General features: G+C 36.2%; 9 protein-coding genes across 16 annotated transcripts in view; 3 read left to right on the forward strand and 6 right to left on the reverse strand.

Annotated features, from left to right (window-relative positions):
* The window catches only part of LOC108779836 (uncharacterized), a 2059-nt gene extending 1059 nt beyond the window's left edge, over positions 1-1000 (forward strand). Inside the window, exon 2 of the mRNA XM_018547344.1 lies at positions 290-1000. Coding sequence (XP_018402846.1) covers positions 290-1000 — 711 coding nt within the window. The remainder of the gene's footprint in view (positions 1-289) is intronic.
* Positions 1001-1070: 70 nt separating this feature from the next.
* Positions 1071-4416, reverse strand: LOC108779837 (uncharacterized). The gene is made up of 2 exons (XM_018547345.1): positions 2659-4416; positions 1071-1981 (listed from the first exon to the last, which is right to left on the reverse strand). The coding sequence occupies exons 1-2, from the start codon at positions 4414-4416 to the stop codon at positions 1664-1666; spliced, it is 2076 nt and encodes a 691-aa protein (XP_018402847.1). The 3' UTR covers positions 1071-1663.
* A 1334-nt stretch (positions 4417-5750) lies between these two features.
* Positions 5751-7208, reverse strand: LOC108779892 (uncharacterized). The gene is made up of 4 exons (XM_018547424.1): positions 7162-7208; positions 6264-6434; positions 6066-6194; positions 5751-5964 (listed from the first exon to the last, which is right to left on the reverse strand). Exons 1-4 carry the CDS (start codon positions 7165-7167, stop codon positions 5776-5778), a joined length of 495 nt encoding a protein of 164 aa, XP_018402926.1. The 5' UTR covers positions 7168-7208; the 3' UTR covers positions 5751-5775.
* Positions 7209-11418: 4210 nt separating this feature from the next.
* LOC108779911 (cytosolic carboxypeptidase 1) lies at positions 11419-42724 on the forward strand. Its single transcript, XM_018547468.1, has 19 exons — positions 11419-11598; positions 14139-14287; positions 16611-16693; positions 17241-17358; positions 17464-17606; positions 17993-18137; positions 18219-18350; positions 18434-18577; positions 18725-18896; positions 19203-19272; positions 19656-19834; positions 19910-20525; positions 20703-21212; positions 21318-21496; positions 40840-41092; positions 41438-41562; positions 41814-41966; positions 42233-42376; positions 42653-42724. The coding sequence occupies exons 1-18, from the start codon at positions 11501-11503 to the stop codon at positions 42342-42344; spliced, it is 3381 nt and encodes a 1126-aa protein (XP_018402970.1). The 5' UTR covers positions 11419-11500; the 3' UTR covers positions 42345-42376; positions 42653-42724.
* Positions 21672-29206, reverse strand: nw (narrow). Of its 2 annotated transcripts, none has more exons than XM_018547466.1 (4): positions 28938-29192; positions 25192-25549; positions 24682-24837; positions 21672-23429 (listed from the first exon to the last, which is right to left on the reverse strand). In XM_018547466.1, exons 1-4 carry the CDS (start codon positions 28981-28983, stop codon positions 22637-22639), a joined length of 1353 nt encoding a protein of 450 aa, XP_018402968.1. In that variant the 5' UTR covers positions 28984-29192; the 3' UTR covers positions 21672-22636. The 2 variants fall into 2 exon arrangements, with proteins under 2 accessions (XP_018402968.1, XP_018402969.1); XM_018547467.1 differs by having other exon boundaries at positions 23353-23429; positions 24675-24837; positions 28938-29206.
* A 1957-nt stretch (positions 42725-44681) lies between the features above and the next one.
* On the reverse strand, positions 44682-54599 carry LOC108779916 (mitochondrial uncoupling protein 2). 2 transcript variants are annotated; one of them, XM_018547474.1, is made up of 6 exons: positions 54581-54599; positions 49954-50470; positions 49551-49672; positions 47561-47670; positions 45776-45991; positions 44682-45613 (listed from the first exon to the last, which is right to left on the reverse strand). In XM_018547474.1, exons 2-6 carry the CDS (start codon positions 50071-50073, stop codon positions 45228-45230), a joined length of 954 nt encoding a protein of 317 aa, XP_018402976.1. In that variant the 5' UTR covers positions 50074-50470; positions 54581-54599; the 3' UTR covers positions 44682-45227. The 2 variants fall into 2 exon arrangements, with proteins under 2 accessions (XP_018402976.1, XP_018402977.1); XM_018547475.1 differs by lacking the exon at positions 54581-54599 and having other exon boundaries at positions 44682-45058; positions 45190-45613; positions 49954-50658.
* A 4334-nt stretch (positions 54600-58933) lies between these two features.
* Positions 58934-60986, reverse strand: pasi2 (Protein). The gene is made up of 6 exons (XM_018547367.1): positions 60896-60986; positions 60526-60615; positions 59852-60061; positions 59647-59776; positions 59208-59539; positions 58934-59043 (listed from the first exon to the last, which is right to left on the reverse strand). The coding sequence occupies exons 3-6, from the start codon at positions 60050-60052 to the stop codon at positions 58942-58944; spliced, it is 765 nt and encodes a 254-aa protein (XP_018402869.1). The 5' UTR covers positions 60053-60061; positions 60526-60615; positions 60896-60986; the 3' UTR covers positions 58934-58941.
* A 923-nt stretch (positions 60987-61909) lies between these two features.
* On the forward strand, positions 61910-65917 carry LOC108779850 (mesoderm induction early response protein 1). 6 transcript variants are annotated; one of them, XM_018547360.1, is made up of 5 exons: positions 61910-62472; positions 62610-62748; positions 63003-64058; positions 64379-64506; positions 64718-65917. In XM_018547360.1, coding segments are annotated over exons 1-5 (1962 nt in total). In that variant the 5' UTR covers positions 61910-62470; the 3' UTR covers positions 65355-65917. The 6 variants fall into 6 exon arrangements, with proteins under 6 accessions (XP_018402862.1, XP_018402865.1, XP_018402866.1 ...); XM_018547363.1 differs by having other exon boundaries at positions 64721-65917; XM_018547364.1 differs by having other exon boundaries at positions 61910-62181.
* A 716-nt stretch (positions 65918-66633) lies between these two features.
* Nup188 (nuclear pore complex protein Nup188) lies at positions 66634-73004 on the reverse strand. The gene is made up of 6 exons (XM_018547392.1): positions 72958-73004; positions 72539-72755; positions 71963-72430; positions 71754-71878; positions 71125-71653; positions 66634-71046 (listed from the first exon to the last, which is right to left on the reverse strand). The coding sequence occupies exons 1-6, from the start codon at positions 72984-72986 to the stop codon at positions 66634-66636; spliced, it is 5781 nt and encodes a 1926-aa protein (XP_018402894.1). The 5' UTR covers positions 72987-73004.
* Positions 73005-144179: the final 71175 nt, after the last annotated feature.

A 144179-nucleotide genomic window follows, 5' to 3' on the forward strand; every position in this document is an offset into this window, starting at 1 on the left:
ATTATTGAATCTCTTATACGTAAATCCTTATTATGACAAAAAATTAAGGAGGATGTTAGAAAAAGGTCAATTTCTCTACCTAAAAAGGTGTAGTTGTTCAAATTTTAATAATCTTACATAATTTTCGAGAAGTTTCTCAAACGATATTTTTTAATTACTTATCGTATCTTCAAGAGGTCAAAATCTACATTATCCTTTCAAATTTACACCTTTTAGGGCATGGCCTCCTTTTAATACCCTTCTTTACTAATAAATAACTAAAGGACTAATGGGAAAGTACTTTTTCTAGATGAAGCTGCTGATCTTGTGCTTATTAACTACCGTCGCGTTTGCCATGCCTGGGCCAGGACTCCTCAAAATCCCGAGGGTGTATAATGCTGTGATTACGAGCAATCAGAATCTATCGCCATCGCGAGCGTTCCCTGTGATACAACCGGTCATCCATCGAACCGCCATCGGCTACGTGCCGCCATTCTATTACACGCAGATAGCACCTCACTTTGTCGGGCCGGAAGTGGTGCATTATCCGTTGCTCGCCAATGGTAAAGCGGCCAGGAACGATCAAGCGCAGGCCTCCTCCTCAACGTCGCATCTAGTCGAGTCGACGAGCTTCGGTGTTGCGAAGGAACGTGAGGATACGGCTATCACCGATCGTGCGAAGGAAAACGATCGAAAAAATGGCGATACGAAGAACTCCGCGAAGAAGAAAGAGCAGGAGCCATGGAGCTTTTACCCGAACTATCGTTCCTTTTACTACGAGCCGTATGTCTATACGTACAACGGTTTCAATCCACATCTCGTACCTGGCACTTACTACATCGATTACCGACCTTACGAGTCTGTAGAATCAATCCCATCTACCACGCCGAGGAACGTCGATTCCGATCACCTATTACCAAGCTTCCACGACGAGAAGAGAACCCATACGAAAAACGTCAGAGAAAAAATACCAGATGTACCACCACCACCTCTTCCGACTTCCATACCGAAGAGATCTTGAGCCTTGCAAAATAAAACTATATGTATATGATATTTCAAACTGAATCGTGACAAATAAGTGAAGACGAAAGCTTCGCGAATTTTTTAAACGAACGTTGCAAGTGTCAATAGGATATGTCGATGAAATATATCAAAATTTCTTGTTACCTTCTTTTATTTCTTTAATCTTTTTAAGAAGGTGTAAACCTTTATTGTTACACATTTTGAGGAATAATCAATGCTTGGAGCGTTGGCACAGCTGTGCAATCAATCGGCATTTAGTATATTGATCGCGCCATTACATTGAATTGTGAAATTGTTGAGTACATAATCTCCAATCTACGTGCAGATATTCGACAAGTTGATGAATTCTATCTATACAATAATGCTACGTTCTACGCTAATATTGAATCAAACGAACAATAAGTACTCAGAATGTTTTAATCATTTGCGCAGGTATCTTTTATGGAAAAAATTTGTAAGTTTTTGTGATGTATCTTACGTATGTATTAGCTTTAGCTTGTTTATTAAGGTTACTTGCTTAATACGAAGAGTAAGACTAAACAAACGATGTCACAGCATATCGATATATTTATAAAAATATTACTTAATTCTTTGTATTAAAAATTTTTTATACTTGTGCGACATGTGTTACTTAGCTCACCTAATTTTACTCATATCTTGATTAATCTACGTTGTCGCAAACCTCACCAATTTTATTGATGCCCCAGACCTTTATTATGTAGGAAAAGCCTTCGTTCTCGTAACCTTGCAGCTTGAGCTTCGCGTATTCGTACCCACGTCCTCCGGAATCCAACGCGACAACCGCTCTAGTTTCGTTATATCGCAACGCTTCTACGCAAGTGATACAGACAGGGCCCTGAATGACTACCTCAAACAGAGCGTCAAGGTTCGAAGGGCCCGTTAATCCGAGAAGCAAATTGTGTTGATACACGATTTTTCCTTCGCACTTTCCCCATCGTAGGCTGCCTTCGGTGTTATCCTAGAAAATAAAATAGATAATCTGTAATACATCATGCATAATGTAATACTCTCTAAATTCTTTGGAGTGAAATTTCTATTCTCGTAGCAAAAAACTTCACAATTACGTTACAATAAGCTTACAAGCAAATTGTGGTGTCACTATGAGACTGTCGAAAGGTCACAGTGATACCACATTATTATCTTAATTTGTATATGTAGCAGTTTTATAGTGCGATATATAATAATTTTTTATAACCGCTTTGTAATCATGTCGTTGCGATGTTACCTGTGACAAAGCGAACATTCGCACATCATCATGACATTTTTGAAATATTCTTTACTGGGAGGATAAAAAGCGAATAATAGAGTCAATCTTGATAAAGAGTAGTTCAACTTTTAATCTTCAAGCGTGAAATTTCACTTTTCAGAGTGAGACACATTCTAAAAGTTTTACAGAGTACATTTTGTATTAAGGCTACGTACGAAAAAAAAATAAACTTTCTAAATTCCTTGGAGTGGAATCTCGTTCTAAAGAGCAAAAATTGAGTCAATCTTGGAAAAGAGTGGCTCAAGAGTGAGATTTCGCTCTTCAAAGTGACAATTCACTCTGAAAGTTTTGGAGTACGAAAATTGAAACGATAGAAATTCGTGAAAGAGAAATCAAAGTAATATTTATTATATAATATTAATGCACACCTTATCTGTCGAATTGTGAGGGCAGTCCTCGTTACTCTCATTGTAATGTGCGTGCCTGGAACGCGTTTTTGGCGCGAAAGTACCATTATTCGTACATGGCGTGGGCGTGACGGGAAAATCCAATGCGTTTCTTTCGCTGTTAGCGCTGCTTCTCGTTTGAGACAAGTTCGTGTCAGATTTGAAGCCGGGATCGATTTCCGAGACGAAGTTTCGTCGACTGTCCAGTTCGTTCGGTATTCTATTGTATCGCGATTCGTTGCTATATATTGGATCTATCATTGTGGATGGATGAAGAAAAGTAGTCGTGCTGTCCCTCGCTGTCGAATTTCTACTAGGATATGCACGTCCGAGATTGAACAGGGTAGCGTTGCTTGTGTACAGATGTTGCGACACATTGTTGTACTTTAATCGCGGAGTGGTGATTGTTCGATTAGCGTATAGCGCGTTTATTTCACGCTGCCGGGCGTAATATCTGTCCATGACAGCTTTTCGCTGCGCGTAATAATCACTGTCGTTTCTTCGCGAAGAATAGTCAACAACAAGCCTCCTTCTCATTCTGTTCGCTTCGCTTAAAGGTTTCGCCAAATTCTTTGTATACCTGTTGAGTTCGTCTAATGAGTGTGTTCTGTATAGCGGAAGTCTATAGAGCGTTTTTTCCGTGACATTTCCTTCATTTACATTTTCCGATACAATACTTGTATTGCCACAGTGATCATCGCTTCTTTGCGGAGAATTGTCAGCAGCGAAGCTTCTTCTCGTTCTGTTCGCTTCATTTAAAGGTTTCGCCAAATTCTTTGTATACCTGTTGAGTTCGTCTAATGAATGTGTTCTGTATAGCGGAAGCCTATAGAGCGTTTTTTTCGTGAAATTTCCTTTACTTACGTTTTCTGATACAATACTTGCATCGCTTCCTTGCGAAGAATGATCAGCAGCGAAGCTTCTTCTCGTTCTGTTCGCTTCGCTTAAAGGTTTCGCCAAATTCTTTGGATATCTGTTGAGTTTGCCAATTGTATGTATTCTGTATAGCGGAAGTCTATAGAGCGTTTTTTTCGTGACATTTCCTTCATTTACATTTTCCGATACAATACTTGCATGGCCACTGTGATCATCGCTTCTTTGCGGAGAATTGTCAGCAGCGAAGCTTCTTCTCGTTCTGTTCGCTTCGCTTAAAGATTTCGCAAAATTTTTTGCATATCTGTTGAGTTCGTCAATTGAATGTGTTCTGTATAACGGAAGTCTATAGAGTGTTTTTTTCGTTAAATTTCCTTTACTTACGTTTTCTGATACTTTACTCGCATCATCGTTACGATTAATCACTGTACGATCATCTGCACTCGATGAATGTAATTCCGAAAATGTAGAGTCCCTTTTGTATCTATTCGCATGTCCTGTATTTTTCCTTAATACGAAATGTTCGTATTTCTCTGGATGCACGACGTAACGTAACGATTCCTCGTCTGAGAGGAAATTGTCTTTCTCGGATATCGCTTCGTTAATAGGTTCGAAGTTAAATTTATTGTGTGCATTTTTACAGTTGCCGTTGGTACAACCAGCCGCTGCTGCGCTACGCGTGAGATCATCGTCAGAATATTTATGCATCACTTTTATAATCACCGATCCAATTCTGGACTGTTGATACGGAGTTCTTGCCGTGGTCCTTTTTCGTGGTTTTCGTAGTTTTACGGATTCCGAAAATGACACACTCGCGAGAAGAACAAGCACCGCGATTGCCCATAACGTTCCATGGCGGACAATCATTTTTGTAACGTCGATATTGACGAGCGCGTTCCGAGGATATCGATGTACTGATGGACTCGAAGACTTCTCGTCATCTTTGATCCCATTTTATCTCGGATTCTCGGGGTAAGTGACCTCGACGTTTTTTTCGTTGTAACAACGATCGGTTTATCGACGTTAAGTTACTCCGTCGCTATCCTGTTCTTTGTGAGGCGATATCAAATCTGTCGAATTCTGTCGATTTAATAAATAGCTTTTCTGATATATGAAAAATTAATAAATGTTTGTTAATAAATTTACAATAGAGATGTTTATTTACAGTAGAGATATCTATTGATATTCAATATTATCGATTATTCGAGACGTTTCTAGAGTCGATATAAAATATCGAATATAGAAAAAAGTATGCAGAAGTGCAATATTAAATATATAAGTATTTTTAAATTATTTATAAATTAAACATTTTTTAATAAAATCAATCAGATCTATAATAGACTTAGTTTATACCATTTTATTGAAATGGATCTGGTTATGGTGCATGGTGTAAGAACTAATATGGATCTGACAGATTTAGAAAGAAGTACGTCAATAGAAGCAGTCAAAAGAAATAGAAATATCAATCACGTAAATAAATATTAATTATAATATAATATTAAAAATTTTGATAATATTTTTTCAGTAGAGAATGTTAAGTTTTAATTGTTTTTCAACTAAAATGAAAAAGTTTCGAGATGTACAAATTACATATTAAGCCTTAGGCTATGTTTAGATTTTTATCCGAATGCCAGGAGCGCTCAAGTACAGTCTGAACACACCCTTAAAGAGCTACTTAAGCGAAATCGCGAATACCTACCGTCTATATTAGGGAACCATCAGGAACGTAAAAAAATATTCTTTTTGACAAGGAAATAGTCAAAACTTAGTATTCTTCTTTTCTTTTCGTTATTATAAATATTAATCAGCGAGATTTTATTTAATATATTAATGATTTATTCGATATTGATATAAATAACGGATATATTTATAATTGATATATTTTTTTTTAATATCAATATCTCTGTTTTGTAAATAATTTCAAGCAATTTTAAATGGTAATTTGAAATAGGGAGAAGATAAATAAAATAAAACCTATCAAAGATCTTAATTTTTATTACAAATATCGAACGCTATTCTTACGTACGAATGTAACAAAAATGTATTATTTTTCTCTTTTAATAAAAATTCGGCCAAAAGAACTTTTTAACATATCTCAGTATAGTAAAGTAACATTTAAAAAGCGAACGTTTATCGTACAAAACAATAATATTTATCGTAATCTTTTCACGTTTATATCTACATATGCTATGTTGTGCACGTACAAGTATTTTAAGAAGGATTATTTTATATCGCTTCCACAGTAATGGAATCGTTATCTGTATTTTCTGGATTTTTTGTTTCTGTATCCGGATCGACTTTCATATCTAACTTTTCGATGCCGTCATAATCGTCTTCGTCGAAAGACTGTTCTGTCGATGTTGGCGGAAGTACCGAAGGAATTTCTGGACGAGATGGTGTAAGCACAGGATAAACCTGGAAGAATATACGAGTTATTATTCATTCGTAAATGTAAATTACAGTATACAAATCGAGTGATCTTTTTGAGTAAAAGTTCATTGAAACGACATAATTACAGGATTTAATGGAATTCGGATATCGTAAATTGGTGTTCCATAATAAATATTATAATCAGGAAAGTGAGAAATCTCTGGTCTGCCGCTAACATGAAGAGCGTTCGGTATGCCTCCCGTGTTGGAATAAATCTAAACAGGCGTATAATGTTACACATGATGTCCAAGCGTTAGCTGTGAAATATTTTATGTCTGTAATACATTGTAAATGTAATAGGGAGAATGCGTATTTTGAAACGCTGCAAGATATGGCTGCTGTCCGATTCCAGGCGTGGAATATAAATAATTAGTGCCGACTAAAGTTGACCATAATGGTTTCGATACTGCTGTTCCAACTACTATCGCGAGGAAAATTACGAACGATGATAAACCCTGCGAAAAAAAAAATATGGTTGAGAAACACCGAAATCCGTCGTTCACATAGTAATTTAAATTTTATATTTAAATAGATAGATGTGAAGAACAAACGTTAAAATATAGAATTAGTAGTTCTTCTATATTTTTATATATATATATATATTTATATATTTATCGTTTTTTTAACTAGCGATATTATCAGGGTATATATGTTTGCTTATTATTTCTCAAAAGCGTATACGAGGAACATACGTAATAACTCGAAATGAGATTTGCCCATCGAATTTCGTGTGCTGCATGTAAATGATGCGAGCAAACAAGAAATGAAATTACTTTCCACGAAAACATCACGACGTCAGCGCGGTACGTATAACAATAATATTCTATTAATATATTTCGTTACTTTGATCTATTTGTCTCTTTCTACATTACCTGTACAATAAAAATAGAATAATTTTTACGACTTTATGTAAATAATAACAATTAGTTAAGAAATCTTTTATCTCCTGTAAAAAAAATAAAAATAAAGAAATCTTTTATCCTTGTAAAATAAATTTTAAATTAAGCAGAAGTACGACAAACGACTAACAAACTTAACAAGTATCACTTTAGAATGAACAAATAGGAAGAAGTTCCGTCTCATTTTAATGTCAAATTGGCGTCGTTAGATCGACATATGCAAATAATCGAACAGCGTAACAATAGCAACAGTTCCACAGTAATGAATCAGCGGCAGACTCACCCGCATCTCTTGTTTCCACTGATTGCCGATATAGCCTCAGATCGTATCCGAACTAACTTGAATTTCAGCCCTACCTGCGATTTATATATTCTCGGCCTGGAGAGCAAAGCCCCACCCCGTCGAACATCATCTGCGGCTTTTTTTTTTTGCTCCTACAAACGTTTACTCGTTGTGTCGTCTCCTCTCCCGATCGCTCGGAGCAGCACACGCAAAATACGACGTACTATCCTTTCTTGTTCCTTTTTTTAACGCGGAACTCGTAGCGTAATTCACAGACAGCCGGCGAGAAGCGGCCTCGATATCAGTTTCAGTATCGATACTTCAGGTATGATCGAAACCATGAGGCATTCTTTTAACGGTTAAACTGTATCGCCGACGTTTGCTGATATCCTTGATCGTAAGCTTATGAACTTGTTATTATTTTTCTGGTTCTCTTAACGATTAATATATTATATATATATATGCGATGCAGTGTAGGAGAGATTCCTAAAGGTATTCTCTGTCTTCGCCTTTCGATTCCCGATTTTTATTTTTCGAGGAGGAGCGCTTCAAAGGATTACGATCAAGGCGTTGTGTAGTTGCATTTAGAATCGGAGATCTAAAAAGATTCGCTTCGCGATTATCCTACGTGCTCCTATTGGGAACTTCTATGTGTACGATCGCAAAACTCGTAAAATTCCGAGAGAATGGATCGCGCGAGATTGTAGCGTTCAATAAAGTCCGCCGCGTATTGATCGCTGTGCAACCCTAAACGTCCTTCCTGCATGATTTGCGAAGGACGACGAAGGGGAAGTTGATGTGCGCGAATAGAGTACCGCATAGCGTGAGCGTTCCATAGAGTGAGGTGGGTTTAAACGTTGAGAAGCACGCGTTGCGTGAACCGGTTATGCTCTTGTGCTTAGGTCATGAATAAGAGGCGTGGTCGGACCGAGTGTCCGTCTTACGGACGAAGTCGGATTTGAATTTCTAATGTTTCGTGCTCTATGCAGCGTCCTTTTTATTGGCCTCGTGCCACGCTGTCGATCCGACAGTTATTAGCACCGTGGCGTGACGTTCGAGCTGCGTGGGTGTATCGACGGTCACCTTGATGATTGACAATTTGGCGGCTGAGATTTAGCGACGTTATAATTCGACATTTATACCAACCTTCGTTGATCAGATAAGTGTATAATGCTCTGCTAAATGACGCAAAGGTGCATAATTTCGTCGATGAGGGTACGGCTGTCTCGATGAGGATCGCTGATAACGTCCTGCGGAGCACTAGATGAGAATTTCGTAGTGATGCAATCTAACTGATGGTAAATCGTTGATCAGAAAAATGGATATTATAAATAAATGCGCGATAAACTAATCGAGTATTTCTTCTTTTTCTTCTTTGATGTATTATACGTGACATGAGTTATCTCCATGATATATCTATGAATATTTTTTATCTGTTATGAAAAATTGTGTTTTCGATATTTTCGGGAACGTATATCTATTTTCTTTTTAATAAATCTAATCGATAATTTTTGTAAACGTTTAAAAAATGGTTAACCCTCAACGATAATTCATGTGTCACGAATGTCAGATTATACCGTAACTGTAATGATTATTATGAACAATTATGACATGTGAAGTTATATCGTAAAACTAACCAGATCCTCATCATGGGAAGAAGACGAGATAACGCCGTGTAATGCTATTCAGAAGAATCAGCTAGCCAATCAAATTTTGGTCTTAAATTTTAGTCTTACTGCACATCCCTCAAATTGTCACACAACAGCAATCAGCTAGCCAATCAAATTGTGGTCTTAAATTTGGTCCTACTGTGCATCCCTCGAGTGGTCTCACCTCTTCCATCATAATCCTCGCGTTGTTGATCGAATTCGAAAAAACTTGAGTTTCACAGGATAGACTGGCGAAAGAAGAGTGTGGACCAGTTTGAACCAAGAGCGCCCTTTCCACAATCGATAGGGGAGTCTCGTGAGAGCTCGTCCGTGCTCGTGGAACTTCGCACGTTTCCTAATCAATCCGCATAGGATTGCGCGAATTCGCGTTTATCAACAAGTGAGCTTCGTGCACTTACATTATCAGACAGCTTGGTTGCTCTGATTTATCAATTTTGGTTTAATACTGGTATGCCAGTCTCGTCGTTTGATCTGGAGGTCGTGTAATTTCAGTGTTGGTTATATACGATCGTGTTGATTACGATGCTGTCCTCGAGAGAGAAGAAGCCTTGAGAACAGCAAGTCGTATTTTCTGCGCTCGATTATTGATGCTTTCTTAACGCCTCCCCTTTTCGGCTCAATTCTTAACTCGATTCATCTCGATCTGTTTTGTGTCAGTTCGTTTTTGATAAAACTCCACGAATCGTGTCGTTAATGACGCATCATGTGTCGTTTCGTGCGCAATTTTAATGTCTTTATGCCGGCGAACGTGCTGCACGTGAATAAACATGCGCCAATGTGACAGCCGCACGCGAATATCGCACCGTTGCCGCTTCCGATAATTTTACGATTTTACTTTATAGTAATTAAATAAATAATCCAAGTTTTTTTTTCTAGAGAGAGAGAGAGCGTGGCATCTTAATTGGATTAAATAGTCATATACAGAGAAATTTTTCACTACAAATCGATTTTCTGATTAAATTCAACAAAAAATCAAAAATCTAATTGTAAGCCTGATTTTTGCAATGCAGATTTTATATTCGTTACTCGCAGAACATAAACTAATAGTAACATTTCGTTAAGCATCAATATAATTAAATTGCTTGTCAATTCAATTATGTTAGTACCAGCTTCGGTTTAGGACCGATTATCGTACAGTTAATTTGAACTCGAAGTTGTATAAATTCACAAAAAATACTATTAGACATAAAGAACCGTCTTGATCGAATATGACACTTTTCATTCATCTGTGTTTAATCATTAGTCCATTTTCATTTAATATTGATTAAATCAATGACTGTGTTCAACAGATAAAGCAGCGTTGCAAAATTCTTTAATTTGATTGATTTATATATGTTAGATCTAATAAGAAATTAAGGGCAAGACTATATAATCGTACTCTAAACAATCTTATCTTACATTAGTTGCAAAGCTGCTTTCTCTGTTAAATACAGCTAATGTTATAATTTCCTACTCGACAATGTAATTGTTATGTACACGTGCCATATTAATTGATACGATTTAATAGCAAATTATTATATTGATTTCTGTAATGTCACCGTTAGTTTGCTTTTGGAAACTATAACTAATAAATTGCTTTGCGTTTGGCTCACCTTTTTATGCGATTCTCGCTATCAAAATGAGACGGTCTTTCATTGGGTCTTTTTAAAATGCCGCTTGGGCAATTAAAAGAAGCAAATCTGCCTTAAGCAATTCGTATAGGTTTTAGGAAATATTAATATTTCTTCAACGTCATAATATATGTAACTAGATAAAATTTTGCAACGTGTTCACCTGCTCGCCACAACTCATTTCAACGTCTTTCGTATTCTAGCGGAACCGATGACGTTTTAGAAGACTGGTAAAGTCGCGAAAGTATTTTACGTTTTGGCAAACCAAACGTGATGATGATCTTTGACGTTACTCGGTAAATAAACAGCAATTATTTTCTCGAAACTTTGTGCTAGATTCTCACACTATGAAAGATGCGGAGAGAGATCTCAAAGTCCCAGATGTTTCGCTCTGCCAGTTCTCTATTTCGAAAATTACTTGATCTCGAAAATACTCATTCATCTTCCAAGAAGCAGGTCCAACGTAAAAACGTACGTTAAACAAATATGTGCAAATATATATAGAACAAATCTTGTCCATTGCAAAAAATGCAGGCACGTTCTTTCCTCGTTTAATATAAATCGTGTGTTACTTTGGTCTCTACGGAAAGAGGTAAAAGGAGTTCACACACTTTCTTAGGTCGAGACTTCAACGATGCATCGCGGCGCATCGGTCGATGACGCCAGGGTGCTGGAGGACGCGAGGGTGTTATCGCCGGGATAAGAGAAAGGGGGCGCGATTTTCGGGAAGCAGCCGTCGCTAAAAATAGACGCGCCCCGTGTGTGTGCGCGCGCGGTATGCATTTAAACATAGTTTTGGCAGGCAGAAACGTCAAACCGCCGCGGAGTGGCGAAGCGTGAGGATCGCTTCGCGAATTTCGCGCAGAGAGATCCGCGCTCTCGCCTGCAAGATCTTACCTCCTAGCCGTTAGCGTCGCGTCGAGAAGAACGATTCACGAGAAATATCTGTCAATCTCTGAGAGAGTCCCGACAAAAATTTTATTCCCGAGAACCCTTTCTTTAAGTCACGGCTTATCGAAATTCGGCTTTTGGCAAAAGTAAATAGATGGAGGGAGAGTCATGAAAAGTACATCGGTGAAGTACGACAAGGAGAATCGACGGCCGGTGGCGACGATGCAACCAGTCGACGAGAACACGGTCGACGTCCAGCAGGAAGAGTAAAGAGCCTATAGAAGACAGAATCGTATTTCTGTGTGTATGTGTGTACGTGCGTGCTCGCCATCCCCGTCGCGATTTCCGGTGTCGACGATCGTATGAACGGTCGCGTACGCTCGGTATGCGGTATTTACTTTGATATTCTTTTCTGACGATCGCTGTATTTATATAGCGAGGCCAAAGACTTTGAATTTTCTTTCCGATCAGTAGTCGTTAAAATATATCTGTTTTTACGAAAATTTGTAAACTTTAATTACACCAGTAAGACACGGATAGCTTTATTTATTATGATTAAAAATCGTTACGCTTCCTTTATAATTTCAATATCTTAAGCGACTTTAAAACGCATTTCGTGAATCGCGCTAATAAATTCGGATGAAAAATAATCCGGCCTCGCATTCGCGTGTGAGCGCTGCATTTATTATTTCATTCAATATATTCGTTTTTTCTTTTTATCGAGATTGTATCGACCCGATGTGTATCATTAACATCGCAATTGGTGATACGTTTTTCTTAGCTTTTGTGTATCAAACGTATGGATACCGGTTACTAAGAATGTATACATTAATTGTTGTTCGGCTCAAAGACTACGAGTGTATCGTCATTAAAGGAGCCTATAGAGCTTAATGTTCATTTCAGTTATCCCATTTAATAAACTGACAAGGAAATTTTACGATTGTTACACCGTATCTTACGAATTCATTTGATCACCGTACTTCTTTCATTGATGCACCGATGCAATGCTTAATGCAGTAACTCACGCATTTATTTAACACTCTGTGAGAATAGATTGAAAAAAATTTACTAAACTCTAATATATTTCTTTGAATAGTGTGTATTAAGTAAACAATTTTTTTTACTTACAGTACATAAATATTTATTCAATAAAAAAATGATAGTTACATCCAATGGCTTTTGTATCAAATAAATATATTTACACTTACTATAAATATTTACTTAGAATTATTCAAACGAATATTTATTAAAATTTAGTATTTTTATTTTCAATATGTGTACTCGTACGTTTTGAATCACACACTGTACACGGTGCAGAAAAGTACATCCATCCAAAAAATGTTCTGTAATCTGCGAGCTATCAATAAATATCTCATCACTAAACATCAATCTTTTGTTCTTATTTTTATATCTGTCTATATGAAGAGTTGAAATAGGTTCGTGTTAAATATTCTGCATGCCGTCCTCTGCTTTTAGTTGCTTCGCAAATATTTCCCGTAGTTAGGGTTAAAAACGTGAGAAAATTAGATCTATATAAGTTTAGGCTACAGATCGAGCCAAAATCAAAACAATTTTAAGATATTTTTGATATTGCCGACGATTTCTCATAACGTGGCCAAGTGAAATGTCATCATTTAATATAGTTACTAGTTTGCTACCTAGTTAATGCGAAGTTGGACGCTTAATTATTCGATAATTGAGTTTCTTGTAGCAGCCGTCCTTCCCGGAATCGCGACTCGCGCGAGGACAATCCGTGTCGCGGTTATTTCAGAGCGGCGTCGCATTTTACCTGATTGCGTTAATTAACCTTGGCACCGACGCGCGTCGATTTTCCGATGGTTGACTTTATCCCCGCGACATTGACTAACTGCGACCAACTGATTGTGAATAGTGATTAACAGTTCTTCCGACCGCGTTGGTTGAAAGCCAATGAAGATTCGTTGATGTGACGATGCATTACCGAATGACGGTCGCGCGAATGCACACCATTGTTCGTGCCATCGTGACAGAAAGCTATCGGTTTTGCATTTGTCATGGGTAACCTGAAGCGAGTTAGCATATTGATAAGGAATACGGAGGGAGAGACGAATCGCGATCTTACTTGTGTATATACCATATATGGTATATATATGAAGAAATATTTGTCAATCATCTTTTTCAGGTATCTTGAAGCCATAATCACACTACGGGTTGCTGATTGTGATTTCTGTTTGATGGTTCTATTTTAGCCAATCATGAATGCAGTTAGTCCATACTCATTACATCGTGATTGGCTAAAATAGAATCGTCAACCGACAACCTGTGATTATAGCTTAAAAGGCCTGCCGCATATATGTACTTTCCGTAACAAAAACTGTAATGTAGGTATCGTAAAAATTAGTCAATTACAATCAAGAATTGTCAAAAATTGTCAGCTCTGATTGGCTAATTGGTAGTAAGACGTAACAACAGTAGAAGCCATAATAACATACGTTCTCTATTGTGATTGGCCACTTCGCTTACTGCTTACGTTTTACTGACTTACGTTTTTCTATGTGTTTCTGGCTTCAGGTAATACAAAATGTTAGCCTTGCAGCCTCTGTAATTCTTCATCGTTTCACTTGTTATCATAGGCAGAGCGGCAGAGCTCGATTATATGCTTTTGCACTTAGCTCGCATATCGTTTTGACGTGTTCACTTTGCCATAGACCTACACTCGAAATCAGGAATGGCTTTTTGCGATTTCTGTGTTATCGATACGCATCGAATGGTCCCTCTTAGAAGAATATATGATATCTCGTTGTTTTTTTTGCAATGCGTTGTTTAGTGTGATGTCAGCGGGTAATAAAAGCGCGGATGAGGTCGTGAACGATGCGCTGTTGGAGAAGCTTCGAACATACGCGGCTAAACCGCAGGAAGCGGGCGATGCGCTCAGGGCGATCGTGGCCAAGATTCACGCGCGTGTCACCTCATCAGGTATGCAACTCTATCGGAATTCCTCAACTCGCGCGCGACGCGATAACTTTGTACTTTAGAAGACAATATACCAATTTAACCTTGTTTTTGGCATTTACTTGGCAATGAAGAATTTCTCGATTGTTTACACAATTCCTGAATAATATTTTGCGGATTTTTATTTTAATAATATAAGAGCTATACGTATTTTGTATTTTTTTAATTTCTTTAACCTCTCTTGTCTCTCTATTTCGATTTTATAACGAATCAACGACGTTGCAGCAATTTCCTCTCTCATTAGTGTTTCGTATCGCGTGTCGTCCCCATTAAAGGTCTCGTACGATAAGCGTACGATATTGCGCGCGAATCGTGGCAATAAAGTTCTAAACGAATCGGAAGGTAGATTGGACACTCCAGGGAGAAATTCGTGCCGGTATATTATTACTCTTGGCGAGCACGAAATCACAGTGGAACTTGCGCCATTTATCATTCTCATGTGATTCCCCCGCAATGGATGGCGAAGAAAATTGGTTGTCACGTTCTGCGCCATCGCATTGTTATTATTGCATTTGCATCTTGCCATCTGTATGAAATTTGATAAAACATATATATATCTGTACGAAATTTCTAGCGAAAACGTCGAGTATTCATATCTGAGAGATCTGTCAAGACGCAAGTGTGTGATGAAGGAGATATAGGCCCTGTTCCACAAACGTAAAGTTATCTCGCTTTAACTCACTATATTTATCTTTTTCTATTTTCAAGAATTAAATAGAGATTAAGTTGAACCGAAATTAAAGTTAATCTTACATTTATGGAACCGGGTGCCTTCCAGCAAGAAATACAGATGACACAGTGCAAGCCAGTGAATTATTACTTCCTTACTACTGTTTGCCAATGTTAAATAAAGACGAAATAATCACTGTGTTACACTGTCTCTTGTTGGAAAGCACCACTAAATATAGTAATCATAGTACGTGTGTGTTCTGGGTCATAGCACTCTTGGTCAGCGCGCAGCGGTGCGACAAATTTGTGTAATGTAAATTCGGGTCATTTTTGACCAACAAGTCGCCAATTTTATGCGTTTGTTTGCTCAGCCATATTTCTAATTTCTATTTCTGATATCTTTTTACAACAGATTTCTATATGAATAATTTTTATTAACAATTTTAGACTTTCAAAAATTTATTCTTAAGCATATATTGATATTGTCAACTTTATCCGATATTTATCACTTGCATTGTATGTAATTATTGCAATACGTTATTTTTCGTCATACGATTATCAAATATAATAAAAATGAGCGATGAGAATAAATTTAATTAAGTAAGAGAAATTTTATATTTGGTCAAAGTACGATAGATCTTAGTACTTAAATATTTCCGGCGAATTTGAGACGCAATCAAGAACAGAATTAGAGTAGTAATATCATATATTACGTAATCGACAATTTAATAATATTCATGCTAATGAATTTTATATAAAAATATTAATGATTTGATGTTAATAAGAATCTAAAAATCTGCTAATAATTTTATGGCGAAAAATATTATCTCAGTCGGGGGATTCGAACCTGATTTATCAAATATTAATTTGTCAATCTGTCCTGGACCTTCGGATAACTGGCAAACAGGTGTGCAAATGTGTGCAAACAGCCGATCGTTACCGTGTGTTATTTTAAAATAGAAGAACCGCCTGTTAAGCCGATTGCATAATCGCTGACGACAGAGACTCGTTGGCCGACATCCAGAAAACTATGACTTCGAGCGATACACACTCGGATCGCGCCCGTGCGCCAATTTGATAAGGGCCTGGCAATCTTCCTGGTCGGTGTTCTCGCGAATCGCGGAATTTACTGCGCGGTTGAGTTTTAGCTCGCAATTGCAGTTAATATTATCTGAAATTTTGCGACATAGTTGGATACCTTTAGACGTTACTAAATTTTCTGTAGGTCACGTTTCACGTCACTGACTGTAGTTATTATACTTATTCGTTTTATCATGAAGCGAAGACTCGTCCGTAATTTATTGTATCATTCTCCACGTGCTCTACATTGCAGATATTTACTTCATGATATTTGTAATCGCAAGAACATTCAATTGTTGCCATTATGTGAATTTTTTATGAACATTGACATTGATTCCAATTGGCACCATGTCAACTTTGACATAAGAATGTATTGTGCCAATGTACGGTTCTTGATTTCTCTAACGTATAACACACGTTGAAGCTTACTTGACATTGGCAAGACAGTAGTATGTCTGGCGCCACGAATAAACTGCGATTTACGCGAATCTTTAAACAAAAACAGAGAATAAAACTGTTTATTATCTATATCTTTCAGATCGACGGATACGCGAGCGCACCTTGGAAAAGCTCTGGCGCAAGAATTCCGGTGCGATGGAATCGTTTATTATGACCCTGGAGGTAAATAATTTTTAATTAAAATAATCCTTAATTAAAGTAATCTTGATCACGTTATCTCTCCTCGCTCCCGTTAATTGTAGCGTCTTATCGGTGCTACGGATAAGCTACGATTGTTTCGCGTGTTAACAGCAGCCGAGATCGATACACGTATGTGCGAGAGAGGGAGATAATTATTACACATGCGAGCTTACGATTATTCGATTGTCATTGACACGACGCAAAATCAAGTGTTTAAGTAGCCGTGGTAATTAGTACTATCTGTGAAATATCGCGTCCGTGTCACGTGGTGTCACGCAACACGCTTCTTCCATTGTTTGCATGTTCGAGAAAGTCGCGAGACCGCGAGGTTCGTAAATCTATGTGTTTCAAATCCCAACAAGTGTCAGAACACCCATATAAAATAATTGCTTGCATATTACAGTTCTTTGTAATTACTTTTTAGTATTATCGCAATAATTTTGATCACTATTACGCTGTTTGTACAAAAAGAAGGAAAATAAATATGTTTAAGGGAAAATTGAGATTATTCTTCGAAATTTGTTTTCAGAATTGTAAGGATCACGTTGCTAATTGCAGTATCGCCGGAATATTACATGAATGTATATCGCCTCGAATAATCAAGGGGAAATCCAAGGAGAGGGGAAGCAAGAATAGAAGTGCTACAAGTAATGGCAATTATTATAGAAAAACATGTTTTACTGAGAAAGCGAAATTACAAATTTGATAATGTCTTTCTTGGAATCGAAAGTAATGTGCTTGTTCTTTAATAGGAACCAGTAGCCGAATGGCGGTCATTCAACTGATCAACTTAGGTATCACGCAAGTCCTAGTTAAACTTTTAATAAATCTGCAACACGCAGATAGTATCATGAGCGAAGTACTTACTCAAGACATCCTCTGGATTTTGGGACAGGTGATTTTTAAAGGCGATGCATTGTAATAAGCTCCTTTTTCATTTTATTTTGCAATTAGGAACAATTATTTTGTTTGGTTCGCTGCTTCTGCGTGAACAGAAGGAAATACTCTTGACACGTTGTATGCCTGCACAGCAGAACTTTTATCGATTGCACTGCGTATGTCTACGAAAATATTTTTAATTTTATTTCTTTTACAGTACGGAATTTATTTTAACTATTTTAAACTTTTGACATTGTAATTTTATGCGTTACACTTGTAATATTGTTTTTGTTCTGTGATGGTATTAAAATCCTTAAATTATGAAATATAATAAGAACTTAAAAAACATGCAATTTTTTAAAGTGTTTCTAAGGAATACAAATTGTTAAAATATGTTTTTAGGTGGCTCAAAGGGACCAGAAGTTTGTGTCAAAAATGAAACTGCTCAACTCCATAAAAGTGTTCCATGCGCTGTTAAAGCAGCATTACAACAACAGTAAGACGTTATTACCGCTGTTGTTGATCATCAAGACTCTTGCTAAAAACTGTAAGGAACAATTTGTTTTATGCATCTGACAATTCGCTTATGTGTTTGAGGATAATAAAGTTATTATATTCTTTTATATAGCTTTTTCCTTGCAAACACTAGTAAAGGACGGTATTACTGGCACTTTGGAGAAAACATTTGTCAGTGTCGGTTATACGCCACACTTGAAACTGAAAACATTATTAGAGTGTTTTAAACATTTAACGACAAATAGTAAGTATACGTGTGTTTACGTACAATGTATTTTATTTTTCTTTACTAATTATTTTTTAACATTCATCATATTTCATTTCTAGAACTATGCTGTAATAAATTCGTTAAGGCGGGAATAGTACATCTGCTTATGCGAATTTTCGAGAGATGGGAGAGATTCGATGGGCAGATCCGCTTGAAGATTTGTAATTACGCTTTGAACACGCTTCAGCATCTCTGCGTAATAAGTAGGTTTATTAGAAGTAGACTCTGTAAAAAGTTCTCCGAAAGATACTCTCTCTGTAATTGTTTAATTATACATTTATCATTCTCTATTAATGTTCTTTTGAAAGTTATCGGTATCACATGCGTATACTTTTTGCCTGACATTCTAGAAGCTGGAAGGAAGGCTATCAAGTCGAACAATGGCCTACAGTTACTCTACCGGTTCTGCATGAGTTGCCCAGAGGATAAAGCTTACGACTGCTTGCTATCGCGTATTTGTGGAATAATCAATCAGTGTCTGGACAAAAAGGAACTACCGGTGCCCGAAATGTCGCCCGCGAGGTGAATGAAACGTTCGAGGTCATCTCGACCAATATAAACTGTACCTCGTGTGATAATCGTAATATGTTTATTATATTTCAATATTTTCATAGTGTCTTTATATAAAGAGTAATTATAAATATTATAGGTTGATTACTTTTTGTGTTGCTACAGAGATCAAGACGAATGAATAGTGGTAGCTTTTGTTGTAAAATATTATCGGATTAGTTGAGAACTATAATGCATTCAAATGGCGTGATAATGCCTGATTTACGATTATGATTAAGTGCATTAAATTTTTGGTCGGTTCTCTTTTTTTGCATGCAGATTTGTTCTGCCCGAAGTGAATGTCAATAGGGCGAACAGTGCTGAAAGCGGTAGCGACATTGACAGCCAGGTGTGTCACTTCTTCATAAAAAATTAGATTGACATAACGCGCTATAAAAGTAATATTTGACACGTTACACTGATCGAAACATGCGTTTACTAATAATATGATGTGAGAAAAAAAATTGTTAACAAAATTAATTTAATTCACTTTTATTTCTTTCGACAAAAAATATATGTATTTAAATCAAACATATTATATTTGACTTAAATACGCATGTATTCTTTAACGAAAGGAATAAAGACATACTGAATTAATTTAGTCAAAGAAACAGTTCTTCTCAGTGTATATTTCCTCTACACAATTTCTACTTTCCGCAAGATTAAAAATTTATAATGTCAAAATTCTTACTAGAATATCAAATGTTGCTACGAATATTGATTTCTGTATAGGCAAATAGCGTGGCTTCGATTGGTAGACAGTATAGCGATCTTGATTCTGGGGATGATGAGGAGAGTCACGATTCCAGAGATACAATGGACAGCGAGATTCACATGGGCAATGAGGTGGACGAGAACAAATTTTTTGCCGGAGTTTTTACCTCGCAGAGATCCGAAGAGGATCTTGCTGGGTAGGTGAAACATCATTTCTACAGACGTACATCGATGTCAATTATCATTATAAAAATCTCTTTTTTTAATATCAGATACCATACGTTCTTCAAGGAGCTGGGAAATTTGCGATCACAACTAAATATCGTCGGTTCGACAAACGGCAAGCTAATCGATCTTTCTTTGATAGATGATGACGAGATAAATACGCCGCTCGCGAAAGCGGGAAAGACAAAGACCTCAATCAAGGACTTTTCGAAATCTAACGGTACGACGAAGAATCAATTGGTGAACGGCACGCTCAATTTGAAGGTTCTAAAAGATATGTCTGCAAACGTCACGGATCGGCAAGCGTATTGCGCCGTGGCGAGCAGAGTGAGAAGCGTTATAGGTTTCATCAAGGTCGCCTATCCGGACTTGATCGGCGGCGACGGTCTGGGAAAAGTAGAGCCGCTTAACACTAAGGACAGGAAGGTTTGCCGTGCGAAATTGATAACTTGTGTGGAACGAGGTCTCCACACTGCCACCACTATCCAGGAAGTCGTTTATGACCTTGATGCACTCGCAAACTCCTCCTCCCGAGGAACGTCGGACGACGAGTGGCTGTTTGGCAATAGGGACGAGAAGAGGATTGGCAAACGCAATGTGGACACGGCACGATTACAGTTTGAGTCCAGATTTGAAAGCGGCAATCTGAGGAAAGCTATTCAGGTACAGTCGGTCCGCTACTTGCGCTTTATGTAATTGATTATGTTCATATTACGTAAGAGACTTCATAGTGACTTAGCGGCTTGCAATTTCTGCAAGTTAATCCGAGGGTACATATAAATTAATTTCTTTTTCGTTAAATTTTGCTACATTAATATTTAACGTCTGTTTTCTCCTTAGATAGGTCCACGAGAATACGATCTTATCTTGACGCCAGACGTCAATAGCGGTTCCAGACATCAATGGTTCTATTTCGAAATCTCTAGCATGGAAGCGAATGCATACACGTTCAATATAATCAATTGCGAGAAGACGAACTCGCAGTTCAATTTTGGCATGAAGCCGATACTATTCAGCGTTACAGAGGCGCAATGTGGTAGGCCAGGTTGGGTGAGGACCGGTGTGGACATTTGTTACTATCGAAATTGTTATCAACGTTCCGTCAAGGGAAAAACGTACTTCACGACATCCTTCACGGTTACGTTTCCGCACGCTTACGATGTTTGTTATCTGGCGTATCATTTTCCATACACGTACAGTCGGCTGATGACTAATATCTGGAAGTGGACGAAAAGTGTCTCCGTAGCGAGCGTATATTTTCGTGCGGAGACGCTCTGCGAGACTTTAAACGGCAACGAAACTCCTGTACTTACCATTACGTCACCAGATTCCAAGACCAATCCTATACATGTAAGAAATTTTTCAGATATATATAAATCTTCACATGTGACAATAAGTCGCTTAACACAGCAAGTCAGCAAATATATTTAAAGCTAAATATCATTTCTCTTTCAGACACGAAAGATGATTTTTTTAACATCCAGAGTACATCCTGGTGAAAGCAACGCTTCTTGGGTGATGCATGGAACTATGGAGGCTCTCCTAAGTGACAATCAGTACGCCAACAGTTTACGTGACGATTATGTGTTCAAAATAATTCCTATGCTAAATATAGAAGGAGTCGTGAATGGCTGGTGAGTTAACGATTATATATATTTTTATCAAACCGCTTTTTTTTATTAAACAAAAGCTGTGATGGAGACTTTTAATGTGCTTAATTTTAGCTAAGACTTTCTAACTTTACATTTAAGGATATATAAGGGAACACCTAATAGCAAACGCGTGATACCATAAGACTGTAATCGTACTTTTATTAAAGTTTAGTACACAAGTCGCACATTCGTGCCGTTGTACACAAAATTAATATGAAAGTGACTTACCGTATAGCTAGAGAGCAACGTTTCTCATTGATGAAACTACGTACACCGATCATCATACGTCTGGATGACCGAAACATTTACGATCAACTCTCGGCGATCGCTTTCACGACGTCCATTACGTATTCCAAAATATTTTGGGAATCGTTTGGCTGTCGAACGTTTCGTCTTGCAGACGTATAGATATGTTAACTATGATGATGATTACCACCTTATAAAGATATGAAACGCTGACGGAAGCTGGCAATCTAATTAAATTATGAATCATTGGACTTTTATTTTCGTTTCTTTATTTTGTCTAAACTTTGTTATTAATGCTGAAAATGAGAATTTAATGAGATAGAAACGAGGAATAAATGTAATGTGATGATAATGAGATATCCGCCGGCGTCATTGATGATAGAAAATGAGAGCTGAATAATCAAGTAAATGCCCTTGCGAAAATGTAAAAGCTTGTCGAGTAACGTCGGCAGGAGAATAATTCGTCTTTTCGATTGACATTACGGTTTTCCTTTTCGACATCTTTGATAATATCGTTTCGGAGCCACGGTGTAACTCATTCTCGTTCCTTTCAAACACCGAAATTTCAAGGGTTTGAAATAATCATCTCTGCCTGCCGCCGACCGAGAAAGCTGATAATAGTGCCTCTCTGATTCGAAACTATGAGCAATGTATCGGGTACGCCTTAAAGTTAGTGCTAAACGGCGAGCGGCGACAACGGTAGCAATCTGTTTGATCCGCATAACAGCGACAGCTCGCTCGTGTCACGTGTGCAAAACGCACTATAATATACATATACATGTATATATATATATACCTAATTCCTCAAAAATGTCGATTTGTTTCTGTCACTTATAAAACGAAATAACGCGACGTTGCCTAGGAAGAAGTAAAGCGTTACTTGGACGGAGGGTCTAATACTTTGCCGTTGGTGCGCACTTTGATGTTGAACCTATAGGCCGGTTCCGCATCTGGCAGGATCGTGCTGCTGTCGTCGTCCTGGTCCTTCATCATCGCTGAGTCCGCCGACGACGCCGCCGTGTCCACTGGTTGATCGTTTACGTAATCCTGCGCGGTGTCGTACGGTCCAATCGTATGAGCGTCCTCTAGACCATTGTTCGGTAATTCAGTCTCCGTGGCCAGGTCGCCGTAGTCAGGGGACTCGCGATGCTCCATCTTCATCTCCGACGAGAAGGAGGAGGAGGGGGCGGAGGAGACAACGGGACGGGAGACCGATGGCCGCAGGACCTCGCGAGTCTCGAGACCGTCGAAAACGCTGTCTTTGCGCGCTTGGGACGTCACAGCGACATGCCCGGTGAACAGGCTCGCGATGTCCGGGATGTGCTCCGGTCTCATATTGTCCAGGTCGCCGACGGCCGTGCGCTCGCGCTCATTACCGTCGTCGAACAGCGACGTCGCCGCTGCCGTCGTTCCCGTGTGTTGATACTGCTGCTGTTGATACTGATTGCCAGATGCGGGAGCGGCCGTGGTGATTAGCCTGTTGACGACCGGGTCCTCTGATAGTTTCTCATCCGCGGATGTATCCGCTTCCGGTGGTGCCACCTCATGCTCGTTTTGAGCGTTGATACCCGCATGGTGATCGTCGATGTTGGTGCTGTCAGTTTCGTGATCACTCGCTTGGTCGTCGCTGGCTGGCGCCGAGGTGGTCGTGATATAGGGCCTGTGATTTCTGAAAAAACAAAATTTACAAGATAATATCACCATCGCTGTTTGACAAGAAATGAAATTATTAATTTTTTCAAAATATAATGAGAATATTTACAGTTAGCGTCTTATTATTAGTGGCTTAATTTAAGCGCCGCATTAATAGCAGAAGAAAGCGTAGCTTTGTTGTCAATGGATTAAAGTAAATATTTTTATATATAGTAGTTATCTGCATTGAGTGAAATTATACATGTATAATGTGTGTATGTGTGTAGGAAATATATGTGTGAGCATTCGTGAATGTCGTATATATACGTCAAGAAGCGAGAGAATAACTACGTTATTATATGTATATAAGAATAAGCTGTAAAGGCATTTGCTGAAATTTTCGTATCGTGGCTGAGCTATTCTCATTCATCGACACTTCTATCCCGAAGCTATTAGCTATTTGCGAAGAAAATCCCGACAAACTGGTTTAACACTATAGCGAGTAGTAATCGTTCCCCATCTATCGTGAATTGCGGAAGAAAAAGCATTTCTCGTTTCAAGCTACTTCTGTCTCTCGCTAAACTGCACGGAGAAAACAGTTTGTCCCGGTTACAAGTATCACGTCGTTTCACGCCCTCATAAGCTTTAAGTATTTGCTAAAAAATAGATTCAATTTCTACGTTCCACGAGATTGAAATTATAGTAGGTGCGACACGGAATATATCGATGGAGTAACCACTTAATGTAATCGTGGGATAGAGTTCCTGAAATCATTATAAGATTCATATAAAATCCTTATGTATAATTACGTATGCAACTACAAGGAATAATTGTATAATATATCGTTTATTTTACTAAATAACTTCATATATAGTGAAGAAAATTATTTTTCGTCAGATGAAATTATATGAAATTAAATAAAATCATGTAATCTGTGGGACAATATTTCACCTAGTGATTACCCCCTCGGAATATATTTACGCGAATACATTCATATATTCATTCATAAATATATGTATATAATAATAAATTTTCATTCGTCGTTAAAGTCAGCCATCCCGCATACTTCGGTAGCTGGAGGGATAAACACGTTCAATTATTGCGATATGCACCTGCATGGCTTATCGCCGGAGGGTTATTTACTTTTTGTCCGTGCATAAGCGAGATTCGCTTAGAGTACATCGGTATTCCCGGGCTCCCTTTTTCTCTCTCTCTCTCTCTCTCTCTCTCTCTCTTTCTCTCTTCTTCCCTTCGTGTATTTTTGTGACAAGTATTATCTCACCTCTTACCCCTGAGTCGCGGAGACTGGAATGCTGCCGTAGTTGTAGTAGTAGCATCTTGTTTGCTCGCAGATAAAGTCCTTCACGAGAGTGCAATCCTGCGCCTCCCAGGCTAACGTAGGTGCTACCATCGCGACGCATCCGTCCGCGCTGCCGCTGTCGCCACTGAAATCGAGAAACTCGCGTTTTGGAATTTAAACGAGAATACCTGTTTTGACGTTAGCTATTCCATGCATGAGTTTCCGGGTGTTAGAACTGCGGGAGAGAGTGGCTGATAACCACGTTGCTCGGCTAACAATTACGGGTGACTAGTATGCGACTCTTCACTCGTGAAAAATGATAAAAAGTTATATTGGTTCTTTGAAATTATACGGCGTTATTCATTTTTAAGTCCAGTGGATATTAAATTAATTCTTAACTAATACGCTCGATTGTCTCCTGGCTTAATTAACATTTTTTTTTTCCTAATTAATTTAATACACAAAGTACATTAAATAGTACACATTTTGAAGATATTACCTTTCACGCGCTACCCTCTGAGGTTCGGTGCCGGGTGGTACGTCGGCAGGTCTGTTACCAGGTCGCTTCAGCATGTAGTCGAAAGTGACGTTGAACGGCAGTCCTGTACTCATCCACAAGAACATGTCAGTGCCTAGTTTGTTGCCAGAGGTCCAAAAATCGTATTTCGTGTAACCGGCGTTCTTCAGATATTGCGTCATCGTGTCGGCCTTTTCTTTCGTTTCGAAAGATGCCAATTGGAGGCCTAACGAGCGGCAATACTGATACGCCAGGAAGTAATTCAGTTCTGGACTGTAGGGATTCATTCGTGACACAAAGTATTGTATGCCATCCAGCTGGATCGTTGTGATCCTCTGAGCTGCAAATGAAACATTGTATCTTTAATATCTGCAAAAGTCGCTTTAATATCGACAAAAGCTGCGTTTACATCACGTCTTATTTTAAACCATGTTAAAACTGTACGATGAGGATGCATTCAATTGTAGGACGTGTGCGAAATTAGGGCAAGTTAGTTGATATCATTCTCGGAACGATAATTCGACGTACGTTTGGACTTGGCTTCGAATTTACACACACAATAACAACGAATATAATAATAATTATATTCTTATTAAAGAATTATTAATTTTATAATAAAATATACTAATTCATTCTTTTATCTCTCTTTTATAATCTTTTACATTATAATCTCATTACAATATACATATATTAAAGCTTTTTCAATTTACTTGATTAAAAAAATTTTTTCTAGAGCAACTTATGGTTTATCAAAGGCATGTGTCTGTCATTCAGTTCCGACAAAGCCACAAATGGTAGTAGAGATGAAAGAAAATGCGTTCAGTGAATATTAATGTAGTATCCTATTTTAGTATTGTATTCCAAGCTCACGATCAAGAACCGTTATTATTATTAAAATATCTCTACGTCTTTTAATATAATAAAATAAGATCGTTAATATGGAAATAATAGTATATCAGTCAAGATTTTAACTTGGATATTTTTTAAATAATTTTATACTAGGATTAGTAATTTACTTCGAAGGTTTCGATATTCGAAATTAAAAAACTCGGCATTAAAATTTTCAAGAAAGTTTCAAAGCTTTAAAGCTTTGATACTTGCTTTAATCTTCGAAATTTCGACAAATAAAAAATATACAATTATTTTAATATAATTAAATTAATAGTAACAAATATATTTTTATAAAAAATATACGGATATATTTATGAATATAATTTCATTTTTTCCCATTCGCATGAATATATTTTTCAAAGTGTTGAAGCTTTGAAGGTATTCTTTGAAAGTTCGGAATTCTTAGAACATTCGAAGTTGTCAAAAGTAACGGTCCTAATGATTAACTTCATTATCATAAACGATTCTAAGAACTCAGCAAAAGATCGTATAAATTTATACGCTAAGAAGCACCATTTTTATCGTATTATAATATAATACAATAGTGATACAAGACGTAACAAAAAGAACAAAATTGAAGCGACTATTCTAAAGTCATTCGTTTCATAATATGATTTTAATTTCACTCTAAATGCGTACTTTGATGCGGCGTATTTTTAGCCGGCTTCACAATGACTCGAAGCTTTATGACAAGGACAGTATTCACACGATATATCAAGTTGCGGGTTCATTGAACCGCGACGGCTATTTGGTTAACTGTACTTATGAATTATGACGCTCCGTGACCCCCGAATAGCTCCATAGGTGAACGAGTGTCGCAACTAATACTAATCCCTCACATTGTTTCTAGTTGCGATTGTTCTCTCTGTTCTGTACATATGATATTACTGTATGTCTGGCTGTGAAGACAGACTATGATAAGAAAAATGGAATTTTTAAGTCTTGCATTTGGAGAGATTTTTTAGAGACAGAGAGAAATGCGAGAGGTACCGAAATGCTTGGTAATTATATGTTTGAGTGAGTTGAGATATTTCTTGGTACTCTTACGTAAGAGTTACGAAACAAAAGAAGGCAAGAAGAAAATGAGTTCGTACCGAACATATAGTCATGAAATTTAAAAGGCTGAATGTGTGACTTAACGAGATGGAATTGCAAGATTAAAAGTACCAAATACCGGTGAAAACACGATGTGAAAAGATCTACAATACAACATATTGTTTGTTTGTTTAATTTTTTCAACCGACGAATGGTTCGAAACTTTCTTTATTGCCCCATCCTGAAGAATCTCGGCGGGAATTGAAGCGGGAATTGATCTGAATTTCCCAAGAGGGACCGATTTCGCGCGTGCATGGACCGCGTCATTATACAACGGGCGGCGAAGCAAGACGATCGGTGCAAGATATATCCGTTCGGCCGGTTGGTAGAAGTCTAGTCACGGCTCTGGATACTCCGTAGCGGCGCATCCGGAGCAAAAACGTTCCGGATCGTGAAGTTGGACGTGCAGGTGGTGGTAAATGACCCGAAGGCCTTGAGACGTCTGCCGCCGGTGTGTGCGCGCGCGAAGAAGAGGCGACTAGCCGCTTTAACTACAGCTTCGTTCACGTAATGCGTTCCCGTCGTTCGGTTAATGATACTCAACGAGATTCCCGATCCCAAAGGGACGAGTCCGACGTGCACGCCGCTCGAATTTTTATAAACGATCTCGATAAACGTTTATCGAATGTAATCTACTTTCTGTCTCTTTTATTTTTAATGACTGCAAGTAGCTACGAGGCTTTAAGTATCTTTCACGCGCAGGGTTGTCTCTTGGATGTGATATCACTTTTACTTGCGGAGATTTCAATATGAATCGTGTGCGTGAATAAGATTTAATTTTTTTAATATGTAAATGTATATTTTTTTTAGAAATAAGAGATTTTTAGTTTATTTATTATTCACACACCGAAATATCTAAGCACTAAGATTTAAGCTTTAATTGAGAATATACGAGATTTCTGTTATTCAATTAAATTACTCATTACTATTTTTACAGTTAGAAAGTAGTATTTTTCTATCAAGTCAATTTTTATAGACTCTGAATACCGCATTATAACGAAGAGAATTTTGAGAGGGTAGAAACTCTTTGAAAAGACGCGATATGCCTGGTGCATTATGTTGCTTGCATGTTCTGCCATCCGGTTGTTTCCGGTCTCAACTTTGAATGCACTAACAGTTGGCGCAGGGTTTTTTTTTAATGACTTTAAGATGCGTGTTTTAGTAACGTTGAGTAACGTAGAAGTATTTTTAAATACGAAACTATATTTAGCGGAAATATGAAAAGCAATTGATAAGAATAGAAAAAAAATAGAAATTTTAAATTTTAAAAATAATGAGTATTTGTAGCTGAGAAAAATGTATTTAGAGAAAGACAGACCGAATATACAGTATACATAAAGAAATATATATATATATATATATATTTAAATATATTATTGAATCTTAACAAAATATTTATAATAAATCGCTTATAATGAAGGGAGAATAAAATATTTAAATAATTTAGCCACAAATATTCATAATTCGTAATTCAATTTTACAATCTCATCTTTGTTGTAATTTTGAAAATTTCTTCAGTATTGAAATACGTGATTATGTCGTTTTCACGAATAACACTGCGCGTTAAGTGGATAATCAGAAGATTGTGCGGAGATGCCGATCGAGAGGTCGAGCGGAAGAGTACACTCAACATGCCTATGCTGAAGTTAAGAGAACAATCATTTCATAATAATGAAGCCGTCACTGCGGGTGTTAAAGTGAGCACGAACGAGCCTGCGTGTCGTGGTGTAAAGGGTACTAACCTGAGGCGAAGGCCGCGACGACGAAGAGCAACAGGATGATCTTCATGTTAGCGTGCCGATTACTGTGCTGGCAGTGAGGCGATCAAACAGTCAGTCGTTTCCGTTTCCGACTCTCGTCCTCTCTCTCTCTCTCTCTCTCACTCTCTCTCTCTCTCGGAATACACCGGATGTTAGTGTTAGGATCGCGTTCTCGGACTGGCCTCGCGCTGCGCCGTGAGCCCCCTTAAGAGTCTTCTGCCCGGATCCCAGAGGAGGGGGTCGTTGAAGATGATTCACTGGCTAACCTAGAGCAGGAGTCCAACGCACGAAGGGGACGGCGGCGGCAGCGGCGAGGGCGACGAAGACGACAATGATGACGACCATATGAAGACAAATCGAGAAGTAATTGAACCGCGTTACGAGGAAAAGAAAAAAATCGCGGGTGACAAGATCGAAGGAAGGACGTACAATGGATGTTCACGCTGAACAACGTGGAGGCATGCCCCCGCGATCGATGACGCCACGCTTGATTTGGCACGGATCGTCCTTCTCCTTCTCTTGACTGCGAAGATGATGTGCAAAATCGAGAATACACATTAGAAGGAGGACCGAGGGAATGCTTTTATTCGCGCGGTCGTAAAATGTCCGAGAGAGGTAATCGTGGACGTTTAACTGCAGAAAATCTGTCTCGGCGCAGATATGAAAAGATGTATTGTCGAATACTTGACATGTCGTTTTTAACAATTATTAGCCATTCAGATAACTTTGGTAATACTTGGTTTCGCAATTTTATTCTCTCACTATATAAATATACTAAATAATACACACACACACACCTTCATGTCGGATAATAAGTCAATCAACCTTCCGATCGATCATTAGTCGTTAAAGCAAATAATTATTTTTGAAACAAAAACCGCGACCACTCGAGTTGTCGGAGGAGCAGCCACTTGTCAAGCGTGCTCTGCATACCCTCTCGTTGGTGCAATTGTAAATTGGCACAACGTGTGATTACGTCGGCTTAATTATATTAACTAGCAAAGTCGTCGTATGAATAATGTTTACTCGGCGAAGAGGTATAATCCATTTGTAAGCAGTATATCGCGCGGACATGAAATAATGGAAGGGCAAGTAATAGCAAGAACGTCGTTATCCCCATATCGATCAACGTAGCGTTTACGTTAATCCCATTAATAACATCTGCGCGCTCGCGCTTACTTTGTTCCCGACACCGTAAATCCTCCTTCGTCGTAACGCCGTCGCTTCTTTCGCTCTCGCGATACGGAATTTTACTTTGCCGCGGTCTTCACGGTTCTCCGTGGATTTGTATCGACGGCGAGCGGCAAAAAGACGTCGGTTTCAAGGCAGACTTCATTTCTGAACGCCTCCTCGAAGGCATCCTCTCGTACGCCCCGATATCATCTATCCCTAAAAATCCACCTCACTTCATTCGTCAGCGAAACGACACGCACGATCGTGCCGCTCAAATCCAACGCTAATTGCAACAAATCGCCTGCCTCCGAGAAGGAAATCTGTATAATTATACCTTCGATCTACGGAAGACCGGCTCGTGAACATTGATACCTGCGGATGCCTGGGCCCCGAGATTTCAGCGAATAAACGGGCCCCGAGTGCTGGACTCGATTATTATTAATACCTATATACGTAATCTAGGCTCATCCGAGTACTCGAATCCGAAATATATCTGTCCATCTAATAATAAACCTCACTCGACTGAATCAAAGCGAGCTATCACGTATATATACTTGACGTGAAGAAGAGGGAGGCGATGAATGTGAGTGCACCAAGAGCGCTTCAACTGGTTGCTTCCTTCGCGTCTCCTTTGGCGCCGTCTTGTTCTTGCGGCGCTCCTTCCCGCGCTCAACTTCTTTCGAAGCGCATCGTCATCGCGAGACCCGCTGGAATTCTGGCTCACCAACATGCACGCACGCACGCATGCACGCACGCATCGCAGATATTGCGGCGCGGCGCGTGCGAGGACTACCGGGCGCGTCTCAATTAAGCTTTCGTGTGATTAATGATATGAGATCGTATCGCGAAACGCGTCACTCCGTCCCCCGTGAACGGGGCGTATTAACGAGTTAGCGCATCGCTCGTGTGTCATACGTTCCACTTTGCACAATGTTTCATCGATCGATCAATGAGAATGTATGTATATTTCGTATTCTTAATGCGCGCGAGACATCGACATTTTATCGGGACCATCGTGTCAGGTCTAATTGAAATTTGTGTAATAAAGTATTATTATTATTATTATTAAATTCTGTTTTATTATTATCGGTTTATAACGTGTTCCGCCGACACACCCCGATTCTCTTAACGATATAAGTGTACGTTATATTGTTGTTGCGCAGGTATTATATAGGGCGTCCCAAAACTGATAATAAATATTTCAAAGACAGATTCTTTGTCATATTTTATAAGACGAAAAGTCAAATACAAAAATGCCGAGACTGCGATAGTTTTCAAATGAGAAGAGTTTTTAAAAATATAAATGATAAGGCTATAAGACTTTCGCGCGCTCAGAGATGGCAAGATCAGTGATAGTGTAGAATTTTGTTATTGTCAAAAACATGAAATTAGAGGAAACACTTTCATATAATTCGATTTCGTCATTCCTGAGTGCGTGAAATTTTACTACTGTCATTCGTAATTTTACTTAACTCTTTTCCCATTTGAAAACTTAGCTTCGCTATTTCTGTACCAGACCCAATTTTTTATTATCTGATAATTATCTGCGACGATTATTAAGCTTAGTCTAATGTTTCATCCAATTGGGTTCGCTCATGCCATCATCATAAATGAGTCCATGGGATGAAACATCAGATTAAGCCTAATAACAAGATAACCAGAAAATGAAAAATTGGACCTTGGACTTTTCGTCTCAAAATGTTACAAAGAATCTATCTTCAAAATATTTATCGTCAATTTTAAGATATTTTGTACATGATAAAGAAGCTGGGCAATGATAATGTAGCAATACTGAACTATCGTTAAGAGTTACAGAATACCGGGATACTGGACTTTCTCTATAAAGAATGCTTCACGATCATATAAGATTGTAAAAATTTGTTACTCCCAATGTTGGCTATTCGATATGATAAATTGTTTTATTCGCGTTTAAATTTCCTGTTTTACTTTCTGTTTTCTTGTTCCGATTTATTTATTTAATGTACATCTTATTCTCTCAATGACATTTACTCGCAGCAAAGATTCTTTATCTTCAAACAAGCGTGTGAAAAAACTTGTTTAAATATTTAATAAAATCATTTAAACGTGTACGTTTTATTCGCTCCGCTATGGTTTGACAAATGTTTCCGCGGAGTAAATTATTAATAGAGAAAAGATTTTACACGCGCGTTAAAGCAATGAAGCAGTAACACCGGTATCGACTGCGTTGGCGCAAGTTTGTATCGATAACGCGAGTCGCAAAAAGGCTCGCATCTCAAGGTAGGCTTCATTTCTGACCATGTGTTCGCGTCTGATCGCGAGAGATCGATCCACCTGCTCTCGGAATACATCGTGAGCGAACATAGGCTTACCCAGTCGTTTGATTACAATATCGAAACCGGTACGAGAGAGGAACCGATGCGTCTTTACGTCCCAGAAAACGCAGCGCGTCTTCCATGCATCTATGTATCCCCCTCGTACCTCAACCCCCTCTGCCGTCCTTTTTACGGTATTATCTCTCTCTCTCTCGTGAAGATGCTGCCTAGTGGCGGAATTACCGGATCAATGATCAGATACGCGACGTGTTATTTCTGGTACGCGGCGCGCTGTGCGGGCGATCGTGAGCAAAAAGGACCTCGCGTGACATCCAAGACCTACCGCACAACGGAAATCGTCTCTCTATTTATGTCTCTGTCTCTTTCTTTCTCCCTTCGGCTCCGCGCAATGTCCGCCTGTTGCAACTCTCGCACACGGGAGGATGCCGTGCCGCGAGCTTAATGACAGGGTAGCGCGCCGTGACGGTTTCCTTCGTGGACCCCGATTCAGGAATGCAGATGAAGAGGCGTTTCGCTGTTGCCGCTACTTCATTAAATGTATTTGATACAGGCCTGTGTGGATTTTATTAATGGAGAAAAGAGAGAGTGCGCTTTTATACAGGAGGGGACTCTCCATGCCCTTTGTTGATCAAGAAAGATTAATCGCGCTTTCGCATTTATATTATATTTTCCTTTAATACCGCGGATGAGTTACAATAAAATTAATCGGTTTTCGCGCTTGCAGGCTCGCCCGAGAGAAATGGGATATTCGGCTGCGGGGGGAACTTGTTCAGATTTCTGTGCATATCAATCCGTGTACCGTGAATACCTGGGCTTATATACCTCGCGGCGCAAGTCACGTTCCGTTGGTACCTTGGTATAGGTCAGTTTAACAGGTTGAATTCCCATCGTGGCATTCCCGTGGGAATGCATCGCGTCCGCTCGAGTGCACTTAAGCCCGGCGATACTTACGGGGTTCTCTGCGCTGTATGTGATGGTGGGGTGAGACTAAAGCAGAAGTTCGGTGTACTGGATAAACAAGCGATTCTTCAGCAGCACGACCACCATCTCATCGTCGTCGTTGTCTTCTCGCGTCCTTCCGTTTTCTCGTACCATTACTTTTCTCTTTCGCTTCGTTTTCTTGTCCATCGTCTTCTTCATCTTCTTCTTCTTCGTCTTCTTCGCTTTCTTCTTCCTCCCTCCGTTCGAGCTTGATCCGCTCCATGCGAGGGAGACGCTAGGAACAACTTCTCACAGCCGCGCCAAGGGACTTGGTCTTTTTTTGCTAAAACAAAAGCGAAGACCGGGGTACGCCGCAGCGGCCAGCGACGGCCAACGGCGGTCAGCGGCGACCATCGTCGGCTGCGCGACGAAGAGGAAGACGAGAGGAAGGTGGTGGCTGGAGCAGGAGAAGCGAGGGAGAGGATGCCACAGGGGGATTCTTGCCGAGGTCTATTTCAAGCCCTGCCAGCAATCGCTATGTAAGGTCCTCTTCTTTCCCTTCCTCGCTCTCGCATCTCTTCTCGTCTTTTTCCCGTCCAGACCCTTCCTTCCTCCCCGTTGCTCTTATACCCACCGGTACCCCCCTTCGTCGCTACCCCGCGCGCGCCTCTCTTCCTCTCTTTTTTTCTGTGTGTACGGAACTCTCGGTTTTAGCTCGCGAACAGCCTCGGACTGAGACGATCGGAGGAGCCATACTGCCCCGAAGGCTTCGACGGCATGCGCTCCTCCATTTTGATACCTCTAGGACAGTGATCCTCATGCATTTCGCGATTGATCGAGGCAGCACGAGGTGTTTCAAATAGATATATCTGAAAATTATCTCAACGATAAGGGATGAATTTCGTACCATTTAGGCAGTAAATCGACATAACAGCTTTTGAAGCAATTTTTTTTTTATATAAATTCAAAGGAAGCTTAATGAATCCATTATATGCTGTATTTATCACATAACTTATCGTATGCTAATTTATACAAATTTGCGATAATTTTTGTAGAAACGTTTTTTTTTTTGCAAATAATTGAATATTTTTGCATTTGATTCTCAAGAATAGTGAAACAATGTCGAAAAGGACAAAGGCTGAAGAGAAAGGATCGTCTTGACAGCCGAATACCAAAAAGTGTAACTATTTATAGAATTCGGTTCTATCCCGAAAGAATCTCCACTTATAAGTGTGTGCAAGATCGAGTGGTCGAGCGACTTTATAGTACGAAAGGGCCGCACGACCTTGCACACTTTTTTATGGTTCACCCTTTAGGAGTCATAATTCAGTTAGTACCAGAACAACTTATGGATTTGCTGTTTTCTTTGGAAAGTCTTAAAACAGTGATTCTCACTTTTGTACTTTGGTCCTCCAAATATTTTTACGATAACGACGTAGTCTCTCTATCGAGTAAAACTATTCAGGCAAATTTATAGTATAATATTGATGTTATTTATTTACCGAGAATAATAATGTTTAACAGCTTTTAATTTTTTTACTACAAACGCATCACATTTTTATAATATTAATTTCTTTTTATTTGACAAAGTTGGTAAACACGACCACACATTGTCAATAATTTATTTTTATTTACTTTAAAATTTTACAAGATAACAATTTTTCCTCTCATAAAAAATTTTAAAATTATTAAATGTCGTGAGACTAAAATAATATAAATTTTGAAAAAAATCGAAAAATTAGAATTTCGTATAAACGCACTTAATGTAGTCGTACAAAGTTTTGGATTTTTATTCTGAGATTCAAATCAAATGCGCATGACAGGAGATCGCAACCGCGAAACAACGTTCTGTGTCTTGTTTTTCCTCGCACATAACCATATTGTTCGGATAATCAATCATTACGACGTAAAAGACAAACAATGTACCAGGGCCTCCAAGTTGAGAACATTGCTTTTGACTACCGATCGTTTCTCTGGAGCACAGCTCATCGATTACGTACCAGTGTATCTTATTATGTAGACGCTGTCTGGCTGGATATATTTAGACAGTTCGTTTCTCGTGAGAGATATAATGAAATCACAGCAGAGCCGCGTGTGCAATGTGACGTGGTAGAATCATGCGTGGAATACGTAATATCGCGGGCACGATTAAACGCGTTATCGAGGTACTCGATCTTCTCTCTCTTTTTCTTATTCTTAACGCGAGATGGACGTCGTGCCGCAATTAACGACGAAACGCTCGAGTAACCCGTAATAACGAGACGCACTGATCGTGAATCATTAGGAGCTGATCATCCCGCATTGCTACAGCCCGCTTTACTCATGCACGCTCTCGTTGCGGTTACGTGCCTCGGGTTTAAGAGAGAACGACCTAGAACCTGAAACCGTGAACTCGCTTGCGATTACGGGGTCGAGGTGAAGAGGCTCGCCCTCCCGGAGGTTTTAACACGATCGGGCAGCTCGTTACGTACGAGCATAGCAGCGGCGGGTTTTTTCTTCCAAGAAAAACGCTCTTCTACACGAGTACGTATTCACGAGGTATTCACGCGCGCTCTCATGCCCCCGTATGTAAAAATAATTTACACGCGGCAACGCCATTATCCTTACATATGCAGATTGGACGTACGCGACGCGACGTAAGCAACAAAGTGCCCTGGTAAGGCTCGATGAGCTTAACAGTATGAGATTTATCCCTATCTATTCATACAATTGCAAGGAATGTAATATAATTTCGTTTTTCATTTCGTCTTACTTTGAGCTTTGAATCGTTAGAATTGAACATATACTTAGTAATTCAGGGGCACCGCGTAGGAAGATCGGTAATAACGGTGTAATTTTACAAACGTTAGTACTTTCCAGATAACAGTTTTATCGTAGTGATCGTTTTGATATCAGTGCGACCGGAAATTGTATCATAATTATATTCAGCCGTTCTAAGCAAAAATCTTAATTAAATCTTAATAAAACAAGAAGAAAGAATCTCGTAATCACCGAAGACGCTTCATGTTGTCTCGGACAAATATAGTCGCTTCGGACTCGCATATCTCGTAATATCGCATCTCTCGAACTGGAGAGACTGGTAAATAAGGAAGACGAATAAAAGTTGTCGATGTCGTCAAATCATTTGATCTCTGAATCTTTATAGGACGACCGTCCTATCTGACCGATCTATTTCTAGAATAATTTATCGGAAGTTCCATCATGAAAATTTCAGCGATTTGCGTCGGACAGCCTGTGTATATTTATAATACCACTTCTTATTGACAGGCTTAAGCTTTGAAGAGCACTTTTGACGCTTCGAATCTCACTTGCACTTGCAAAAACTCGTAAGGAAGCAACGCATTTCGCTCCTCGCGAGAGGAAACCGTGTCGGCGAGCGATTTTAACCGGAGACGAGCGTCTTCGAAGAAATGGTAGGTAGACTAGAGTGAGTGTGTGTGTGTGTGTGTGTGTGTGTGAGAGAGGGAGAAAGAGAGAGAGAGAGAGAGAAAAGTATAGAAGAGCGAATGGATTTGCTCGCCCTTTGCCGTCCGTAGAAAAAGGGTCGGCTCCGAAGACCTTGGGTCGGAAGAGGAATGCAAATCGAGACCGGTCACGAATATTCTAATGTGCAGTTAGTCCATACACGACGATTGCGAGAGAATCGTCATTCGGTTTCTCCCATCGGGCGCAATAGCCACAATTGCACCCGGGGCGCGTGTTTGCGCGTCCAGAATGTTCACGACCCTCGATTAAATGCTTCGCGTGCCTCCGAATCAGGTTGGAATGCTGGAAATAACGATGTCCAATCTCGTTATGTACTTGCGATATTTTTAGTGTCGTAAAAGAGGTAAAAAAGATGCGTCCTTTACTGATTAACGCTCACAACGGCTTCACTCGATGATGCGTTGATTAGGCTAAATGTATTAGGGAATGATCAGCTGAACAGAATCGTTATAAATCGTTCAACTTCCCCGCTGAGAAAAATGTTATCTTCGCCGTGTATCTATCTTTTATTGAAGCAATTTTTTTTAAACACCTTGTTGGTTGTTTTGCATCATATAATTTAATATGTAAACGTTAAGATAACATTTTTTTAGTATTTTTGTCCCTAATAAAGACATTTATGACATCTATATACCTAATATATATCAGAGTATTATGCACTTTTGCGTGCGTCACGTTGCAATGCGTTACGAAATGACGTTCCCGCGACAAGATTGCTCATAAGAGCGTGAGATTTAGAGACGTGGAAACGGAGTCGAGAAGGGAAAAACGTCCGCCAGCGGTTGCACGATCAAACCCCGGGATAACCCCGGAGAAAATGCTGCCAGGCCGTAGAAGAGGGGACGGAGATAGATGCGAGCGGACATGATGGTAATAAAGTTCACGGAAGAAATACGCGATACGTAGAAGAAGGGCCTAGGAAAGTAGAAGTTCCCAAGGAGAGGATTTCGCTTTACGATCGCAAGAACGGACCCCGAGTCCTCGTTTCCGCTCGTCTCTTCTTCGATTTTGTTCCGTCGGTTATACCGAGAATTCCCGCGCGAACCGATATCTTACAACCCTCCTTTTTTTGTACGACCGTTCTTGCCTATTTTTCTATGCTAGATTTATGCTTCGTTTACGCAGAGGTCGTAACGCGAGCGGACTCAAATGAGCGGAAAGGCAAAATTAGTATAGAAGTCTAATGACTATCGATTATCATATTTCGAAGAATCCTCAAGATTGAACAACCTGTCCGTACAACCTGTCATTATAATAATCAATCAAAGCATACAATGTATCGATAATCAAATTTAAATCAATCAATTTTTCAATGAAATCGATCATATTTAATGGTTTCGAATTTGCGTGTCTGTGATTGTTTTTAAAATATACTCGCGGTATCACGTAACGTATGAGCGGTATCCTTTGAACGTTTGACACGGAGCAAGTCTGAGACGAGCGGTCGGTTACGTGTAATTTGTACAGGATCTTTTCTCCACAGAGGTGAGAGAAGTCTATTCGCAGTCAAGGCTCCTTCCTCGAAGTCATTGACATTGGCGGTCGACACGAAGAGACTGATGCTGCCCATTATATCGAACGGTTAATAAAACAGCGACACTCTCGTTGTACAGTCATTCAATCATCGTTTGCAAACATGTGACTCATCGCCGTTCTTTCTACATTCGACTCGCATTATTTCCATGAATTTGGAAAAGATTTTAAGCATTCAGAAATTGCCACGCAATTACTAAGCGACTATGTCGTAGAAATTTAAAAATACATTTATTATTGTACACACAGTTGCAAAATAATGGCATTCCCTAAGTGCGCAGCTGATATTATATACTTATTTACATGGTAAAAAAGAAAAGTCGCACATCAAAACCGATTTTTGATTGGTTGTGCCGTCATATCATGCGTAATATAATATCTTGTATAAAGGATCATTTATACTGGCTGTAAAGTGTCAAGTTATGCCGTAAACTTTAAGAAATTGACCAATCACAGTCGAATGTTAAGAAAAGTCGATTATTTTCCTCACATTCGACTGTGAATGTCAATTTCTTATAGCTTACGGCATAAGTTAGCAGTTTACTGCCAGTATAAATGATCCTTAATTCCATCGTGATTTGTATATCGCGTAAACAGCTAATTTATTGTTATATCCGTACACAGCGTTAAGATTGCTACTTTTCCTACCGGAGAACGATTGCCACTATTAAAATTGTTATCGTCTTATTGTGCGTTCTCTCGTGAAATCTTTTCTGTCAGCCGGAAATTCGTTCAACAAAACCGGAATCTGGTCGAAAGCTGAAGAGGTTGGCAACCGTAGAGAGTTTAGACCAGCGTATACGATAAACTTGTTCCTCATATAATCTCGTCTTAATTTCAGTAAAAGGTCTGGCATCACGTTTCCCCTGAGTTTAAATTAAGATAGGAGAGCTTCAAATCTTATCTCTCGGGCCCCTTGATAGAACGGGGACCGTTCGCGGACGCAATGCTCTTGCCCGTCAGATGTTGAATGTTAATGGCATTACCTGACGAAGCGTTGCGCTTCTCCGCGCGATTTCGTTTCGGTGCGCGTTCTGAAACGCGCGCGGCGCGACCGCTTTTTTGGCGTTGCATGCGCATGATGAGATCTATTATCTCGAATGACTGTCCTCTTTCGCTGTCAGCTTCTGCGAACGTGGCGCGCCGGTGAACGTCCTCTCTCTCTCTCTCTCTCTCTCTCTCTTGGCGGGACACCATCAAGCGTACACCGTATAGAGTACGGACGACAGTCATCACTCTTGCAATATGTGCTTTTGCGTTCAAATTGCGTTAGATATAAATAAAACAGTCCTTGCTCTGCTGTTAATAACGGCTAAAGATGAAACTGTCAAAAAATCGATTCCTCAATGTCCTTTCGAGGTGAAACTTGAGTGAAATGAATCCATGGGGGCCATGGTCTTCTTGAGATGAAATTTCCTCTTTTTCAAAGATATTATATATATTTTTAATATTTAATCATAATTGTGATATTCCAAAAATATTTTATAATTTAAGAAACTCCTATATATAAAAAATATATAGATTCTATATTATTCTTCTTCGGTGTGTTAAGATAATTTTAAATAATGCTAACGGAGTTAAATACATTACAAGTATCCGTAACGTTACTTCACTATCTACTTGTGACGTAGATCGAGATATATGTTAGTGTGAGACGATAGAGGTACATCAAGGAATGACATCAAGCGATAGTCATAATTCAAGCGACGGTTGTCACCTGCCATGCCGCGCTATTAGCTATGCGCGACACGAAGGCGTCACTTCCTCCGACTCGGTTTCCGGCCACCGGAAACGTCCTTCTAACTGCGGCTGAATCCTTAAATGAAAATGATCTTTCACGAGGTCCCCTCCGCTTTTCGATCATAGGTCGCAAACGACATATCAAGGCGAATCGTTATGTGCACCATTACGTAATCGCATCGTAACACGTTTGAAGGGAATATTTTTAGTGAACGTTGGGAAATTAGCAAACACACGTATATTTCATGTCGCGAATTCGAAAGAGCATCTTAGGCTCGATCTTAGGGAATTGGTTAATAAATAATGTTTGCAGATTACTTCTCTCTGAGAGACGCATAAATATTTCCGATATCCTCGCTCAGCGAAACCGCTCGAAGACTTAAGATTACCTCATTATGGAGTCGTTTGAAATCCATAAGTTCCCATATCCATGATGTTGAAACGAAGTGATGCCGTAAAAACAAGTAGGAAATATATGTCACCTCGGAAAGAGCTACCTCGGAATTTCCAGTCTCGCGAGATAATGACAATGTGATACGTTATATGTGGGCAACAGTGAATTTTTTAAAACTAATTTCAGCGGTTTAACGATCGCGATGTTCGTGATTACATTCTGTAAAGAACCGCGGTGCCCCCGCGGTTTTCTTTTATACAGAAATCGATTCCTCTCTTGTTGTTCGTTTTTGAATCTGTACGATATGCTTTCGTTGCTGCAGCAATCGGTACGGTCTGACGAACGAGGATCTGAATCGACGCTGGAGCAGTCCCAATCGAATGTATCATCCGGTGATCTATCATACGAAGGGTCTGATGGAGTACTGCACCAGGGTGCTGCAGAGACCGCCCCACGTTTTCGTCGACTATCATGGCCATTCGCGGAGGAAGAACGTGTTTCTGTTCGGTTGTTCAAGGTCGGGTTCTTGGAGCGCCGCGGACAGGGCGAAACCGGACCAGCCGGTGCAGTATTTGGTAAGGGAATCAACGGAAGGGAATCGAGACTAGATAATATTTTTAGATCTCGCGCGGCATCATTTATCCTACGTTTAGCTGCCACCGGGCCAGCCCGGCGGACGTTCATCACTTTCAACGACCGTCTATTCGAATGTGAACTTTCGATTTGCACGAGCAATTACTCGCCGACACTCGCCTATTCATTTCGCGCGTCGCTCTGCCACATTGATGTCATTAGTCAAAGCGTTATATTATAAGAAAGCGCTCCGAGAAAGTATTTCTCTTTATGACCATGAAATCTTGATTCTCGTTGAAGCCTCCAAATGTGATCTCGTAATCTTCGCGACTCTCTTTCTGTATCAGATGTTACCGCATCTCATGCAGAGGACATCACCGGCTTTCGCTCTGCCACTTTGCTCCTTCAAGGTCGAAAGGAACAAGGAATCCACCGCCAGGGTCGCTGTATGGAGGCAGTTGGGTGTTTCGAGGTAAACGACGGCTATATCCTGAGTAGATTGAGATCTGGATCGTAATGAAATTTCGTTTCAGGCCGAGATTACGCGTGTCCTGTAAAGAAAAAAATCTCATGTTTGGCAACTTAAATTGTATGATTTAATATTAAAATTAACTCGGTTTAACGGTGAAACGTTTCCTTTTGAGTTTCCATTTATAAAAGACAATATTAATGATATCGCTGTGATTGAAAAAGAATGTCTCACTTAACGTTTCATTCGAACAGAAGTTACACGATGGAAAGCAGTTTTTGTGGATGCGATCAAGGCGTATTGGCGGGATTACATCTCGACACAGAGCACCTCAAAGCCATTGGAAGAGATTTCTGTCAAGCTTTATCTATGATGAAGGATGGTGGTGACGATTGGGCGATCGGAAAGTACGCAGATATATTGTTATTAATCTATTATTACAGTCGACGCGTAAACATAAATTTGTTGAAAAGCATTTGATTACGATAGAACACTTGTACTAAGAAAGGAAACTTGCAAAATATTTGGAAGGGAATGTATTTCCAAGGATTGTGTTTAATTGGCGAATTATTTTCTAAGATTATTTTTGAAAAGAATAATTTTTTTAAGTTTTAACTTTCTATGCGGGATATACAATAAAAGATTTTACAGAATGATATATTATTCAACATAGATCAACAGAGCAAGCCTGTTGTCCGAGAATGTGTGTTTTAAGAAAGTCACGGAAGATACCGAAATGCATTCAAGATAAACATGCTATACATCATACCACGGCATTTTCTTAGCAAATGAGATAATTAAACAATTGTATTATAAGGCAAGATTTCTGTGTGACTATATTCATGTGCGCGCATTGTTGATTTAATGCTTTCGCTATAAATTGTTTTACATCAACACATGTTGCCCTTTCCATCGTTATCAATCGAACTAACAATGTTTCTGTAAACTAATGATAATAGCTATGTAGTAAGTGAAAAGAGCTATCATTTAATTTATACATCCATTTTGCTCTTGAAATTAATTGACAGTTCGCTTATTTAGTTTATTATTATATGATATGCTTCTTGTTAATTGTGCTTGTTACTCTTTTTAGAATTCCTGTGGAGAAACATATTCCTGTGGAATCAGGATGCATGGACAACGACGTATCTTCCAGTAGTGAATCCAATGATTCCGATTCTGAGATTTGAGGGACTGCACCTTAGTCGAATATCGAAGCAGCTACTTTAGCAACAAAATTTATTTCAAATATTTACTCTCGTGCACTTCTAAATTTAAAATTTAATATAAAAATTTCTATTCTGAATAAAATATATTATAGTAGAGTATAAAACAATACTTCACGAAGAGAAATATTCCAAACAATATTTATTTAAAACCGATAAACATTTAGGTAAAGCTGTTCTCTATGAAAATACTATCTACATATCGTAAAGTTTATTTGTACATATTTTGAATATCAATATTTTGTAACGTTGATAAACGAGATATAGATTATTTAATACGTGGTTTAATATGTAAACATTACTCAAGTACGGCCGCGTATGTTTGTCGACGTTAACTAACTGAAGCGTCACGATAATTAATCAGTTGTGCTGTGAAATTTACAATAACCAAATTTGCAATAATTGAAAATGTGCACAAACGCGTATGATTCTTCAATTTGAAAATAAAATTCTTGAAAGTTGAAATTATATCACAAAATCATCATCTAAGACCTAAACAGTGATAAAACAATGACATCTAGAAAGTTTTACATTTTTGGAAAATTTGAATTGTCTCTAAGACAAAACAAATTTAGATATCAAAAATAAGGGAACTGTATCATTCCCTGACACGGTACCTCGCTCTATACTTTGTACGCATAAAATATAATTATATAAATATAGGAAATAAATATTAATGAGTTTGTGATTCCCTGTAAGTTTGTAAGGTCTCGCCCTAAGACTTCCTGAAGCAATTATTTGTGTTCCACGGATTACGCTAAGTTTTCGATGAGATCTTTACATGCGTATCAATATAACGTTAATTGCAAGTTTCGTATTTTTCGGCTATTATTACATTGCGCTTTTTAATATAGACATTTCTAGTCTAGTATGCATGCAGTGACATGTACTGCACAATAATCCGGACGATAATTAATGAAGAAATTTAGAAAATTAATAAGATGATTTATAATAATATGCGGAATACGTAATGTGTTAAATGATGTCAGAATAAATGATTATTTATATTACATAGTACTACTTTTATAGTAATTAAATATAAATATAACAACGCAATATATAGTACTAATATATTAATATTTTTTGTCTAAATTCTGAAGACAAACGATTTACATCTGACATCTTATAGAATTTTATATTGCAGAATTCATGAGGATATTCCTAAATAGCACACTTTTTTTAGCGCTTTGGAGATGCTGCTGTGCTACTTGGATTGCTTGTATTAATATTAAACCAAATTATTTCATTCTTTATTATTCCAAGTAAATTTTTAGAAAAATGTAATTCTTGATAGAAACATGTTGTATTCAATTAAGTATTATCAGTCATGTACTTGTACGTACACTTGTACGCACATATATTATTTTAAAACCGAATAGTTTTTATCATTGAAATACGACAATAGGGATATATCGCACGGATGTATCTCATATCATATCATTATTTTATATAAGAATTGGCAATGATTGTATTTTATCATAAATAACAAATATCTTTATAATATATAATTCCTTTTTTATTAGAAAGGTTCTTAATGCTCCTCGCAGACCAAATTATTCATACACTAAGAAAAAAATATTCATTTGACTAAATTAATTTAGTTTGTCTTTATTGATAAATGAAAGAAATAAAGATAATTTTTTTCTTCATATATATTAATGTAATGTTTAAAAAATTGTTAATTTATGATTGTGCTCTGTAGTAGGATAAATTACAGATTGAATCGAGATTATATTGTATGCAAAAAATTACACGCTATATTGATAAATAATCATTTAATTAAAATGACGTTAAAAAGAAGATTCGTTATTTCGTGATCACAGTTTTTCAAGAGACTCTAATATAAAAAGAGATTTAAGTAAAAACATTGGAATGAATTTTAATAATTATTGTCTGTTTGGCGCGTTAATAATTTGTGTAATCTGTGTATAATTCATCTTAAAATAGCCTAACCTTATTATAAATATATAAAGCTTTCTGGCGCAATACAAATTGTTAAACGATCCTCTTGTTTTTAATTATTTTTAACTATTTGGTGTAAGTGCGCATGTGTACATTTACATAAAAACTGAAATAAACCGCATGAGATTATAGCTCCCTTATTATTCATTATTTCCAACGGTGTAAATAATTTTTGTTGATCTGCGATTAATCTCTTATCGTTGAATGATTCGGCAAACACCGATATGCGCACGCTTGCATTTATAAGAAAGCGAGCAATAAAGAAGCAGTGATAAGAGGATATTCATTATCATTGGCTGAAATTACATCTTCTGAAATTACAATATTAAGCTTTTAGTCTACCTACGTTTGATTCACATGGTTTATCCAAACAAACGCTAATCTTCTACGGAAGTATGAATTTTGATAAGGTAACACAAGAAGTTACAATGGATCTTCGCACCGGTTTAGCAGAATAATCGGGTTTTGTAATCGAGGACTTCACTCGACGCCATATAGCTTCTTCATGTGTAACTTCATCTGCTCATAGGTCACCCAGAGTACGATGTTCCAGGATACCAGACGCGAGAAACTCGGCACGAAGCCTTTATAGAACGCGGTGGGACCTTCCTGGACGAAGGTCTTGATAGCGCAGTCTATCGCGCCCTTGTACTCTCCAGCGGCGCTGTTCATGTAACGCGTCTTTACAACGTCCACGGGACTTGCGGCTAGGGTGGTGCAAAGTCCTGCGGCCGTCGCAGCGCTCAAGTGACACGGTATTCCGTCACGAAGATAACCGCTAGCCAGGATGAGATCTTTGATGATGTCGTAACAAACTATCTCCGCCACGTTCACGATAGCATTCCGCGAGACATTCGGCATAGTTCCTACGTGCGATGAAATAGAGAACTCGAATTACTTCTTACGATAATAAAAAAAAAACGTCTTATTTTGTCTTATCTACTTCTTGTGCAATTATTAAAAAATTCTATAAATAATAAAAGAAGTTTATAGAATTGAGAATATTTCTACTCTACGGGAAGACTCACCTTTCCAAAGACCTTTCGCGCCTTCTCCACTAGCGATACTCTTGTATGCCTGCAGAGTGGAGCTATACCTTACCGATGATCGCCCATTATTTCCAGCCTGCATGCGGATTTTAACGACGTCGGTCGGCTGAGCGATCATCACTGCCAAAGCGCCCGTTGTGATTCCCGCGGCAACACGTACGCCAATGTTCATCGATGTACCACTCTTATTGTTACCTGTTGAAATAAAAACGCACGATGAAGAACTAGTCTTTGACAAATAATTTAAAAATTAAGAAGCGAAATAAAATTGACGCAAGTTATGCGTTGATCACTTTTTACCTCTTACTTAAGTTCACTAATTACGATCAGTATAATTTACAAGCGTAAACAAGCGTTTTACAATTTGATATTGATAATAAATAATAAATTGTTATCGAGGACCGATGATGTGTTACCGCAAGCAAAAATAAAAATTAATTTGTTGATTATATCAAGATAAAATAAAAACATATCAATTAATTTTTCTGTTATAACACTGAAAACCAGTACAAATTGAAAATTATATTTTACAATCGAGATTATAAAATTTACGTATAAATTCATTTAAATCCTATTTTTTAACAAAGTTATTGATATTTGTCTGGATATCCAGCTTACAAAATAAATTTAAATTGATACGATAGATTATTTTAGATTAATATAAATTATATAATTTACATTTAAACCGATAAATGTAAAAATTCAGAACTGAATGCTATTTAGACCTGGAACAAAATATTTTCGAACATGTATTATTATGTATACTGATGTATATACAAACAAACTTTAAATAATTCATAGAATTCTGCAAATTAATTTTTATACACGTTTTCGAGAACTTTTAAAAGTAACTGTAAAAATATATATGTATATATTCACAAACATGATGATACCAAAAAATCAGAAGAGTAAGACATAGCGATTGAATCGCAAGACTATACAAACTGAGCAAAATTTTAGAGAAACCTACACCTTGGATACGCTATTTTAGTTTATTACATTCAAGCAAATACTTGCAGAAAATGTATTTAAAAACTGTGCAAAAAAGATAACGGTTTAAATGCCGTATTTTGAGAAATTAAAGCTTCTCTACAAATGCAAATAAAATGCAAAAATATGTAATAGTCTCACGATTACTCAATGCAGGGAATAAGATTTATAAAAGATGTTCAAATTCTCATTTTTGCTGTACATTCAATTTTTTAGCTCTCCCATTTCCATTTTATAACCGTATACTTAGCTTTCTTTCACTCCTTCTTTCCTCCTTTCTCAATTTCAAAAACGACAGAAATGAGAACGAGGAACGTTTCACGTATCCGCGCGTGAAGCTTACGAGAGTTTTCACTGTGATAAAGCGAGTGTCGATATAAATATGCGTGTCTTATATATAATGTAAACATTCAGTAATAGATATTCGATATTGACCGTCATTCTTGACGTCTATTTTTTAGTATTTATGTCTTCCAGTGTTAAAAATATTAAAATAATTGGCAAGAATTTAATCAAAGAATATTTTTAAATATATAAAAATATATGTCGAATATAATTTTACAATTATAATTTATTAAATGCTGTCTAATACTGATATGTTTTTATATTACGTGTTTTTTAATATAACAAAACGTGCGTTTTATTGTATACGTAAGACATATGAATGTATAAGTACACGTGTTTAAGGAATTAATAAAATTGTAACGCGCGCGGATACTCTCGTGAATATTATAGGAGATATGTTATCAAAAGTTAGGAGTTTGTTGGCTGTACCGTCGAAGATTCCAGCGTAGAGTGACTTCACGCTGTCGTAGAGGCCCAACCGTATGCTGGCGAAACACATCTGTCTCTGGAGTCCCGCGGAAAGACCTCCGTACAGGCTCCTGTAACCACCCTCGCTCAAGCACACCGCCCTCACAATTCATCCTCAAACTCGTTTCCAGGGCATCTTTTGGTCACATTTCTCTCTCTCTCTCTCTATATCTCTTTTTTTTTTTTTTAAATATTACTTGCTCTTTTACGCAATTATTGCGTAATGTTTCCATTTTTTTTCTCTTTGCCTTTTTCCTATCCGCGCAACACCTCATTTTTTTTTTTAATGTATAGATATCCTATATATTGAATGTGTTTTAGTCAATATTTCTCGATAATGAAGTAATTTACAGTTTAAAGACGCGCGAGAAAAGAAAAGTAATCGAAGAGCTAAGAAATAATCAAGAGAGAGCGTGCATTATTGTCACGTTGACCGCGAATTTTAACGTGTTGTATCACGTTTAAAAAACTCGACTGTAAAGAGGAAGAAGGCACCGGCGATTGGGAAAGTAAATTAATGCTATATACATATATAGGCAAAGTAAAATAAAATGAAAAAGAGAAAGTGAGAAAGAAAAGAGAGAAACTACGTGATAACTTAAGAAAAATATATCACAAAGAGGAGATGTGTAAGGTTTTTAGTTTATAAAGATAAGCAGGTTGTCTTTCGAAATTTTATAAGCAGCTTCATTGGAGAAACAACTATCGTAAGATACGAGTATTTCGTGACACTTATGCGCCATACAAAAAAAGTTTACGCGAAGAATCACGTTTCCACTTTTTTGTACGTAATCGTCACGAATTCTTTTCATTGTACAAATTAATCGGAAATTTACAAAAATTTTGTACAAAAGAAATGGAACAGAACGGTTCGGTTAATTTTTTCGATAGCGGAAAAAGAGACGCGAAAGACAACCGTGCAAAATAGAAATAAAAGAATAATCCGTAAAAGTAATAGAATGTAAAACAGGAATTGATACAGGAAATACCATTGATAAGTCTCATTAAACTTGTAGTTGTTTCGTTTTATGCATTTCGACCTTCATAGGATATAATGCGTAATCCTTGAAAGGTAGTTGCATTTCTCTATTTATTTTGCTTGCGCACAAATTGCTGTACGTGAGTGAGCACTTGTCTATGGCATCTGACTGGAGGACGAAATAAAAATCATACTTATTCGAAGATTAATTGTAAGAGTCTAGAAAGTTTTTCAGAACAAGTAATTATTGTACGCACATGTGTCAGATATCGAGCAAAATCTTAATAAAAATACAATAAGCTGCAAACATTTTTTCATTAAAATCCTTCCTTTATTATAATATTGTAATACTTCAGGATAAAAAACACGCACTTAAATAAATTAAGTTAGTCATACGTCAATACTTAAACAAGGCTTTTCTATGTGATATAAATATAAATAAATAACTATAATAAACCATTGAAACACAAAAAGGAATATAAACAAGTATCTTTGATATTTTAATATTAAACACATAATTTGTGATTACTTATATATAAAAATTTTAGTTACACTTTAATAGATTGTATTCTAAATTTATTTTTAACAGACTGTTTATATTCAGCATATTTCTACGTGTATAATTTAATTAATAATCGATGGAAAAAAAAATTAAACAGCTCGATCTGGCACACGTCGAAACGAGAAATCTGTGGTTAATAGTTTGATGTGTATCACGAAAAAAGTACGGCATGTTATTATTTCAAAGAGAGCGATAGTTGAACATAAAATAATTATTATATAAACGAACGATTGCTCTATAAATATTTTCTATAAGCTTTAAATTGAATTATCAGTCTTAAGCAAGAGGAAGTCCTGCACTTACAGATTCTGTATATATATAGTATTATGTACAAATGTTAATAGTGCAAATAAAATTGTTCTACCTACCACCGTTTCTTAAATTTATTATTAGGATAACGAACAACGTACCTTGCGCCTTCATATCTGACGATGTTTGCGATGGTCTGGAACAATCCTGGCTGGCTCGTTCTTACTGCAAAGACTGATCCTTCCGCTGACGCTAGCAGCACAGCTTGGCCTTCCCCTGCGATCTTAAAAAATCATTTCGACTGTGAAAGAAATAATTGGATTTCTCTAAATAATAATGCAAAATTGCGAAAATATTATATAAACGATTCTATTTGAGCGCAATTTTCGCATAATATATATTTCTTTCAATTTTATGTAGCACTTATTGCGAACTTGAAATATCATTTTGATCGAGAAAGAAATAATTCGATTTCTAGAACGGTGAATGAAGAAGATGCAACGAGATAACACACGATTATTTCGAAGGATATAATTTAAGTACAATTATTATTACTTTGCTCACCTGCATCCTGACTTTGGCGGTGTCCAACGGAAAGGTGGCTAAATCGGCTATGCAGGCCGCGGTGCCCGCGGTAAGTAATTTTACGCCAAGTGAAAAGTCGTCCGACATTCCTTGCTTCATGATTTCCGCTGTTCGGCCACTCTTTTTCTCTTCCAAGATCTTTTCCCTCTTATTACTGCCGATGCGTGCTGTTAAAAGTGAGCGTGAATACCTCGTGAAGGATGGCGCAGGATTCTTGGATAAATTGGCTAATTTTTTTCCAGCGTGACAGTAATTTCTCCCTTGAAAACTCGCTCGTTTCCTTCCAGCGGGATCTCTTCTTATTAGACAAACGACCCTATGTACACTATATACAAAGTCCTACCAGAGGACAGGAACCTTCGGATGTTCATGGATTCAACTAGTACTCTTAAAGGTACGTTTCCCTAAAGTGATCGGGATACGCGTGGAGTCCTCCCGATCGCGAGCACTCGTGTTTAATTTCTTGATGGTGAACTTCTTTATACATACTATTCTCCTGTGAACAAACAATGCAAAAGAACGCCGTACAATATTCTGACACGAGAAACAACAATCAGCTCGATGCGAACGTGATCAACTGTCGCCGCTAAAGCTGACAGCCGCTGCTTTTATCCTACGAGAGAGTCGGTACTATACAGTGCGATTCTAATTCCACAAAATAAAGCGATTGTACTGGTATCGTTAAATTGTAGCTACGCTATCAGATATATTATATACTTTACATTAAAAAAAAATATAAAAAAGAGTTGTATAATAACAATATACCGAATTATCATTAAGAGTTACAAAATTGTGATACTGATAAGCGTATAAGAGTATATAGCGTCGTGACCAAAGGTAGCATATTCCATTGCGCATTTATCAAAGATCAACGATCATTGAACAGGGCGATTTGTCTTCGCGACTATTAAATCGTCGTAAAAAATCCACTCTTGCGTAAATATATTGTATTATAATCACGAACCACGCACACACGCGACGAAATCCTAGCATGTTTGGAGAGGGAGGGGGAGGTATCGAGCCATCGTAATGACATACTTTAAGGCTAATCGCGATTAATAACTGGCAAGATTCGTCTACCGGCGTCGTTATCACTTGGCACGTGGCTCGTAATTACGTTCACGACGGGTTTCCCACGATCGTGCTGTAGAAGCGTATAATGTAGAAGTGTCGGGCGTATCCTCGTTTCTGCCCCCGAAAGAGTCTTTTACCGAAATAGACCGTCGTGGATGAGGAGGGAACTTTGGTCAGCTTGGTGACTTGCCAACACTGAGAAGAAAAGCTAGGGGATTGGCGTCTTTATTTGTGATTGTAATAATTAATCAACTTGACGCTTAAACGACACGTATATTCTTCGTATAAGTATATGTCTCATTATTTGTGCCACTTTAATATCGTTTGTGCTTACCTATACACAAGAAGTCGCAAAAGTAATCGGAGTCGCAATGCCAGCGATCGCATGTTTATATTTTGTTTAGATGTTGAAATCTGAATGAGTAGACTAAATAAATGATAGGGTTCAAAGAACGCGATGAAGCGTGATCCAGCAGACTTTGTCCGATTACTTTGCTTTGTAAAACGTTTATTGAATATCAATCGATATGACTAGTTGACGTGTTATTGAGTTTAAACGAGCAATTATATGGTGAAATGAGTGCATCGCGTGTAATTATTCGCTCAATAGAGGAAACGGTCGCATCAGCAAACTTCAAGCTTCCACATTTTTTAAAACGTAAATTCAAGAGACAGAAAGTGCTAGCATCATTCGGCGTTATCTATTAGTAGTACTCTATCTCTTTTTTTGTAAATGAGTTATATGGGAGCTACTTGATTGATCAAGTCCTATTAAGCTAGTTGATTATGCAATAGACGAATTGAAAGTTCCAGTACATAGTCCAATAGTCTACGCGCTCGCGCGTTTTGAAATTTAATAATAGAAACTGTGAGAAAGACAAACGTCGCCATTCTCGTAAAGAACACAGTGCAAAGTCCATGTTGAATTATTGTCACTGCATGACGAAGACGGTCACGTTGGTGCCGTGCCTCCGCAACGTCACATATGCATTTATCATTGTGAGTGATGGGAGAATTTTATTCGAACTGTCACTGAACTTTATGTTTTCATCTGTAATTTGGAAGATTTGATAAAAATTTGACTTAATAAAAATAAAATTTTACAAAATTTTGCGAGTCTAGAAATTATTTAATAAATTATTTCGAGGTCAATTTATTTTTTATACAATACGTAATTTTTATATATAATTTTAATTTTGTATAATTTAATTTTGTTACTGTAACGTAAATTAAATTAAATCAGATTATTTTTTCAACTGCATATAAAGAGTTAATTGTTCGCTTGTTATTATCCTTTTAAAGAAATCAAGATAGCCTTCGAGAACTTTTTTATCCTTGCTACGTCGATGTGAAATGAAAGGTTTGTATTGATTTTTCTTATCGCGTTGATAGAAAAGCGCGGAATAGATATGTACATATAAAAAAAATAATGAGATATTATCGGCATTGTTCTTTAACACATGATTTTTATCGTCGTTATATAATAATTAACATACGTGTGTATGTATACACACAGAAAAGCTTAGTAAATATTGTATTTAAATAATAACTATTTGTTTCAAATATTTCAAAAGTTCAAATATTTACAAATATATTATAGATTCATTATGAATATTAAATTTATTCAAAATATATTTTGAATCCTAATAATAAAATTTAATACTGCAATCAAGATTATTAAATTGAAACAAATTTGATTTTCTTATCATTTTCTAATTATTTTTTCAATAGAATAATATTTTTCTACGTATAAATTTTTTTCAATATGTCAAAACTTTTGATCGTGTCTCTTTTTCTCTTTTATTATTTCGAAACTATATCAATTCACATAAAATCGTGTTTAATTCTTCTTTCTGGAATCATTGCTTGGCGCAGTTCAGGATGGATATTTCGGTATAGGTCAAGTTCGAGCTCTCATGCATTATTTTTCAAAGAACTCTCCGCTTCAAGTCGTCGCGAGAATTGGGATCGATGGATGATGACATGAGTCATGTACAACAAAGTAAAATGAAAATCATACGCGAAAGTACTACCAGCTTATTTGCCGTACCTATTATACAATATCGCGAAGTGGGCGTTTTGGAATCGACGTAGTGCAGACACACTGCATCGCAAAACGTAGATGTAGCGTTTCTAATTCTCCGTTATTTCTCTTCGAGGATAGAATCCACGAAGTAGAATCTTCTCCTCGGACATTCCAGCGCGACTTGCATCTCGCTAAATTGCTCACAAAGCCACTGACTCGCAAACATGTTTTTATGCGGACCGATGCTGACTAGCGCGTGGGAAAAACTTCTGGTTGCGATTCGCAACGTAGATCAATTCGATTTTTTTTTGTACATTAATTACTGATAACATCGATGAACGCTAATTGTAATTAGCGTTCAATCACATTTATTAGATATGTGTCTAATAAGTGTGATTTATTTTATAGCCATTATTAGCCATTCAGAAAAAAAATCAGAGGATTAAATCACGACGAGTTAATCAAATCGGGACTGCGTTTCTTAGAAGTTTCTTTTATAATTTCTTAATTATTTTTTATTTAATTTTTTATTTATTTTTCGTTATATTGACATCTAATCGAAACATCTAATAAATATGGCCTAAACAATCAAGCATATTTTAATTTATGCAGAAAATCATCTACAATAAATTTGTATTGCAAATCGATTTTTGTATTATATGCAATCAGCTATCGCGTTTTATAGATTCGATATGATAATCGTAGAATATCATTTATAATCCAAATGTGTGCGCAGTTATTGATTTTTCAACGAATGGTTAAATCCCATGATAAAATAAAGGTAGGATATGTACCAGACACACACAGTATACTGTTGTCGCAACATAATCATGTTACATCAATATCTGGTCATTGACTCATAAGGCGTAATTAGTTTTAAAAGCGTTAATAAAACGCGACGAATTTGTCTAAATACCTGCTAATAAAAGGATAATTTCCTGTAATACAATTATAGTATTCTTAATAAAGAGTGGATAATATTATACAAGGTGAGTCATAAATAGACTTCAAAATTTTGTAAGCGTGTTATTCCTGAATAAAAAGGAAGAACATATAATCTTATAATATGAACATTAGATTGTAAATGTTTCGTTGTCGAAATAATGGACAAATAATAGCGTCAAATTATAACTTTGCTTAAGTTTCAAAGTTTTAGGTAGATATATATATTTCTATGTTTACAAAAGTACTCAAAGTGTCCTCTATCATTTTTCACACATGTCTAAGCAAGAGAATCTGATTTAATATAATAATTACATTTTATCTTCCCTTTTATCTAGGAACATGAAATTTAGAAACATACTTACGACTTATTAATATAGTACATTAACAAATCAAAGGGTGAAGGGGTTGTTCGGATTGATGAGGAAACTAAACCCTAAATGGAAATATACAAATAGATGAAAATAGTCAGCATATATGTATACCGCTTGATTGTGTGGTGTTAACGAATTAATAAATTCAAGCAAGAGTAGTAGTACACAATAAAAATCACAAACTACTTACCAAGTGTACAGTAAGTAAGTAACAACACAACTGAAAGAAGTCGCGAGAAAGCACCGTTTATACCGGTTCGTCGACCAATGGAGGAAGATCAAAGTCTATGCCGCCCAATGGATAGTCGTTCATGGCGTCATTTTCCACCAAGGAACGCTGAGCTTGCGGAAATCGATAATTTAGAAGCACGATGGCGTGAATGGCGGTCGCGATCAGCCGGGTGGCTTCTTCGCGAGGGTAAATTCGCAACCCCTTTACGGGTCATCGAGAGAATCAAATTAGAGTAATGTTTGATAGCAAATTGACTTTGTATCGAAAAGAAGAAAGACGAGAAAAAATATGAAACACATTAATTAAAAAAGATAAAAGAAGAAGAGGAAGAAAAATGTTTTTACTTACCCTAAACGTTAAATTATGCTCATAAAAAGCTCGATTAAATTAAGCGGATCATTCGTCTCGCGTATTTTATTTCCAACTCATGCGACAAAGTTGAATATATCTAATGACATTTCGCGCCGTCAGCTTGCGTTTTAAAAGCTTTAAACAATACACTTATGGCGTAATACTCGTAATGTTGCGCAATACAAATTCTTATGTAATAGCATCATATTAGTTTTGACAGATAATAAAAAAATACAGAATTACATAATTTTTAACAATAATTATACTTTTGTAATTATATTTGTGTTTATTAGCGGTTTTTAAAGCTTTTCAAATATTCGTTTACCTTCCGAAAGACATAAACTTTATCTGTCGTGCTAAACGTAAAAAATATATCTATATATAAAGTAAATTATTATGATAGATAAATGTGAAATATGTCCCACTTACAATTTATCAGCAAATATAAATAATTAGTTAATTAAGTCTTTTAAAAGCATATACGTGTTAGATATACACATTACATATCTTTACGACAGCAACAAGTTGTATATTTTCATTCAAGAACCACTTTCCTGTTGATTGGATTAGTAATATAAAGCGACGTAACACCGCTACTCCTTGTACTTTGACTTTTCAACATCTTTTATTAATAATTTATTAATGTTTGCCATTTATTTTCTTCTAAAAACTTTTATACGAACTAATAATATTATTCAAATAAAAATATTGAAGTAATCTTTAACTTTATTTTACAGTGTAACAATAATTTTTTATTGATTTTTTAAGTTGTTCTCATTTCAGTTTCAAATGTTTTTCTTACATCTAATCAACAATTAATACACAATTACAAAAATAATTTTTTCTTTCTTTGAAAAATAAAATTAAAAAATAAGACATTTGAAACTTATTAAGTATTTATTGCTTTTTGATAAAATTATTTCGCAATGGTGGAATTTCACGAACGTCGTTATGTTTAAAGAAAATTGTCGTTGAAACGTCCTTCAAAGATTAAAATAAAGACTTAATCTTTAATAAAAATTTATTCAGTTGTTCATAAATAAGAGAATTTAATTATCAGTTTTTTACTAAAATAGAAGTATCATATGTTGATTGTTATGTTTAAAATTATCTTAAGCACATCCTGGAAACCAAGTTAGAGGTGTAAAAAAAGTTGGCCCGATCACCCGCGTGAAAAAATAATTAATTTGCTGCTCTGGTACTCCTGGATTTTGTCATTCTTAATGACAGTTCGATATTAATGTTGTATTGTCGTTGCACAACTTTTTTTACCATTACTTATATCTGAAAATCGATTAAAGAAAAGAGGGAAATCAAAGGAAACAATTTCAATGAAAACTTTGCCAACATTCAGGAAGCTATGTGATTTTATCTCACATTTGTAATACATTTGTAATCCAAGTATACTTATATGATTCATATATACATGAATCTCGTGCTTCAGCTGCTTTGGGCTTTGGCCATCTGTTATGCACACTCGTTATTGACACACATCTTTGAACCAAGTGTAAACGTTGTAAGCAATATAACACGAGAAAAATCTCAGGGCGCTCCTGGCACTGTCGGGATTCGAACATTTCAAACTGAGTGGTTTCTAAATTTCCCTTAATAGATAGCAAATTTGCCACCAAACAGCCCCTACATGGATATTCGCTCTGATGTGCTTATACTTATATTGAGAATACAAATGCCTTACCACTCAAAGTTGCACATAATATATTGGAAAAGGTATGAAAACGCATTTGTATTTTCGTGCAACACATACGAGGGAATTTAATAAATCAGTGACTTCTTTTAATTTAATTTTTTTTTAAATTCAAATTTGACTTATTTTTCAACAAAATAATTCTCCTTTTAAAAAGTTATTGACTTTTGTCAAACTGCCCACGTATCTTTCAAAAGTGAAGTAGATTGCAAAACACACAACTCGCACGTGAATCTAGCAGATTATATCATAATAAATATCATATTGATTTTCGTCGTCGCCGAGTGATTCAGGTGTCAGCGAATAGCGATAATTATCGTCACGCGGTCCTCATCATGTGTCTGGCCATTGCTATGTACGTCGCTACCGGAGCACTTAGTATAATTCAGAATGTCTTATCGATGATCGGCGTGTTCCTGTTAACTTTATTGGGTAGAGCGATTTTGTTATTCGATCACATAGTAACAAGAGATAACACTTCGAGGAGACGTCGAGTTGTTAGTGAACAACGGGAATCATACACCGATTCTGAGGATGATCGTACTACCAGGAGCGAAACGTCCATCAAATCAAAGCATTCCTCTCATATGATAAGACGTACAAATGCTAGCGTACAAACAATGGATTAAACTCATGAAATTTTTATTTCCATCTGACACTTGTCAATTGGTATATTTCTTTAAGCAATATTATGATCGGTATTCATAGATACTATTATTTCAACATTACTTTAAGTAATATGTCTTAAGTTGCTGATAAAACTGTTCCAAACTGTTCTCATGATAAAGAATCGACTTGAATTCTGATGAATACTGATCTGTAACGATTGAATTTATAGTCAGCGTGCACAAAGTCGATTTTTGCTTGTCATTATTTCTACGATATATTACGAATTTTTTTCAGATATTGTGATTATGTGTTACACAAGAAATTAGTGCTGACAATTCCTTCAAATATTCGAAGAGAAACATTTGTATCTACAAATGTATAATTTCTAACAGTTATGTAAATAAATTACTGTAAAAATAATTCCAAAATAATAACATAAAATTGCACAAGTATTGTATAAACGATATTTAAGTTCAATTTTATTATGGAAACAGCAGTATCCTATTCGCTTGATTTTACAAGATTTCAAGTTATAGCGATATTAAAATGAATTTTATATTTATTATATTTTATATTTATATTGAGAGAAGAATTTTATATTTATTATATTATATCACAATTGTATAGTTATTCATTAATATACCATAACAAAAATAATTTTAAGTCTTGAATTTGAGACTTTATTAAATACATTGTTAATAAAGACTTTATTCCTATTAATTACTATTTTTTGGTGTATTTGGAAATTAATCACAAAAATAGTAGTATAATAATTATATTCTTCAAACATGTGGAAATATAATATTAATTTTAATAACAAATATTTTAATATTATTAAGAAAACTTATATACGATATTATAAAGTCAAATATGATAAGAAAGCTCTATTCTTTATAAGCCAGTATAAGTGGACGGAATATATAAATACATGTCATAAGAAATACTTATAATACATATTATATGTTTAAATCTAATTATTTTATATGTGGACGGAAAACTACATCGCAACAAGTTTGCAAATATATTTATCAGCAAAATTCTATAAGAATTTATATAACTTGTATTGTTATATATTATATCGATTAGTCTATTTATTGTAGAATTATTAAAGAGCAGTTTTAGCCGTAAAGAAAAATGTATACATATACATACACACACACACACACATACATATATATATATACATATATATACACATACATATATATATATATATGTATGTGTGTGTGTGTGTATGTATAAACTACTTTAACAAATTCTTTGTGCGTACTAGTTTATATACAACGGCAGTGTCTTTGTTTAAATTTAAAAAAATTACTTTGTTTTATATATATATATATATATATATATATATATATATAGCAAATGAAAAAAGTATATATATGCATTAAACATTTGATTGATGAAAAAGGTATATGTAAAAAAAATTTTTTTTAATAATTTTATATAACAAGAAAAATATTGCAAAATGATTTTATCAAAATAAATTTGTGTTAAGATAGTAAATTATATATGTAGGAAGAATTTATTTTCTTCATAAAAAGAAGAAAAACAACAATATTTCTCTATTTTTATAAAATATTATCTTAAAAAACATACAAATACCTTTTTTATTCATTATATATAGTTATATATGGTATCATTTATATATTATTTAATTAACAGGCATAGTTGACACTGCACTATGAGGCGTTGTAGGTCGAGAACCAGCAATAGAATGTGTTGTTGATGCATTTAAAGACTGCATTGTACCAATCTGAAACAATAACATGTTTTAAAACCTTGATGTGAGAAGGTGGCTCAATGACAATAAAACATGTTTTAAATTTAATTTTTATAGTAGTTTATAACCATAAAATTTTTGTAATATATGTTACGACTGTATATATATAATGCAATTAATTTAATAATATATCATACCCGCAGATGAGCCAGATCTTCTAATCTCGTTAGATCACATAATTCAAGATATAAAGAATAAACGATAAGCCAACCATATGCAGAAACGCAGATAAATATTATCCATAGAAGACACATCATGATATTATAGGCAAATATCATGTCATTTACAATGCTGAAGAATATAAAAGCAAAGAATCGGAAAATTGTGAAAATGGCAAAACTGTACAACCATGGTACCATTTTCTTTTCATATTCTTTCCGCAGAGCTCTGATTAACATAAAAGAAGTCGCAAAGATAACTATTCCACCCAACATTGAGAACAATGCAGACACGATCAGAGCATTTCGAACTGAAAAAAATAAACAAATAATATATGATTCTGTCTTATCAATTTTTGAAATTTATGGTTATATTTACTTACAAAATTATTTTTTTTTAATAAAAAAATAGCCTTACCATGTTGATTACCCACATAAACAAATTCATATGATATGATATAATATCCATAGTGTGTAGAGCCAGGCGCAGCTTGTGACAAACAGTAGATATCAAAAATAGCTGTGCAAATCGTGAAAAAGGCTAGGCACTGTAAAAATATTTATTCTATATTACTTAAATATATTACAAGAAATAATTTTCAAATTGTTTGTTAAATATATACCAATGAAAATATAGCGGTGACCATAGCACCTCTTTGAATGTCAAGTATATAAGCATGCGTCACTATTGGTTTTTGATACCATGGAATCTTTACACTGCGAGCAGACCTCGATGATCTGAGATTTGCACTGCTGCGAGTAGTGGTTACATGGGAATATACAGATGGTGTTCCCATACTGGGAGACTTCTTTCCATAGTGCATCTTGACTCACTTGCAAACAAAATCAAGCATGATCAATCAAATAAAATAAAGAAGTCAATTAAACTATTATGTTATATTATAGTTATGTTGTTGAATGGAAAATTATAACTAAAAAGAAGTTATATTACTAATATTATTATTGGTGTTTGTTGGATAGGAGCTGACATATAAGAAACTAAAGAATATAGTACGTTAAACTCAGTATTTGAATGATGATTGCCATACTAATAAGAGCTCAGCAATAGGTTTATATATTTGGAAGTGACCACAAAGAACTTATTCGTATAATGCTTGTTTTTACTAATGTAGATTAATTTAATCTTTAGTTTACTTTTTATCTCTTTGTAATTCTAAGAATTAAAAAAGGATAGAGTATAAATTAAAATAAGATTGAAGTTAATATCTATATTAGTAGAAATGGACATAATGGAGTATTGATAAACAGTGTTTTATTATAGTTCATTAATACTTACGATTTATAGAGATGTTAATAAATAATCAGTTATGTAAGTTCCTTACAATATGTAATATGATATGTATTTGTGTTGTTTCCTCTTCTAGAACTAAAAAATCACACAAATAAAATAGTAAGTAGCATAATAATGCTGTAAATTGTGTTTTGTTATTTGTGCAAAGATGCTTAAACAATTGTTTGCATAAATTTGTTACCAATAATTGAATTATTGCAGTAAATTGCAAAAAACGTACATAATAATGACATGAGTTTAATAACAAATGTATTATGATTCATAGCATAATTTTTATCAAATTTGCGATTTTTATACTACAATATTAGGAACACTAGTTAATTATACGTGCGTTATTCATATGATTGGTACTCACTTATTGTGTTTGCATACTTTACAATGTATGTAAAATGTTTTGTACTAATTTCTCATGTAATGGACACGCCTTGTCAAATATTCGAAACGCTGTTTCAATTGCTTGTATGCAATTACGGCCATGGCATGGCTAAAATGTGTTAGATAGAGTGGAAGGTAACAAATAAATGTAACGAAAGAACAGGCGGAGGGGGTGGAGTGAAAGTCAACGTATCTCTCTAGAATGAGTTTTGGAACGCACCAATATTGTATATTGTAAAAATATGATGAACAATTATAACATATAATATAATGAGCGATAGTCGTCGATGTGTATCTCATAAATAAAGCATTAATACAACATTGTTTAATAATATTCAATTAACATTATTATTATTATTAGTTATTATGGTTAATAAATTTATGTTACAGATAAAACAGTATCTCAGAATAATTTCGATGAAATTCCGATTAATTCAATAGTCTAAAGTAAAATTTCTAATTATATGTAATATATATTTTTTTTCTCGTCATATATTCAACTCGATTAAAAAATTAGTAATTCAATAAAGTTAACTAAAATAATACAGATGTAATAACTTAATAAGTTATAATTTCTTTAAAAAGAAAAAAAGATGTTAATAAAAAATAGTATAGGTATTATTTGAGATAACATAAACATTGATTAAACAAACTAATAAAAAATTGGACAAAATATTCGATAATAGAAATATACATCTTTCAAAATGAAACGCTATTTGATCAATCTTCATAAAGAAACTCCTGAAAACGTCGAAATGCCCTCCATCTAGTTATTCGTTACGTTCGTGGGCCAATCACGCTGCATTTTGAATTTACGTACGCGACGCTTTGTTTCTCTTTTGCGTGGGAGGGATGGAGAGCGCGCGAGAAGCTCGGTAACGCTCTCGGCTGCACTCGGCTGCGTCCATTTTCTGAACACAGAGAACTCGGGGGAAACGAATGCGACGAATACAAATAATGGAGTGTGCGTCTTTCGGTTGATTCGCCTGTAAACTTGTGATCTCCGCATGTGACATAGAATTGTGTGATGTTGCGAGTCGCGTGTTTTCTTATTCGATGAAATGTTGTGCCTTACGTGTCTCTGACTTTTCGTACGTCCGAGTCGAGACGGATTTGTTGTCGCTTGCGACAAACGAAGACGACAGGAAAAGACTCGGGTAGTCTCACAGTGTGAACGAGAAATATCGACGAGACGGGCTGGCCGGTATCCTGTGACGTTTCGTGAAATGTCAGTTGCCGCGGTGTCAAGACTGTGACACCTGTGTTGTGAGTACCCACTGTGACTCGTCAGATTGAGGTTAGACACCCGCCGCGTTCCGAATGTAAACCTGTCTTTATCCCGCCTACGTTGAATGTTGAAGTCGAACTAAGCTAAGTCAAACCCACCACCGACTCCTGTCTCCGTGTTGGAAGGCTCGCACAACGCAGACTGTTGGGGAACGTAGTTGTATGTACAATTGTGGTGATACATCCCGGTGCTACGTCTATGCATTGATGTGTGTATATACCGTTTGTGTGTTATGTTCCTATCTCGGTGCATAGGGATTGTAGAATCATGTAAGTGCGCATCCACTTACGTAGCGACTAACTGTAGAAATTGTAACTTGTTTTGTGTACCGAGAAAGATGTAGAATGATCGTAGCAAAGGATGTGTTCGCGACGATATTGCTTCTAACGATATGTGTTTCTTACAGGGCAGCAGATCGAGATTATGATATGGGTTCTGCAACAGAAATGATGGTAAATGATTTTGATGACGAACGAACATTGGACGAGGAAGAAGCCTTAGAAGGTAGCGAGGATTCTCACAACGAGTTGTCCAACTTGCAAAAGGTACATCTCTATGTCTGATATTAACACTTTGCACATTATATATTATACATCTGTCACTTTGTAACGAAGTTCTGATCCCGACTATTCTAGGATCAAGCCTGAGAAATGAAAAAATCGAGCCCATAAATAATTACAATTATGATAAGTTTCCGCAACACTTTGGACTCAAAGTGCGTTCTCGTAGTGAGATTCCATGTTTAGTCCATAAAGTACGCTCGATGTAATAATGATCTATTTTTGTCTCTTTGAGCAAGGAAGGTGATATGCCACTGAAAGATCTTCTTGCCATGTACGGATACGGTGATCCCTCGACGGAGAATTCCAACAGTTCCGATCACATGCTGATACCATCTGGAAGCGGCGATCCCGAGACAGAGGAGCGTTACTCGGACAAAGGTGACAACGATGCAGACGATGACGATGATGACGACGAGGCTGACGCAACTAGTAACGAGCCAGACCTTAAACAATTCTATACAGAAATGCTGGTTAAGGGGAAGGATAAAACATCGGCATTAGCAGGCTCAACAACGAAAGGCAATAGCAGCATTAATGCAGGCAGCAGGGATAGCAGGAAACGTAGAATCGATGACGATGAGGATGATGATGAAGATGCTGAAGCCGATGATTGCTCAGGCACTCGAAGTGGAAGCAGGAAGAAAAATAGAGCATCACCTACAACGGGAAGTGCTAATGCTGTTGAGTGCAGTGTTATAGTTAACTTAGGAGGAGCTAGTGCTACTGATAGCACTATCGAGGAAGGTAATACCAGTGGCGCAATCGATGGTCCAGAAGATAGGATAGTCAGTGCGGGAATAGGCAGTGGCAGTTCGAGATTATTACGAAGTGTTTCAAGGCCTCAAAGTGAAGAAGAAGAAGACGACTGTGACTACAGTCCAGACGAGGAGGAATGGAAAAAAACAATCATGGTTGGTACTGATTATCAAGCAGCGATACCGGAAGGTTTGTGTCGTTATGACGATGCATTGCCATATGAAAATGAAGATAAAATGTTATGGGATCCCAGTCATATATCCGAGGAAGATACAGAAGAGTTTCTAGAACGCGCGCAACTTCCAGCGGTAAAGGGTGGCTCATTGCCAGCAGGATCACATATTAGAGACGACGAGCAGGCTTTGTATCTTCTATTACAGTGTGGCTATAATCTTGAAGAAGCATTACGAAGACGTCGAATGAATGTACTTCCTCCTACGGATGCAGTGAGTCTTTGGTCAGAAGAGGAATGCCATAATTTTGAATCTGGATTGCGGACTTATGGAAAAGACTTTCATCTTATACAGAAAAATAAGGTATGCAGTACATACATACAATTAAATCTTAAATCTTACATTATTAAAGATTGAAATGAACGTTGAGAATAGAATGGTTCCAATATTTATTATAAATACTGAGGTTTTGCATTGTTAATCAGTATCATTGTGCTTAATTTTTTCACAACCGTATAAAAAGCGCTATCATTGTACGGTACAATAAAAATATTGCAGACTTTTTCAGTAAAAATGCATAATTTTACATTATACAATTAATTTAATATGTACAAGTTATTGCTGTATTGTAATGACTCAAATTTGACAGTAAACTTTATAGCGAAACATTGCTTTTTTTATAGGTGAGAACGAGATCGGTCGGAGAGTTAGTACAATTTTATTATTTGTGGAAGAAAACGGAGCGCCATGATATATTTACGTACAAAGCGCGATTAGAAAAGAAAAAATATGCTCTGCACCCCGGTATCACGTGAGTATTTTCTCTATCACAATTTCTAACTTTTACATTAAAAAACACGAAAGCTTTTATAATGAATATATTACTTGCAATCTACTCAATAATTAAAAAAATTAAATCTAACACTTGAGTAATAACATTACCCAATTAACACTTTACAATGTAATTACTTTCGTTAATACAATTACTGCAAACGTGAATGACAGAACCATTAAATTGCAAGCAGGGACTATATGGACCGATTCCTTGAGGAGCAAGAGGGAGTGCGAGATCGCAGTAGCTCACCAAACGTTCATTGTTTGCTCTATGGTGATACCAAGCGGCAAAGATCGAGTACCAATGTGACTAACAACGATGAATCCAAATCAACAGATGCTTGGGACGGAAACATAGTTGATCCATTGGCGGATGTTAACGGTCCAACACCACCGCCACCACCACCACCTCCACCACCGCCGCCCTTAGTAACATCAGCAACGACTACTATGTCCTCAATATGCAATTCCAGCGCTTTAACCACACCGACGTATTGTTCGCCATCGATTCGTCATCCAGACTGTCCGTCTGAATCTGGTTGTGTAAATCCCCTAGCGTGGAGTGGTCTAGCGTCTCGAAATCAACCTACCTCTTCAGTCATTACAACAATAACGATAAATACCACCACAGCCACTACGTCTACGGCAATGGTCACAAGTCTCAGCTCGACGAATACAGTTACCACTAGTTCTACCGTTCCTGCTGCTACTATTGCCGCCACTGCTGTCTCAAATAATTACTATCATCAACGAGTAACATCCAGAAGTAATGATTCTCACGACACACCCTCGCCCGAGAACATTTTACCTCATCTGCCCCCTTAGCGTCTAATCCGACCTTCAGGTGTTCATCCTGAAAGGCGGCGAATGTCCTTGCGCGGAGTGCCTAATTCGGCACTTGCACCATCGCTATTGTCGTAACGCATAATATTCGTTAATATCAAGGATTATATTTTTATACTGTATCGCGCGTAATATAATTACTAATCGTCCTTAGCGCAAGTGCGCGATGTTGTATAGTGTACGGAAAATGAAAGGACGCATTTTTGCGTGAAAGATTGGAGCATATTGTATGTAAGATTAAAACAAATTGAAAATAAACGCGGCAAAACGAGCGAGGGTTATTGTAGCTTTCTCTATTTTTCTTCTATCTGTTTATGAACTTAGAGATATTCCATACAAAAAGAAAGATGCATTTCAAAAGAGACTTGTTGGGAGACTGGAGCGCCAGTATTCGACAGAAGTGGAATAGTATTATGTACTGCGACTGTAAATTTTTATGGATAAATCATTGTATTACATAGTTAATATGTAATTGATTATGATTCAATTTTTCGGAGACAAATATTTGTCTTCGGATCGGCAATAAATTTGTAAAAAGTATCGTGCGGAGCTCTACACAATGATTTATTAGTTGACAAAAAATGAAATCTGGTAAATGTTGAATGATAAAGTTAATAGAAACACAGTCATTATTATTTTAATGTAAAGAATACGCATTAATAGCGATCCTAATAATTCGTTTTTCTCGTTAAGTAGTTGGCTGTGTATAAAATCATATAGTTTGTATTTCTATATTTTCCTAGCAATCTATTTAAGAAACACGAAATATTTCTAATTTACTGAATACGCATTATATTATGTTTAATCATTTATAGTGTTGATATAAAAAAAAGTACAGTCTATAAATTAGAAACGTTGAATATTATATCCTTTAGATTCCTGTTTGTCTCTACTCCTTATCGAATGTTCCTATATATTTATGTTACGATACGCGATGTATGAAAAAAATTTATATGTTTATATTACGACATTATCAATTAACATTTGCAGATATTTTTTAATTTTTTTTGCAAAATATAACATACACACTAAGTGCTTAATTATATCATACATGCTTAAGTATGTCAAATTATTTACTTACAAACATGTCAAAAAATGGTAGCTTTTGTATAATGTATAAAAATGTAGCTCTTAATATTTATTTATAATATTCATTTATATTCATTATTCTAGTAGATTTAATTTTCGAACTCTGAATTCACACATCATTTGAAAATAATGAAATATATATGTATCAAGAACTATGTTTGAAAAATACTGTTTATCGGAATTGTGCCGAGTCCAACGACTCAACAACTGTCTTAAGTAATTTTCCCATTAATGGTAAAAACTGTACACTGCTGACATTCGTTTTGAAAACGCCAGTGGTGAGGACACTATCGTCAAGTCTTTTCTCTTGTATTTCAATTCGATTAATCTCCATTGAAGAATTTTCGTGGTCGGGCAAGCACACTGGTGCTTTGTCAATAGTACTGTTCTTTTGAAGTCTTGCTGGTAAATTTGTTTGCGTCGGATCACTCGTATCTTGAATCGTCCTGGAACTCCTTGTATCTGCATCTATCAAGGAACCCTTTACTTGCCAGATATCGGGAGTACCTCGGTGTTCGAGAAAATCAAAGAAAACTCCTAATTCGGTAGCGGTCTCCCGCGCTATGAGCTGACGATCTCGTAAAGCGAGCCTGGGGCTTTTCACTCCTTCCAGAGCCTGTGACAATATCAGGATAAGATTGATTTCCAATGCCAATCGTGTATTATTCTCATCCATGGACTCAAACCATGGATCACTAAATCTGTGATTTCTTGATATGATTGGGCTACCGTTGCCCGGAGCGCCAGCAGCTCCACTGCTACTCTTCGTGACATGTCTACCAGTTGCCAAAGCAGTTGCTCTTGAAAGAATAGTGTTTTCGCATATCAATGGATCATAGGGTCGACGCACGAGTCTAGGGCTGCTAAGTAATGGCACGGTGACATCTAGACCACTGACGTACCCTAGGAATTCTCCGCCAATGTTAGATGACGTTCTAGAAGTTGAACCAGAAGCCGCGTGAATTATTCGTCGTAAATCCTTACTCGTATGCATGCGACGAAGATTTTCTGGCGCGGCACGTTCCCATTCTTTTTTTGCAGAATCCGTTTTGTCTTCACGTCCAGGCTGTGACATTGAAGACACGGGTAATGAAGCAGCAACGGGCTGCGAACGAGAGTGAAGAGCCTGGGTAAACAGCTGCGTCGAGCTGATTATCGTACCATAAGTAAGCCGCGGACCGGAGCTCATGCTCATTTGTGGAGGCCCAAAGTTCATCTCGGCCATCGGCGTGTACCAATAATCCTGAGTATATATCGTATCTACTAGAGTGTTCAATTTGGGCGAGAAGTGGACGAAGCTTAACGCGCAGGTTGTATTTATGACAATCAGTTTGTTCACCAACAATTTCAATTCACCACTGGGTAACCGACTATCGCAAGACTCGAGCTCTTCGGCACTCTCCACGCTGATACCGTCAATGATGAATTTAAGTATCCGCGGCCTCAGCAATAGGTTCACTGTACTATCGTATGCCAAATACATACATTTAATAAGAGTTTCGCGAACACTTGGTTGAATTGCATTCCAAATATATGTTTGCGTGGCTGTAGCATGTATAAGAGCGACCAGTGATTGAATTAGATCGGCGGCTAGCAGATCGGCAGTGTGCCTCAATAATGTGGATACCACCATTAATTGATGTTCGTGAGAATTTAAGAAAACAACCACATGATTAACAAACATCATGTGCGTCTCGCTGCTGACCAGGCCTATTAGAAATTCCAAGCCCAGTGTGTACAACGGCCACCAATCCTGGCAACGCCACTGACCATTTACCGAATCATCATACAATGAGTCGAGCATACTATTGGAGATGTCTGCTGGTGGAATCAAGCTCAGCCAGAGTTTCGCGATATCATTATCGTTAATAGGATATAGACAATACGGTGAACGCGATATAACGCCCAACAAGCTCAGAGCTGCTGCACTAAACTTCAGATATGGATATTTTTGAAGAGTATAACCGACGCATACCATCAATTCAGGTATCATCTGACGAAGTTGCACACAACTAGCTCTTAGACGATGCTTGAAATTTGCATTCCGTTCAACGTACGATCGTAACAATTGCGTCACCATACTGATAGCTAACGTTGCCGGTAGACTCTCTCGTATACCACGGAGTGTCTCCGTGCTGTGACAATCAGCCTTCTTTTGTGTATCTTTCTCGTCAGTATTGAGAGTGACAGAGAATTGCTGTTTTCGTTGTTCCAATTGAAGGGCAGCTTTTTTCAATTCTTCTAGTTCATAAATAGCGATCGTGCAAGAGTGAGCTAAAAGATATTCCAGACTTGCCGAATCTTCGGCTAAAGTACTTTTAACCAATTGCACGCATCCAAGAAGTAAGGATATCATTGTCTGCCGTAGAGCCTTTCCAAAACCGCGATAAGTTTGCGCTATCTCTTGCGTCAGCTGCGATAGTCTGGTTTTAAAAATCCTCGAGTCGCCGACGCACATCTGTTTCCAGGATGTGATGCATCTCAGAGATAAAGAAGCCAATAACATCGGAATCTTGCCACTACTAGAATCATTAGGTTCCTTCACTCGCTCCAGTAGAGAATCCAAGGCCAACTGAGTTAGGAGATGTGCCTGTGTTACATTAATCGGATAATTTTTCGCTGTTCGATCGTCGGTGAGCATAACGATAAAGTGATACCAAGATTCTAAATTAATTTCGTACAGTGGTTCTATGAGTCTGTCTTGCTTTGTATGCTGTTCTTTCTCGTTTTCATTGTTTGCAGGAACATCGAGAACATACATAGCTAATTTTTTCCAATGATCCTTAGATTTGTCCAACAGCTCTTTTAAACTTTTTGAAAAATTATTCTCTAATAACGGGCTTTTGTATAATTCCAATGTAATTACATCTAACAATTGAGAATAACCTTTCGCACCCGCCACTAAAGTTTTAAAAAGTGGCGCGAATAAATGACTCCAGAATTTCTCTCGCTTCCGAAAGAAATTGACAAGAATCTCATTTCTATAATACCACATAGCGCGCAATACTGTCATTGTGCTATCGTACAGTTTATCACACACAATGTCATCTTCTTTGTACATTCGTTCTAAATATGAGTCCAAGAATTGACTGCAACCCTCAGTAAGAAATTCGTCGGCAGGACGTGGGAAGATTCTCTTGCGTTCTGCTTGATGCATGATGTTGAAGAGAGCTTCCGTCAAGCCAGGTTGTTTCTCCAGACACACAGCAACTAATTCTAAAATAGCGACTTTGACTTCAATCGCGCATGTTGGTAGAGTTAATCGAAATGCGAAGGTTTCTCGTATAGATGTTCCGTCCATTCCCATGCAAACGAGCAAAGACATGGAAAATTCCTCCGCAAATTTCTTCAGTAATCTTACAGCCATTTTCTGCAACGAAGGGCTAAACCAAACATACAGATAATTGACAATTGTTGGTACTATAAGAAGTCCGTTAGGTACTCTCGGAGAGGAGTACAAAGCAATTTCGAGAGGTGATCTGTCGCCAAGTTCTAGACCCAGAGATTTCCTAAACATTAATAATCGATTGACTATCGACAGAGCTAGTTCTACACTTTTGATAGTTTTGAATCCTTTTCCATTGATCCAATTTGTCTCCGAGATCATTTTATTGTGCAATGTGCGCTCGCCTGTTCGAAGTAATTTCAGCAGTGCGTGACGTGGCTCTAAATAAAGTAGACTATATACTACAACAAGCTGTAACTCGTTGCGAATGTCATCTTTAGGTAAAGTTGAATCCAGAGATCGATGAATACAAAACATACTCTTCAGCCATAAATCGATTCTTTCTGCGTTTGATTCGAAATACCACGAGTCCAGCTTAGGTAACACAGCTTGTAACAGAAATACCATACCCGGTATTTCGATAGTGTACATGGCCTCTTTACTATGCTTCGCGATTAGATAATTATACAAGGTATCTAGAAACGCGCACAGAATGGGATACGTATGTTCGATGGTTTCTATTCCTGACAGCCACGACGCGATGAGACCACCATCAAAGGAAATAGCTTCCGCAAAATATAATGGTTTTTGATTCCAATTATTAAATTTTGGATAAACACCGGATCGCGTTCGCGAAAGGATGTCTTCGGGATATCTCAAAACCAATTTTGATGAAATGCTGATGCATACAGCAACAATTTTATACAAGTTCGTTGGTAGTGCTGAATATGAAAATCGATTAATAATTTCGAAACTTAATTCTGTGGGAGCAACCATGCTCGATGGTATCTCAATATCTTTAGCCAATAATGCTTCCAACAATTTTAGGCCTAGACGAACATTTTCTAGTAAATTACCATTCACCATGCTGATATTTGTAATTCCATGACTTGCTTGAGAAAATAACTGTTCTATTTTATGATGCAAAGCGTTCCAATAATTTGCCTTTGTACGAAACAATACTAGTTCTTTCTCATTAGATAACACGGTAATATTCTCGCGTATGCAGTTGCTAGTTATAGTAAATGAGTTCTCTTGAATTATACAATCCGCTTTGTATGGCTGTAATGGCTTATTACAATCTCTTTGGCGAGGAACCTCTATGGTCAGTGATTGTAGATTATTCAACTCCGATGCAATCTAAATAAAAAAATAATTGATTTTATGTAAGATATTAAATATTTAATAAAACAAATTCGATATATATAATTATGTCACCTTTTTAGCACTCGTAATTGTTGTGGATGCCAGACCAATAGCTATCTTGGTTAATGGTTCGAATTTGTAAGGATACAACTCTTTGGCAACTTTATAAATCGACCATATACTGTCAGATGGATTAGCCCAGAATCTAGCTGCGCATTCTGGAAACTTGACTACGGCAGCCAGAGCATCGAAAATACCATTTAAAGCACTTAATCGATCTTCGTCGACAAAGGCGCACATCAAGGAGAGAAGATTGTAAACGCTGCTTCGCACAACTTCAGCATAATAGGTCTCTTCTTGAAACATTTCGCAATTTATCAAATCTCGCAGATACTCAAATACATCAAGTTGTATAGCTTTAATACCAAACGGTTTGAAACGATTTAACGTGTCTATATTGTCCGGATCAATCGCATAATTTGCTAGCATCCACGACAAGAGTAACGGTCCATCTTGTGGTGAATTTTCACGAACACATTTATGTTCAAAAACATCTTGCATATTACTTCTGACATCATTTATCCACTCATCCATATAAGTGCTATAAAGACACAAAAATAAAATAAAATGCATATAAAAATAAAATTATTACAATACAAATTTTAATTATGCAACTACAATATTATATGACAATAACTTACTATTTGTCTACATCCAATGTTACAAGTAATAGTGCTATCTGACTGTACTGTATCTCTTCAATCTTTTTAGTAATAGCTTCTTTATCTTCATGACTTTTTGTACTGACTAATCGTCTAGGTTCTCCCTAAAAAATTAATTATTTTAACAAAATTTTGCTAACATTCTAAAAATATGAAAAGTATGAAAAATTTAGCTATAAGTCTCTTACCCTAATGCTACCATAAAACTTTGCAAATTCATAACTAGGCATATGTACATCATGTACAATCACAGTCAATATATGAAGTAGCTCACGCATTTCAATTAAAGTGCTATTGTATAATTGATGTAAATGATCTTCTGTACAGAATTGCGACCGTGTAGGAGAGTTGACAAATTTCAATGCTTCTATTTGTTTTCGTATAGATTCAAATAAATTTCCCATCAGAATCTCATTAAAAAACTTTCCAAATTCTTTGTGATAAGGATGTCTTTCATTATCTTTATATTCAATCATAAGTTTAAGGCATTTTATCAAGGTCACTCTCTCAGAGTAATAAAAATTCCAAATATCATCGATTAATACTCTTATAGAAGTAAGATCCGAGAGCTGTGATGCAAAGGTCTCTGCGCAATTTCTGTATTCGTACGACACAAAATTGCATACTAGATCCCAGGTAATTGTGGCATCCAAGTTCTTGAATAAATTGAAAATATGATAGACATTAAAATTAAGTTATGATAAATATAAAATCAATAAAATAATTTATTATACAAATATAATACATATGTATTATATACTTACAAGGAGTGGAGCAAGTTTATTAATCAAATCGTACATTTGCTGTAGAGGAGGTGGATCTCTTTTAGAAATGCTTTGTAACGATGCATCTGTATAGGGCTTAAAAAACTGAAGCCCTTCTTTAAGTAAAATAGTAGCATTCTTTATTTCCTCTTCGACAGTCTCTTTAGCACAACAGCATGTCGTACCAGATATGATAGACCATAAATCTTTGCTACAACTTTCCGTAAAAATAATAATAATTATTAATTCTTTTATATCATTCCATTATAAATAGATCGATAAAACCGTTTTTAAATCATTGTAAAGGAAAGTGATATTGGCAAAATAATAATGATAAAGTTAACATTTTTGTTTCTTTCAAAATAAGATATATTCTACTTGAATTAAACAAAATCATATAAAATGAAAAATATACTTACGGCAAATTGCCCATTGGAGCTACTTCCATGTTGAAAATGTTAGGTATCTGATGTTATCACCGTATTTTTTCAAAATTTGTAGTCTTTATACATGTAAATAAATAAGTTACATATAGTTGTGAAAAAATATTTTCTATTTTACAATTGTAATGGTCTGCTTTTGATGTAAATTAATTATTATTTTATATAAATTAATAGCACTACTACCAGGTACTACATAACCTCAAATAATACGTTGGCGCCTTGGCGGGCGACAATGAATAAAAAAAGTAGAGAGTACACACAGAGCAGCAAGTGTGATCGCATTAGTGATAGTGTTCGTGTTTCACACATGCGCATTAGAAGATAACAAATTAAACAAAGGTAATTTTCAAATAACACGTATGTCCAAAATAAAGTCTAAGATGTCATTAAGATGTTTTTTAGACATTATTTTATAAAATGTCTTCAAAAGAAATTTTTAAAATATTTTATGTCCCGACTTTAAATATATTTCGGGATCACACATATTTATTCTTTAATAATATTTCACCGATATTATTAAAGAACGCAGCCTAACAAAGTTATATTATCGACTACTGAAAATTCTTGATTTTGTCTTTCATTCAAAATGCTCTGATCTTCAGAGCATTTTGAATGAGACAAAAATAAAATAATGTTACATTTTGCTCAAAGGTGTCGCCACTGAATTGATCAGTTTTGTTTCGCGCGTTACAAGTTGTAACAAGTTCTTCCGAAATTTGAATTCCTTTCGCGTCGCGTAACAACTTGAGGTTGCGAAAATCGTAATTGTGATCGAAGCCGATAAATTGCGGTCGTTTATCGAGGTAAGTCTAATCATAACAACGCAATCACGCTATATGTTGTCTCGAAATGACGAAACGAAAGAATAAGATCACGAATTTGCGAATCCTGCCGATGAAATGGGGTTACAATTACCTGAAATATGAATCGCCCGTATAATAATGAGCAATATGGAAATTATGATTAATTATGCATGACGAATAAAAGTTAGCGTAACTCGAATATAAGGAAAGAGTGACGGAAGCGTAAACGAAGCTTCTAGGAGGCGAAAATTGGGACAACGAAATGTAAAGCAGGCGTTTACATTTTTTTTTACATTTTGTTGTCCCACAATTTCCGTTTCTTACAAGCTTCGTTTACGCTTTTGTCACTCTTTCTTTATATACCATTTACGCTCTGATTTTTATTTTTGCAGAGTATTAGCATTGTTTAAACAACGAAATGTACGCTCTAGATATACAGGGTATCCCGTTAATAGCAGATTCCTGAGATTGTTTCAAGACGAAAATCTTAATATTAAAATGCCGAGGCACTCGAGGATACCTATAGTAAATTTAAATGAGAAGAGTTTAAAGTAAGCCAATTGAATTTTCGGAAATTCGTGCGTTCAAGTAACACACATGCAGTACAATAGTAAATGTGTTTAGAAAAATATAAGAGAATAGAGAATTGATGCTCGAGAACATCTTCATTATTGTGCAATGACGTGCGATGCCTGAGAGCGCGCGAATTTCGGATAGTTCAATTGGCTGACTTTAAACTCTTCTCGTTTAAAAACTAATGTAGCCTCGATATTTTTTGTGGTACTAGGACTTTCATTTTGAAATGATCTCAGGAATTTATATCCTGTATATGCGTCATACATGTCACGTACAGTGTCATTTAGCGGCGTGTAAAAATTTCCGACCAGTTTAATAATTTATAAAAAAAACCTGATAAAATTTTAATCAGATGTTAGTACGAGATTTCGTTATCCACATCTTGTACTAAAACATCCGATAATGGTTAAAATTTTATCAGGCTTTTTTTTTCATAAATTAGAGTACAAAACGTCACTCTGGCCGGAAACTTTTTCACGCCACTGTATATCGCTTTCGAGCGAAGCGTTTTGGCGACTCGGAGAATACATTATAGAAGGAAGTTGTTCGGAGATAAGAACAGAGATTTTTTGACGGATATTACGAGCGAATTAGCCTTTATCTTGATAGAACGCTTTTTCTCTCGCGGCGTACTCCTTCCGCCATTAATAATTCTTCAAGATACGCGCGGGAATGAAATCCGGTGAGGAAGAAACACGCTGTATATATCATTTCGGGCAACATGAAACTTCATGAGAACGATTATTCTTACCTGCTTGGGAATTCCGTTTTGCATTACTTCGTGGAATAATATATTCGAGTGACTGAACGTCGACATATTTTTTTTTTTTTACACAAATACGTTGCATTTTGTATTACTTAAAGGATGAAGACTAGAAATCTGTAGTATAACCAGACAGGAGGGGGATAATTTCTTGTACAAAAATTAGTCAAAAGTACAGAATAAACTTTTTTCATTCGAAGCTTTGTTTACGAGAAAGTCAAGTTTGAAAATCGAGGAGTATAAACGTGTGCATTTTCTTAATGGAGGATTATACGATTTGTGAAAAGACTGGGTGGAGTGCTTCTTAGCAAGAAACTCATCAGATGACACAGTATAACATAGTGAATTATTACATTCTTGTTGTTTACCAATGTTAAACAAAGATGAAATGTTCACTGCATTACACTGTGTCTTTTCCTGGAAAGTACCAAGTGTAAACTTTATCATGTTGCACAACATCCACACGACTTTACGAGTGGCAGGAAAGATGTGACAAATATATAGTTAAAATTTATTCGTAGTTTTAAGATTCTCATTAACATCAGATTATGAATACTGTTATAAAATGCTCATTAGCATGAAACATTATTAAATCACTGGTCAATTTAATATGTGATATTATTATACGCTGGTTTTGTTTCATAATTATTACAGGACCGAAAAAGATTTCGGCGTGCGGTTTGCTGAATCCGATGTGTACATTAAATTCACACGGAAATATTTAATAAGATCTATTATACTTCGACCGAAAAATAGGATTTCTTTTATTCAATTTATTTACGTAAAATTTTTTTATTTTGTTAAGAGAGAAATTATTTTTAATGAAACCTCGGACGAAAAAAAGCTTTCTGCACTTTTGACTTATTTACAATCGTCCCATATCCGGTTGTATTATAAGTCATAAATGTATCCCCACCCTCTGATAACATTAAATATTATATTATGTAATACGTAATAAAAAAAAAGACTTTTAAAATATCAGCTTAAAATACACTATCAAAGCGACAAAATTATTGATATTTTTTACGCTTTCGAAATTAGGTCAAATTACAAGAAAATTGCTTCTTTTCCGTAATTTGCTGGTAAGATTAATAGTCGTAGAGCCGTCCCACTTCTTGGCATTATATTTTAACGATAAACACTCCAGCCATCTTGAAATTAGTTTTCCCTCAGCTGGAGATTTAACGATCCCGGATATTAGATTCAGGAAGGTAATGAAACTCGTACGGCAACGTCAATTAAACAACGATTGATCATATACCACTTGGTATCGCTAATTAACGGTCGCAATTTCGTTTCGTTTTGTTTTGCGTACTCAGTGTATGATCTCCGCGCAGTTATTTTGAAGAAGAAAGGTTTCGATGATCAATAACTGCTCCATCCAACGGGCATTAAGGGGCGAGTTACGGTGCATAACACATGCCAAAGAAAAATCGTTCGCGAGAGCGCCAGGTGAAAAGAGCGGACGCCATTGCCACCGAGTTCGGACATTTATCACACTTAGGATCCGCGACTCGGCCAGAAGAACGTTGACGGCCGGTCTCGTCCGCGAAATGTTGTCGCGGGATATGCTGGATGACACGTAAGCCGCGAAAACGCTGCGAGCGAGAATAAACGCCATATTTTGCCTCTTTCTAGCAACAATCGCTGGTTCGTAATGCTCACGTAATACAGCTGCTAACAATATACGATATTATTATTGTTATTACTTCTATTATTATTATTTATGCTGTCTATAATAATATAAAAATATATTTTAATGTAAATATATTTTTATTTTCAGTTTTATGTTTGATATCGTCTATACAGATTTCAATTTGTAATCGGTGCACGTTGAGCAAATTATTATAACGGATTGGATGTAAAAAAAAAAACGCATGATAACGATTTACAGTTACAACTTTGATGTTGTGTTATTTAAATTGTTATCGTATGTGATTCTTGACAATGGAAGCACAAGCTGCACGCAGCGTTAAAATAAAAAAAAATGAATATTTACATAAAACAGTTGTGTTGATTTCGCGATTGTTATATTAGTTATAGCGCTATTGTTGCACTGTTCCGAGTTAATATAACGACGATATCGGTGGATGTAGCGTAACGGTGGATAAATCCCCGCGCAGCGTTGCGTTAATTAACTCTTTACAACGCCGCCAATTAAAAATCATAAACTGGATACATGCGAATTGGTGAACGGGGAGAGTTCACCTGCGGGTAAGAGGCGGCAGTGGTCGCGTGTCAGGGCGCCGACGCGGATCGTGCGTCGCGGCGCCGGGCGCCACTTCGGAGACGCTCTTCGTCGCTGCGACCAGTGCACGTTCGTCTTGAATGCGGAGCGTTTCGCGTATTCCCATTCGCAGCTTTTTTCCTGTGCCGAGTGAAAGCTCTCCTCTCTCTTATCGGGCGATACACCGTGTACACGATGTCGGCACGACGTGCGTGACGAGGGGGAGAAGCGAGGGCAGAGGACCGCGTCGCGGTTACTATTATTATGCGAATCGTCGAAGCGAAAGTTTTCGCAGATCGATCCAACAACCCTTTTGCTCATCCCCGATGCCGGCGATAATTTTTATCCTTTTTCCCTTCCCTTGACGTCGCTCACGTAAATTTCACGTCGGCGCGCCCTGATTGTCCCGATTGTGTGCTGTCTTTAATCGCGTTTAACGCTTGTCTCATCGGGCGCAAATTCGCTCCAACGAACGATTCGTCAGGCAAACAGTATGCTGATTGTACAAGCGTTCGATCTGTAGCGCAGTTCTGTAACAGGTGATATACTGTTTCCTTGTAAGTGCAGAAACTTGTTCATTTGCTCGTTCATAGCGTGTCAGCAATTTGAATCTATTTCATTCGTGACGAATGAAAGGATATCACTCTCACGATTTGGGTCTCGATTCTCGAGAGTGCTCGAAGACATGTCTAATGGGACGACAAAATTCTTTAGACGTAGGCATTATGAATTATCCATTGTATCCCTCGCACACTTGTTGCTAATTCACCTTCTTGAATCATTAACCGGAAAAGTTCCTAGTGTCTTTGCGAGACACATTACACCCATTTGGCAAGCAATTCTGAATTTCAATCGTACTCGTATTTAATTTTACGTCGCGGTTCTGTTTTCTTACATCTCGACGTTTGCAAGAGAGAGAGAGAGAGAGAGAGAAGCTTATGTTTTCCGTCTGCATTTACACAATTTAGGCTGAGAGTGTCAATATTTTCACGCTTTTGTCATGACGATGCCCATATTGCGGCTGTACCTGGCAATGCAGATGTCCGGTGCATCTCCGAACTAGGATGCATGTGCCCGTGTAATTTGGTACGCCGCAAGTTTGGTTGTCGGTACTCGACAACCTTTTGATGGGTCTCACTTCATCGTGCGCTTCCACAGTGTGCAATCCGGATAAACTATTCTCTGTTCAGGATTGGTACACATAGTTCACTATTACAATATGCAGTCCTTGAGCGAGCTATTCTCTGTTCAGGAGTTGATATAGAATCGTTACCGCGATTTTTATTGTCAAAAGTAATCCGGCGCAATTGTTTCTTCCGAAGTAATAAGAGTTATCTTATCATTTGTATTAACGCTGCGCCATGTATAGTGAAGAGTATCTGTCAAATTTTGCCCGAATGTGTGATGTATTTTCTATATTGAATATTAAATGCTATCTATTTCCATAATATTGCATATCCATATAAGATAAGATTTGGCAGTTCTTGTTAAGCTGTGAAAAAAGTAAGGGTATTTGGGAAATGTCCGATTTAGCGTTTAGATTTTACATTTTAATAATCTGGAAATTTTTAGTTATTTCATCAGAAGCATGTATGTGTGTTCGAATATCTCATTTTCCCTCCGAATTGGTTTTCAGTTTCAGACAACGTATTACAAAATATACGCTTATCTTCGAGATAGAAAATATGCAATTCCAAATAAATTTTCTTCGTCTGAGATAGTCTGTTTCTTCGTCTAATGACATTATTAAGCAATTTATTACAAAATTTCCGTGCGTCAAGCTTTTCTCATTTTATTATTTCTTTTTCGTTTATAATTAATCTTCCTAGAATCCCGAATCCTTATCATTAACGGAGATTTTTGGCGAAATATGTATTTTCGATATTATCGTAATATCATATTGCCCTTTCCATCTGTGTGAACGTCATTTCGTTCGATAAAATTAGTGAACACGATATTTTAGCGAACTGTGAGCGGTAAAATGTAGAGGTACATTTTTCTTTACGTTCTCCGGACATTATTTAGTAACACAGGCATTTCATCTTGTGACCACACCTTTCTCTTTTAATGAACAATTTTATCGTATAATTTATCATACATCGAGTGAGAAATAGAAAGGAAGAAGACTCGTTATCGTGCGTGTGTGACAAATTGAAGATCGAACGCGTCGTGGCGTGAATCGTTTCGGGATGAACATAATGGACATCCTCGCGTTCGTTTCGTAATTGGTGTCGGAGAGATACACGATAGGAGAATAGAGAGGACACCAGGATAATCGTCGACGGGGAGGCCGTCGAGAGGGACGAGAGCAAAATGAGGGCCCCGTTGCTCCTCTTAGGCGGCATTGTTGTACTGTCGGTTGCGGTGGCGAGAGCCCTTTCGTGTGTGTGCTCGCCGCTGGAGTGTGACGTCCTTACCGACGAAGACTGTCCCGGAGGCCTCACCTGGGACCCCTGCAGGTAGGCAACGTTTACCCTCACCGCCCGGAGAGATCTCTAAAGAGGAGCTCCGACTCGATACTGAAATACCAACAAGTTCCTTTGGAATGTGGCTGTTTGCGCGCTTCCTATCCTCTTAGTTGAGAAGACTTTTCTCCCAGGATATCAGCGGGTTTATTATTTTTAATCGATTTTTTTTCCCCATCGCGATCATATTATACGGAACAGTTCAACTATTCGCAATATGCGGCAAAGCAGAGTGATCGTAAATTTGTAAACTATAAAAGGTATTTGATTATAATAAACTTCGATAATCGAAAGGGAGAAGGAAAATAATGTTGAATTTTATATTATATACGTACCTTGTACTTTTGGCACATCACGTACGATACATTAACATACTAATTACGTCTTCTTTACTGCAAAGATGTCATACTGCGCAAAAACATAATTTTCAATTTGAAACTCTATACAGTCGGACTCTTTGTGTTCCGTTGTAACAATTGTGTTCGACTACGCGTTGTAATTAGTTCCGAGTACAGCGGGCAATTAAAACGCGTGCTACAATAAGGCCTGCTACCTACGTTTTTTTTTCCTCCAGCCAGCGAGAAAATGCCGTCCTTTGTTGTTCATCCACCTTTATCTCCCCTCGTACGCGAATTGCATTTTCGCGTTAGTGACTCATTTGTGGAGAACGGCGAGGGTAGTGTTACCTATAAAGATAAACCGCGCGCGCACACGCTGAGGAAAGCATGCATGCACTAAGGATAGCGAAGCCTTGAAATGTTATACGATAGCGTTTATCATCGATGTGATCGATATCCATGCGGCCGACACGCGAGATCCATGCCCTTGGGTCTATTTTCACCCACTCACGTACACAGGCGTGCGAGCATTATTACGCCATTATACATATCCACACTATATATTATACATCATGTACAGAGTGTCTGATAGTTATTGACATAACGCTTGTGGCCAGATAGAGCGGATTAACCTGAGTCGACAAGTCTCGTACACGGAAAGAATTACATCTTAAAATTTACCCTGAAAATATGGTAATCGTGGGACAATATTATATTTTGAAGAATTTTAATGTAAATCTTTCACATTCATTAATAAAACTACAATAAAATATAAAATAAGTATGATAAATTTTACTGAAGTGCATGGTAAAAATTTTTAAATTTATTGTATTGTACCATAATTACTATATTTTCAGGGTAAATTTTAAGAAATCCTTCTCTCCGTGTACCATTTTGCAATTTTTGCAATAGTTAACGAGATATTAATTACGTTAAAAATCGTCGAATAAACACGTAGATCCGCTAAATGCAAAAGCGATAATGGCATATTAGTATAGGATCTTTTGATTCGGTTTAGTTTGCTCTACCCACACAAGCGTTGTGTCAATATTCATTAGACACCCTGTATATTCTAACGCGAGTGTGAGCTATGCACCTAAGTTTTAGGTATGCACTTGTGTTTTATGGCTTGTACAAACAACCTGATGCAGAACAGGTTCGCGCTAGTAAATGGGGAGTATTAAGAATAATACATAATAAAGTTAATAAGTATATCTACTGCGAGAGAGAGAGAGAGAGAAAGATTTAAAAAATTTTGCAATTTAAAGAAATGACATTATATTATTATAATTATCATTACATGCCAAAACTTTACTTTACCGTAATTTACATTTATCCCATGAATTACGTTCGTATTCGCGACGAAATAATGCTATCATTAATTATTAGTAAAATAAAAGCCGCATTATTTAATGCAGATATACATAAAATGCAACAATATGCAATCATATTGCGTGATAAAGCATGTTGTAAACCACAATCTCGCGAGTATTACCGCCTTTTTAGTATAAGAGAGCGAATATATACAGGTTACATCCCCTTTAACAAATATTTGCGAGGAAAGTATCAAGATAAATTCTACTTCGCGCGAGCGCGTATGAAGCACCACGATCGCTGGCAGCTTCACGTAAGTCCGCAATAACGATGCGTTGTGCAAAATCAGATTAATTACGCGTGTCGATGCGTGAGTGGCTAGTAAGTACTTGTATACATACATATAAGTCAAATGAAAAAGGGTTTCTGCATTGTTTCTGCGATGAACGCAATGGTAGTTTGCAAGATTAACTCGTTCGCTGTGCAAAATAATGTTAGAAAATGTTGTTATGTATGAGCAACGTACGTATATGAACCAGATTTTTCTTCTCGTAATAGATATAGGAGAATGGATATCCTACATGCGCTATATATATACACTCGGCGAGATTAAATTCTTTTGAACATTTAACTCACGTGTACCGAAGCTTCAACACTGCAAAGGATTCGTAAAAGCGATAATATCTCTATACAAAGATATCCATGTAAATCAATCTTGATTAAACATCTCTATTAGATATGTGCTTGCAAGGTAACTTGGACGATTCAGAGCCACTTCGGGCCAGGTACATTACACAATACGCAATTAGAAAGCCTTTCATCTCTTCTATATTCACGAGTAGAGGGCGGATAAGACGGCTCTTCAAACCGCGGCTCCTCTCACAGCTACTCGAAGCGTTAGAAATGTGCGGTTGAGATTGAGATTTCTCCTCTTCCTTTTTTCTTCCTTTACGATCGAGAAAGTTACTCGTAAGATGAACAATTTCAGCGTAATTGCTTTTCAAGTGCGAGACAAAGATTGATGCTTGCGCGAGAACCGAATAAGAATCGCGCCGAATCGAGAACTGTGGATTGAGATCGAGCTGTGATTTATGCGTTAGATTAAATCTTTGAATAAGGGATGCGAATGTGAATTTTTGCTGAAGAGAATATAGGTGGATATTCATATCATTGGTAAATCCTTATGGTCTTTACGACGTTTTACTTTGCGATGCTTTACGATACTTGGATTGCAAAGGCGGATTCTTTACGAAATTCATATACAAGATCTCCGTAAATCTTCTTTGCGCAATTCAACAGCTTATCCATCGAGCCTTCTGCCATTCTTCTCAACCACCGTCTTCTGTACCTGGTCTTATTCGGCCCTGCGTATATTTTCTCGATATTTCAGCATATATGCACAATAATACAGTCGCGCGCGTCGATACGTACAATATGCTGATTCGAGAACGCCGGAATTGAATTTCAAAGGAAGCGACACGCGTGCGCGGAAGTAGAGAAAGATTTTTCCAGAGTGGTCTCGAACAGTTATAGCATCTTTCCTGAGAAGGACCTTTGCGAATTCAATAGGTGTATCTAACGTTTATTGCGCTGTGGAAATTCCACAAGTTCTTATGGGAGTCTTAGCGATTTAGAAGGATAGGCGAAAGACCGTTACGACGATAGCGACGACAGCCATTGGAACGTTCAACACGATATTGAAAGATATCCGAGTGGTCTCGATGACGACGAGGTAGGTTGAAGAAAAGGACATTTTATATTTTATCCAAATTTTTCGAGCGTCAATAAGACTTGTCGATGTGGACACAATTAAGTAATATCGTGGCGTGTGTTGGTGTGTTACATCAATTTGTGTTGCTATTAAAGATAACGTCGATATCATACGTTATCTTTTTACGTGCACTCGAATATTATTTAATTTGTATATTTCGATACCGCGATATATGAGAGATGGACAGATATACGTATAATTTCGCGGATGCAACTGCCATACTCACTATATAGAGCTGTTCGCGCGTAACATATTTCGGTGAAATTTCTCTTCTCCTCGTAAACATCCAAACGGTATAACGTTAAACATCGGTTTCAGATCGTTTGGAATCTGAATCTCGTATCGTTGTCTCGATTGCGGCTTTGGCCGGTGCGCAATGCATGATCGAATATCGCGAGTCGGATATATTCGCAAATCTCATCGAACGCAATCTCATCGTTTCGTACTGAAAAGGGTCACATCGTTACAGATTGTATTGCCGTAGAAATTTTCACTCTCCCATCATATAGGAAAAACCGATCGTATTCTCGATCCTAAGTAAATCGAATAATGCAACATTTTTTAAAATATAACAATATTTCTTTTTGATGCATTTTACAAAATCTATTTTGAAAAGCTATATCGTCGTGGTAGTACTCGCGAGTGCGATCAATTATTTTTCGTTGCATACGAACAAACTTTATCTTTCTTTTATCGGATATCGCGATTTCATTTCAAATTTATGACAAAGAGAATTATTCACTTTTTATCTCTTTGGTTCGAAAGGAATGAAACTTTCAAGTTGCCAAAAAAAGCTGACGTACATTTTGTGATATTTCTCAGGCCCGCATTGTTTCCGTGACTATTGGTAAGAGTGACTGTATTTTTCTTATCAGCCCGCAATGCGATTGGATTTGAAACTCACGCTTGGCGAAAATTGCCAAATACGGCTGCATGTTTTTCCATGAAATAATGATTGTATACGAAAGGGTATGTGGAACACAGAGTGAAACTCCACGTTCAGCACTGTATCGGAAATTTATTGGAAAATATTTAGCATGTAATGCCATTGTTGGTCATGGCAGCTGATATGCGAATTAGCAATTGCCAAACAGAACAAATTATCCTTTTTTTGTTGCCATACAAACACAAGTGCATAGCTAACAGTATACGGTTCATTAATCTTTTTCCAGGTTTATTCCGATCTATCAAGCTAAAAGCGATTACACATTAATTACGGCAAATAATATGAAACGCATTTGCGGCCCGCTTTTAAATACAACAAAGCCATATTTCCTGACATTTAAAATATTTTTAAAGCATATAAAAATAAAAATATATAGAAAATAAAACTATATAGGTTCGTAGAGATACTTTGAAAATTTAAAACATAATAATTTTACAGTAATTGTGTGTATATATAAGTCCGGATCTACAATAGATGTTTTAAGCCTTAAACGGTAAGAAATTGACTAATTATAAATCGAATGCAAGGAGAATAATTGACAGTGCTTTGTCCATTTCTTATGACTTAAGGGGGAATTGAATACCGGCGAGATACTGGCCCAGTACCAACTTTTAGTATTCAGTACCGGCGTGATATCGGATGCCAGTATTGGCATTGTACTGATGTAATACTGGGATGATAGGAACGGGCCGAGACTCGAAATACAGTACTCTTATGGTACGGGATTACGGTGTCCTAATGTTTCTAAACGTCGGTACATTGTACTGATGTAATACTGGGATGATAGGAACGGGCCAAGACTCGAAATACAGTACTCTTATGGTACGGGATTACGGTGTCCTAATGTTTCTAAACGTCGGTACCATTATAGTACGGTATTACAATACGGGATTATAGTACCACAATAATACCGAAAATCAGTACACATATTGTACCTAATGCAGTAACAATATTATACCAAAAATGGTTACCGAATCATAATGCTGCAGCAGTACTAACAATGAGAAGTCAGCATCCCTAAATGTGAATTTTGATAAAATCATTATTGCATTCGTTTGTCCACTGTTTTTCCACGTTTGTCCACCCGTTATTTTCATTTGTCCATCTTCCAAAAAAATGTTATACAAAAAAAAATTGTAGTATCCCCATGTGATTATTTTTCATTATTATGAAGAATATAATAATAATAGGGTGGACAAACGTAAATAATGGGTGGACAAACAGTGGACAAACGAATGCAATAATGATTTTACCAAAATTCGCATTTAGGGGTGCCGACTTCTCAGAGCTGCTCTGAGAAGTCGGCACGCCTAAATGCGAATTTTGGTAAATTCATTATTGCATTCGTTTGTCCACTGTTTGTCCACCTTATTATTATTATATTTTTCATAATAATGAAAAATAATCACATGGGGATACTACAATTTTTTTTTTGTATAACTTTTTTTTGGAGGGTGGACAAACGAAAATAAGGGGTGGACAAATGTGGACAAACAGTGGACAAACGAATGCAATAATGATTTTACCAAAATTCGCATTTAGGCCCGACTTCTCAGAGCAGCTCTGAGAAGTCAGCATCCCTAAATGTGAATATTTATAAAATCATTAATGCATTCGTTTGTCCACTGTTTGTCCACGTTTGTCCACCTCTTATTTTCGTTTGTCCACCGTATTATTAATATATTTTTCATAATAATGAAAAATTATCACTTGGGGGTACTACAATATTTTTTGTGTATAACTTTTTTTTGGAGGGTGGACAAACGTGGACAAACTGTGGACAAACGAATGCAATAATGATTTTACCAAAATTCGCTTTTAGGCATGCCGACTTCTCAGAGCTGCTCTGAGAAGTCAGCGTCCCTAAATGTGAATTTTGACAAAATCATTATTGCATTCGTTTGTCCACTGTTTGTCCACGTTTGTCCACCCCTTATTTTCGTTCGTCCACCCTATTATTATTATATTTTTCATAATAATGAAAAATAATCACTTGAGGGTACTACCAGCACGTCACTTTTTCTACAAATGTCGTGCTGGACTCAGGTACTAAAGAATTGATTAGAAATATGTAGAGGCCGGAACTCTGCTTATAAATAATTACAATGCATAGAACTCTGTGAGAACTAATGAGAACTGCTGTTGAAACTGATAGAAATAGTCAGTACGTCACTTTTTATAGAAGTTTTATGCCATTTTCTATATATAGGATGTATAAAAATTGTTAAATGTTGTTATTTTATTTTGAAAATGCATATCTTAGTTGGTTTTTAGTAGAACTATCGGGAACTGTTGCTGAAAGTGCAAATATTAATTTTTTTCTCGTACTTTAGAGGAAATCTGACGTGCCAGATTCGCGTAGTTAGCACGCCATATTTCCAATTTTAGTTTTTTCATATTAAAACTGTGGAACCATTTTTTATTTTTAGGTAGAACTGTAGAACTATGAAAAGTGCTACTGGAACTGTTGTAATTTTTTTGATATCGACAGAATGTCGTGCCAGCTTCACAGATCCTACTATCTAATGTATTTGCAAAACAAAGTTCGCGCTCGCGCGCAGAAGTGTGAGTGCGAGTATGTGTATGTATGTGCGTGTACGTATTTGTGATAATATTTGATCTCAAACCATGAGAATAGCGCAACTGGTACTCCTCGAAATTAATAACTTCAAATTTATGCCCCATTCTTCTACGATCTAACTTTATCAAATCTCTTGGGAAAATGATAGTGGGCCGTGTTCCCGACACAATCAAACCCACGCGCCCTTTGGAAAATTTTAAAAGTTGAAATCGGTCACACAGTGTTATTTAAAGTCCACAATGATAATTGCATATTTTCGCATTAACTTTTAGTTTTTTCTCCATTACTTTTTTCCCCATAAGTTACGTTCTTATAAGAATGTGCAGGACTAAAAGCTATATAGAAGTAAATTGTTTCGCAGAAAGCAGCAAGGAACACATATAGAAGGAAGACACCCTTCGTCCTTACTGCCGCTGTTGGGACGGCGTAATAAAATTCCTGGTTGCAGTTGACAATTTTCCGCGAGATTATTTTCCGTGCGGTACGCCGCAGGCTGCACCTTGAAATTCTTTCCCATCCTTTTTTCTCTCAGAACTTTGTAAGACTATGCTTCGTGCTGCTGAGCGTGCTGCTCGCAAAAGTGATATGCACTTGCATAATACGTAGAAGCTTCTCAATTTCTTACATCTCGGTTCGAGTCAAGTTTCTTTAGAATAAAAATGCAAATGCCACTGCACCTGCACAAGGATTTACACGTCGGATTGTAAAATCTCACAATGATGTTTTATGAAAGATTACAAATATCTTAACGATTGTTGATAGTTATAATAAATTTGATAGTATTATATATAAGTATGTATTTTTATACGTGTTCACATAAAAAAGAACGATTTTACTGAAATCTAGAAATTTAGCTAGAGCTGAAAATAATTTGTTAATCTATTAAAATAATTATGTAGAACGTTCAAACTTGATAGCTAGAATGTTGTAATTTTTTGCAGTATTGCTAACTATGCTTGAGTTTCTATATATAATTATTTCGATGGCCTAGCAAAATTATTTTCAGACCTGTATTTCTTATGAAATTTAAAACGAATTTGAAACATTAAATGCTAAATATAACAAATCTGGCGCCAAAGTACAATATTTAGATCCTATTCTCTTTTCAGGGAAAGAGCGATTTCATTGAAATATTAAATATTTTGACCAGGTCTGAATTTGATTTGTTATGGTGAATCGGTTTAATAGGAATAAACAATTAGCAATATATTTGTGAACAGGCTTTAATAATTTGAAATTAAAATAAATAACCAAATAGGATTACGATCCAAGCTAGATGCTTGTTGTTAATAGGGATAATAGTTAAAAATTTATGTAGATACACAGATCTGAAAATAATTTTGTTGGATGAAAATAATTACGCAGAAAACTCAAATAGCAATACTGCAAAAAGTTTTGACATTTCAGTAATTGGTTTGATTGTCCTACATAATCATTTTAATAGTTCAATAAAAGTTGTTTTTAGATCTGTACTTAGCCAAATTTACGAGTATTAGATATTTCAATAAAATCGTTCTTTCCGTGCAACATTAAACATTAAGATTTTTATGATAAACTTATTCAAAATCTATGTCATTATATATCTATATTTATTATATCTATGTCATTATTTTACATTTATACGTATTTGACTGAAGAAATTTTTTACGAAATTGATATTTGGAACTTTTATTTCCTGAAAAATATAATAATACATAGGCCTATATTTTAAAACTAATCAATTTAATACTCCTATTATTGTGCGTTAACATCTAATTGCTTTTGAAAAAAAAAATACACACAAAATCCTTTCTTTTCGCAAGGAAGATGTAATGAGCACTTTATGTCTTAAAACATTTATATCCCCTTATCGCCCGCAGGATTTCTTATAAGAAAACAAATAGTCGTACATTCGAATCAAAGTAAACTGGTTAGCTGCGATGCGCATGTAGCCACCTTTTATTCGTTTCGTCTATCTCATCGTTTTATATATTACAACAATTTTTCATTATTCTTTTTCATCGATAAAAAAGAAAGAGGAAGATTGAGTCTCACTGATTTTGAAGCAAAGCCGAGAGCTGAATATATTTCCGATACACGGCGAGTAACAATAGTAACGAGAGCTAATAATACCATTCGTTTATATCGCATAAAAACTAACTTTTCTCATTTCTGTTGACATGTGCAAAATTTGTATAACAGTATGACTTAATTAAAAATCTTCCTTTTGTAGATTATTTTCTCATTCTAGGTAATATTTTGCTTACTAAAGATGAACGTGTTAGGCCCAGTTTCATAACTGACGATTAACTCTTAACTGAGATTCAACTTATTATTCTTTTCTAATTTTAGAATTGGAAAGAGGTTAGAAATAAGTTGAGCCTCGGTTAAGAGTTAACTGTGAGTTGTAAAACAGCCTTAAACATCGGATTTATGTATAATCTTATTTTACTATACGTAAAAATGCATGTAACACGCAGTGGTCTAATTATAACTTTTCGCTCGAGTTATTTTATGAGCTTGAAGTTGCCTGTCGCGCGTAAACTGACTTGATTTGTGTATCGAGTGTGTTCCGTACAACTATAGCCTCCCTGTGTACGTATATAAAACGATTGACCGAGTTTTATGTGTTTGCAGGTGTTGCAAAGTATGCGCGCGTGTGGAAGGCGAGCCTTGCGGCGGCCTCTTTGGTTTTTCGGGAACCTGCGCTGTCGGTCTGCAATGCGTAATCATGAATCTGCTAACTCGCAGTCGAGAAGTGGACGAGGGCGTCTGTACGAGTGAGTATATTTATGAGAATTTTTGTTTCATTAGAGAATAGAGAATACGATGGAGATAGAGAGAGAACTCTATACCAAGAAAATTAAATGTAATCACTTACGTGGAAGTGTATTTCGAATTCGATAGTGCAATTACAATGCCCATAGAAATACTAATAAAAACTTCTTCGATACCGCGTTTCTGTTAGTTGCTTTGCTCTATGGAGTGGATGGTAGCAAAATGTATTACAATATTATTGTCAGTAATGAACTTTGCTTTTTCTTATATACTTTTTAATTTTTTTAAAATTAATTGTATTATTTTAATATTAAGTTGTATTAAAATAAAAAGATGCTGCGTTTGCAATTTTTAATTCCATGAAGCTTTTGTTAAATTTCAAGCATGTTTTAAATATCAATGTCATTATCAAAATTAAAAATATTCATTCTTTTAGCGGTGTGTACGTTAATTTTATTATAATTCTCGGAGGGGATTTTTTGTACATATATTTCATGTGTTTGTAATGAATATATACAGAAATATATATTAATAGTGGTTGTTTTGTCGTGAGTAGAATGTAACGTCATTCGCATTTAATACGCTCAAAATCGATAATAAATCTTTGTGTATAATGTTTCTGGATACGTGTGTGTTGATACGATTGTATCGTGAATGTAGTTTCATTATCCCTTTTGGTTTATACTCTATCATAAAGCTATGCGGTATTCATGGAGATAATTAATTAGATAGCTCGATACGAGAGAAACTAATCATGGATGACGAATGATGATTATACAGTTATTATTACACGATTTTTAACCGTACCATAATAGCACAATGAACCATAATATTGCTTACATAATTATACTAAATATTCTATTTTACATTTGGTATAAGATAATAATATTTGAGAAATAATTAAAAAAATGTTTGAAATTTTATATATAAATTATTCCATTATACATTCTTATTTAATTAATTAGGTATGTCTGTGACATAAATATTATCGGAATATTATCGTAATATTTTATCATGGAGTTTTTTTCCTCGCGTGTAATAGTTATTATTTTTTCTTGGAGCCCCCCACGTACACCACTTTATTTTTTCCAATACGTGACAAGGTCAAATAAAACAATCGAGGTCATTGACTATATGGAGCGACATAATAATAAAATCAATAGTTATTATAAATTTTCTGAGTAATTAGAAAATGTGCAATACTCGTTTTATGTAATAGTTGCAGTTTCTGGTTGATGCTCTAGTAATATCAATCCAAAGCGAGTTCCAAACTTTGAAATTTCGTGCTGTTAATATTCCGCGGTGTGTAAACCACCCTTATAATTTATATGAAATAAGTACAGTAGTTGTAAGTGAATAATATTCTGTATGGAGTATTAAACAATGTGGTAGGTGTTCCAATTTTCGAACCCGGATTATTAAATTACTTTAAAACGACAATGTCGTTTTTATTCATGCAACTTCCATAAATTATTTTGTTTGCTTGAATTAAAAAAATTTACAGCGGTCGAGGTCACGGAAAAAAAGATTGCGTCGTCACAGCTTCTGAAACTTGGATAGGACTCTCCAAATGGAAAAATTAGTTTAGGCAAAGTCATGTTTGCGTGAATACATTACTTTTCACTTAGAAATTTTTTACTATGCCTCTGTATGTGCCAAGTATTGACCCTCCATTTCTCTAGTATCTGTAAACCAGCATCTAAAAAAGTACGAGTTTATTATTGATATATGCATTAAATCTTTGCGATACGAATCATATAAGATGACTTTATTTTTCCTGGAAATATCTAATTAAAGCTACTGTAAAATTTCAGTAAAAATATGTATCATTTTTAACGATAGAGTACAATATTAAAAATTTTCCACTACATTAAATTTGGTTGAAATTCTTTGGTAATATTTTTTGTTCCTCTGTTATGATCTTTTTTGTTATCTGCAAATAATAAAATTCTATAATAATTTTTCTTTGTATTTATATCAAAATAGATAAACGGGAATAGTATTTTAATATCAAATTAAAATAACATTAATATGTATCACACATTTCTTTCTTGCATTTCGAAATTGTCGGGATTAGTTGTATTTTGATTTATGTATTTCTATTTGTGTGTGCATTGTTATTTATTATTAGAGCATAAGAAATAAAAATATTAGAATTAAAACTGCAATTTTGTTGTAAAAATTTTATACACTTATTTATATACGTTTGAAAATAGATTAATAATAATCTTGAAATATATTCTGCATACTTTTTTTAATAGAGTTGCTCTTGTTACAGTCTTTTTAGTTTTTTATACAGAACTCTCTTAGTTCTCGTATTAAATATAAGCAGAACAATGTTTAACAATTCTTTGATCTGATTTGCGTATTATCGATAATTACTCTGAAAAAGGATGCCTGCTTTCATTTTCCAATTCATTGAATAATCGAGTCGCAGATGCGCGTTTTTCAGGCATTCAATTGCACCGTGAATCCGCGTATTTCCTCTTTTTCCTCATCTTTTCCGACGGCTCGATGTCCTTTGGCCCCTTTGAAAGTTTTTAACGCTTTGAACAGAATCGTGTGTTGGTGAATTTAGGAATGAACGATCCCGCCCGCTCGCGTATCTAATTGAGCGATTTTTGAACTTGTTATAACTCGGATTCTCCAAACTTCCAAGTCAAATGACGATTTTAGAGACCGGCAAAGGAAGTAATTAAGGGCCGTGAAATACTTTCATTAAAAATGTTCTATACTTTCAAAGGGCTAAACTTCTCAGTGTAATAATTTTGTTCCTACGAAAGGGCTTAATTATCGTAGGAATTCAAATACAGTATTAAGTATTCTCACTCAAATTTTACAATTATTTAATTAAAAAACAATTGTGTATATAAATTAGAATTAAACAGATCGTGACAATGTCAATCTCCATCACATGTGCCAGTAATAATAATAATAATAATAATATTCTCTGTAGCAGTAATCATAATAAGTTTAACAAAATATAATAACATTATTATAACATTCACATTAATTATAAGTTATAAACTGAAATTGATATCACAAATTTATACAATCATAGCCTGTTTCTGAATAAATTGATACCTGTGTACGTATATATGTCCTCGAAATGTCTAAATGTACGTATGTCCCATATAATTCTATATTGCGTATCACGTGAATTCATGTAACACACTTCTATCCGTGTCACTCTGCGATGATTGTGATAATCGTCAGAAACGAGAGACAATTGGGGAAAGGGAGACTGATGTGTTTACAATTTCAGATTTTATTAACAGATTCGGCAGTAAGAGTAATCGTGTCGAATATGCCGTTATCCGACGGTGACATGCCAATTCAGCGTGCAACAATCATATGAATTTTCGATCCACTAGCTAGGATCATATCGGCGATCCTTTAAACTAAACTGACGGGCGGCAGAAATGCAAAATCGGCAATATTTGATCTGCATTAACAACGTGCGGATGGCATATCACTTTTGCGTGATGCGCTTTGCGATCTCGCGTGTCCGGCTCGATTCACGCGTACGACATGCATCCAGTCGAAATACGGCAACGTGCCTAGATTTCCACGCCAGCGTGGAAACAAGGGTGGCTGTTTAACAGAGATTTGACTTGGAAATATTCATGACTCGTCTCGATTCCCAAAATTTCTATGCCGCGTTTAAACGCGTTTTTTTCGTCAAATGAAGCTTTAGTCTCTCTATTCGTATAATAAGAGACAAATGCGAGGGTAATTCGTTTCGCGGCGTTTACACCTCAATGACGGGCTAGACACGCGAAAATGGATGCTCTTGTTTCGAGAACGATATATACCTGACATTTATGATACTTCACATTCAGTATTTGCATCGAGTGCTACTATATATGTCGCGATAAATTAATTATATTTATTTATAATGCTTCCTCTTTGATGTAACGTTGTTATTTGGACGACTGCCACGTAAATCTAAACGTCATGTCAATTTTAATAATTTTGTGGCGAGCATACATTTTGAGATAAGTCTTCTGTCATAATTCTGTTGAGCTTATAAAACTAGCTTTGTGATATATTATCATAATTATTTTTATTAGACGCAATGCATTTTATTTATCAAGATACTTTTATTTTGAAAGAAAATGTCACGATTCTTGTATCAACATCTATATTTATCTGCTATTATCTCGTTAACTGAATTTCAGAATCTATGTCAGAGTGTATAAGGTCATATAGTCCTAACATTCACTTCCATTATGGTTGATACGTAATTTCGCGGATGACGTTCCTGTAATACTTGATAACTGTTCACACAGAATCAGTACTGTAAAATTAGTTGCTACTGTTCTCTTGTCTCAAAGCAGAGGAACTATCCTTGTTTCATGTGCAGAAAGGTACTAAAGGGTCGCGCTTGTCGCGAAACTCAAACTCGAAACTGTCTTCAACTCGACACTTCCGATGAACTTTGACACCGGCATTTTGGAACGCTTCAATAATAACTGCTCTTGTGAATTATCTTCTCATTATTATCTTAAAGCAGATGGTAATTGAGTTAACCTGATTCGATCTTTTGTGTGCCTTAATATGAGATACTCGGTCGTTTCTTCTGTCTCTTGTTTCTTGATCGAAAGTTTTTCAATTTGTGTTATATTTCAGCACTTTGCTTCTGTTATTAGTTCTTTACTTTATTAAATGACGGAAAAGATAATAAATTATCAACAAAATCTAAATAATTATTATAATTTTATAAACACTGACCGGATCTTATCGTCTCTTCTTAGATTACGTTATGGAACTTACCTATTGCTTTCACGTTAATCATTAAGATCGCCCTGCGCACAGTGAATGAGGTCGAAGTTTTTTAACCAGGAAAGAGAATCGTGGATTCTAGCGAAGTCCCTGTTCTTATTTGGCGCCTCTCACGAACAGGACACGCTTTCGCACTCAAATTTTGTGCACGTCGCGAACGCGAGCTGCACCGACCGACTGCTTTAAGGACGAACTCGTGTACGTGTCTTTAGAAAATGAAATTGCTTCCGATTTCGCTCTCGCCTCTCGTGATTTCCCGCTGCGGGAATGGATTAGCCGACTTGGGCCTGGCAGTGAGTTTCGCATGTAGCGAAATCGGCTTAAGTCATGGTGGTAACAGCCGACACCGCCTGGAAATTGTTCTAGACTTTGTAAAATAAATGGCAGGTGGAAACGATAACTTAGGAATTGTCTGTTTTTCGCTTACAATCTGTTATGCATTTTGGTATTCATCTATGAAATCTGCATTTATATGACGTCGCGTTGTTTGCTTTATTAGTTATTCATTGGCTGGTATTTTCTAATCGACAAGAGCTGTTTGTAATTCTATCGATGCGTTATTTGTATAGGCAATAATAATGTAAAAATAGATTTTTATTTTTAAAATAATTGGCTGATTTTATTCAACGTTCATAATTTAAATCTTCATTAATATTACATGAGCTAGAAAATTAAAACTCATTATATACGCATAATATATGTACATATATAGATTAATTTTTATTTTAAATTAAATTCTGAAAATATATGAAAGTTTCATATTATTATCTGTAATTTATGTCACTGAGATAAAAATGTTATGCTCCCTATAATCTATATTTATCTATACACAACATAATGTAATTAATAATAGAGATGATGCTTATAACATTCGTAATAAGATAAATTCTTAAAATATTCTTAACATTTTTTTAGGATGAGTTTTTAATTTTTATTCGTTAATTCTGACTCTATATTCTTTTGAATTTTTATTCTTTTGATCTGAAGATGAAATTATTAATTAAATTACAACGTGGTTATTGTAACTGAATGAACAACAAAAATGCTTCACTAAATTGAAGCAGTCCCCGAGAGCTACAAAAAAAGAAAATAATAGTACGTGTATCGCAACAACAAACGGAATGCAAGCCGGAATAACTTCGTTACATGGTACGCCTTGTGTAGTTATGTATTGAAATACGACCGAAGAATCGCAGTTGATTCAGCCGCGTGACTCGTTACACGCGAGTCAACCGGCGGGAAAAAAAGGAAGAAAAAAAAGAAGCGTTATCGCCGCTGGCGTTTCGTTCGCGTGTGCTGTATGCACGTGCAATCGACGAATCAACCGGGCCACGAGATTTCAAAAACGAACGTCAATCAGACGGGTCACCAAACTGTCGCCAGGCTAACACAGTTTTACGGTGACGGGTGCCGCCGGTCGTCGCAGCGCTGCTGATCGATTTCTTCGTGCATCGATGACGTGCGCGTTTAGGCGAGTAACCCCTATATACGCAGGCACGAAAAATATTCCCTAGAAAGAGAGGGAGAGAGAGGGAGCGGGAGGGGGGGGGGAAGGGGGGAAGAATAATCGATTCGCTTTGATACGCCCTTCCTTAGAACCTTCATGCAGAAATGGACTCAGCAATACTGTATATTATCCGAACGTTATAGTTTCGTGCGGCTAAGTGACTTCACCTATTCGACATAACGTGTGATAAAGCATTGTGGGCGTAAAGGTCGATTACGTGATTTCAATGGAGATGCATTGACGTCATTTTGAATACAAATCGATCATCCATCGGTCGGCTTACACGGTTGTATTGCAATCATCGATATAATATTACTATACATGTAATATTCTACGAACAGTTTACCCCTTTTTGTAAATCATTGAATATTATTATAATTAACATAAAACATGTACGTGAAGCTGTTCGCATTATCGTCATCGTAATAGCTATCATAATCGTGACGCTTATTTAAAAAATAATTTTTTACACGGACAGTATTAAACATCAATTATCGAGGTTTCACAGTACAATTAATTACACTGTTAAAAATTGAATTTTGAAGGCGAAACGTTATTAAAAAAAACAGAAAAGATCGAAGGGCACTTCTTTTATCCGGCGATGGCGTGATCTTGATATCGCGTGTACTCGTTCCATTGATTGCGAACTTGCTAACTCGAGGAAAGTTGATAGCCGGAGAATTTTTAATCAAATTCCATCGGTAGTCGTTTGAGCGTGTTATCTCGGGGGCGGTCTGGCACATTTAAGAACTATGCGCGTACACACCCTCTTGTACACTTGCTGACTCGACTTTAAGCCGATGCATATGCACGGTCGTTGCTCGATGTTAGGAGCCAGAGCGCTCAGTATTCATGGAATATCGTTGCTCGAACGTGGGGAGTTGGTAGGGTACAAATTAGTTTAGCCCCCTTCGTATTTGCGTTGCATCTCTGCCGCGCCAGCAGCAGCAGCAGCAGCAACAGCAGCACCGTATAAAAATATTCTCGCGTGTATCGAAAGTTTCCGCGTCATTTCATGCGTCAGACACATCGAACACGAATATCCCAGCGCATTTTAACTCTCTGACTCAACCACATCCTTTCGCCTTTGCGTCGCGTAGCTGTCGTGCACGTAAGAATTTTCGATGATGCTTAAGAAATTTCGCACCGCGCCGTTGGAACGAAGAGTACGTCGCGTATATGCGACACAATTCTGCCAATATAATACATGCGCCCTGTAATATTATAGAGTTTGACAGGATTTTCCACGTTTTCATTTGTGTTTTCAATGAATCTTGAAACGCGATACGTTTGTCGAGAAAGAGAGACAGAGAGCGAGAGAGAGAATGCAAATTCTATTTCTCGCGAACTGTTTGTGAATATAATTCATTCATTTTCATTTGGTATATAGTGCTTTACTGAAAATTTGACTCTGTCGGCAGTTAATAAATTACCGTAACATGTTGAATGCTTTGTGTGTGCGCGTACGAAACGTATACGAAGAAATTAAATGCAATGCCCACGAACGGAGGCGTATCATTTAATATGTATTCCATAATTATCATGGGGCAGAAGTAGGTTATTTGACTTGCATATGTGTGTCCGAACACATTCATTACACAATTGTAAATATGCCTAGCGCGTCGTTTGACATTCCGCATAAACAAGATTATTGTGGAATATTTTCCGCAAGAACGATTAACGAAACGCTACGCGAATGCCAAAATTTACGAATTGACGCTGACAATATCTGCTCGATTAATATGCATTCAACGTGATTTTATAATTTTCGTTATAAATGTGATTGGCGTTGCAGATTATTGTTTTATTAGTCAATGATGTTATTGTTAATTTATAAAATGTAATTGTTTATTAAAATGTTATATAAAAGAAATATAAGAAATCTGTGTTAGTCACAATAAATTAAATATCGTACAATTATACATCGATTAAGGAAAAACGAATCATCTTTAATCGTATATTGGCAACAAATTTAATAACAAATTGAAACGATTTATAAATCAGTTAGTCTAATATTTAATTATTATTTATCATTTTCTGTTCCTCGTGTTATTCCTTTCCAGAATTATATGTGCATTTTGTTTCTGTCGGATTTATTTTTATCTCTACGTGCGGAGCACACCAGATACACCCCGCTTATACTTATAGATTGCTCAATATTAGTTCGTCGCACGTACAGTACGACACCGTCCTTTTCTGATATGAATCAACGTTTATTACATCGATTTATGTAACATGCGTCTCAATTAAAGTATAATTTATTTTAATTGCGCCCTGCGCTAAAATAATATTTGCCGCGCTCGAAAATTTTACGCGTTAATCTAAACGCTGGCCGTGGGCTCGCGAGGAAATTAAAAAAAAAGGGAAAGGCAATTTCGGGTGGTATTTATCGTCGCGCTAACAGCCATCTCCACTATCGGTATTTATCACCGTTATATTCATGACGCTTGTTGATAATTCGTTCAGAGTGGTGTTTTTGCAGAAATTATTTTAGAATACAGGTGAGCCAACTGATAAAACATTTATGCGTAACATGTCGTGTTTATATGTAAATACAATAGATCGCTGGCGCATTACTTCAGCGTGTAGCTTTTTTGTGGATGGAAAGAGGAATTTACTAAAGAAAGATATGCGCATGATATGACGTTTTATGCAAATGGCGATTCGCTATAATATACGGTGGACACTCGTGACGTTTCATTGCGTCAAATGTAGGAAGCTTCACCGTAAAAAGGTTATCATCGAAAGAGCTTCTTTGCGATTCATATACCGTCGCGTCGCGTCGGGTGAAACTGGTGGCAAATTTATATGAAAAACGGTATAATAATACTTAAACCCGCAACTGTGGAGAAACTCTACAAAATAATTTTGTTTAGAAATATCTACAAATTTTATCAAGTTATACAATATACTGTATAGAAAATAAAAGGGTACCATATTCTCCTGTACTACTTCCAGTTGCGCTCTTTTGCTGAATTTCTTTAAAAATTTTTCAAATTATTATTTGTCTTCGAATAGTGTTATTTCGGTGCTTGAGTTCAAATTTGATGCGCGAGGATAAAAATTATAATTATATATTATTAATCCTTCAGAAAATCAATATCTCGCTTCATTCGCTCCAAATAAGAATAGAAAAATTAGGTAACAAAAATTTTTAATATTTTGTGAAAAGTAGAGAAATTATTGCATTTTTTACAATTATCAATATATTCAAAAAATAATTTCTTACATTTTATGTTTTAAATTTAATTAAATATGTATATATTACTTGAAGTATTCACTTGAATGATCCAAGATTCTTTTCACAAATATACCTCTTATCGCGAATATACTCTAAGAAAATTTTATACTTTCCTTCCAGATGTAGAAAATAAAACGTAATGTCCCATCCAATCGTTGATTCTTAGCGTTAATTGAATTTCGTTCTAGTCACAGTTTGCATGCGCAGAAATTTCCAATGAGAGTTCTATCTCAATGAGCTCCATCAATAACTTCTAGAAAAGTTTATGCAGAGCAAAGTATATAATATAGTATAATATAAATATTGAATTACGTAATAAAAGATAATTTTAATTAAAAAAATACATGAAAAATAGAAGAACTCGATAAGTTTAACTTGACATCGTAACTTTAAGAATTAAGAGAATACGTTTATTTTTGAAGCACTATGTGTGTCTGTTTAGAACACATCTTCCTCTAATCGATAGAAAGTGAAACATTATCCCTCTGTACAATTTCCTAAACATCATGACAGAAAAGCTGTGAGTTCGTTCGGTCGACAACTGCTAAGGACTCGAGGGGAAGCAATCATTATTTTACGAAAATGCGCAAGGGAGTCCATTGAAACGAGACAAGGCAGTTTCCATGACACTATCGTCGGAAAGTAGGAGAAAGGAAGACATGAAGAAAAAGAGAGATGAAGAGGGAGGAAAGGGTGATAGCCTAAACGGCGGAGGTATCTGAACATTTACGGACCATTTCCTCGCCCGCCTCCTCATAATGACATTATTGCCTTCTTGGGGCTGAATGGTGGCTGGCGGTGACGGGGAGCCCTATCTTAAAGTCGCTAACCACGGTCATTATTGGTTTTCGCTTGGTGCACCAGGCATGTAAATTCACGGGAGTCAACATCGTGGTAAATGTCGCGATCTGTTTCACATCTTTTCGTACGGTATTTGTGACAAATACGGCAATCGGCTCGACGATATTCTTTATTACCTCGGCAAATTTGCGTCTGGATAAATTTTTTTTACGTAAAAACGTTAGAAACAACTTTTATATTTTCTACAAGTAAAACAAACAACTTGTGTGTAAGCAACGGGGAAATTATTTCTTGAATCTGAGTTCTTTCACAGACCTAATTTTAATGAAATCGTTAAAAAGAAATTTTATTTGTTTAATTGAATCCAAGGGGACTGTAATAAGTATTATAATTTATACTAAAAAATTAAGTTTTTTTTTTAATTTCTATTTTTTAGCACGTACATTATTATGTACATTTTTCATTTTAGATGTTAAGTTTAGATGTTGTTAATGTTTGCTCTTTTATATTTTTTATATTTAAAATATTGATATATTTGTTTTTACAGTATATTTTTGAAGTTTGTCAACAATATATTTCTGATATATTTTTTGAGATGTATTATGCTTTTTAGAAAAACATAAATTTAAAAAAATTGCAATTCTCAGTGGATAATATTTTCATGAAAAATTGAAAAGATCTATATTATAAGATTCAACTTTAAATACTCGATATTATAACTTGCGAAAAAGCGCATGTGCTTAAGCTCCGCTCGTTATGTTAAAGTGCGACGATTAGAACGAATCAGAATTGTTCTCTTTCACATCGCTACCTTTTTACACTTTTGAAAGTAAGTACAAAAGAGGTTTAAAGTTTTCATAGTTATTACAAGACTTTATACCGGTATTCATGATATAGTAATATTCTTATGTTTTAAGGTAAAGGTACATAAAATTATGGAAGAAAACTCGAACCATCTTGATATTTGCAATATTAAGATCATTTTTAAATCGTTATGCTACTCAGCCACTTAGAAAAATAGTAAATATCGATAACATATGTTGCAATTATTATAAAGTGTGGTTATTTGTTCTTTCTTTATTAAAAGAGAGGCCAGATGATTTTTTCTAGTATGTGTAATATATTGTTCCATTTTTATACAACGATATTTATAAGATTGAATATTGAAAAGCCTTTTTTGTCTTTTACTTCATTAATACTTATGAAGAATGTAATTTTGGGAGACATTTTTATTTTAGTCGTTGATATTATATTATAAGTCGAAAATCATTCATAAAGTATACTTAAAATTTTTTATATTGTGAAAGCATGTAAAGCTGCTTCTTATATACAAGTTACATTTAACCCTTTAAATAACAATATTTTGAGACATGAATTTTTGTTCAAGTTATGTTTATATTTGTTATTCAATGCATTTCTTATGATTTCCACTACCGTCAAGATCAAAAATCAAATTGGAGCCGTTGGAAATGGAGGATGTAGATGGATGTATGTTTCATGCTTGCCTATATAGGTACGCGAAATAACTAGCCGTAGTTCTCGACTCTTTTACGGTTACGGATTAAAAATGAAATTATGCATGACCGGGTAGAGTTTTAACTGTGAAATATCGAAGTTCCAGCGCTATCTCGGCTAGCCATACTCTCATGCTCATGTGTATACGTATGCATCGTTTACCAAGAGACGAAGTGATATCGATAACGAGTAGTATGCGAGCGTATCGATTTATAGGCATCGTCGATTTTTGAAAACATATTCTTGCACCGCAAGCATTGGCTGCGTAACAACTTAATGGCGCATATTACATAGGAGTCACAGTGCATTGTAATATTCACACGACTGCGGCGTATAATATTTTCCAGCCCGCTGGTTATGAATTTTCTGCCGCATGCAGATTCAGTGAAGTGGATTATCCCAGAAAAATGTACCAACTTTTACTTAGGCGTTAAACGGTCCTAATGCAAATCGCTAGGATACGGGAAATGTGTGTAAAAGCTAGACGGTACTATGGGCGGTCGTATTTTCCCTCTTTACGTGCAGTTTTATCTGGATGATATGAAAAAAGTTAGTGCTTGTACCTTTTTTGTTTTCGGATACTCTCAGCTCAATACTGATACTCCTAGCTCGCTCGGTGGAGTTTGTAATAATTTCTATTTATGCATTTATTGTGTTATATTTTGCAAATGATTTCCAAGAAAGTTTATTGGAGTTCCCCTTTAAATATCAATTATTATTACAAATAAACACTAAACTATTACACACATATATATATATAGGTATAATCAGTAATTGATTTCTTAATTGTTGTTTAAAATAGAAAAAATATTTCCTGTATATTTTTTACATAGGTACGTGTTATTGTATATAATATATTATATATATACATTTATATGTTTATAACAATGTTCGTAGAAACAAAGATTTTGTCGATCACTTAGAATCATACGTTTGTGCTAAAATTGCTATAGTCTGCAGAAAGAATTATTTTACTGAAATATCTAAAAATTTGGATAAATATTTGAAAATAACTTTGTTTAACGATTAAAATAATTATGTAGGAATTTCATGTGTGATGAGCAATTATTTAGCAAAAAGTTTAGACATTTTATATAGCAACCAGTTAGCATATCCTACATAAGTATTTTGATTCTATTGTACATAAGTTGATGATATGTAACAAAATTATAATCTTGTTAAATCTGTATTTAGTTAAATTTTTAGATATTTCAAACAAAATCCTCTTTTCAATTTATTAGTGCTACTAAAATCGTTATTAATAAAGATGATTTTCAACCAGATTTTTTACGAGATATTCTCGCGCAAGAGAAGAGATCTATAAATTCAGTTATAAAAAGTCAAGAACAAGGTTCCGCGATGACGGGTGAGTTAGTCGCGGAAAATTATAAGAAACAAGAATTTTATTTCGTTTTTGTGACAAAACAGACATTAAATAAAATTGCTAGAAGTAAACTTAATTTTACCCAGCGAAAGAATCACGCGAGACTATCCGCGATATGAGGAGACGTCGGACAACGACGATCGCGATTCCAGGGCGGAAATTCAACTTTTCCCATTAAATTGTATCTCGCGTGGAGCCGATTGTGGGGAGCTAATGGTGTGACGTCACGACACTCGGTAATATGGAACTTCTGAGAGAGAGTTTAATCGTCTAATGTCATGTGAGAGGAAACTGAAACTGCACGTTTGTGTAGTGATAAGACGTAAGACAAACAAAATATCTAGTCATAAAGTTCTATCGCGAGTGCAGTACATTAACTGCACACATTATGTAAAGTGTATTAAAAAGAATCTCATCTCTTTTACATGGAACATTGTACAGAGATTATCGCGGTATTCATTTGAAATCTCCGTTGAAACGTGTTTATTGAAAAGACAAGCATAACCGACGCGTTATTTTACTATAGAAATATTATGAATCATATAATTAATCGTCGGGAGGATCAATTTGCATTAAAATTCAATGGTAATTTCTCTATTTGTATCGCTATTAACGGACCATCGATTTAAGTCCCAAGGAGTATCGAACTCGCGTTCTCGCGGAGGATTGTTATACCGGCAAAAGATGTTGATTTCAAAATCGAGGAGGTACGTAAGGGATAAACAGCAAACTTTGTGTTAAAGAAACCGGGACTATGTTGTGTAATAAACGCGAATGCATTCGCATACACTCCCGCGCGGCTCGTAAAGTACAAATGTGTGTCCAGCTGTTCTCTCCCTCTCTCGGCCATTGTGCTTCCGTGTTTTTATATCGAAGGACTCTCCTTCTTTCCCTTCCCCCTTTTTTTTTAAAACATCCGGCGGTAATTGTCATGTGCGGTAGAAAAATCACGCTCGGCCGCTTTTACGCCCAATCGTAATTTCGCTATCCCCCTACTCGGAGTAGATTCGCGAGAAAAAAAATTCCCGTCGTGTGTGTATTGCCACCAGCATTGAGCGAGAAACAAAAAAAAAAGGAAAGCGAGATACGCTTGTACATCATAATACAAGAGTACAAACGCGCTCTTGAATATATGTTTTATGCAGTGTTACAGAGAGACTTTTAAAATAAAAAAAAAAACACCTGAAATATTTTATTATCGATACACACATGTGAAATTGAGATTTAAATGTGAGTTTTAAATCACGTTTTTATTTTGAAGGAAAAAAAAATGAATTTTTTTAACGTGTTAGTCCTATTTCATTAAAGAACGCATTTGTAATTTGTGAACTAATCGATAATTAATATTATATATTATAAAATATTAAAATATATATACTTTTAAGTAAATAGTCATCGTTTACAATCTTGCGCTCGTCTTGCTGTAGCAATATTCAATTGTCGAATTATACACATTTGTGGTGTCGAATGGTGCGCTTTGTTGAAATATTCATAAATAAAGCGATGGCTTGTGGTAAATCGGTTCAGTATTATACCTTGATATCTCTGAGTTTATCGCCGTTTCTACAAATGGCGAGGTTTGTGTTATGGTTCATAGAGATATATATTAATTAATTAATTGAATGTATGCTAATTGATCGACGAATAGCGTCGAGCTATTTAAAAAATATACCTACCATGTATATGCAAGTTACGTACATATCTGCTTATTATAATTTTCCATAAATTGGCTTAAATTTAATAACTAAATGTAAACGTCAAATTCTCATTAAATATCTAAAGTATTTTTGTTTGAGGTTTTACAGTATTAAATATAAAATAAGAGAAAGAGAGAGAGAGAGAGATAATTTAAAATACTACTTTATGTTTATTTTGAATTAATTCTGAACAAAAACTAGCATGTGTGCTACTATTACCAAACTTGTACTACTATTTTGCTCATTTTGTACCATTGTAAAAAGTTTAATTTTATATATGCTCTCGTTATTCATAAAATTCTTTAATACATTTGAAAAATTATTTTTATGCATTTGTCCCCACGTTCACCGTGATTGCGGAAAGTTGAAGTTGTGTCCTCCTGCGCTCTCTAAAGAGGAAATGAAAAGAAAAATAGGAAGGCGCCGTAAAGGGTGTAATATAACACGAAGGCAAACCGCTAACTACGATTTCGCGCGTATTGCCCGGACGCAAACCAGAATTTTATTTGTGCCGTCGAATGCGATAACATTAAGCGGGGCCAATTTCGAGCGTGCTCGCGATACGTAAGACGATATATATAAAGCTGTTTCGATCGGCGCGAACGCACAATACGAACACTCGGCTTAATTGGCGGTCTAGAAACAGCCGTAAGGTACTTTAACCCACAATTCGAGTAAGCCGGATATTCGATTTCCTTCTGGCGGAGTAGTAAAATTCGCGAGGGTTGTCCATACAGGCGTCCAGTTACTTTCGCGAGCGAAAAAGCTCATTTTGAAAATCGAGTAAATCACCGGCGTGAGGGAGAGCCGGTTTGGGAATAGCAAATGTGTTTCGCACGTTTCGAGGGACATGTAATGGTATAAACAACAGGTTTCGTCGAGTGACGTTGACCCCTTGTATACAGGATATGGTAGCCCTTATGTGGAGATACAGCACCCGTCGCAGGGTATTAATCTCACGGATCGTATAAAGCTCTACACGCGTTCTTCGCCGGACATGGTATACGTGGTCGCGCGCGAGAAAGGCATGGCACGTGTAAAACGTGGAAAACGACCGTCACGTGCCAGGCAAGGCGATGCTTTCTTGTTGCGCCGAGTGTCCTTCTTTATTTTCTCTTCCGCAACTTCATCGAACTTTCGGTCGAGGAAAAATAGACTCCGTACATGTCGACGAGACAATCCAGAAAGAAGATCCTTTTTTTTTTTTTTTTCTTTCATCCAGCAAGATGTTTGCATAAGACTCTGCCGCTTTTCAGGCTCGAGTATAGCACACGCGGGGTCCGACGGGACCTTAAATCCCAACTCCGGTCCATCGTAGGGGAAGAGAGGGGGATGGGGGGGGGGGGAGACCTGGGCGCGATCGAGTCTCGCAGCGAAGGCGGAGGTCTCGGCGTAGGTTACACGTACTATATACGAACTGCATATTTCCCGGTGGGCGATTGTTGCCGCGAGAGCTGTCGACCCGGCGCATTGGCAGGGGGTTATATACACTGTTACCAGCCGCGAACGCCACTTTCTCAATGTCAAGCAACAAATCTCGAGAACTGCGCTGGCAAGACGGGGGGAGTTGGCTAAGGGCAGGGAGCTGCGCACGGCGTTCGCTCGTAACGCTGGTACTAAACAGCTCGTATAGTCGTGCGCATGAATGTACGTGTGCAGGCGCACACAGTATGCAAATCCCATAGATCACCGTGTACGGTTTCTCGTTCGCTCAATGCTACGGGGATTGTAGAGGCTCGCTCTACCCTACGGTTGATAAACCGAATAGATTGAACGGTATTTCGAGAGGAGGCACACACAAGAGTCGGCGGAGAGCATTCTTATTTTGTGTTACAAGACCACCACCGGTGGAAAATGTATACGTATAGCTATCGAAACCCATTATCGTTGTACGCGCCGCCTCGTCTTGGAGACCCATAAACGGTCCGGTAAATGTCGCGTGGTAAATAACCGCCGTCGCACGCGCCATAAAGAAATGTTCCTTCCGCGAATGTATGTCACGGGTAAATAAACTGGTAGGGATGGGCCTGTGGATTACGGCCGTGAACGCACGGATAAGGAGCGCGGATTGAAAAATTGGCCCGACGGGAGGGCACGTAAATTCGGAAGCGCGCAACAACTTTCCGGTATTACGCGCGCGAGAATAATATAGTCACGTAGCGAGTTGATGCATCGTAAAATAGGCGATGTAACGTCGCGAAAAATTATGGCTCGTCGCTAACGGCGATGTATTTTATTAAAATTTTTTTTATTATCGTCGCAATAATAAATACGTGTATTATACTAAAAATAAATTGGCGATTATATTTTATGGCGTTTACTGTACATATCCAGTTTCGTAATATTTTCATATAATTAGTTCAACAAAAAATTACTGAAACGTAAGATAAATTCTAAACAGCTAGTGAAGCCAGTTATTGAATGATGACGAATTTATTTAGGATTATATATGTCATTAAAAGTTTAATTTTCAAAATTTTTGTCATTTCGTCCAATAAATGGGTCACGTTCACTAATTGGTTCATTTTATTTATCTTACAGTACAAAATGAAGAAGATTGTAACATTCTTTTCTTAATTTTAAATATATCGCCCGTACGTGCAGTGGAATTTCGATTATCGTCGCATTTATGCTTGAACGTAACTTTTTAATCGGTATAAAAATCCCACGCCCATAATAACAATAACATGTGTATTTTTCGTAGCATGTAGCGTTAAGCTAAATAGTCACGTTCTTGATGTACGTAGCGCGAGATAAAAGCAATGTGGGATATAAAACGGAGGCGGCAGAAGCTCTCTCCCCCTCCCCCTCCCCCTCCCCCCCTGCCTCTATTCTTGTGGTTTATTTTGCCATTGCACAACCGCAAAATACCGGACCACTACCGCCGGTACATTACGGTGTATTCTGCGGGGCGATGCAACGGGGCGGACGGTTGGAAAGTCTATAAATGCGTCGCGGACTCGCATGTATCGCGGTACTTGCTACTTAAGCCAAGGATTCGCTTTACATCCTGCAGGCAGACAGCGTACGTACGCGATGTATAAAATATATATATCCTTTAGCGGCGAAGCGAGAGAGATTTTCTTGCCTTGAATTAAGCTCTTTCCGGTATGGCGACGAGACGAGCGAAACGCGACTATTTGTATGCCGAAGTTGTTGAAAGAATAGCGCCTAACACCTGAAGATACCTACTTCTTATTTATACGCTGCAGCAAGTGAGATACGGTCACGTCGTTTACATCAGAGAATGTTAATTAAAACATTTTATTATTCTCGCGAGAACGTGTTCTCAACAATTGCCGCTGTATATTTTTAACGAAACGCTTGACCTTTTTACAGATTGCTTTTCCACGTCGCAGCGAAAGCAGCGTTCGCGCATTTAATCGCTTTTAGTTTCTAAAGTTTACGATTAATGGGAGAAATAATATTATGCGGTTCGTTGGTGGGAAAGCTTTAAAGTGTACTTCGCTAAAGTATCGATATTTGCTCAGTACTTGAAACATAATTTAATTACCATTCTCTAGAAATATTATTTAATTTATGATTTTCTCATCAAACTAAATTAATCAACTACTATTATTTCTTTATTCTTACGAGATGCAAGTAACACAACTCGTAATCGTTAACCCGTCAAACCATTTTCACGGAAAAAAAAGGTTTAAATGCTCTCCTTACGTATTTTAAGTGACGAGGTCCTTAAGTCCTCAGGAATTCGTCATGCTGTTAATTTAATACATTTGCAATTAGAACTTATATGTATGTGTGTGGCGTACACAATCGATTGGCTATTTTATTTTGCTGGAATCGCTAGAGCTCCACTAAACTCTGTCGTATTATGCATTGACCTGTATTACGTTTTTGCGCGCCTGTATGCGCGTACGTTCATGTGATAGTCACTCGGTTCGTGAGCTGGCAAGAGACACGGGGTGCAACGTGACGCATACGGAACGCTACGGCAACGACGTGTGGGAGCGCGCGGAAGGGGCAAGGGAAGAGGTATAGCCTGCATGTGCATCCGGATGGATTGCCGGGATTTTAAATCTGATAGGACGCTGATAGGCCAGCGGCAAAATGGGACGAACTGCAATTTTTGTTGTGTCGTAAAAAGTGTACAGGATCCATAGTCGGCACGGTTGAAGTAAACAAAAATAGGTGGAAAATCTTCGCAATGCATCCGTCATTTGTTCATCAAAGACGATATTTAGGAATTATAGGAAATAATGATATCTTTCATGTTTTCTCTCTAAAATCTATAGAAAAGATTTCGAGGTCTAAAATGTTATTCTTCGATCTATCATAAAATAGAATCGAAATTATATGTTTATTGTTGAAAAAGCAATATGTATTTTATTTTTTAAAGAAAAATTCTTAACATGCGTTACAACGTCGAATGAAGATTTATTCTAAACGTAGAGAATATATAAACTTTTATATAAGTCAATCTTGTTTAACTTGGAGGTCAAATTATTGATATCTTAATTTTAATATCATTTTATTTTTATATATTACAATAAGTACTGATAAGATTAAGTACGTGAAGAATATTTTTCTCATTATTAGAAATGTTTTCTTGAGGTATATTCGATTTGACGTATATATACGCGACATGGCACTGTATGTCATTAAAGCGCTGGAGGATGAAATATGGAGAGTGATTAAAAATAAATAACAAGTTGTATTCTCCAGTAAAGTAAGTCGTGAAAAAATTTGTTGTGCGTCAGATGTACTGCGTCAGAATTAGTGGTATGCTATAATAACGCAACTTTATATATACAATATAAAAAAAAAAAAGAGAGGAACATATAATAAAACAATGTGAGACAGTTTGAAAAATACTGGGACTTCATTATTCGAGGCTCCATTAAAAATGGGAAGTGTGTAATTTAAAAAATAAAGTAGTAGTACCAGTATCCGTTGAGCGTGTAACAAATTGCATATGACCCATTTTGTAAAATAATTATATCAGATATATCTCATGCTACATTAGTTTCGATTACAAACGTTCATCACATAATTTATTGTTTTGTAGGATATTAAATATCACTGTTTTTAATTTAACAGTAATTATTGTAATAATTACTGATTGAAACACTTGTAACAGGTGGATGAATGTACCCATACGGGTGATTTATTACAGATTGCTAATTGTAACTGAATTGAACTGAGTATCTTGCAGCACTTTTTGCTATATATATCGCATAACGCATTGCTTGACTACGCGATAATGAAAGTCCCGTGAAATCCGATAGAAATCGCTGAAATCCGATAATCTCGGAAAATTGATGGATGGCTATAATGACAGGGATTAGCGCGGATAGTTACTGTTTAATGACGATTTCACGATGGTCGAATCTCGCATAACCACACCAGCGAGTGAATCTCGATTCTAGCTAGGTGGTTAATTAGGACGCAACGCAGCAGTTTCCCCGAGAGGATCTCGATGCCCGCATCCGTGAAAAGCAAACAGACAGTTGATATCCGAACGAGTTTGTTGGAATGCTTTACATTCTTAGATAACAAATTTAATGTTTAAACATTTTTCACAAAAAGAGGTACCATCGAAACATGATATCGCCTCTATTTTTATAACCATTAAAACGGACTTACCAAGGAATTTTATAAAAATAATCGATAACGCTGATTATTTCTAAGATTTGTCAGTTTTAGATTAATTAACAATTCATACCTCGAAATCTACTGCACGTGAGAAATAGAATATGTTTCTTACAATAGTGTTTTGTTCATTTTTAATCTTCATTAAAAGATTGTGAATTATCCAGCTGCTTTTAAGGGAATCCTAAAGTTATCTTATCGATCAAATCAATCATTTTTATATCAATTTTTCATATTTTTACAGATTTTCTTCTCTAGAATTGAAGTAAGGTAAAATTGTGCAATCTAGCATGCACGAAATATGAAAAACGAAAAAGTTGAAAAATTACAGTTTTTCATTAACTTCTGACGTTGACTCGTAACAATATATTCTTTATATAAAAGTTTTATATTCTGTAGGTATAAAACAAGCTTTATCCAGAGTAGAGATTACATGAAAGAATAATACTGTGCATTTAAAAATGAACCTAAGATCTTTAGTATAAGAAAATGGAGTGCGTGAAAAATTGTGCGTACAACATTGATGTAATAGTATATGGTGACCTACTACATACTCAATGTTTCGTAAAGCGTATGTAGTATAATATGTATTGTAAATCGATAAGACAATGATTTCTTCGGAATTTAGTCTTCCACTTAGGGGATCCCCTATGCTTTTATAATGTTTGTGCAAAAAATTGAAAAAGATTTTGCGTAAAAAAGAAATATCATAATTCAATATTATAATATGACTGTGTCATATTGGGATAAAACGAGAGACTACAAAATGCACTCACAAACTGGTAGTGTACAGAGGAAAAAGCATAACTGCTCTGTGTACTGAAAGTTCGCGCGAAAATTCTATTGGCAGGGATATCTGTGGAATTATATGGAAGAAGACAATCACGAATGCAAATATGAGCGTGCTGAAATATAAAATTCAAGTGTTTGTTTGCTTTTGTGAATGTAATTTATTTTTCTGACTGTAACAACTGTGTACTGCTTTGTAGAGTTACGCAAAATTGATGGATCACACAATCGATTATACAACATGAAACTTATTTTATAAATTAGAAATGTGCATGGATACGTAATTCTCTGGAACTGCTTTTATAGTTAATATTGTACTAATAAAATAATTCGTTACTAATAATGTTTTAATCGTTATGATCAAATTATCAAAATGTTGTTTCAATCTTATAAAAAATAATTATAACGCTAATATGTACGGTATAATCCTTATATCATATTATGATTGCAATATATGTATATATTCTTTCCACACGTATTTAGTAATATTTTTAATACTATATTAGCACTTAACTCAACGCAGTTCAGTAGATTGATTCACTTTACAAAAGTTGTATTTTCATTATCGAGATGTTTCCGCTCGTTTTTGTAAATCAAATTGTTACGTTGAAAGTATGCTTATACAGTATTACCTGTCTATTCTATCGTGCAAATAATTCTGTAAATATTGATCACTCGACGCAAAGTGCGGCGTAATGGCGACTATCATTTGCGTTCGAGAGAAAATGAAACCACGCGCGCTTATACTCATGAGTATTCGCGAGTACTTCGCGGATACTCGAGAGAGCGCGAGCACGCACAGTCAGAGGTATACATGTACGAGAGATACACCGTTTTCATTGACGTTACTGCGTCACAACGAGGTCGCGTCCTATTCATTAAACGTACCATAATTTTCTCGAGTATTATACATTACGCATACTGCAGAAACAACCACCATCCGCACAAACTTGTCTCTTTTTTTTTTCACCAGGTTTACTCGCAAGCTTGGAAAAACAGATTTCGTTTTTTAAACTGAAATACACGAGCACGGCATTATTGGGAGATTTATTTTCTTTATTTGCAGAGAAACATATTATTAAAAACGCAACATATTCTAGGAGTGACTGAATAAGCTTGGAATAAATTTGTATTTACGTTGCTTTTCCCCATTTTCAATTAAAATAAAATTTCCTCCTCGTAAAGAAAATGATATAACCATTGAAGAGCTATTATTTTTTTTAAATAATAATCAAGTTTAAACAATTTGTGGAACGCTCTTCTTTAAAATGCTTTCATTATTAAAGAGTTTATTAGATTATTTCCGAAATTACGGAACTGTATCGGATGATATTCGGAAAGATACTCGAAATTCAATTTAATGAGGTAGATAAGGAAGTAGCTTCAAATAGCGAAATACGAAGACGTCACGAAATCAAGAAAGCTCGAGATCTATGCTGTGTTTTTCTTTTTGCCAAGATGCTCGAACGACCCACCCATTTTATGTTCCACATTGCAACACGAGAAAATATCGAAACCAAATACTCACATTTTAGGTGCATTCCCATTTGGCTCGTGAATCTTTTATTTCTACTTGAAGGCTTCGGTGACATGGAACGTACTTATATCCGCAGGAAGAAAACAAAATGATAAAAAGATATTTTTATCAGCGAACCTACTGAGAAAGAAAGAGAGAGAGAGAGAGAACCTGGGTTTACGACTCAATCTAACATATGATCGTTAAAAGAAAATTGCCGCAACCATATTATACGTGCACGTGTGAGAAACTTATAAAATCAAAGAAAAACTATCCGGCTATATTTTCACGTTAAGTTTAGACATAATTTAGATCTTATATAATGCAAATAAATGCAAATGCTTGTTTTACATGCAAAGATACAGAGATTTGGAAATTTAATTAATTAAAATTTATTTTTTTATCTCTACATAAAATCACTGTGGCGTAAAATTATACATATCGTTCCATTATTCGTGTAAATAATCATGTGTACTTTTGCAGGAAAATAATCAAATAATTATCATCGCACAAAATGGTCCATCCTGATGTGTTGTCTTCCGCGTTATGTATGTAAATGAGATTTGCAAAAAATCTTGCAGTGCACTTCTAGAATTTCACTTTAGTTTCGCATTTCTCCAACGGCGCATGATTCTTTACCGCTACTCTTAATGCACTCGCGTCGGTTGATTAAGTTGTTCCTCGTTTCTCCTTGCCAAGTCACTTACCTAGACTAGGCGGAGCACCGTTATTTTTCACAACTTCGTTTACTTTGGTTACCGGAAATCTGCATTTCGCCGCGCGTTGTATAAAACGTCGTTATGCTTCACACGACGTTCACAATCTGACCGTGTGAACTCACGTGCTACAGTAACGAGCGTGTAAAACATTTCGTTATCGTATACATGTCATTACAGTCATATTTTAGCAACGAGATTACGCGTTGACTTAACATCAGTTGAAGTAATTATATATGTTACCATTACCGAAAATTAGAGTAAATTGAATGAAATACGTATTTATTTATAATAGTATCTTTATCTCTTTTTCAAATTACATTTAATTAAATTACATTTAATTAAGTCACATTCAATTTAATAAATAAATATTAATTTACTTAAAATTTCAACATATTTCATTAATATGATGATTATTTTGCAGCTCTTAAGCTACTGAGATTGTTACAAGAGAAGTCTATAAATATATACTCTGAAAACATTTCGTTTTTGTGATGATAAATATTAATAATTAATATATTTTAATATATACATATATTATATCCTTATTTTATTTATGTAAAATTATATATTAATAAGATCTCAATAATTCTTATACAAAATTTTCAACGAGCATTCCTCGTTTATAATTTTTTATTTATTTATTGAAAAAAAATAGTGCACCACACAAGTTAACATGAGAATATCTACAATATCAATTTATTAAGATTTTCTACATGCGTACCAACGCGTAAGTAATTTATTATCTTACGCAAATTCTTTTATAAGTACAAAATCCATTATTTTAAGCAAAGCTTGGCGAGAGAGACGTAAGCAAGTGTCGACATATTAGGGAAGTGGCTACTGACGATTTAACAGATTACTAACGTTGGGACAAGGGGCCAAATGCGCCTCTGAGTAAGCCGATTGCACAGTCCACAACTATAAGTGCAATCTGACTTCTCGAGTTTCACGTCCGGAAAGATCGACAGCGTAATGTACACACAAAAGCGGAAATGTGCATTTTAAATGGTTACGGTTAATTGATCATCGAGTACATGCTCCATTAATTCGAGATGAATTTGCATTAAAAGTGGCAGAGCGTCGATATTTTTTGTCAATAAATTGCACTTTCTCATGAGGAGATGTCATGCTATAATAATACATTAATTAATGATATTAATAATGCTAATAAAAAGCCAACACAAAATATTTATTACGTGAGTTCATTAAAATGTCAATATAAAAGAACAGCGGCAAACGTTTCGACCTTGCGTTTTTAGGTCATCGTCAGTGCATATTTAGATGAGACTTTAAATATAAATCGCAAACAATGTAATTAAATGAATTTTACAATCTGCATATAAAATAATAAATAATTAACGCAAATTCACCAAAGTATGATGGCTGGAAACTGAAAACTGAAGCTTCATGATGTAATAGTTTCAATTATTGAGTAAATGTGTGTCAATTATTTTATATGCAGATTATAAAATACATTTTGTTACATTGTTTGATATTTATATTTGAAATCTTATTTAAATACGCACCGGATGTGACCTAAAAACAAAGTCAAAATGTTTGCATTATTCTATTTTATTTTAATAAACTCATACTAATAACTTGTGTTAACTGGCCCTTTATTAATATTATTAATATTATTAATATTTTAATAGAACTTAATTTACTTGACATTGATTTTTAATTAATTCAATAAGATATACATGAGCAATAACATAATTTTTGTACCTATATGCAATGTAGTGTAATAAAATGAAACAATATTCTCAAATTATACGATAGGAGTGGAGATATTTGAATTCGTAAAGTGCAGCTTTAAATTCGGATTGTTAAAGCACATTTGCTAATAGCTACGAGTGTGAATCGGCTGTAGAAGTTATCTTAAATAAATGTAATTCCATGGTGAATTTGAACGCAAAAGCAATTCGGTTGCTTTTGCGGCCTATCTTTAGGACGTTCTCTGTATAGCAGCCTCGATTTTCTTAATCGAAAACTGCCTCAGTTTGATTGCATTTGGATATCGTAGCACATATCTGGTCGGCTCATGGGCAATTAGACGGAAGCGCATTCCTAACCATTAGCTCGAAATGAATTCACATTTAGGAGGCCCAAAGGGCTGATGGGCAAACCGATCAGCAAATTCGATTTTCTCTGCGTAACCCGTATGTGGATTATTAAACTTATCGATTGAACGTTGCGGTATCGAAGGTAATAAAGGGGAGAAAAGGGTCAGCGTGGCCAACGGCACAGAATACCAGGGGAGGCTTTAAACTGCCCTTCGTGTTGAACAGCCAACTATCTAGGTCTTGATTTATTATCCGGTTGGTTGACTGTCCCGATTCTATTTCTGCCCCGTTTTCTATCTTCTTTCTCTGTGCCTCGTTATACGAAGTTATTTCGTGTGAATGGCGTAAGCTAATTGCTGTTCTTTTTTCTTGAAATGACGTCGTTTTAAAACGTTCTCTCTCTCTCTCTCTCTCTCTCTGTCTCTCCTCCCTCTCTCATTCATGCTTCTCGGTCAACGGCTAGTACAGTAAACGCAATTGAATTGGAATTTGTCGTCCGGGTACACACCGCGTCTCATTAGGCGACCGCATTATACTCCCTCGGGTATCGACGGTATCGTGGTACTCACCCCTTGTCAGAGACCTGACGACGACGAGCAATGTATGCAGTAAGCAGTGCCTAGCGATGTTGACGGTTTTGTAATTGCGCCGTTATCGATGCTCGATTTACTCCGCCAGTGAATTCGCCAGGGATGCGTGATTTAAAATTTTTCCACATTCAAGCCCCTCAAAAGTACAGCACAACGTCACGTCGCACCGCCTCTCTCATATTATGTGGAATTTTCTTTTCACAATGATGTAATAATCCAGATTATTATACGAGTACAATGAACGTCATTATCGATCATGACGGATTAAAAGCTACGCATGTAGCGTAGAGAATATTTTTTTCTCCCACAGAACACACAATGGTTCTCGTGCCAGCTAATGTCATGCAAATATTTTGTCATCGGCATTTGCGCGATCGCAATCGAGATCGATTTTTTCAATTTCGTCGTTCGATGCATAATAATGATTTACAATGGCGCCGTTATCACGATGCGAAATTAACTTGATATCTTACGATAAATATACCGATCGTGGTTACGCACTAAACGTAAATACTTGTAAACGCGTATACCAAAAAGCAAATTCGCTCCTGTACAGCCGATCGCACACACGAAAGAAGAAACATGCTTGCGGTCAATGAATAATAAAATTGTACGAGATCTCTCTGTTACATGCTGAATAATAGAACCGGCTTAGCCGACACAAAACCATCGCATATTCCATCTGTCGATTTCTATGATCTCGAATTCACAATCACTGCGCTGCCGTCCATTAATCACGATATATAAATGAAAGAAGAATACTATACGTACTACACGTGTGTAGAGTATGATATTACCAATCTCGTCCTATACTGTCCAATTTTGTATTCTTTTGAACAGGAGAATAAGAGCATTTCTATCTTTTTACAACAGTACACGCATGTTTACAGAGCTGCACATTTCCAGATACTAACAATGTATATATATATATACGTTTCGTGTTGCGCTTTTCAGAGATCCCGGGCAGATGGAGGAGGCATTGTCCGCACGGGCCGATGATGTCGGGTTCTGGCTGTAACCTGGTCGGTGAGGGAATCGCGGACGGAAACGTGGCGGCCGCCGGCAAATGCGTTTGCGGTCCGTCGGTGCCCTGGTGCCCGGGTGAGCCGCAGCCCTACATGTACATGACGCGGCACGAGTGCCGGCTCAATTTGGAGGCGAAAATTGCTTACGGTAGGACGCATTCATTCCATATGCAAGCGTACTGTGATATACCGCGATACCGCGCGATGCGATCCGCGTATTCCGCTGCGGCAGCACGATAATGCGCGTCAAAGTGCACTAATGGCGAAATTAATTTCACGCTCGATTCGTCAAATGGCGCGAGTTACACCCATCTATCGTTAGGGGAATCGGACATAATACGCGTAACGCGCGTGGGACTATCAATTTTAATTATCCCTCTGTGTTCGTTAGAATCAACGGAAACTTGTGTAATCGATGAAAGTTCGTACGCGCTCGCTTAGTACGTGTAACAATTCGTTCTGATTCGTTGTATATCTCTTTGGAGACGTTAATGATTGATGATGGACGGAATAGTTAAATGTAATCGGGGAAAACAAATACTTGAATAAATCAAATTGGGAGAAAGGATTAATATACAGTCGAGATCTTTAATAATATTTTCATATGTAAATTCTAAATACATATCTATTTCAGTTACACAAACTGCTGCGCGCCATTTATTGTCGGGGGGATTCGAAATGTATACATAAACTAAAGCTGAAATAATAATACCACAATTAATTAAATTGATGATTGATTTGATAATGATGCTATTAGCTCTATTCTCGAAACACTGTAAATAAACTCTTGCGAAAAATATTATTTCAACCAGAATTCGAATTTATAGAACGTCCCGACGCGACTATCTATAGCGGATGTCTTCTAATTCCATTTGGGACACGTTATTATATTATATTTGTCAGAATAACAGTTTAAATATAAGGAAGGATATCAAACAAATATTTGATATTACATTTTACATTTTTAATCACATTATTACAAAAATAAGAGAAATTATATAAATTCTTTTTTATAGAAAATCATAAAAAAAGATTGATCGGATTTTATTTTATTTAAAGATATGAAAATAATTTACATTACAATATTGTTATATCCGTTTATTTATTATATCGAGAGAAACGGAAACGATCTGTTATGTTTGGCTATATTTACTATGTTTTTTAAGTATTTGCATCGTCCGTGTATGAATTTCTCAATGAATAGACAGTATTCATATCATATCGATGAGTTCACGAACCCGATCGCGAAAATATCTCAGTATATATCGTTTGTGTGTTATTGCAAACGTCAATGTTTATTTACTATTACATTTTTGCTCTCTTAGAGTAACCATGTCACAAAGTTTCTGTTTGCTTTGCGTTGTTTATCTAGCGAGCTACATTTTACGATAAGAATCGCTGACGTGATAGAGAAGGGAATCAGTCTCGCGTAAAAAAGGAATGACGTTGTCGTCGTTTTTCGAATAGGATAGAGATCGTCCGCATTGTGCCGCATGAATATCTTACACTACCGCGTACTTGCAATAACCAATAAAATTATTAGGCCATGAGCATCGTCGTATGAAAACCGTAACATTTATTTGATCCGTTAACAAAAATCATTTGCTTGGTTCCAATACTGTATCTGTTTTAAACTCAATCGCTTTACAAAAACATTATAAAAAAACTTTAAAAAAAAACATCATGCACAATTTATTAGCAAGCAATTATGATCGGTTGTTTACTATTTTATTGTCGTTAATCCTTTTATCCAGAACTTTTATTTGTCACGAGAGAGCCTTGTTTTTCTCTTTGTTTTTTTAATGAATTATTTCTGCATGATATTTTCTTAAAAATATTTTTTTTAAGTATTTAAATGGAGCACATGAATTTTTGGAACGGTCTCTTCTTCGGTTGGACTTGTTTGCGTTTATATGTTATTGCAAATAAAGTAAAAAGTCGATTGTGACTGGAAACCGGTTGGCGAGCGAAGAAGTTAAAAATTGACAGTCATCATTCCCGCTATATAGTCTTATTGCTGGATATTAATCGTCGTATTTTTATCATCGGTCGTTACTCCAGAAGGACGTGCCTTTTTGGCTGTCTTTTCTCTCGTCAGCGTAGCTAGTATTCGAACGTGGGTAAAAAAGCGAAACAGTAGCAAGGTGAATGAAATACGTGAAACTATGTTCAGTACGCGAACGGCGCGGCGTTAATGAAAAGAAAACATAAATAGTGTCGGAGGTGAGGACAACGACTAAGAAAAACGGAAAAACTAAACTGAAGGGGGTACAGACGGTATACCGGTAATGAGAAAAAGACACAACTACGGGCCACGTTCGTGACGCAACGTACGTTCGTTATCGGTTCCGTCGTTTCTGATTAAAACACGCAAAAACAACCGTCGTGTGAGAGAGAAAATTTTATTATCCCGTTAAAACTTTAAAGCGACTTTTTATAAATTTTTCGATTATCTAGCGCGATTTCCGATGTACTGTATTCATTCCTGCATAAGAACTAATTGAACTTTACATATCATAATGTCTTCTTTTACTCAATTGCATTAATATCATCTTTTTAGAAAAATGTTCACAATCTTTTAATGCGATTCCATCATTGAAAAATTGATATTTCTAATTTATTTAAAAAATATAATATAAAATAAATTAATATTCTCTATATATACTTTACTTTCATTGAAAGCGTAATTATACTTTGATGACTCGTACTTTACATATATGTATTATATTAATATACAGCACATATAATATGTTGTAAGCTGACTGTCATGTGTATTCGATTCTTCTTGCTGTCAGTGCCAATAATTGTTCATGCATTGATAGGAAAACAAATAGTTTTGTTAATGGTAAATAATTTTGAAATTTAAATGCTTGCAACTATATAGTTTTACAAAGTAATAAGAATTAAAATAATATTGAATATACTAAAAAGATGTAGTCATGGCAACAATATTTGTCAATTAATGGACAGTGAAACAGTTACATCATAGGCTGTAGACATACATATAAAAATTTGAGGACAAATAACGAGTTGTAATAACGAATAAATAATGAGGTATAACACCTTGAAGTTGTAATAAGAGCATAAATAAATTAAATAAATTATAAAATGTATTAATATTATTTGTTTGTGTAGCACAAAATGGCTAATACTATTATATTCTCTTTGTTCTTATAACTTGCTTATTATTTTTATTTGCCCTCAAATTTCTAGTTGTTGATGCAACTTTTTTTTAAAAGTATGTTGAAAGAAATAACTGCGTGTGGGACTCCATAACAGTTATGATTAGAGCTCTCATCCGGAGTTGCTCAGAATCAATAGTTAACTCGTTCTTCTTTCGAGTGCAACTTCCATCTCGACATAGTGCGGTGTTCAACGTGTAACGAGGTTGTTGGTGAACGAGTAACAAAAGTAGTTACCCTGGACGGTGCGGAAAGTTAAATTCGATTCGTTGAGAAAAGTTTAATCGCGTACGTTCTATAAAGGTAGAAGGCAGACGGATTGTTCTTTTGCCAGCGAGTTAAGTACACGAGTAAAATCCCTAAGTCCAAAAGAGGAACAAAGGAACCAGCCAACCGAGTCCGTTTCGTTGAACCGAGGCATTTCCGGTGTACCTGAATGACACTTTGTAAATTAAAAGTGAGTCGCGCAATGTGTTTTAGAGAGATAAACAGATATATTACATTTAAATGAATATAAGTAATTGATTACACGATTATAATACAAATAATATAAATATTTATTTCATACGATGTTTCCTATTTTCCTTTAGTCGAAATATATTTCATATTATATTGTATTAGAAATATTATTTATGTATGATAATTATCGAATATATTAAAAAATATAAAATTGGGAATGATACGAAGAACTCTAGAATTGTGTTCAATTATTATGTGCAGAATTATTATCATTATTAAGGATTAACTCGCTGATGATGGTACGAAGTGTTGTTGCTTTTCACGCGTACATTTTTATTGTGTCCAATAATGAATAGCGAGTATTTTCAGAGTAGACATCATTTGAAGCAGCTAACTGATTTGAATAGAGACATTTTAGCGTGGTGTCATCTCCTGCAGTGAAATAAACTGTTTCGAACGTGCCGTGAATTTCATTGAACCTCATTGAAAGTAATTGTCTCCCAGTTAATTGAGTGCAATGCCTGATATTGTTCACCAACCACGATAAAAAAATCATTGATTTCGTCACAGGTGTATTACACCTCGAAATGCAATGTACAGGAAATTGAGGAAAATACGGGATGGAATAATAGGTACACAGTGTACATGGAATTGTATTGTGTCTCTATTACGTTTATATCGGTATTTACGAATTACATTTATATATGAGATCTTTCCACGTAAATTTCCATAAAAAAACCAAATTCCATCGCGTATTGTCGAGAACAATTCAACTATCAGTTTTTAATAAATTTATGGTTCTTTGGATTTAATTCATTTTTAAAGACACAAAAGCATTCGTAAAAACACGAGAATTATAAACTTTCACTGATACCAAAATTTTTTCTAACCTTTTTTAAAAATATTAATGTATATATGGAAATTAATTTTACCTTCTCTTTTATACTTTTAATTTAGAAAATTAAATGCTGTTATTTTAATAACCACGTCACAATAATAATATATTCTCGAAATAATTAACAACTTGATTTATATGTGCTGAATGTTTTGCAAGATATTTTGTGTTTTCTGCGAGTAAATAATGGGTTAATAACGGAGTTGCTTTTGACATGTATATACATTGCTTAAATTGCTTGTTGCCGCGGCCGACCTGTCGTTAGCAGAAATTAATTCGTTTAATAACGCGTGCGACGCGAATTTACTCGACTAGAAGTTTAGCGCCGAAATCGATTCCCCAACACCTTCAATTTCAGTTTATGTTAGGCCATTATGCCCGATTCATTTTATATCTATAGCCTAACAACTAGTTGTCGAATGCCCGTGATAAACTAATTCGATACGCTAATCTACGGAGTATGAAGGAAATTGTGAATCACATATTACAGGAACTAATAAAACTTTAATAATACTTAGCAAACTTAAATTAAATGCCACATGTGTGTGGCAAGAATTCGTTTGAGTGAGTTCTTACGTTAGTTCGTGATTGGCAATGTCAGAACGTTTGATTCAAAGCATCTGTTGAATAAGTTAAATCTTTAATTCTTAAAACAGAAAAGATTATTCGTTCCTTGAAAGGGAAAAGGTTTCGATCGATTTTTCCGTATCTTAGATGTTGCGTCCATATCTTAAATGGCAAACTGTTACAACTGGATTGTTTCCCTTACAATTTATTAAAACGAATAATAACGCGAGAAGCTTTCAAACTTTATAACTCCGTTTTCAAAATTATAAACAAACTTTGTATCTCGCTTATAAAACTGATGATACTATTGGAAGTAGTGCCGAGTAGGAAATTAATACATTTTTCTTTTAATGATAAAAAGAGTTTATTCTTTTTCCTTTTCCCGTTTCTTCTTGTCTGATTCGTTTTCATCTCTATTGGAGTAATGCGATTGATTATTTTAAAACTTCTTGAAGGAAAACACAATCAGTTTTTTACGCAGCAGGAATATGAAGGTGTGCTTTTACACTTTTGTTTCCGAATTCAAAATATGTTTTGGTTTATTCGTCACATGTCAGAGAACGTAACATTGAACGAAAGTGTTTATGAAACATTCCAGAACGTCCCTCGATCCTTTATACTCTCGGCAATTTCTTCGTTCATAGATACTCCTCTCACGTCTCGGATCCAATCACTTTTTACTCTTATAGTATGGCGAAACAACGTAAAGTCATATTGTCAGAAGTGCTGGCTCGGCAAGATCTTAAGAAAACCTTTAGATCTTCACTTTGCTGCATACAGAATTTCGAAGGGTGCACGAATGCCCTTTGAGAAAGTCTCGCATGGTCAATTTTGTTCGTAAATTCTTTTTATGTATGCAAAATGATACTCGCAACATTTGGATTGACAACTGGAGATATCACGATATAGAAAATCAAATATAAACTTTGAAATGTATAGCTGTTATTTTTCTTACAAACTTGTAAAGAAATGAATTAAATATATAAATTTAAATAAGAGATAAACATATAAATAAACATATAAAATTGTGTTTTAGACCGGAAGAGACTGAAATTGGATATTAGTGGTCTCTGCAGACAAATCAAATTATAAAGAAATAATTTTCTCAGAAAATAATTTCTCTTCTTATCGCAAATTCATAAATTTCTAATTAAATATGTCAGTTCATTAAAAGTAGTCTGAAATTGGAATATCTATTATTAGATATCTTTTAGCGACGAGATGTCTATCTTTATCCAGCCGGGTTTTGGGTCAGAGCACCGTGATCGTGAGAAAACGATCCCCCAACGTTGATTCTAGCCTGGTTTAGACATTAGACTACGCAATCGCGCCGATATAAACACGAGGTCAGACGTGATCGAGTGACGTACTATACCAATCGCTTTTGTACGCAGTCAAGTCCAATCTAAAAATGTCAGATGTCCGACGATCTAATTGTGAGGGAACGAGGATGCGGGAGTGTAGGATCACGAATGCCAACGTAGTCGTGTGCTGCGGTGCTTTACAGTTTCGTACTCTTCAACAGCCAGTAACTTAATAATTGGGTCATTACAGGAACGCTTATTGATCTTTAGATTCAACTTAATCCCCGACGGAGATCTTCATGTGCACGGTTACGGATAAATTATAAAGTTGTCCTCGGAACAGAAATCATTAATTTTGTCGGAAGCTACCTATTTATAAATTAACGACTTACGCGAAGATGTGTAAGATTAGTATAATACGCGATATAAATATAATTAACGAGGATGCGTGTGGATAATATAAACGAGAAAATTAAACAATATTATGCTTCTTTATCATTCACGTGTCTCCTCTTCTCTTCTCTCTTTTCTCCTCTCTCTCTGTCATCCTCCTCCTCTAATCCGTTGAAGTAAACGGAAATAAAAAATAGAAACACCTAAGATAAATCTGAAAATAATTAGCTGTTATCTTTTTGAAATAAAGATTATTTAAAAAAAATCTAAATTTATTACTTTCATAATCAATTAATCTACAAATCCATTTTACATGCACTGTTAAATTCATAATATCAAATTATACTCCATTTGAGATATTTTTATTTATATTGCTACAAGTTATCACTGTTCCTATTCAATATATCATTAGTTTAACCAAAACAATGGGGGGGGGGGAGGAATTATAATAGATAATTTATCTTAAGAAAATGTTCTAAAAATCTATTAAATTATTTGATTCAAATTGAGTTGATTTTTTTCTAAATGCAATATGGATATTATAACATGGATATTATTTATTTTGAAACTAATTATAGAAATAAATTGATTTATATTTTGACACATATGGAAGCTAAAAATAATAAAATATTTTTTTAAATTCAAGCAATTGGATTACCATTGTTCCTTTGATATTCAACAGTATGAGAAATAGTTTACTTTATACGAATTCATGAATATAAAAAAGAAATATCAAATATTTTTTGTTGTTTTATATTATTGATTTTCACATTTTATTTCGATAATTAATGCAAAAGGATACTGGATTGTATTTGTCTAAAAATTTGTTAAATTTGTTGATTTAATGTTTACTACGAGTATATGACATGAAAAGCTGATTGGATGGAAGGCGAAGGGCAGTTCCGGCTAGGTAAATATTAATAGTAAATATCGTAGCGGTCGTCCGAGGAAAATTACTCCGTGGATTTGCCTGCACTTTCGAATAATCCGATATTTGCTCGGGACTCGCGTCGATGTTGCGTAAAATTTACTCGCTATATTAAACGTCCGGCGGCAATCCATTCGGATATTTGTATAACAAACGTTTGCGGCCGCGCGAAATATTGAATTGCTCACCCCTAAGCAAATTCATAATCTATAACGCGTCGGTGCCCGCAATAGCGGCGATATTTAATAAGACAAGGCATTCATAGAGCGGACTCAATCATTCATTGCGCATTTCGATTGGAAAAAAAATATACCTGAGGTATTTTTTGCAGAATATTACCAGGTTTTTAAATGTTCACGTAAATCTGTAAAATCATTTTTATCAGAAATATAACGGTGCTTAAAATGGCGCAAATATATTTTGAAATAGATATACATATATAGATATAAATATGTAGGTAGAGATATATGATTTTCAGTGAGAAACGTGTCTTCATCTTATTCTTTCATATTTCTTTCTCGCATATTAACTTCTTTCTTCTTTATAGTCTCTCGTTCCGTTACTTTTTACATTGTCCATCATCAATTGGTTCTGACTAATGCAATCTTCTTTGTGAATTCATTCTTTAATCAATGCCAATTACTTCGCTGGATGACACGCGATTTGGTATTTTAATGGAGCTAAATTGCATTTACGGCGCTGGTCATTACGGAGACGTAATTATCGAAGACTAAATTACTTTACTTGTTAGCAGTTCTCGATCGAACCGAGTCGCTTGGGCACCCCCGATCGCGAAATAATGGACGTGCCCGAGAATGCTATCTAAGTTTAATCTAATGAAGTGTTTCGCAAGTACTCGTTAATTAATTCATGCCCAATATCCGTCTACCGAGAAGTACCACCGCAGCCGATAAACTTCTAACTTCTGTTTCAGATGACCTCTATAATTCTGGCGACACGCCGAGTAGCACCGCCATCGAGGGTAAGTTACTTTCATCCAATTCCAGAAGTTTTCGCGAATGGGCGGCTTTAATTGAGTATGTTTAGTATTCATCCGCTATCGTGTTTAAGGGATTAAAGGGAAATTATACGAGTTCTGCGTTCCAACAGTGAACTACGCGCGACTCTTCCTTTGACACTGTATCGTGGCTTCAGCCGCTTTAACAGTGTCCAACTCTCAGCATTAATATGTGTATTCGTCGTTAACAAGCGTTAACTAGATCGAAATTTTTAACAATAGACGAATATGATGTCATTCTGTTGATCGGCAAGAAGAATCTTTAACAAATTCGTGCGAATGCAGGTCATTATTAATTTGGATATCTTCTTGATTAAACGAAAAAAATTAAATGCAGTTATATTAATATAATTCTACGTTGATCGGATTTTTTCAACGTTACTTTTATGTCTCAATATAATTTGCTACTCTATTCAATCATATTAGAAAAAATGTAATCATTATAAAAAAATTTAAAAAATTGACCAGAAGAACGTAATTTCTTATTTGGCTGACAATTATTTGATGTTCATCGACATCCGTTTTTCATAATACACTATACAAACTACCGAAAGTTATCTCTTTGAAGTCTCCGTATAGCCAAGTATCGCTATTAATTATTTTCATGCCTCTATGATTCTTACATTTATTTTTGTGGAATAATTATGTTTGTACAAAAAAGATTTTTTACTAAAATGTCTCCAAAATATCTATTTGCTCGTCTTAATTAGAATCACATGAAATGTGTATAAAACGTTACAAGAAAGATGATAAAATATTTCAGTATAATATAATAAAACATTACGACTAAATTATATTATTAAATGATATTTTCATCGTGCCGGTTGATGAATTTTATTACCTTAAAGATACGACTAAAATTTGCTTTCTTGAAACGAAACAATGTTAGGAATGATACCGTTTAAATGATACCGCGGCTAAATAGAAATTCTTCTCCGCCACTTTCCGCGGTATCAGTGCTCCTCACGCTGCTACTAATTACGTCTCTTATCGACATCACACATCTACGAGACCTCTTTCGGGATAATGCTAGGTGCATAAGGAAGTGGATAACCGCCACTACCGGCAATGTAACAGCGAGATAGTTGAATTATCATAGTTTCATAAGCGACTCAATGTGAAATTACATTATTTCGTAGAGATTGAGGAAAGGTTTCACGAGAATCAAGCGTCAGTATTAGAGACACACGAGAGAGATAAGAAAAGTTTAAAATTTAATTTGAATAGGCGAAAGCTTCTCCCATCTGCCTTTTGTCTTCTTCCTTTCTTACTTCTTTATTTATTGCGAAATAGAAAGAAGAAAGTAACGAAGATAAGAACTTTCCTATTTTGGATAGTTAGCCCATATCAAGCGGTTTGTAATAACGCGAAAAGAAGGTGAACTTCGACGATGCGCAAAGGAGGAGACCCCGCGTGGCACATTTGCGGCCGAACTTTTTACAGAGAATTTCCGACGCGGCCGGGTACGTTAAAAAATTACACTTTTGCGTGTGTACCGTGAAATTGAAGTAGCAAGGTCGTTTTCCGTTTTTTTACTTGGGGCTCGTATCGCACCGGTACTGGCCGGTTTCGCGTTACACTTGCGTCACTTTCGAACTGCTACTTGTCGTTGAAATTATAGTACGTACGGAAAGCTTTATCGATCGCTCATTTAAATTTCGAGATAAACGAACGGCATTACGACACAATGACATCGAAAAAATAAATGATTAGGCTTTTATCAGACTTCTGATTGTGAGATTTGTAATATCAGATTTATACCGTGATTGCAAGGTATTAAAAAAATTTCACTTTTTTGAAAACTTGAAAAGAGTTTGATTCCAAATTTTTTTTATTTTTTCAATATTTTAAGATTAATTTTTTCAATTTATTGAAAAGTGGATAATTTTTTTTACCATTGCACCAATTCCAATTCTTATGGATGTTATATCTGTATTAACAAAACATGGTGTATTCGTCGCTGTAAATCGCAAAAATCGAGTTTGTTTCAAAAGCGAGAGCACGATTACATTATTCTGTGTAGTTAAGGGGATCCTAAAATCGTCTGTATTACTGACTAAACCATATAATTTTTGTATCGTAAATACTTTTTTTGTCATTCAGATTCGACAATCCTTTTACAGAATTAAAGTATACGCATTAATACGTGCCTGTGAGGTAGAATCTATGCTGAAAATGATAAAAAATTTCAAAATTGAGTTCTTTATCATTTTTTAGTCCAATATGGCGCTCCAGAGCTGTCACGTCATTGCACGTCGTAACAACATTTGTTTTATATAAAAACTGCGCAATCTGTACTTAAGAAATAGTACTTAATCCACAGACACGTAGTTTGCATGAAGAAACAGCATCGAGTACTTAGACATTTTATTGTGACGAATTTACGATATTTTTACGAAAATTGATAAGTAATACGACTGCGTGTATCACTGCTCTGCGTGAGATATTAATGTGGTAGTATGTAAAAGATATGTTGATGTGTTGTAAAACAGCGACATCTAGCGATTTCGTTAGAATTCGAGCTTTGCTTTAGGATCTCCTTAAGAGCCAAGGGCAATTTAATTTATCGGATGGTCTTTCAGACGAGTGATAAAAACTTCCCTCCTATTGCTGCTAGTCATCGTAGTTACCGTCGGACGGCCGTTTCCAACGAGTTTTCATGGGTTGGTTGTGAATGAGAGTAAAAAAAGAGTAATCGCGGTAAAGTTCGTCAATGCGATTGTACGTTGGTGCGAAGAATTTTCAGCTGAAGTCAATGAAAACATATGTGTGGTAGACGATGTGCTTCATTAAATTTAACGAAACGATCTATGAATGGAATCCCTCGGGATAACTTTTCTTTCGATTAGTATCAATATTAATATTAAGATGTCACGTTACTAATAACATTAGTCTCTATTTTTTGAATGTCTAATTGCAAGCCGCTTTGTGTAGTTCATTCTGTTGAAAGTATATTCTTTGAATGGAGCCGATTTGCTTCATATAATACCGGGATATCGTTCTTCTCTTTCTTGTTTCTGCGAACAATATGTTTCCCACAATGGAGAAATCATCGAATATTCTGTGCTTTTTTCCACGCGGAAAACATTTGTCTCAGACATCCAGTCGTTAAGGCTTTCAGTATCAGCTTTTTGTTATTTTTTTTAGAGATTATTCCATAATCTGTATGTATATATAAGCTACAGAAATTTTAAAAAGATTCAAATACATTAATTCTTATTTCTACATTTGTTCGTAACTATGAAACCACGATAATTGACTATAAAAAATGCATTTTTGTGCAAATGCAGATATCGAAAATTAATTTTATCAAAATTTCAATAATTTTTATCTTCATCAAAAATAACGGAAAAGAATTATGCAAGTTCCACAGAGATTTCTAATTAAAAATTTCAATGTTTCAATTAATAGAAGATAAATCTACATTTTTTTTTATTTAAACGGAAATTGTATGCTAGAATTCTACCGTTCTATGCTTTTGATGAAAGATGCTGGAAGCAAATGGATTAGCACAGCGAAAACGTGACGAAAGCCTCTGCTTTGGAACAATCAAACTCGCAAGCGCGTGTATCCTTCGTTTTCTCGAATTACAAAAGTCTACGGGATGTGCCTTTCACGAACTTTCTCGAGGATCTCGGATATCCTTGAGCTGCATCCTACCTCAGTAGTTTCCTTTTGATTCTATCCTATCCAGCTTCTATCCGAAGCGTTATTTTGAAGCGCCTCTTTCTCCCGCGACCCTTTTTTCCCCGGACGCTGCTCTACGTGTTATTAAATAAACTTGCCCGCTGTCTCTCTTCCGAGAAAGGATTCTTCGGTAAATATGGGGCTATGACGCGCTAGCGACGTGCAAACATTGGCAAACTTTAATATCGTCCGAGCGCGGGCATAATATAACATATTTTATTAAAGTACCCTGAAAACACTGCGCCGTTATACAGAATGTCTCCATAGCTTGGATACGCTTTTTCGAAGTCATTCCAAACTACAAAAAAAATCGAAACTATTCAGACTGCAGCTATTAGAAATTTAACGACGCGGTTATATCGGTAAATGATAAAATTTTTATTAGTAATTTTTCTGTAACGTATGATTTTCATGTTTTCGAGTAAAAATTTTACTTCTAAAGATGGAATTAAATTTATAAATTTGTGTGGAAAGAGTTCTATAAAATGTACTCAATATCTAAAAGTTTAATTTTGTTCTATCGATGTGATTAGAGCATACAATTAATCTCGAATTAAGAAACGATCTAATTAGTCAACAGTGTATGATGGTAATTACAATTTTTGATTATTTTTGCTTTCGGTAATGACGGATCAAATGTAATAAGAGTTGCGATATAAATATAACATTGGTGCTCTCGCGACCATTCTCGGGATTTGTTTTCTCACAGCGGCAGCAACGAGAGCGGGTGATCCTCAAGGAGGACGAACAGGAAGAAACGCGGACAGAAAATGGTATTCGTGCGTACAGATCTTGAGCATATTTGCCTCGATAAAACGGATAGGTTGTCTCGAGTTCGCGACGACGACGGTGCTGTTTATTCGAGTCAACCGTGGTTATGGAGAAAGAGGCGGATAAAACGCGGGTAAAATGCGGTAGAAAACGAAAGAGACTCGATATCCACTTCAATGTAGGGAAATAGAAATTGAGCGAAGTAACAAGGCGCCGGGGGCCACGTCGTCGTCGTCGTCGTCGTCCTCCTCTTCCTCCGGAACACAGAACGCTGCGCTCGCTTTCAGGTTTCTTTATGAAAAGCAAGTGACGTCGCCAGATGGTAGTTTATCAAAATGATATCCCTTTTCCCTACCGTGAGTCCTAACGGCAAGATTAAGCCGGCTCGTTCGAGGATCTGTCAAGAGGAGAAATTCTATCGAAATATAATGTTGAACGCTTCAACGTCGAAATGTCGCCTTGTTGACAGGTGAGCAAAATAGATACGTCGGCAATAGGTATACGAATCGATGCGAGAATAAAGATTGCCTCAGATTTATTGCCTTCGCTCTCGTCTGAAATTTCATTTGTCGACATATGGGGCGATAGAAATTAATGACGAAGCAAATTTAATTCGACATACTGTTGCGATGCAGAAGCAAATATTGTTTTTCAAGCTGGCAGATACGTCTACGAATATAGGAACGTGGAGTCGGAAGTTCGGAAGTTCTTATATGACGATCTATCTAATATAATATAATGCGTCAATTGATTAAATTTCTCGACTGATCGCATTTTGTATCTGTCAGTTCGTGTTGGAAGGCTCTCGAATAAGACGACTGTGCAATTTAGTCGAATTAATTTTTTTTCTATTACAAGCTTGTTACGGGCCTAAGTGGATCGTGAAACTCCACCCGGCATTCTGAAGAGTAATCCGAGGGTGTGGTCGAGCCGAGATTAAACGTGGATTAATTTATTGTCTTCCTCTTCTAATAGAACTATTTTCTTACAAGAACTGATTTCATTAGAAGCTTGCTGCTGGTTTAAGTGGATTGTTAAACTTTACAGCAATTCAAGAGACACGCAGACCATATATTAATTTACTGTCTATATAAAAATTGCTTTTTGTGAAAAAATTAATTTTGTCTTAAACTTGAACTTTTCTTCCGAGCTTAAAGGATCTACAAAAGTGAGATTGAATTGATATAGGCGCTCGTGCTCGAAATTTCGCTCCATTTTCACGAAAATGTTTACGATAGAATGTTTGATCGCAATCTCAATAATACTCGCGTTAGAATTTTAATTAAAAAAATATGAAAAATTCAATTAAAAATTTAAAAACAAGGTTTAGCTTAAAAGTCGAACTGTAACTGATGGGTAGAGTTTCTTTTGTTATAAACGTGTTTAAATTGAAACTTACTCAATTTATTTGAATTGAAATTTTGCCAAGTACTCGTTGAAAATAATCCAAGAAGCGCGCTTAATGGTGTTGACCGCGTCATTAAGAGAGTCTCGAGGGAAATTCGCGTTTCCTAAAGGAACTCCGATTGTTCGAGGAGACAGCCAGCGTTGCAAAGCGAATGCATTTACACGGAAGTATCTAACAAATACATTGTTTATTTATTTTTGTGAAGAATTTTCCATTTGGTTATTTTGCCGAAATTCAATTAATTATAGTCGAATATGCACGCAAGAAACAAGGAAGAAGCTAGAATACCATGTTTTAGATCCCACGGTGCGTTTTCGTGACGTTTTAATCCAATAAGAAACGATCGCTAATATGAAACTCGCGAAAATGCTGAAGAATGCCTCCAACATGAAAAAGGCGATAAGCCACTAATCGAATTATCATAGTTAATCACGCCATTTAAAACAGTGATTAAATCCCGAAAAGGAATTAAGATTTTAACGTAGCTTTAACATTCGATTCTTCGCCAAGCTACTAATTACTTGTGTATCTACTTGTTTTAATGTCAAAATATGCTGGTAGAGAGAGAATCGCATAAATTATTTGCATCTACACCTGCCATCTAATTTCCATTCGATCGATAACGAAATAATTGAATTAAGTGATCAAGTGCGTGTTATTAACACATTAATAATAACGTCACGCGATATTAAACTTCCATCAATAATATATTTAGTCCCTGATCTTAGCTGAGAAACGTGCGAATCTACATCTATCGTAACATTAAGTAAACGTTATATTATTTTACCTATATTTATACAAATTATAACCAAATATTCATAGCAAAATCGTAAAATGACATTAAAACTTCATATAAAAATTTCTATTTACCAAAGATAAAAACTTTTCCGACTTGAATTCTAAAATGTATTTCTAACAAATCCGCGTTATTCTCTTCTTACGAGTAGGTTGAGGTTCTCTTAACATTATTCTACGTTCACTCTTTTATCTCTATCATCTCTCGCTGTGTTCTTACTTCCAACGTGATTTGCGAGTAATAGCCAGGAGCGACAAGACTATCTCGTCTGTAACTTCAGAGCAAACGTAAAATTATACGCGTGGGTGTCCGTTCACTGCTTCTGCTAGTTTGGGTGGCTAGCTGGCTGCTTGGCTGGTTGACCCAAGTTCTCGTTGCTTCCATCAAGCATGGAAGGCAACCAACTGTTGTATATATGTATAATAATTCCTAGTTATGGCTACCTTGCCTTTGTCGCTGACATGGTTTTCACATGGCACAGCACTTCGCGAAAATAGTCGCAAAAATGTAGCAAATTGTCGCTTTCGTCGAGATTTGATCGTTGTCTGTCTCCGACTACAATTTTTCGCCAGCCATAACACAAGTCACTGTTATGTCGACACATTCGTTGGTTTTTCATTGTTATCGCTGAAAAAGAAAACATGGCTTTTACGCATCACTCGATTCCATTGAATTTTTTCCATTGAATCCGAAGATCGCATTCTAATATATATATTATACATATATATTATATATATATATATCAACTTTAATTTTATTTATATACTCATATTCAGTTCATATATTCATATTTATCTCATTGTCAGTTTAACTGAAAAACGTTGATATTGATACAATAATATGTTGTATTTTATCCATCTGCAACATTTTTAAACAACTATTTGATTTTGATATTAAGCGATATTTAATGAAACTATAGAAATTTTTTTCTTTTAAAATATTGGAACTCTTGCAGTCGAATGATAATTTCAAATATCCTACTTTCTTAAGGTTATTAATGCTAGATTCTAAAGCTCGTTTTTGACGAAATTCGAGTACATTAAAGAAAGTTCAGTGTGCATGATTTAATATTGCCGATAATTTAATTAATTGATTCATTTAGTAACAGCTGGTGCTTTGTCGCTAAGCACATTAAATTAGCATGCATATTTGTCTCACGCTTTTAATAGAAATTACACGGTCTCGTTAAATGTAACAGCGCTTGACCAGTGTAGCGTTATGAATATCTAATTCTCGCGGTTATATATAATATTTAGTTTAAAAACTTAATACTCCAAAATGGAATTCTGCCTTTGACATAATTATATATATATATTATATACAAATTATTATACATTATACATTATTTAGGAGAAGCTCTGTACATGTATATATATAGTATTTTGTAATAATTTGTCTAGAAATACATGTACATACATTTATCTATTATACATATTTGTATATTAAATGTACTTTGCACTTAATGAAAATAGAATTGTAAGTTGCATTCTAAATTTATAATTTGCATCGTTAAAAAAGTGAATATATATCTAGTATTAAAATAAAAGATAAATTTTTAAGGAAAACTCTCTATAACGAGTATTTTAAGGAACGTACATTTCATGGAAAATGAAATTTTATGGAAGAATCTGCCGAGTAATTCTGTTAGTAACGTGAAAAAAGTCCAAGGTTTCTAGATCTGTGGCACGTTTCTCTAATTACGACACTTTTGCGAAACGATCTCCAATACCCAATCGTTTTACGTCATTAACGACCGTAAGAGAATCGGGTTGCAGAAGGGAATCCAAGTTAGATGGGAATGCGGAATTCGATCTTAGGAGCGTTTTCCCGCATTTGATCAGCCGTAAATTCACCTTAAGGTGTGGAAGAAGCTCAAGCGGTTACTTTTAAAATTAATTATTAGTACAATGAATTAGGAATGAAGTCGCATTAGTAATGAAATTTGATTCAAACCACTTGAGTTTTTGTATGATTTTGAACAATAATTTGCCGTTAAGTATAATATACATGTGTATATGCATAAAATATGTAACAATATAGGTATACATAAAATTTGTTCAAAGAATTTTTTTTTATATAAATAATCTTTTTAATACACTTAATTCTCTTTTGCTTTTAAAGACACAATAATTAAATTTAATTTTAATTATATAATAAAAAACATTTAAAAAATTTATTTTACACCCAACAGATTTTTTTTATAATATTCAAGACTGGATATCCGTAAATATACGTATTTATATTTGGATGAATACGTGTATAGGGGGGTAAAATGTTGTATAGACCATTTTTCTCTTTTATCATAATTCATCAGAAGAGCAAACGTAATGACTTAAATCTCATATTAGAATTGGCGGCATTAACGACCGGAAAGGAATCAGCCAGTGAAACGATCGAAATCAGAGCTCGGAGATAGGATAGAAAGAATTCGATCACACAAGTCACGAAACGCGACTCTTCTAGCGAGATCTGTAGTTCGTCCTTGAGTCGGCGAGGGATAAAAGAGCAATCAATCTGACCTCCGATGTGTGCCTCTTCCTCCACTTTTCTTCCCGTTTCTTTTCCTCGTGCGCATTCGTAGATCCAAGGCAGTTTCCGCGATTTCTTGAAAATCTCGGTAAAAATCTCGAAAAGACGAGTCGCTCCTCAAGTTGCCTGACACGTCGCGCGAACAAATTTCTATTGTATATCGACAATGGCTCCGGCGGGCCGTACGTCGCAGACATAAATAACGAAGGAGCCAACCGGCGAATCCGCAGACACTGCGCGCCCTTCTTCCATATTCGGAAATTCAATTTTGATAACGTTTGCCAGAAGGTAAGACTTCTTGGGATGGCCGATTTATATCTTTCCCTCTGGTCGCCTTCTATCACTGCGAGTCTGTTGCCCCCTTTTCTGCAGTTTGTTTTCTCTCCCTTTTATCCATCCCATGCGTTCTTCCTCTATACTGTCACATTTCTTTCATATAATCATCAATGATTTACGGCGATGATGAAAGTCGTTACTTTCATCGCCCTATCAGCCAGCGATAATCAAGCTAATCACTGAATAACGATGCAAGTCATGAAAAATAAAGAATACGAGGAGCTTCCATATGTGATGGAAAACTTGAAATAATTCTTTTAACTAATTTTATAACAACAGAGAAAAGTTTTATAATGCTTGTAGTGTTAAAAGTTACAGTACGGAAATTCTTTAAATGATTTAGACGTTATTTTATACAACGTCAAGTACCTTCATCTAGTGATTATACGATATTAAATTTCCAACAATGTCATTACTAATTAAATTTTCAATCCCCGCAAGATCCTCTTGGAGAAGCTTTTATGCATTTTCGTTACTTCCTTTTCATCTTTTCTCGCGTTCTCTCGAGTAACCTTCTTCGATTTCTCGTTTACACTCCGGAGAGAAAGTCACAATTTGCCGAGAACCCGGGGTCTTAGTAGCAAAGCTTGTTTTATTAATCCTAAAGACTGCGAAGTAAGATTTATCGCAATATACTGCTGCTTGGCAGCGGCGACGGTAATCGAACGGGCTATCAAATTTGTTTGTTACCATTAATCCAAATAAAGAGTTACGTCGATTTCTTCGGCATCGATAGATCCATTCGGATTTATACGGATAGGATTTTACAGGGGTAATTGAAAAATATTTTCTTAGCGTGCGCTTTACGCGAAATTCAAGGCCGGCCGCCCAACATTTTTCGCGTGCGCGCGAGAAATAGAACGTTTTTATCGATTTCAACTAGATGGAGAGCAAAAAAATACGAGAGGGCGAACCGGAAAATTGCCACAGGGGTTACATTTGAATAACGATACCTAAGCGTTTCTCGAGCTTTCGGCGAATGCTATCGGATTCGGCTCGAAAAATAATGGACGATCATTATTTTTCAAGGCCTATGATAGAAATTAAATCCGCTTGAAGAACACGCTTGTGTAAAAGAAATGTAAACTTCTTTTACTATAGGTATACAGAATGCAAAATAGATTAATTTCTTACGTGTAACAAATATTCAAACTCAGATCGACGATGTTAGTTAAAATTTCATGCTATTTTATATTAAAGTTAGTCTCTTCCGAAATTACTATTATTGTAGTCGCTGTGTGGGGCTGATTTATAACGTTACTCGAAGATAAACAGCGAACGTATAAATAATATTAGCAGAATAAATCGTGTGTGGCCACGTGTGTCCGTGTCCAAGTTTCGGTCGTAGGAACACAGCACGTATAACTTTGGTATTCGTTTAGTCGGCTTCATGAATGTTGCATCGAACGATTACGCGCTGAATCAACGTACGTAGCTGTATACCGGCCGAATTTAATTCGCCGGCGCAGTTTAACCAGCTGCATCGGTGGAGTGGCACATCCAACATGACAAACGGTGGGTCACAAATCACGTATATACTCATTACTGTGACGTAATTCCCAACACTTTCAATATAACGCCGTTGCTATTCAACCGCGGCATCGTCGTAGCGCATGTCGAGTATACGAGTATATGGTTACGAGTATTCGTGGCAGACCAGACGTCCGAATATACAATGAGTCGTGATATCGGTTGACAAACGTGATCAACATGATTAATATTCTCCCGGGTGCTGTTTTTTTTTTTTTTTTTTTTTCCGACCGAACATTTTATTTAGCGTCGTTGTCAATCGACGATTCAGCAGGTACCTCGTTACATATACGTTCGCTATTACGAATTCAGTTCTAAATATTCGTCCACTCATAAATCGCAAATGAGATCTGGAATTGTGGCCGTACGTCATCGATAAATGCAAAGCGGACAATAGGATAATATTCAGGTCGCGACGATAAACCTGTGGCTATTGGTTTAACAAGCTTATCGCCATTCTCTCGCGAGTGATGAAATACGAAACCGCATAATTTAGGCGTTTCTTGAAAGGAGGATACCGTAATGCACGGGCCATTCGCTCATCTTTGCAAAAGCGACAGAGGGAGAGATAAAGTTCGTTAGATATTATCCCCGGCAATATTTACAACCGACGTTTACACAATAAAAGCAGCGGTTACGGCGCGTAGCAGTAATTCGTACCTAAAAGTAGCACCATTAATATTCCGTACTCGTTCCTCGTTCGTCATTTAATGAAGCTAACGCATATACTACGGCGTACTAGCGACTAAAAAGTCAGATCTCGACGATGGATAGTGAGGATCGTTAAAAACGAGGACAGCCGCCGTGGCGGATCTCGTTGGTGCGCATCTCGGTCTTACATAAATGCTTGGTGTTAATGCACTATGCCGTGCGTTCATTTCTGCCACGAGGATGGATGTAGTGCAGGAAGTGCTTTTCTCTTCGTCGTCTCTGCTGACGTACGTCTCATTTGCGCGCTTATTCTCTACAGAATCTGTATAGCGAAGTACATTTGTTCTAACATAAGTGGCACTAGATCGTTCCTATTGTTCGTACCGATTTCGTGTATCTTCATATTTCGTATTATTGACTCAAATGTAGTATTTATAAACTTTAGTGTAGTGTTTGAGAAATGACATTACTTGATATCGCTTACGGATAAAGTTTTAAAGAGAACAGAGGAAGTATGGATTTTAAATGATTTTATTTTAACTTTAAATCTGTTTTATTTTGATACTATGGCATTCTCTTTTAGATAAATATGTCATCAACTTTATACTAGTAGTATAATCATTATCATTACAGTTTGTATTTTCAATCGATAAAATCGACGGAATGTCCGTTATGTGAGATAAACTTTATTTTTCTCTTCCTTTTTTTTCTCTATGACCCGATCATTCCGCTCTGCCTTTCTACCGTATTTGCCGTCACGACAGTCTTGCGTACACATCGTAAAATATGAAATATACAAGCAAGGACAGAGGCTTTTCTGCAATTTTCATGTACATATAGAGCGTAGACTTCGTTGTTATGCGACACATCTTGTGTGGCCAATCGCCGTGGATTAAAATGATTAGCTTTATAGATATATGGTTGATTTTCGTTGCTTTCTAGAATTTTTTAACGTGTCATGTAATACGATTATTACATGATAGACAATAAATTTATTACCGGTAGAAAATCTTTTAATTTATACAATATTTAATACATGAAAAATAAATCTCTTACATTATTTGTAGAAAATTTTAAAAAGGATATTATATAAAATATTTTAAATTTTTTTAGAATATTTAATTTTGATTGATTTTGAGTCTAGAAATTAGCAAAAATTTTGAAGAGAATATTATACGCATAGATCTACGTTAATAATTATTTTCTAATAAAATTTTAATAAAATTAAAGATAATTTTAAACTCTTTAAAGGATATTTAATATTACGAGATTGAAATATATTACAACATATTATATATTAATGAAATAAAAATTAAAAACATACTAGAGAAAAATTAATATTTTAATGATATCGGGTTTCATCGTATCGCTTTACATAATCAGCTGATATCAAATGATATTTAATCAAAATGTTAGTATTGAACTGCCTGTATCTCAAAATAAAACTTCATATTAAGAGTACCTGGCTTGATGTGTTTTGTGATAAACAAATTGATGTTGATAAACATCGATAATTCTTATTTGATGTATAATAAACTTTGGACTTTCAGTTTAATGACGGTCAGGTACTTTCAGATTCATGTAACTATTATAAAGATAAGCCTAATTACGGTAATAAACGACGTTTATATAATCTGTATGCTATCTTTCTCTCGAGAACTTTTAGACCTGCGAATTAATATTCGATTGAAATATATCTCCTATTCATAGCGGCTTGCAGTAAAAGAGCAAAAAGAAGTTTTGAACAACGTAATAACAGAGTCACGCCAGTGGGTGTCTTTTACCTCGTTGAATTTACATCGCAGGCTTTCCCGGATTCTCGAATATGAATAATAATTCACTGGCGCGGACTGTCGGCTAGATCTATGTCCGACTTTTTTAGAATTTTCTCGCAAGGGCATCCTCGAGCTTATGCGGACTCGAGCGAGGGTGTGTTTGTGAAGATATTTAATCGTCCATCATGTAAATAACGTCGCAGTCGCAGGACGATGTAGCGCCACTGAAAAGAACGGCTTTGCACTCTAGCATTCAACGCGCGTTTATCTCTCTTTTTCTTTTTACCTTTCCATTTTCTCCTCTTCCGTTTTACCTTTCTATATTTTCTGTTTTCGTTTATCATATATAGCAAATTAATCGAAAATATATGCACTTACAATTCGAATTATTGAAAATTTGTTTGATATTAATGAAAAGAGTAAATTAATACTTATTAATATTATATATCTGTTTTTTATATAAACTTCATTTTAATTATATAATATTTTTTTATTTAATCATAAATATTATTTTTTACGCACAGAATATTATTTCTCTACGTATATATGCGATTGTCAGTTTGTATTAAACGTTTTGTCAATTTTCTATGCATTTTTAAATCAATAATTGCATTATGTAACTTTATTTGAGGTCATATACTTTACCATTGCAAGGTAAATGCTCTTATTGTGCTCCAAAAGGATCAGTCCCGGTGCGTAATGAGCTTTGCCGCTCTCTGTCTCTTTTACGATCCTTTCCTTTCATCCTATCGCAAAAATATACCCTCCATTTTCTGATTCCGCTTACAGCTACTGCCACAAATTTCCGCATACGTTCGCGCGAATTTTCATTTGAATAGTTAAACGCCGGCGCTCGGTCATTTAGCTGCGAGCTTCATCGCGGTATAAACCGCTGTGATTTAAGCGCGATCAGGACGGCCAGATATGTTACGCCAATTTAAACGGCACAGGAGTAGGTTATAGAGGCAGATCGTGAGACAGCCTGGTAGCGGAAAATTAAATGTGAGTATGATTTTAGGCGGGCAATTTATATGTAAATGACATTGCGCTTCCGCCTCGCACCCCTCGCGTTCCATTTAGTATCTCCCGTGGCATACCATCTACGCCGAATATTTAATAATGCCTATTGTTTCGCCGGTAACGTGGCTTGAACTCGGACCAGTCTCCCGGATATCCCGCGAGGCCTGCCGAGGCATTCAAAATGCGAGATTTCGCCCGGATTTTCCGCGTGAGTATAAATGGTGCCGACCTTTACCCGCCAGCAGCAGCATCCGGTTCCGGAGACGGGCGCGAGAATCCCGGCGCGCCCGAGGGCTGCTGAAATAGCGACGGTCCGTGAATAAAGGGCTCGCGAAGGCTTTGATTTCGCGCCACTGGGCATCTATCTAAACGCGGAAGAATAGCAACCGTGCGAGATCCCCGCTTACATACCGCGCGTCGTCTTTGTTATAACCTCGGCTCGGGTGAAGCACCGGATAAAATCCGCGGATTACAGAACGATGTATACTCTGCGCGCTCGTCTTCGATGACGGCATATTGTTTTCGACGCGCACGCGATACGTGCAATTAATAAATTAGTCCCCGTATACTTTATGAGAGATCGGATCGGAGATATATTCGGTTGCGAGAGAAATTAAACGAAAGAAAAATGAAGCATTACGATTATCATTAAATTGAATCTATTTACGCAGCAAATATAGGGATTATTGACGATTATCGACGTTACTCTGTTTATTCAAACAAATCATCTATATATGTATTTGGAATTACCTGTCACTAGAGGGCAAATGATTTAGGATTAATTGGCGAGAATATCAATGGTGTAAAATTCACACTTTTTATGATGTAACGTTATAATGCAAACAAATAAGAAGCGATTATCAGCCTGTAAATATTTATTTGTACTTTGGCGCGTGTAAAATGTTTTATAATCGATCATCACGTGTATAATATTAAAGTTAGAGTCAGATTACGACTTTATATTCTAATATTTGTTCAGCAAACTTTGCTTACCGGCCAGATGCGGAATTTAATTATGACCGCGAAAGAGCGAGAGGAGAGAAAAAGAGAAGCAATTGATTACACTCGTATTAATGTCGGAATCACGTGCAGAATCATGCGCGTCCTCGATGGACGTAAAGGCGGTGTTTATGAGACAGAAACGAGAAGCGGCTGACTGAAAATAACATTATAGGTTTTTCATTAATGAGGTGCCCGGCGTGGCGAGAACGCGGTATTAATCCGCGACAACTGAATTTATCGTCGATCGTTTTAATTTCATACGCATAGTACACCGTAAAGAGATACGTTATACTTACGAGAAAATATAGTAAACTGTTATCAATTGAAATAACAAGAGGCTATGGTAGTCTGATGCTATAAGAAGTGATTAAACTTTTTACATAAAATATATAAGTCACCTTTACTCTAAAAAAAAGTGAGTAACTCAAACTATTATCGTAGAGAAATTTCGAAATTTGATAGAGATATTCTTGATGTTTTTTCCTTGGGTCTATCAAAATCTGAAATTATTTTATTAATTTTATCAACGCTCATGGTGATCAATTTCCGAATTATCGTATAATGTTTGTAAATCGCATATTCGAAAATTATAGCCATACCGGTTACGCCGGCGGCAGCAATGACAGTGTGGTTGGCCGTGGGGTTTTATCTGCGCGCCTGCAGCTGAAATTAATTGCATTCATGGAAGTTGATTATGTCCATTTAAATAGCCGCGATCTCTCGCGAGCGAAGGTGCGCGGTATTTCCGCGATATCGCAAAAACACCGGCCGGCTCAAAGACTCGTGGTTTTCCATTAATTCTACACCTGTGCCATGTCGTAACTAGTGTAAAATTACATTTCGCCCGTGCAGGTCGCGTTCGCGTGTTTGTTTACTTCTCGATCGTTTTACTTTGTTTTGATCGCGAAATGGCGGATATTAATTCCGCGCCGGTCTCGCGTCGGTGATTTTACTTTGAAAACGTCGTACCTTACACTTTCGCGTAACGAAAATTTTGATCTACGCAATTAGGAAGAGTTTTAATTTCGTTTTACAAATATTTATTTTATATAATAACGATCTCCATATTTATTGAACTCGAATAATCGATATATTAATAAATTAAAGCAACGCACACGCGAGTATGATATTGAAACATCTTTCACTGACGAATTGCGCGTCCTTTTTATTCACATCATTAACTGTGCTAAAGATGATGTAAAGCTAATTAGTTTTTGCAAAATTGTGCAACTCATATGCCGCTGGCTCGATTACACATTATGGAATCTCATTTCGTGTGTACATTGCGTTCATAGTTTTCAACTATCAACGCCATATGCACTTTGCCTCGTGGATACATACTCTCTTTGTTGAAAAGAGATATGTCAAACGTGCTATTTTTAATTAATCCTTTGCCCGTTTGCTATTATTAAATGATATATCACAAAAAGAACCATAGTGAAACGGTAGATAGTAATTAAGTAACGTAGATAGCAAGCGCTATGCATGACATGTTTTTAATAAAGCTTATTTCCCTTTTTCATAACATGTGCTGTGTCTCGCACTCTCGCGTGTATAATCAGTATAATTGTTATATGATCTTTACTATTAGCAGACAAAAATCAAGTAGAAAATATACGAAAAATTTAATACTCATTATAATACACTTGTTAAAAATGTTTATTATTTCGTTTATAATTACATCTGTGAACAAAATAGTATTCAGAATAGAAACTCGAATCTGATTAGATTGCGCCTTTATTTCAGATGTGTATAAAAAGTCTGTAAAAAGCCTTTTGAAAGAAATATGATTTTATAAAAATATCTTTTTATTTTTTTCGAAAAATTTAGCTACTTTAGTTATATGTAACTGTGCATAAAGATGGGTTACGTTAAAGGGCAGTTAAAGGGCATTTTATTTTAGTCTGAACTTTTAACGTATTTTTCGTCTGGCTTTTTGCGTTTTTAATGGGGTCTGCCTGCTTCATACTGGATGAACGTGATACTGTTTTAGTACTGTTACGTACTTGTCTAATTTATTTATATTTAATTTACAAATTTGCGTAACAGGCACCTCTAGTCCGATTAAGTTGGTTCGTAATTTACCTCACTTTTACGTGATTTTACGTGACCCTCGTCTCATATAAATCCTACATGATGAGCTTATATCGTTTGACGATGAGATCAGATACGGCAGCGCGTGTATCTGTATCGAGTTTTCTTGTCGTCACACTCTAAAGGATATACCGTCGACAAATAGAGGGACAAAGGGTGTAGATGAAGGGGGCAGAGGCAAAAACGAGGGAAAAAGGAGAGAGACAAGTGGGGGTGGGGGGGGAGGGATTCGACCCGCCTTGGAAAATCTCCCTATAATTAAATTGTCTTTTATATTCAGACGAGGGCTGAAAATGAAACTGGTCTGGGATAAACCTGCCGAGTCGTTCCGCCGGTTCTACCTCTTTTCTCTTCGCCTCTCCGCGCTTCAATGTGTCTCTCTTCTCCATTTCCTCCTCACTCCTCGATATTCTTTTTCTACGATCCGTCTCGATCCTTCTCTATCCACTCACCCCCTCTTTCCCCTCAGCCTCCCCCTTTCTCTTCGCTACTTTGCTTTTTCTTGTGGATCTAGAGGGCAATGACACATTCTCTTCGATGGCTGCCTTCGTTTTCCATGCTCCGTTACACTCTTCTCACGCAAAATGATGCCCCCGTCATTCTACCATCGATCTCTCTATCTCTTCGCGACACTTTCTCCCTTCGAAATTTGCCTGGAACTTTTGGAATCCGGTAAATTCTGTTGAGATTCCTCCCTCACTCCTTGCAGGTCTTAGCCATTATTTCACAATTATATGTGTTATATATATATATATAAAATACATGTCTTTTATATATTGTATATATATGTGCACGTTACGAATAATGTGTGTGTGTATACATATATACAAAATATATATATATATATATTGCCACCATCTTGTCGACTGCCTCGTTTGACTTGCAAATGTAATCACTAAAAGCACCCATTCGACCTGATCCTATTTCTATGACCGGGGGACCGCACTTGCTAACCTCGTTCGTAGATCCCGATGAGAAATGTGTGCGGAGCATCGATTTGGCGAAGTACCGAGTTCCAAGATCAATCGATTCTCCACGATCTTCGACTCCCGTTTTCTTGAAAAATG

Source organism: Cyphomyrmex costatus, unplaced genomic scaffold (genome assembly GCF_001594065.2).
Source record: "Cyphomyrmex costatus isolate MS0001 unplaced genomic scaffold, Ccosl1.0 scaffold639, whole genome shotgun sequence".
Lineage (NCBI taxonomy): Eukaryota > Metazoa > Arthropoda > Insecta > Hymenoptera > Formicidae > Cyphomyrmex > Cyphomyrmex costatus.

Excerpts from the sequence above, each read along its gene's own strand:
- Nup188 (XM_018547392.1), bottom strand. The coding sequence starts at position 72,986 with ATGGAAGTAGCTCCAATGGGCAATTTGCC. Across the intron at positions 72,431-72,538 it reads ATAAACTTGCTCCACTCCTT|AACTTGGATGCCACAATTAC; the intron begins GTAAGTATATAA and ends AATTTATTCAAG. Across the intron at positions 71,654-71,753 it reads ACATTGGATGTAGACAAATA|CACTTATATGGATGAGTGGA; the intron begins GTAAGTTATTGT and ends GTGTCTTTATAG.
- LOC108779916 (XM_018547474.1), bottom strand. The coding sequence starts at position 50,073 with ATGAAGCAAGGAATGTCGGACGACTTTTCACTTGGCGTAAAATTACTT. Across the intron at positions 49,673-49,953 it reads CCGCCAAAGTCAGGATGCAG|ATCGCAGGGGAAGGCCAAGC; the intron begins GTGAGCAAAGTA and ends TGATTTTTTAAG. Across the intron at positions 45,992-47,560 it reads CTACGCTGGAATCTTCGACG|GTAACAATAAGAGTGGTACA; the intron begins GTACAGCCAACA and ends TTATTTCAACAG.
- LOC108779892 (XM_018547424.1), bottom strand. Across the intron at positions 6,195-6,263 it reads CTCCCTATTACATTTACAAT|ATTTATTCCAACACGGGAGG; the intron begins GTATTACAGACA and ends ACGCCTGTTTAG. Across the intron at positions 5,965-6,065 it reads TCCGAATTCCATTAAATCCT|GTTTATCCTGTGCTTACACC; the intron begins GTAATTATGTCG and ends ATATTCTTCCAG.
- nw (XM_018547466.1), bottom strand. The coding sequence starts at position 28,983 with ATGAAGATCATCCTGTTGCTCTTCGTCGTCGCGGCCTTCGCCTCAG. Across the intron at positions 25,550-28,937 it reads CGTCGCGGCCTTCGCCTCAG|CTCAGAGGATCACAACGATC; the intron begins GTTAGTACCCTT and ends TTTCATTTGCAG. Across the intron at positions 23,430-24,681 it reads CCAGTCTCCGCGACTCAGGG|AAATCACAGGCCCTATATCA; the intron begins GTAAGAGGTGAG and ends TTGTTTTTTCAG.
- LOC108779911 (XM_018547468.1), top strand. The coding sequence starts at position 11,501 with ATGAAAAGTACATCGGTGAAGTACGACAAGGAGAATCGACGGCCGGTG. Across the intron at positions 14,288-16,610 it reads CGCGCGTGTCACCTCATCAG|ATCGACGGATACGCGAGCGC; the intron begins GTATGCAACTCT and ends TATATCTTTCAG. Across the intron at positions 21,213-21,317 it reads CCAAGACCAATCCTATACAT|ACACGAAAGATGATTTTTTT; the intron begins GTAAGAAATTTT and ends TTTCTCTTTCAG.
- LOC108779850 (XM_018547360.1), top strand. Across the intron at positions 62,749-63,002 it reads AGTTGTCCAACTTGCAAAAG|GAAGGTGATATGCCACTGAA; the intron begins GTACATCTCTAT and ends TCTTTGAGCAAG. Across the intron at positions 64,507-64,717 it reads GCTCTGCACCCCGGTATCAC|CAGGGACTATATGGACCGAT; the intron begins GTGAGTATTTTC and ends TTAAATTGCAAG.
- LOC108779837 (XM_018547345.1), bottom strand. The coding sequence starts at position 4,416 with ATGATTGTCCGCCATGGAACGTTATGGGCAATCGCGGTGCTTGTTCTT. Across the intron at positions 1,982-2,658 it reads CTCACAATTCGACAGATAAG|GATAACACCGAAGGCAGCCT; the intron begins GTGTGCATTAAT and ends TTTATTTTCTAG.
- pasi2 (XM_018547367.1), bottom strand. The coding sequence starts at position 60,052 with ATGCACTATGGAAAGAAGTCTCCCAGTATGGGAACACCATCTGTATAT. Across the intron at positions 59,777-59,851 it reads TCACCGCTATATTTTCATTG|TGCCTAGCCTTTTTCACGAT; the intron begins GTATATATTTAA and ends ATATTTTTACAG. Across the intron at positions 59,044-59,207 it reads AAGATCTGGCTCATCTGCGG|ATTGGTACAATGCAGTCTTT; the intron begins GTATGATATATT and ends TTATTGTTTCAG.